The 108,383-nt window shown below is 44.9% G+C and overlaps 1 protein-coding gene across 5 annotated transcripts; it reads right to left on the bottom strand.

The window, feature by feature from the left end:
• Window positions 1-36,787: 36,787 nt before the first annotated feature.
• On the bottom strand, window positions 36,788-98,526 carry ZBTB7A (zinc finger and BTB domain containing 7A). 5 transcript variants are annotated; one of them, XM_083179369.1, is made up of 3 exons: window positions 98,387-98,526; window positions 94,758-95,884; window positions 36,788-37,751 (listed from the first exon to the last, which is right to left on the bottom strand). In XM_083179369.1, the coding sequence occupies exons 2-3, from the start codon at window positions 95,870-95,872 to the stop codon at window positions 37,403-37,405; spliced, it is 1,464 nt and encodes a 487-aa protein (XP_083035495.1). In that variant the 5' UTR covers window positions 95,873-95,884; window positions 98,387-98,526; the 3' UTR covers window positions 36,788-37,402. The 5 variants fall into 5 exon arrangements, with proteins under 5 accessions (XP_083035495.1, XP_083035496.1, XP_083035492.1 ...); XM_083179370.1 differs by lacking the exon at window positions 98,387-98,526 and adding an exon at window positions 97,274-97,482; XM_083179366.1 differs by lacking the exon at window positions 98,387-98,526 and adding an exon at window positions 97,040-97,481.
• Between the last annotated feature and the right edge of the window lie 9,857 nt (window positions 98,527-108,383).

Genomic DNA, 108,383 nt, shown 5'->3' with positions numbered 1-108,383 from the left:
CGAAATACGAATCATTCATTATCCAAAAATTTTCTGGTTCTGAGCATTTTGTATTAAATTTACCAAAAGATTTGTTAAGTAAAAAAAAAATATTTGTGTCATCAGGACAAGAGCTGGAGAAACAGTGTACGCCATAACCTTTCTCTTAACGAATGCTTCATAAAGGCTGGACGCAGTGATAATGGAAAAGGACATTACTGGGCTGTTCACCCTGCCAACATAGAGGCTTTCTCCCGTGGAGATTATCAGCGTCGCAGAGCTAGGAGGCGCATCCGCAGGTATGGAACATCCCACACTATTGTGTGCTAATATTTTAAAGTACAGGGGTTGTTTTTTTTTTTTTTGGGGGGGGGGGGGGGTTATGGGATAATATTTACACATTGGGGGAATATTACTAAGATGAGACATCTATTAGAAATTAGTGAATTTCCCCCATTGTGTCATGAAAACATAACTTTGCTGTTGCAAAATAGAAGTATGTTGCCGATGAAGACAAATACTGATGTTCTTATATCATTTTAGGGTTTGTCTATAAGAAATAATAGTTTACAGGTACATTCTATTAAAATGCGAGTTTAAGTAGGTCATAATTATCACTAAGTCTATTTTCAGAGTTTATTGAAGATTAGGCAGCCCCTAACAATTAACATGTACCATAAAACATGTGGAACCTGGCTTTTCCTGTTTTCCCACCTGAGTAATGGGCCTTAAGTGATGAATAAAATAGATAGACAATGCATGTACAAGTTACCTTTTTTCCATCCTTCGGGATGTGCTGTGGGGCAAAATCAGGATGTGTTTTTACAAGAATTACATTTGCAGTAACTGCTATGTGACCCCTTTTCCTATTTTTGTAACACTTTTCTGTACAAATTCTGCCTTTTTGTATCTTGCAGGGTGTCATCTGTGCTTGTAAATCCATCCCACTTTCCTCTCTACAATCTGCCTTGTTTTCACCAAAGATTCTGCATCTGCTGCTCTCCTCTTTACACTCATTCCAATACTCCTCGAATCTGCCCTCTAGTAGAAAATACTCACCAGTGGGTACAGCGGTCATTTGCCATACCACATATCTTGCCATGGCACCAGTCGCCTCCTTATCTATAAGTAACCCGATATAAAATTTGAGAAGTTTTGGACAGTGCTTTAAAAACTCGATGCAATGTGGAATTCATTATGGAAATCCTATAAAACATATGTTTAAAAATATATTCTTCATAGTTAATTCCTTTCTGTCAAATAAATATATTTGCCCTGTTACAGTCTCTTCATACTGATTAATGTAAATAGGCTTCGCAAGCATACCTACTCATTTTAAGTCTTCATTCATTCAGTCCTGTTATACACTTTTAAGAATAACTTTGCCAGAACTGTTTATTAAGTACTGTACATGCAGCAAGCCCAGCACAATGAGTTTATGGCAAATATCTAAAATCATGTGGTGACTTTTACATTAAAGATGCATTTTATTTCATGTCCGAGCCTAAATATTACTTCTGGTTATATATCTTCTATACATCTTCTTGAACACAAAATAGCTATCAGAATGGAAGATGATTTGCACATTCTGAGAGTGCTATGTTGTAATATATGCTCAGCTTGTATTATACTATTAACCATTTGCAGTCCTTTTTTTTTTTTTTTTGCAATTCAAGGATATAAGACAAGCAAATAACTACAAGTGTAGCTATAGCTGCTGTATAGGGAGTGTATAAGTCTCCCAAAATATAAACAGACAAAAAGAAAGTATATACAGCGTTTGGGTTTGACTAAATGATGAACACTACCACATGAAAAAGATGAATACACATTTATTAATTCATAAACAGACATGTAGGCATAAAAATTGTATATTGGAGAACTCTCATAATAAGAAAAAAAACTATTTAAAAAGAGCAATAGATAATCACAAATATATTGGTAATCAATACAATTTGGATTATAAATCTTGGTAGCATATTAGCTCCATTGGATGAGTATGAGCAACAGTTCAATTTTTTCATTTGGTAGTGTCCATCATTCAGTCATACCCAAGCAAGCACTGTATATACTTTGTTATTGTGCAATTTTTGTTGGTTTAAAAGTTTAAATTAATTTTATTTATTTTTTAATTAAAAAATGGTCTACATTAAGGGTCTTATTCTGGTCGATGCGTACTTTCCCGAACTCTTTCGGATGTCGTTTTTTAGCCGTCTGCGCATGCGTGGGCAACGCTATGCGCATGTGCCACGCAAGGTCTCCGTACTTGTTCTCACCAATACCGTACAGAAATGTGCCCCGCATTCACTCGGGAAATATGTGCGTATTATGGGCGTCATTCGGAAGTACACAGTGGCGTAGTTTCAAAGTGGGCTAAACTGGGCGTAAACATGGGCGTACACGAAGGAGTGCACTAATTCTGGTACGCGTACATTCGGACAGCACACCGAATGCACACAAAAAAAAAGGCAGGAAATATGCGGTCTTCATAAGCAAGTATTGCTTTGCGGACACCACTCGGTCATGCGCTAGGCATTCGGAACGCCCAATCAGTACGGGCACACCTGAACCAATGTCAGCTGAACACAATACAATCCACTCCTTTACTCATTACTCATTAATTACACTCTTGTCATTGCTTCAATTTGAACCATTGCAGCTTAAATGGACCATTACTAAACACACAAATATATGCTGCATTTTTGACACACATTTACACTGCAAGCAATGGACAGAACATCCTATCACTAATATAAATATACATGTCACTTGTACATTTACCAATAAAACCACACATTTGGTAAGACCGTGCAGACGCTGTAAGACCGTGCAGAATATGTGTGTGTACACCGCACACGCATAGTTTGGATGTCGTCCGTAAACACGCCCTCTTCTTAAAGTGTGAGTCCGTCCGAATGCGGAGGACCGGTGGGCGTTTCTTCGTACCATGTCCGCACAGCGTGGCGTGCGGACCGCTCCGAAAGAATTCGGAAATTTACGCACCAACCAGAATAACCTCCTAAATGTTGAACGATGTTAATGTTCTTATTATAAAGTGGCTCACCATTGGATCTGATACTAGCGCTAGGGCTGTTGAGCCTGACTAGACGTTGGACCTGAATGGGTTAAGACTATTATAACTTTTTAAATAACTCTTTAATATATTTTTTTCTAGAAAAAAAAAACGAAAGTCTATAGCACTATTTATAGACACAGAGCCCTCTTCCCTCATGGGCTTTTCCTTCTCTTACTTCAACCATCTTTGATGACACCAAATCCTGCGGATTTCTGCCATGCTGATACTTATTCCAGTGTGGTCTGCAGATGCAGCAATGTATGTGTACTCTGTATACTTGTCCTCTTGTGTTCAGCTGTAAATCTCTGTTTTGCGTATTCATTTATGTATTCTGTAACCGGGCGCCAGGGGCTGGCTGGCAACTTTTAGCCTAGGGGGCAAGTCCAGAGCACTGGCCCATAATCAGCCAAGTCACCGTCGGAAGGAATGCTTTTGCGCGCCGTAGGCGCGCCGAAAAATTAGGGGCGTGGCCTATCATAAGGGGCGTTGCCTGTACCATGATTGTATTGTGTACCTGCAGATTGCACATTTTAGCGAACCTTGTAATACCCATTACACATAAAGCCACATGCCGTAATGCCAATTACACATTATGCTGAACACCATGATGCCAGTTACACATTACGCCCAACACTGCGATGCTAATTACTCAATACACCGCACACTGTGATGCTAATTACACATTATGCTGCACACCTTGATGCCCATTACACCCCATACTGTGATGGCAATTACCCAATGCTCCCCACACCGTAATGTCCATTACGCCCCATACCATGATGCCCATTACACCGCACAATGTGATGTCCACAGTGCCAGATATGCCCCCACAGTGCAAGATATTCCGCCACAGTACCAAATACACATATGCCCCCACAGTGCCAGACACAAATGCCGCCACAGTGCCAGATATTCTGCCACAGTGCCAAATACGCATATTCCTCCACAGTGCCAGATATGCCCCCAGAGTGCCAGAGACACATATGCCCCCACAGTGCCAGAGACACATATGCCCCCACAGTGCCAGAGACACATATTCCCCCACAGTGCCAAAGACACATATGCCCCCACAGTGCCAGATATGCCCCCACAGTGCCAGAGACACATATGCCCCCACAGTGCCAGAGACACATATGCCCCCTCAGTGCCAGAGACACATATTCCCCCACAGTGCCAAAGACACATATGCCCCCACAGTGCCAGATATGCCCCCACAGTGCCAGAGACACATATGCCCCCACAGTGCCAGAGACACATATGCCCCCACAGTGCCAAATACACATATGCCCCCACAGTGCCAGACACATATGCCCCTACAGTGCCAGATATACATATGTCCCCACAGTGCCAGATACACATATGCCCCCACAGTGCCAGATACACATATGCCCCCACAGTGCCAGATATGCCCCCACAGTGCCAAATACACATATGCCCCACAGTGCCAGATACACATATGCCCCCACAGTGCCAAATACACATATGCCCCCACAGTGCCAGATACACATATGACCCCACAGTGCCAAATACACATATGCCCCACTGTGCCAGATACACATATGTCCCCACAGTGCCAAATACATATATGCCCCCACAGTGCCAGATATGCCCCCCACAGTGCCAGATACACATATGCCCCCACACAGTGCCAGATATGCCCCCCCACAGTGCCAGATATGCCCCCACAGTGCCAGAGACACATATGCCCCCACAGTGCCAGAGACACATATGCCCCCTCAGTGCCAGAGACACATATTCCCCCACAGTGCCAAAGACACATATGCCCCCACAGTGCCAGATATGCCCCCACAGTGCCAGAGACACATATGCCCCCACAGTGCCAGAGACACATATGCCCCCACAGTGCCAAATACACATATGCCCCCACAGTGCCAGACACATATGCCCCCACAGTGCCAGATACACATATGTCCCCACAGTGCCAGATACACATATGCCCCCACAGTGCCAGATACACATATGCCCCCACAGTGCCAGATATGCCCCCACAGTGCCAAATACACATATGCCCCACAGTGCCAGATACACATATGCCCCCACAGTGCCAAATACACATATGCCCCCACAGTGCCAGATACACATATGACCCCACAGTGCCAAATACACATATGCCCCACTGTGCCAGATACACATATGTCCCCACAGTGCCAAATACATATATGCCCCCACAGTGCCAGATATGCCCCCCACAGTGCCAGATACACATATGCCCCCACACAGTGCCAGATATGCCCCCACACAGTGCCAGATATGCCCCCACACAGTGCCAGATATGCCCCCACACAGTGCCAGATATGCCCCCACACAGTGCCAGATATGCCCCCACAGTGACAGAAACACATATGCTGGGGTGAGGGAGGGGGGGGGGGGGAGAGCGCTTACCCACTCGCTAGCTGCGGGCCGTGCTGCGGCTGGATCAGCTTCTCCAGCCCTCCTGCGCTGGCCGCGGCTTCCAGAACACGGCCGCGGCTACAGGAAAATGGCCGCCGGCCTCCTGCACTGAGAACATGTCCTCAGTGCAGGGGGCCGGCGGCCATTTTCCTGTAGCCGCGGCCGTGTTCTGTAAGCCGCGGCCAGTGCAGGAGGGCTGGAGAAGCTGATCCAGCCGCAGCACGGCCCGCAGCCAGTGGGTGGGTAAGCGGCCCGGGGGGCATATGGCACTCTGCCCCCCGGCCCAGCCCGCCCCTGCCGGGCGCTGCAGATCCCGTGTGACTCCATATAAATAAAGGATAATAATAATAATAATTGAGAGAAGATTAAAAAAAAGGAAGTGAAGGAATAAAAGATGAGATGTGATACAGTCAGGGGCATAGGGAGGGCGGTGCAAGGCTCCGGGCGCCGAGAGCTCAAAGGGCGCCGGAGCTGAGAGACAGCACTAGGCGCGCTGAGAGCAGCGCATGCGGTAGTTGCAGAATGGAGAGATGCGCTGCTCTCTCGCTCTCTCTACTGCATGAACTTCCTAGCAATGAGCATGTAGGTAAGTGGCACTTATGTGTCAAATGTGTAATGGGCATTACAGTTTGTTATAGAGAATGTAATGGGCATGACAGTTTGTTATATAGCATGTAGTGGGCATTACGGTTTGTTATATAGTATGTAATGGGCATCATGTGTGGCCTTATGGTCATGTGGCTTTATGTGTAATGGGTATTACAAAGTTCGCTAAAATGTGTGTGTGTGTCGCAAAACATACCCTTGTTCCGGGCACCGTGGCACCTAGCTACACCACTGGATACAGTACAGTTTAGTATTATTAGGTTTAAATATAAAGTTCATGCATTAGGTCAGGGGTTCTCAAACTATTTTGTTCTGGGACCCCATTAGACAATAAAAATAATGACAGGACCCCATCAAGTTACTGCAGAAGGTCATCACATCACATGTGTAGTCAGCAGACAGCACATACATGGCAGCATTGTGGAAGCACAAACTGATGTGAGAAGTCTAAAATAACAGACAACTCAATAGATCTTTCAGTGACTTCGCGAAAGTGGAGTCGCGACCCCATGCTGAGAAGGTCGGGACCCACTTTGGGGTCAGGACCCACAGTTTGAGAACCACTGTATTAGGTGATATCAGAATCAGGACATTTACAGCATGTAATGCAAATAATGAGGTTCATGATACTGTATAACCATCTTTTTGTCATAGTGTAACCATAGTTGATCATTTTAGAATTCTTGAATTTGATTTTTCATTACCCTCAGAACTCTGGATTCCATTTTATTTTCAGCCTGGTGATGGATATCTAGAACTGCGGGTTAATGTAGTTAAAACACTAACACTTCCCCCCAGGCTTCTGCTACTGTACTGACCTATCACACCTCATACTCCAAACCTTGTCCTAATTTCTTGCTAATTGCTTGTGAGGCTCTTAACAAGATCTTCAGCTTTGAGCCTGTAATTGTTCTTTAGTCGGATTTGGAGCTTCTGTTTTAGTGTTAATCTGAAGGTTTAAGCAGCCGGAATCTGCTGAACTTCGAAAAATAGGCAGCTTAAGACAAGCATCTCATCCCCCGGACTGCATAGTGTCACAAACGTGATAGATACTGCACATACAGATGTATGCAGTGTAAATCATTTTAGAGATATGGAGGCAACACATTTTATGATATGTTAAGTTGGAATTTTGAGTAATTCTCAAACAAGTTATTAGGATGATCACTGGCAGCTTTTCAAAGCTGGGGGTGCATGACCATTTGAAGTCTGGTCATGTACAAAATCATATATATATATATATATATATATATATGGGTTAAAGTGAGGGAGAACCATTGCAGCTTAAATGGACCTCCACATTGGCCCTGCACAGTAATTCTCTCACAGAAAATCATTCTACTTTGCAGGTGGGTGTCAAAAACTCTACCACTGGACCTGTCTCTGCCTAATGGGAAAAGGAGGGGGGTAATTAGGTGGCATAGATAAAGGAATTCCCCCACCTCTTCATGACCACTTTAAGGACTGTAGACGATATTAAAATCGAAACGTATCACCATCTGGCAGTTGGCTCAGTTTATTAAAGCCTACGCCGCATTAAGTCCGAGAGTGCCACCCGCACAACCCCAAATATATATATATATATGTACTTGTGTATTATCACAGCGCCCGCGAAATCGGCCGAAAACCGGCCGCAAATCGCATGCAAAAATCAGATGCGATTTAGCAGCCGATTTTCCGGACGATTTGCATGCTATTCCATCATTGCACACCCCCACTATCCAAGTCAGCCCGATGCGTGGCGAGCAGACGTGGTACGTGTCCCCCCAGACCATAGGCGAATCTAGGGAGTGGTCCTGGGGTGCACCAACGAGTTTGAGGGTGGAACGTCGTGAGGTGGTTTTTGCTCCGCACACGGTATGTAACACACCCCCCAAAATTTCTTCCTATCCGACTAGATTTAGGTGGTAACAAATATATGCTATCTTCCTCCTGATAGGCTTTTCCATCTATTTTAATTCGTTTGAGTCGGAATTTAAGTAAGACCCATACCCTAAACCATGGGAATAGGATGTCTACCAATTCTAGGTAATATTCTGAATTAGATTTGCATGCTCCTCCCCCGTATTCTTGTCTATTTAACAGTCTTGTGTATACAATTATGTTAAGAAAAAATATGTCCATGATGAATTCTAGATTGTGGGATCTTTGATTGAGACAGCTATTGTGCACAAGTATCTGTCCGGCATTCTTTCGGGTATGTACCCACATCATTCTATATATCTCTTATATATTTAGCCAGATCTGTCACTCAACCCCTGTGGAGAACGTTCCTGTGTAGAACAGTTTCACGTGTCTGACGTTCCACCCCCTTGACATCACCTCCCCCCGCCCAGCCAGGGCTACAGTACACGCCCACCATCCACCATTACTCCACAGCCACCATCCACCATTACTCCTGCACATCCCTACCCTCTGCCAGGACCCCCGCGACCCCCCCTCCGCGATTTGCGGGACCCCCCGCGACCCCCCCCCTCCTGCGATTTGCGGGACCCCCCCGCGACCCCCCCTCCCGCAATTCGTGGGACCCCCCCCTCCTGCGAATCGCGGGCCCCCCGCGACCCCCCTCCCGCGAATCGCGGGACCCCCGCGACCCCCTCCCGCGATTCGCGGGACCCCGCAACCCCCCCTCCCGCGATTTGCGGAACCCCCGTGACCCCCCTCCCGCCATTCGCAGGAACCCGCACCCCCCTCCCGCCATTCGCGGGACCCCCGCTTTCCACCCTCCCGCAAGTCGCGGGACCCCCGCGACCCCCCCTCCCGTGATTCGCGGGACCCCCGCGAACCCCCCTCCTGCGATTCGCGGGACCCCCGCGACCCCCCCTCCCGCGATTCGCGGGACCCCCGCGACCACCCGGTATCCGGACTATTGTTAGACAGCACTTACATCGACAGCCATTAAATCGACACCCTTAGTTCGACACCTCAATAGGTCGACATGGTTTTAGGTCGACATACCATTAGGTCGACATGTCATTATGTCGACAGCTCATTAGGTCGACAGCTCATTAGGTCGACATGTTTTAGGTCGACACTGCCATTAGGTCGACAGTGTCTATGTCGAAAGTCAAAAGGTCGACATGGGTTTTTTCACTGTTTATTGAGCCGACATGTGCCGACAGGCGGTATTTCATGCCCTACTATCCACTAGGGCGTGGTGGGAGAATAAAATAGTGTGAGCCGAGCGCAGCGAGGCACCGTGCCCGAAGCATAGCGAGCGGCTGCGGTACACTTCAAACTGTGTCCATGTCGACTGTGTCGACATTTTGGCCAAAAAACAGTGAAAAACCCCATGTCGACCTTTTGACTGTCGACATAGACTCTGTCGACCTAATGGCAGTGTCGACCTAAAAACATGTCGACCTAATGAGCTGTCGACCTAATGAGCTGTCGACATAATGACATGTCGACCTAAGTATGTCGACCTAAAACCATGTCGACCTATTGAGCTGTCGAACTAATGGTGTCGATGTAATGGCTGTCGATGTAAGTGCTGTCTAATATCCGTCCCAGACCCGACCACCCCCTCCCGCGATTCGCTGGACCTCCGCGACCACCCCCTCCCGCGAAACGCGGGACCCCTGCGACCCCCCTCCCGGCATTAAAAGGGCCCCCCGCGACCCCCCCTCCCGCGATTTACGGCACCCCCCCCCCTACTATGATTTGCAACCCCCCTCCCGCAATTTGCGCCGCCCCCTCCCGCGATTCACGGAACCCCCCGTAGCGCCCCCCTCCCGCGATTTGCGGGCCCCCTCGGCACTTCTCGCGATTTGCGACCGCCCCCTAATTCACACATTCGGGGACCCCACCTCCCGCGATTCATGCCCCCCTCACGCAATTCACGGCACCCCCCACACCCCCCTTCCTGCGATTCGCAACCCCTCACGACCCCCCTCCCGCGATTCACAAAACCCCCCGTAGCGCCCCCCTCCCGCGATTTGCGGGCCCCCTCGGCACCTCTCGCGATTTGCGACCGCCCCGTAATTCACACATTCGGGGACCCCCCCTCCCGCGATTCATGCCCCCCTCACGCAATTCACGGCACCCCCCATACCCCCCTTCCTGCGATTCGGAACCCCCCACGACCCCCCCTCCCGCAATTCACGGACCCCCGCACCACCCCCCTGCGTCCACCCTCCCTTGATTCACGCCCCCCTCATGCAATTCACGGCAACCCCCCACACCCCCCTCCTGCGATTCGCAGCCCCTCCATGACCCCCGCCTCCTGCGATTCATGACCCCTCCCGTGATTCACGGACCCCCGCTTCACCCCCCCTTGACTCACGGCACCCCACGCGCCCCTCCCGCAATTCACGGACCTCCGCAACACCCCCTCCCGCAATTCACTAACCCCGAGAACCCCCCTCCCGCAATTTGTGGACCCCCCTTCCCACGATTCAAGCCCCCCCGCGCCCCCGCCCACGATTTGCGGACCCCCGCCCCCTCCCGCTAACCGCGGATCCACACACACCACCCCCCCTCCCGCAATTTGCAGACCCCCCAGACCCCCTTCCGGCAATTCCACCCCCCAGCGGACCACCGCGGCCCCCGCTCCCGCATTTCACGTACCCCCGTGACAATGGGGGATCCTGTACCACCACAAGCAGGTACCGCCCCTAGGTGGGAAATCCGGCCCTGGCTGCCGCACTGCAGGTTTCCCCACTGCCCTCTGCACCAGCGCCACAACTTTTATCAATGTCTTGCCCACATACCACTATTATACAGCCTCCTGCTCTCATGCACGCTCACTCCCTCCCAGTGGGAGGAGACGCTCACCCACTGCCGGGAGCTGCATACTGTCCCCCACCCTCCTCCAGTTCTAGGGATGCCCATCGACCATCAATGATTTTCAAATAATCAATGGTTTATGGCCGATGTTGAATACTTTTGCCATCAATGTGGGAGGACACTGCCCTGCCTCCTGTTCTCCTGCCCCGTAACTTCCGCCAGTGGAGACCCGCTCACCCTGTGTTGCCCACATTCCCCTATCATGCTTTACCGCCCAGCCTCCTGCTCTCATGCACCCTAACTCCCACCCAGTCGGAGGAGACACTGACTCCTGTATTTCTGTGCTGCCACGCTGGACCCTCACCCACTGGCAGAAGCTGCACAGTGTCCACCACCCTCTTTAGTCCCCCGTATGCCCACACACCCCTATCACTACCCAGCTTCCTGCTCTCCTGAACCGTAACTTCCACCACTGGGTAATCACTGACGCTGTGTTGCCCACATACCCCTATCATGCCTCATATCCCAGCCTCCTGCTCTCATGCACCCTAACTCCCACCCAGTAGGAGGAGACACTGACTCAGGGCCACCGTCCGGTACTCCTGTGCTGCCACGCTGGACCCTCACCCACTGCCAGAAGCTGCAATACAGGGCATCTTTCATACAATTCTAACCATATTTCTCACAATACAAATGTTCACAAATTAAGGGGCGTAGCCCCTTACGCCGGTGTGAAGAGCGCCCGTAGGGCGCTATGAATCACCTAGTTTTTATATATTAAACCATCCATGTTCGGGAAATTTAAGTTTGGCATTTCTACTATCTGCAGTGCATACCAAAAATAACCCCTGAGGAAGCCTTTGCAAAAAGGCGAAACGCGTTGGGTTGGCTGCTTGAAAGAAATTCTTTTTTTTTTTGTATATTCTGTTTTTATTGAAATTAACAGAAAGTTAACAATGTATTCATGCAGTTTAAGAATACGGTTATTTCTCTCTCTCGACGCAGCGAGAAGACAAAGTAACATCAGTTTACATTCCGAGTAAGTGAAGGGTCTGCAGACTCTTCCAATGGTTGCTAAATAGATACTGTAAACCTGCGACCTCGAAAGAGGGAAAGTGAGGCTAGAAAAGAAAGTGCATGAGAGCCGCTTCTATGCTATAGTTCTTTCTGTTGGTAACTTATATAACAGGAAAGGAGGGGTGGGAAGAGAAGCGGGGGGGGGGGGGGGCGGAAAAACAAGGAAAAAAGATAGGGGGGGGTAGGGGAGGAGGATGGTGAGTGGGGAGGGGGGGATCTGACCTCTCCCGGGTGACCCAAAATGGATACTTATAAGTATTAATAATATTAGTGAGTCTCTACTAAGCTAGTTGCTGGAATGCGTGATCTTTATAATCTTGTGTTGTTTTATAGTCCAGCCATGGAAGCCAGGTGGCCGCAAATTCAGTGTGTTTATCAACTGCAGATAAGAGAATGTCCTCCATGGACATGTAGTACTCGATTCTACTGAACCAAGATCTCCGTGTAGGGGGGATTGTAGATTTCCATAAGATTGGTACGCATGCTCTCGCCGCGTTGCTCAGGTGCTTAAGCAAGGATGTTTTATATGAGGAGATCGGGATAGTAGAAAGGTTTAGTAACCAGAAGGCTGGACTGCTAGGGAGGGGTGTGTGTAGAATTTTTTGCGATGTCTCGACGACATCCGTCCAGAAGCCCGTGACAAGCGGGCAGTCCCACCATATGTAGATGAAGGTGCCTGTGGCCTGCCTACATCTCCAGCAAACATCAGAGATGCTTGGGTTCATCTTATGTAATAGAGATGGGTGTCTATACCAGCGCATTATGATTTTATATTGCGTTTCTCTAATTTGAATGCAGGTTGAGCTAGTGTGAGCTTTCAAAAAGATGCTTTCCCACTCTCTGTCGGAGATGGTGAGACCTAGGTCCCGTTCCCAAGCCCGTGTGAATGATGTCGGTATGTTGGTATTTGAGTTGTGGAGAAGTTTATATAATAGTGAGATTGTGTGGGAAGGTTGAGTCGCAGCAACGCATAGCCTTTCAAATGCGGTTAATTCTCTAGTGGAGGGGGGTAGTCTGGAGCCTGTTTGTAAGTAGTGCCGAACTTGGAGGTATTTCCAAAAATCTTTGGTTGGGACCTCCCATTTAATTTGGATCTCCGAGAATGAGCGGATGCCTGAGTTACTCACCATCTGGCCCACCCTAAACAGTCCCTCCAAAGCCCATTGAGAGAAGTCAGAAATGTTTAACCCTGGTTGGAATTCCGGGTTGTAGATGAAAGAGGTCAGGGGGCCGAATTCTGAGGAGATGAGAGGGTTTCTCCTTAAAGATTTCCAGATTGCAAGTGTGGTTGGAATAGTTGGGTGGGAGGGCGGGGGTTTGTTCAGTTTAGGGAGCCATGGGAAGATCTCAGGGTACTGTTGAACACATATTCCCTCAAGCTCTACCCACTGTTTGGAGGTCCTGCTTCTCGTCCAGTCTAGGACTCTATTTAAATGGATAGCGTAGTAGTAGTCTTTAATATCTGGTAGTTTGAAGCCGCCTGTCTGGGTGTTTCTCGACAGTACTTCACGTTTTATTCTTGGTGCTTTACGCAGCCAAATAAATTGCTGCGTTAGTTTTTTTATGGTTCTAAACCACTCTTCCGGGATTGAGATGGGTAGTGTTTGGAGGACATAAAGCAGTTTTGGAAGGGAGTTCATTTTGATGATGTTCATTCTATCTAACCATGATAATTGTTTATTTTGCCAGTTATTATAATCTATTCGGAGGGATTTGAGAAGGGGGTGATAGTTTAGTGAATACAGTCGGGCGAGGTCACTGGGTTGTTTGATCCCCAGGTAGGTGATATGAGATTGCTGCCATGTAAGGGGAAATGAGGATTTTAATTGAGGGATTGTTGCCGGGGGGACAGATATATTGAGGACACTTGACTTGGACATATTGATCTTAAAGTTAGATAGGGTGCTAAAGCGGTCTAACTCTTTTATAAAGTGGGGGAGTGAGGATTCTGGATGTGTGACTATTGCTAGTAAGTCATCCGCGAATAGTGCTAGCTTGTACTCTTCCTCTCCGATCCGCACCCCGGTGATATGGTTATTTGATCTTACTGCTCTGGCTAGTCCTTCCATACACAAGACAAATATCAGTGGGGACAAGGGGCACCCCTGTCTTGTGCCATTGCTGATAGGGAAGGGATCGGAGAGGAATCCATTTGTCCTGACTCTCGCCACTGGTCGGTGGTATAAGGCTAAAATTCTCTGTAGTGTTCGTGGGCCCAGGCCGACATGCTCCAGTACAGCTCCCATAAATCCCCAACTCACCCTGTCAAAGGCCTTCTCCGCATCCGTGGAGACCAGGACGGTTGGGATTCGGTGCTGAGAGGCCAGGTGAATCAGGTTGAGCACCTTAGTAGTGTTATCCTTCGCTTCTCTGCCAGGGACAAAGCCTACTTGGTCGTTGTGTATCAGTGAAGGTAAAAATTTATTTAGCCTGTTAGCCATCAATTTGGCGAATAGCTTGATGTCGACGTTGAGGAGGGAGATAGGCCTGTAACTGGAGCATATCGAAGGGTCCTTCCCTGGCTTAGGGATGATGGTTATATGAGCCTCTAGTGATTGCTCGGAAAAGTGTGTGTCTGCAGAGATGGTGTTAAAAGCCTGGAGCAGGTTGGGGAGCAGAATGGGTTTGAAGGTTTTGTAATATGAGGCAGTAAGACCGTCGGGGCCTGGGCTTTTACCTAATGGCAATGCTGATATGGCCAGTTCCAATTCTAATTGGGAGAATGGTGCATCTAGCGTGTCACTATCAGAGGGAGATATTTTAGGAAAAGCCACGGAGGATAGATAGTCCTTAGCTTGAAGCGTCTCGTGAAGATGTTCTGTCGGAGTAGGGGAGTTACGTAAATTATAAAGTGATGAGTAATACTTCCTAAAGCAAGCCGCTATCTCTGGAGTTTTAAAGCAATGGGCGCCTGAATCCTTTTTAATCATAATAATAAAAGATGCTGCTCTTTGGGCTTTGGTCGCTTGTGCGAGGAGGCGGCCCGGTTTATTCCCCCATTGGTAGTACTTGCCCTTGCGTTTGCGTAGTTGGAGTTTAGTTCGCTCGGAAAGGAGAATATTCAGATCCGAGCGAGCCTCAGCAAGTTTAATCATAGTATCAGGTCTGCCGCTAGTTTTATGCGAGGTTTCAAGTTGTTGGATAGTGTTTAAGAGGGTAGTAATCCTAGCTGCTTTCTGTTTTTTAATTAGTGTACCTAGTTGGATTAGTCTGCCCCTAACAACACATTTGTGTGCTTCCCAGAGGGTTACAGCTGAGACATCCTCTGTGTCATTGAGTTCAAAGTACTCTGTCAATGCTTTCTTGATTTCGGAATTGCAGTAAGTATCCTGCAGTAGTGATTCATTCAGCCTCCAGGTCCATTGGCCCGGAGTATGCTGTGGGATCTCTAGGGTCATGGAGATTGGGGCATGGTCTGACCATGTGATGGAGCCTACCGATGCATCAAGTAGAGAGGGAAGGTGTCTATGGCTAAGAAATAGATAATCAATGCGGGAGTATGTTTGGTGTGGGTGGGAGTAAAATGAATAGTCTCTGCCTGTTGGATTGAGTGTGCGTCATGAGTCAGCTAGTTGGAGCTCGTGTAGGATTTTCTTGATTTTACGATACTTGCTGAGGGAGGATCGATGTGAGCCAGTGGATGTGTCCATAGCCGGGTCCACAGACCAATTAAAGTCGCCCCCAACAACTATCGTGCCCTCAAAGAAGGAATCTAATCTGGCAAGCTGTGCTTGAAAGAAAGTACACTGATCCTGATTGGGGGCATAAACCACAACTAGTGTATAGGGTATTGTAGCTATTCTGCATTTAAGGAGAAGGATTCTTCCCGGGACCAATCTCTGGACGGAGACGTCGGACAGTTGAAGGCGTTTGGAGAGCAGGATCGCCACTCCTTTGGATTTACTATTCGGGGTGTTACAGTAGTAAACGTGAGGGTAACGGGGGCTAGAAATAGATGGGTGGTGAGAGGATGTACTGAAATGCGTTTCTTGGATTAGTGCAATATCTGCCCTCTCTGCCCACAAGGTTCTAAGTAAGCTGGATCGTTTTTCAGGGGTGTTTAGGCCCCTGGCATTTATGGAGAGCATTTTTAATTTACTTGTCGCAGCCATGTAGTACCATGAGGGGTGAGTCAGCATGTCCAGGGTCCCAGGGGAGGTCAGGTGGGGAGTTGGGAGGGGGGGAGTTGGGGAGGGGATAAAAAGGAAGAGGATATAAGAACATAAACAACATCAACAATAACAATGAAAAAATTCCCGCTGTGGGACTACTGGTCGCTTGTGGCGCCAGTGACCCAGGTGCCATTTTTGTCTAGTGCGGGTAAAGGGGGGGTGAGGGAGTCACCAAACTGCAACTATTGAAATTTCTATATAAACATTAGGAAAGTAAGACACAGACTAGAGTCTAGGCTATGGGCCAATTTGGGCTATGGCATATGTATTCTAAGAAAAAGAAAAACCATTAAGTATCTGTTTACCTACTATCTAGGGAGAAACGTTAATTAATACAACAATAAGGTCTAACAGAGCCCTTTTGCCTAAACTTGTGATTCCTAGATAGGATATCTGGTATAATACTTGTGGGTCATGGAAGTGAACTACTGTAAGGGTGTGTTATATTCACCAGTCCATGTCCTAGATTTGGAAATGAGGCCGGTCTCCTCCCGGTTCGGTCTCTGAGTGTTCAGGTGTGGTCATCGGCGGGTAGCGGAGTGCGTTGACCCTGGTTTTTCTTGGTATGGCGTACTTCTTGCCAGGGTGGCTCCTGCGTTGGTCGTCTTAGGGGGGGCAATTCTGGGTGCGGAAACTCCCAGCTGGTGATGTCAAGGTTTGGGAGACCCAGTGACTTGCAGAATGCAGGGAGGTCTGAGAAGGAGGACAAGGAATGGATCTTTCCTGCAAGGGTCACCTGAAGGTTGAAGGGGAAGCCCCATTTGTATTTCAGTTGGCGTTTTCGAAGTTCTGTAGTGAGGGGTCTCAGCGCCTTCCTTTGCTGAAGAGTATGCCATGATAGGTCTTGGTATATTTCAATTGCGGTGCCGTTGAAGTCCACTCCTTCTAGTTGGCGCAATTTGCGCACGATGGCTTCTTTCTGCGCGTAGTAGTGCATGCGGCAGATCACGTCTCGCGGTCGATCTGCTGGGGAGCCTCTCGGTCTGAGTGCCCGGTGTGCCCTGTTTAGAAGAATTTTCTCAGATGGGTCATTTCCCAAAATTTCATTGAAAACTTTGGTTAGGGCATCTGGCAGTGATTCTTGTGATACATCTTCGGGGAGGCCTCTTATGCGGAGGTTATTCCTTCTACCTCTGTTGTCCTGATCCGTCAGGTGCATATGGAGGGAGCGGATTTCTTTGGCCTGGAGGGAAACCGTTTCCGAGAGAGCGTTGCAGAACGTGTATAGTTCATCTTGGCAAGCTTCTACTGAGGCAGTGCGATGCGAGAGTTGTGATAGGTCCTGTCTGACGGAATCCAACTCTTTGCGGATGGTTTCTTGAATATCTTGTTTGGTTGGGAGTGTCCTCATATAAGATAGGGCATCTCTGATTTCGGCTAGATCTGTAGCCATTTGTGAAGCTTGGGTGTCTGGGGGTGGGGCGGAGGGTATTGGGGTAGATGAATTGTCTGTGTGCATGGATGAGGTAGGATGATTGGCCTGTAGATAGGATCTCATCCCGGGTTGGGACATACTTTCAGAAGGAGGAGGTGAACTTCTTTTCTTTTTTGGTGCGACCTTTTTGCCTTTGACCATAATAAACTAGAGTATAAAGGAGAAAGGGCTCATGTGGGTGTGGAGGAGTGTTGAGCTCTAATCTGCGTCGGAGTGCTTCGTTGCAGCTATCGGGGACTCCCCATGGCCTGGTGTCAGCAAGGCATTCTTAACTTAGGACCAGTCAACCTGGTGTCAGCCTCCCATCGTTGATCCGTCCACCCAGATTTTACTTTGAGTCTGAGGTCGGAGTAGTTGTCTGGGTTCTTTTGGATTGTGAATGAGGAAGGATGCCTGTTTCACCCCTGTGCAGGTGTGGACACAGGGTGTCTGGTGCTTGCAGCTTTGCCAGATATTTGTGCTGTTATTAAGTGATCCAGCAGGGGGAGCTTCAGTGTCAGCAACCACTGGTTTTCTACACAGATTGAGATAGCACAAGTAGGGATGTGCTTTACAGGTTTTGTTAAGCTTTTGTCCCAGTAAGTTGTTCAGCAGGGGCTAGATCCTAGCTAGGTAACAGGGGCCACAGGTGTTCTTGCAAGAGAGCAGGGGTGGAGAGTAGGATGCAGGAGCTGCTTCTCCTGCTGCTGTGATCTCAGGCTCCTTTTATTAATGCAGGGGCCTTCCAATATGGCCGCCGCTGCAGGCTGCGTCCGTGTGGTGCTGGCGTGCCCCTCAAGCCCCGGGTCCCCAGAGACCTACCAGTGTATCTTGTGGGGGTGAGGGCTCTCCCCACTCCCCCCGCTCCCCTCCGGTGTGGCCTGTGGGGCTGTGCGGATGCAGGGAAGCCGGCTTCTAGCGGGCGCCACAACCAAGATGGCGGCCGCGGCGTCTGTGTGCAGGGGGAATCGCTTCTCCCCGCTCAGTCTCTGTGCCACTCACGCTGTGCGGTGGTGCTCCGGGGGGTAGGGGCGCGCTGCCCGGACGTCTGGGTGCAGAGTGCTGTGCAGCAGGGAGCCTCCGGTGGCCGCCGTCCGCGATGTCCGGGTCCTGGAGCTCAGAGGCCGGGTGACGGAACCAACTCCAGACCGCGGCAATAGGGTAGGTGAAGGCCTCAGGCTGGAGATTGGGATTACTCCCTCCTTAGGCTTCGCGGGACCCTCGGGTTGGTTGTGAGGGTGCCTGCGAGGTGTGGGGAGCCTGTGATGGAGTTATGCTGGCCAGTTAGTTATATTTTAAGGGGTTTTAGCTGTGTGGATGTGGGAGCCCATGTAAAGCGTGTCCTGCTCCTTCCACAGCCAGGCCACGCCCCGAAAGAAATTCTTGAACACAACAAAAATTAATTTTTAAGAAAAATCTTTTAATAAAAAGTATTTGTTTTTTAATAGACCATTGCACTGTGTATGATCACACTTTGATACACTGCACTTCCAAAAGGTGGAGGATTATTAGCGCTCTCTATATTCTGGTACCTATATATATATATATATATATATATATAGGTACTTGTGTATTATCACAGCGCCCGCAAAATCGGCCGAAAACCGTCCGCAAATCGCATGCAAAAATTAGATGCGATTTAGCGGCCGATTTGCATGCTATTCCATCATTGCACACCCCCACTATCCAAGTCAGCCCGATGCGTGGCGAGCAGACGTGGTACGTGTCCCCCCAGACCATAGGCGAATCTAGGGAGTGGTCCTGGGGTGCACCAACGAGCCCAGCCCCGTGTCCCTAGCCCCCTGGGAACCGGAGATACTGCCAGGCAAACCTGGAACGTTTTCCCTATAGGATAACATGGGACCCGCTAATTCCGACCCCCACCCAGTTCAACGGCTGCCAGTTCCCCCTTCGGCATCACTGAAGCTCGAGGTTGATCTCAGTCGAATCCAAATCGCTGGGCCTTCAATCTGATACCAGGCTGGATCCATATGGGTTAATTGGTTCCAGGTATATTGAGGTTAAACCGTTTTTTTTATTTCTTAAATGTAATTTAATGACTGTTTATGTTCTTTGAGGGCAGATTTCTCTGGAAACAAACAGCCCAGTTTCACGGGACCAAAATCATTCGAAGCCAACTCAAAAGTTCTTCAATATGATACTGGTTTCATGTAAATGGGTCAGTTGGTTCCGAAGATATAGCTGGTTGGTTAAAGGGGGGTATGGAGAGGGGAGTGGTTGTCTCTCCCCTTCACACCAGAAAATGCAGGGACTAGGCTGGTGTATAAGGGGTCAGCCTGGGAATGTTCCTGCATGATCCTGGGACCATATTCCCGGGTAAATCCCTGCATTTTTTGTTGTGAAAGGGGTATCATTTCAAACAGCCGTGACCTGTAGTGCACTGAATACAGCCGGGCAGCCCCCTGCTCAGCTGTCAATGACTGTCACCCCTGCAGCTTCCGCTCCAATTCTTCTCCCCACTTTCACCTCAGCCCACCCCCCCCCCCCCTTTAATCATGTGGTGCCGGCGCCCGGCGTGCTCCCCCGACTTCACGCACAACAACAGCGCGCACAATATTTCAAATGTCCACTCGGCTAGAGGGGACACCAGAAGGGGAGTGGGAGCGTGCTCTGCGCTGCGCTCTGCTCCTCTCCCCATAGAAGCAGCTTCACCGCTCTCCATCTCTCCCTGCAGCAGCAGCGAAGGCTCATATAAAAATTTACAGTAAGTGGCACTTTTGGGGGCATTGCTTAAGGGACGCTACAAGTGGCGGTATGTGGGGGCATTACGCATAATGTGTGGCTTAATGTGTAAGGGGCATTACGGTGTGCAGCATCATGTGTAAGGGGCATTATGTGTGCAGCATCATGTGTAAGGGGCATTATGTGTGCAGCATCATGTGTAAGGGACTTTATGTGTGCAGCATCATGTGTAATGGGTACTATGGTGCGCAGCATCATGTGTAATGGGTACTATGGTGTTTGGCATCATGTGTAATGGCTACTATGTTGTGTGCGGCATAATGTGTAATGGGTACTATGGTGCCATCAAGCAAGAACCCCCTAGCATTGAGCATGTAGGTAAGCAGCACTTATGTGGCAAATATGTAATGGGCATTACGGTTTGTTATATAGTATGTAATGGGCATCATGATGTGTGGCACAATGTGTAATGGGCATTATGGTGTGTGGCCTTATGTGTATTTGGCATTATGGCGTGTGGCTTTATGTGTAATGGGTATTACGGAGTTTGCTAAAATGTGTAATGGGCATTACTGTGTATGGTCTAAAGTGTAATACCACACCCCTTTTTGTGATGCCACGCCTCCTTCCAATGAGGCCACACACCCTTTTGACGTGCGGCTACGCCGCGCAAAGGTCCCCCTACTATTATGTCTAGATCTGGGACCACCCATTACCATAATTCTAGATTCACCTATGCCCCCGATCCTGTTCATACCCCTGCTATCCACGTTGGCCTGGAATTCATTTGGTACTTGTGTATTATCACGGTGCCCTCGATGTTCATCGTACTGCAGTCACCAAGATGCACCCCAAAGTGTTTCTGTTGCTATTCAAGAGATGGGCAAGCCAGATGTGGATCTCATGGCATCGCGCCACAATCACAAAACACCTCTGATCCGGTCCAGAGATCCACGAGCAACATTCATAGACACTCTGCCCATACCATGGAAATGTCATCTTCCATATGCCTTTCCTCCAGTATCACTAATTCCGTGGGTGCTAAGGAAACAGAAAAAAGAAGGGGGAAGTCTAAATCTGGTGACCCTAGCATGGCACAGGAGGAATTGGTTTGCAGATCTTCTACGTTTATCTGTGGCTCAACCGTTTTGGCTGCCCCTGCGACAGGATCTTCTCGGCCAAGACCTTTGCTCTGGATTTGGGTTGGTTAGCTTTGATGATGTGGCACTTGAAACAGCCATTCTAAAGAACAAGAGTTTCTCAGACAAAGTGGCTAAGACCATGGTTCAGGCTTGTAAGCCAGCATCAGCACAGATTTACTATAGGGTATGGCATACCTATCTCTCTTGCTGTGGTTCTAAGGGTTATAAGGTATTCAAGAGAGCAATAAAAACCAAAAAGATGAACAGCGCAATAGTGATGAGAATCGATGTAACAATTTATTTAATAACAGTGAAAATATAAGAAATTCATAAAATACATGTTAAAACTGAAATTGATATATTGCACAATTGATAGTGAATGGGTATGAAATATGGGGGTCCCCCTGCAGTTGGGATAAAACTGGAGAGTCCGTTCCTATGTTCCCCTGGACAAAGTTGGTACGGAATATAGTTACCACCCTTGATGGATGTAAGGATGTCCTCGTCCGAGTGTCCACTAATCGGCCCAAGTTGGCACAAATTACCGATGGTGGAATTGTTGGCAACGTGCTCGGATGCTCCAAGGATGGAAATAGATGGTGAATTATCAGATGCTTGTCCTTTAATGGAGGCACGAGGAGACAATGTACTGTGGTGGTGTTTGTAAATCCAGGGGATGGTTCGGGCTGCAATCCAAAATTTTGTGGGTAAATGCAACGGGGGAGGGGTTCCCCAGTAGCTCACTGACGCGTTTCGCCACTCCTGGTGGCTTTATCAAAGGTGGGTAGCTAGGTCTGTCCATGTTGGTCTTATATACCCCATAGTGTGGGTCACATGGCTCATTAGCCGCAGCTGTGGTGCAATTACTCACATTAAAATAACATATAAAATACATATTTGAACAGGAGGCAAAACCTATAGTACATAACTGTATGTTTTTAGAGATCTAAACATTAAAAATAACAGTAACAATTCATGTTTGGGCCCATAAATAACGGGACCATAACTCTGTTTTAACATGTGTGAATGACGTTAATAATAGCTTGCAGCTGTGTGCTGCTCCGTGTGGCCGCCGTTGCCTAGGGAACCTTTTGTTTAGAGAAATTGTGTTTCCGGTGTAACACGTCCGGCGTCTCTGTTGCTATGCAACAGACCGCCCGGACGGAAGTCACGTGTCACCTGGTTTAAGTGCATGGCTCGCGTTGCTCGGCAGCAGAAATATGTAGCCAGAAGTCTGACCACATATCTCTTACTATGTTGACGGTCAGACGTTGGACGTCATCGCGCAAGTCATGTGACTTGCGTCACCCAAATATTAAGGTAACCTCATTACTTGGGTGACGCAAGTCACATGACTTGCGCGATGACGTCCAACGTCTGACCGTCAACATAGTAAGAGATATGTGGTCAGAATTCCGGCTACATATTTCTGCTGCCGAGCAACGCAAGCCATGCACTTAAACCAGGTGACACGTGACTTCCGTCCGGGCGGTCTGCTGTATAGCAACAGAGACGCCGGACGTGTTACACCTGAAACACAATTTCTCTAAACAAAAGGTTCCCTAGGCAACGGCGGCCACACGGAGCAGCACACAGCTGCAAGCTATTATTAACGTCATTCACACATGTTAAAACAGAGTTATGGTCCCGTTATTTATGGGCCCAAACATGAATTGTTACTGTTATTTTTAATGTTTAGATCTCAAAAAACATAGTTATGTACTATAGGTTTTGCCTCCTGTTCAAATATGTATTTTATATGTTATTTTAATGTGAGTAATTGCACCACAGCTGCGGCTAATGAGCCATGTGACCCACACTATGGGGTATATAAGACCAACATGGACAGACCTAGCTACCCACCTTTGATAAAGTCACCAGGAGTGGCGAAACGCGTCAGTGAGCTACTGGGGAACCCCTCCCCCCTTGCATTTACCCACAAAATTTTGGATTGCAGCCTGAACCATCCCCTGGATTTACAAACACCACCACAGGACATTGTCTCCTCGTGCCTCCAATAAAGGACAAGCATCTGATAATTCACCATCTATTTCCATCCTTGGAGCATCCGAGCACGTTGCCAACAATTCCACCATCGGTAATTTGTGCCAACTTGGGCCGATTAGTGGACACTCGGACGAGGACATCCTTACATCCATCAAGGGTGGTAACTATATTCCGTACCAACTTTGTCCAGGGGAACATAGGAACAGACTCTCCAGTTTTATCCCAACTGCAGGGGGACCCCCATATTTCATACCCATTCACTATCAATTGTGCAATATATCAATTTCAGTTTTAACATATGTATTTTATGAATTTCTTATATTTTCACTGTTATTAAATAAATTGTTACATCGATTCTCATCACTATTGCGCTGTTCATCTTTTTGGTTTTTATTTAATTTCATACGGGATTAACTACCCCGTTCACCGAACAGCTGCAGGTCAAGCATACTCGTGACATTGCGCCCCCAAGTTCTGACCCTTAGGGGACAGTCCTAGTATATTCAAGATAGCAAGGCTGTTGGCCTTCCTACAATGTGGCCTGGATGTGAGTTTGCATCTAGCATCCCTAAAAGTTCAGGTCTGTTTTGTGTGTGTAGTTCCAGAGACAGATTGCATCTTTACCTGATGTACATACCTTCCTTCAGGGGGTACTCACCCACCGTAAACACCTCCAAATGCTCCTTGGGATCTTTTAATGGTCCTTGCGGCTCCTTCAGAGTCTTCTTTTGAGCCATTGTCTACTGTGGATTTGAAATGTCTTACAGTTAAGGTGGTGTTTCTGCTAGCTATAGCTTCTGCCAGAAGAGGATTTGGGGGCTTTATCCTGCCAAGTGTCTGTATTTTGAATTCATATATGACTTACCCTGACATACACACATTGAAGGCAGCTTATGATGATTATAACCCAATCTCACAATCAGTAAGCAACCAACACACATTTTTTTAAAGATATGGTTTATTTACAGCAGAACATGAGGTTTTGCAATTGAAAGAACCTGACAGCATCAGGTAGGAATACAGGAAGAGCAATGATTTGGCTGCAAACACTCTACCTGGTGTTCCATGGAATGAATGAGGCCTGAGTGTTATACACTGCAAGAAGTAACCATGCTTAGCAAAAATAAAGGTTAGACACATTCATGAAGCCATATATTGTAATAATGATGATGAGTATTGAAAATTATTCACTTAACATAAAACACATGACATGTCCCCTCTTTACAGTGATCACTTCTGTGGAATGTGCAGCATGGAAGGGACAGGTAAGATATGGCTTCAGTGATAATAAATCGTTTACTAATAGAGGTCTCAAAAATATTCTACATTAGATAGCACTTTGAAAGCTAGCCATACATCAGACAAGCTTTCATCCAACTATCCAACTAGTTGGTTGGATGGAATAAAAGTCTGACATGGGATGAGAGCAAATGTAATTTTTAATTCTGTAATTTGTTCCCAAAATCTGGAAACGGACAAAAAGGGGGGAATTTACTAAAGGAAATTTGTAAAAAAAATAGGTGTATTTGTATCCAGAAATACACTCATTTTTGACATTTACTATCCCGAAAATACAGCAATTCGTATTCGTATTGATGTGCTATCAATACGAATATGAATTGCCGTATTTTCGGGATAGTAAATGTCAAAAATAAGTGTATTTCTGGATACAAATACACCTATTTTTTTTTTTACAAATTTCCTTTAGTAAATTTCCCCCAAACTGTCTGTCAGACAAGGTTCTGTAGTTGAACCTATTTGATTTAAACAATTTGAAAAAGTTTTTGTACATTTTCCTGTGTTTGTGAGCAAATTGCTGATTTTCATTTGCTCCCACACAGCACCAAATTCTTAGTCTAGCCAACTAGTTGGATGGTTGTATGAAAGTTGGTCTAGTGCAGGGATGGGCCCTCCAACCATTGTTGAACTAGGCATCCCAGCATGCCCTTCAACAGGTTAAGCATGGCCAAATAGCAAAACTGTAGCAGAGCATGCTGGGACGTGTAGTTCATCAGCTCGAGGGCCAAAAGTTCCCCATTCCTGGTCTTGTGTATGGCCAGCATTGATCTGCAGCTTCTACAATGTTAAATTAACTAGCTCTTCCCAGTTCTCTGCATATATAAAATGTAATTTATAGCTCAGCTTTGAATAAGCTAGTTCTGATAACCAGTGGTCTTGGCAGCACCATCTACTAGAGCCATCTACTTGACATTAGTGTTTGAATTAATTAGAATGACCAGACTTCCATTTAACCCTGCCAATGCCAGCATGCCATGCAAATTCAACTAATTAGACAGCTGCCAGCACTTGTCTAGTTACAGTGGCACCACTTACATTGCAAATTCAACAGCATGATAGAAAGGAAGGTGCTCATGGTGTGCAGGCTTGGCAGAGGTAAGTATATCCTTAAGGAAATTGCTAGTTTCAGCAATTGTTTTCAGAGATTTTTTGTGCACGCTACAGTAGTCTTGTTAGCTTTCTATCACAGGATCTACTTGAACAATCTCATGTGTCAGATATTTGTCTTCTCCTGAACCTAACTCAGTTTCTTGCTGAATTATCTGAAGTCTTCATAATTCATCAAATATAACAATGTAACAATGCAAATCAAACCTGTGGCACTCCAAAAGCAGCAGAAATAAGTCACAGAAAGAAGTCACAGAAATACGTTTTGAAAATACGGACAAAGTAAAAGTTTACAACGATTTTATATGCGCTTTAGATAGTCGCAAAAACATATGTAATTCTCACATGATGATATCACAAACATTAATAGTGCAGTCCATACATAAAAGCAAAAAGCATGCAATAGTGTAGTGCTGCTCACCCGACAGCCTGAGCCCTAGCGCCTTGTGACCATTTGAATTCTGACTGCTGGGATCCTGACTAATTCCCATTTTATTGTGTTGTACATTTGTATAGATAGATGAATGAACAACACTCACAAATCTCATCCAGTCAACATTCTGGAGTGCATAGCTCAGGCCACTTCAGGGGAAAGAGCTTGCATGCCATAACATAATAGTTGAATTAAGGAGAGATCTCACTAGGCTTCTCCAGTACGGAATAGTAGAGAAATATTTTATTACGCACAATCATATACTGCACATGTTTTTCGATGTTTCAAGCCACCTTTGGCCCTTTGCCAATACAGCAACAAACCAGACGTGAATGGTCCTATTTTATTTAACTTGTTCAATGTATATTTGCTATAGAATGTGCATTGTTACATTGCGGTTAGTTGTGAAAAGTGTATAATTAAAATTTAAATATACTGTAGCTATGAATTACATTTTTTCATTAGCTACAGTATAATGAAAATGCCATACATATCGTTTTGGCGATTTTCCCAGGGGTGGATGCTATGGAAAGCCATCCACTCTGACACTCATCTGCTGGTAATACCATCAGGTGAGTGGCCAGGCCACTGCTGATCGATGCCACATACACACTGGGCACCTTTTGGAGCTGAAAGCAGCTCAGATGAGTAAACTGTCGTCTAGTGTGTATGGGCAGTTAGAATACCCCAAACTCTGATGATAATCTGAAAGGCCAAAGTCTCTGGTGATTAGTCCTGAAATTTTAATAAACTTTCAAACAGGTAAGCTTTGAAGGTTGATATTTTAAGCAGTCTGCTGAAAAGCTTTCCCTCTACAGGAGCTGAAAAACAAAGAGAGTTATTCTCATATTATCAATGCAGTGTTATGCACTATGTAGTTAACAAGCTCTCACAATTACTGATCAAGAATATCACAGCCGGGTAATTTTCAGATTGACATAAAGCAGAAAAAACCTTTACATTACTTTTTGGGTGAATCAACAACAGACATTTACTAAGATGTGTATTCTATTTCACATGTGATGTTGCTATCGGCAACCAATCAGAATCTACTTCTTATTTGTTTAGAACCTTCTAGAACAGGGCTGGGCAACACCGGCCGTCCAGATGTTGATGAACTACACATCCCAGGATGCATCCTGGGATGTGTAGTTCATTAACATCTGGAGGGCCGGTGTTGCCCAGCCCTGTTCTAGAAGATAGTAGAGAGGATCTGATTGGTTGCCCATGGCAACATCACGTGTGAAGTAGAATACACATCTTAGTAAATTTCCCCCAACATGTATTAGGCTTTGCTTACATGCAGTAAGGTTGCTTTATGTGCTTGTTTGAAACACCCATATATACTGAGGCCTAAATGGAGGTCTGGTCACTAATCGTAATATATAGAATTTCTCTGAACCTTGTTCATGGAAATGCAGCAAATATGTAATTTAAAAGAAAGAAATGTAGTAGATGGATTATAATATGCAAGTGGATGGTCCGTTGCAGTGTACACCAGCTCATTTGTCCTCAACAATGTTGCACACATCAAAATAACATTAAAAATACAAACATAAAATCCTGTCTAAAATTCAAGCTTCCTTAACAAGTGCAATCAGCTGTGAGGGCTTAGGGGAAGTAGCATATCCCAATTAGCACTATCCTTATTATCTCCCACAATCTAAAGACTGTTGTGCAAAAGTAGACATCCACATTCCCCAAAACATGTAAACATTACAGGGAATTTACTATTAAGGTGCTTCACTTCTTTTAAAAGTTAAATAGTAGTACCAAGTTCCTTGTAAAGTAGCTGAAGATTCACTTACACAATAGCCATGTGCTCTTACATCTCTCCCTGAATACTGTCTTGCTATGAATTGTGATAGCACATGTTATAATGGTAATAATGAACCCTGGTTTTATGTAGTTGTTCTGTTACAATGTCTTGCACTCATGCAATTGTTGCAGGACATGGCTAGAAAATATGGTGAAATATAGTAAATTCCTATATATATTATTGGAAAATTGATGAGTGAATACCCTATTTAAATGTCATATAGTGAGATAGCATTGCGAATTGTCAACTTATTTCTGAACTATAACTCAGGAAATAGTTTATGGCTACATACACCAGCGTTACATACACACACTTAGCTCCCTGTGCAGGCCCGCCCAACACTGCTTAGAGTGTCTTGAGCATGCTCTGACTACGGCAAATGACACGCCGGGTGACACTGCAGCAGTGATAATGGCTCCTGCACCCTTCTAGGATGACGGTGCTGCTACAGAGCCCTGTGTGATGGCATATCAATGCACACCTTTAGTATCCTCCCCAAACACAGGGGTCCAATAGAACTGCAAATTTGGAACACTTTTTTTTTTAAACCAGTGGTCTATTTTATCCAGGACAAATAAACCACCAATTACATTTTTCCTCTCTAACTCTTCCCCTGTCGGATTTATTTATACTGCACATGGATGCAGTAATAGATGGAGTATCTCAGAAGCAGAGGAGGCTCCTGCTCCACCTCCAATATCAAAGGCCCCACCCCCGGATATGTGTCAGTGTTGCAGGAAGCAGCATACCTTCCATGGATCTGCCCGGTACCCTAAATGGCAGGGAACTCTTTTCCAATGAGCTGTGACCTGGGTTACCACAGCAATAACACAGGCTTTATAGGCAGTGGAAAAGGAGTACCATAATATATGCAAATGTATAAACCCTTTGAGGGCCAATGTTGCTGTGAGTGATCCTCAAAATATCTGCTAAAAAGGCCAGCATCGCTCACAGTAACTTTTCTTTTTTTGGACGATGCAATATTTAAATAAACCAATTAATTGACTTGGCTGTATTTGTATTTAGTTCTACAAAAAGAACAGTCGCTATTTTGGTAATAAGAATAAAAGTGTAGTGAGTCTAGTGAGCTTTGTGGCACAGAAACCAGTAGCTCTTTCTGAACAAATTAACAGGCTTAATTATTTAATGCTAAATGCTTGTTTTACATTAATTGAGTGCATGTTCATTTAATCAGAAAGGCAGTACTTAGCACAAATAACCCAGATCGACCCGGGTCACTGCGGTTTGAAAGCACCAACAGGAAAATCCCGGGCCCAGCAACCCGGAACTCCGACCCGCATTAAGAGAAGGGTTTTACCTGGGTTGGACCCAGAGTGCTGGGCAGTGTAAACGGACCCGGATCCCGTTTACACTATAGGGATGAGGCAACATCAGCTCCAACTAGGGTGACCAACTCATCCCTTTAATCCATACATTTTAATTACACAGGTTCTGTGGCAGTTTAAAACCAGGTGAAATGGAGTCTTGAGGTGTGGCAGTTTAAAACCAGGTGAAAGCCAGCCACAGAACCTGTGTAATTAATATGTGTCCCGGATTACAGGGATGAGTTGGTCACCCTAGCTCCAACTGCTGCTTTCTACCCCACCCCATGATGACGCTCCGCCCCAGGTCGCTGAGGGGAGCTTAAATAAAAAACCTATCGAACCTGATTGAGCATTAATTAATAATGAGAAAAAAAGGAGTTGCTGTATTCAAATAGTTGGCGCCTACACAGAAAGAAAAACGCAAAATAACCACAAAACGCAAAGCATATGCCCAATCCATTTCCAAAAAAAAAAAAATGCCTGCGATCTGTCAAACACACCCACAAAAGTCCTCCCCTTAAATGCTGGCCTTCTGTCAATTAAAATGCAATCGCATTAAAGCCGAATGCGTATGCACAATAACTATAAATTGCAGTTGCGCATTCGCAATGCGGATGGTGTACATGTGCAGTCATTCGATAAGTGACTGGATTGAGTTTTTTCAACTTAGTGGTCCATGATGAATTAGTCCCATAGCACAAAACTCATAAACATATTAAATAAGCCTCCCTCACACAAAAAAGAACACAGGAATACTATGTATACAGAAATATTTTCTCCTTGTGACAGAAACCAAATAATTTGATGTACAGTATGCATAGGTTTTGGTACTCATGGTGAATTAGCATGTTTCAGTGAATCAAAGAACACTACATCATATAAAAACATTATGTACTTTGCACATTTTTATGCCCAACTACTGTTTAGTTTAATTCAATTTGTAAAAAAAAAAAGCACAGTGAATATGGCATTTTCAAAAATGTTGTTATCCTTATAGTTATTTGATTACTTCACTTGTTTCGATAAGGACCCGTGGTTTGACAACTACTGTGCACAGTGGCAGATCTATTGCACATTAGGGTTTTGTGGTATCCACTGTCAAGCAGTGTATCGTACTACTGTATAAGCAAATCCCGGGTCCAAATTTACTAAGATCGAATGACTACGAATGAGCCACTCTCGTCTGGGAATCACAATTCAGAAATTTACTAAGCACAAAAAAAGACCTAAAATCAAATACAAATCAATAGCCCATTGGCCAAACTCAGCAGGACTTTCCATAGGCACCAGGACAATACAGAAATTTACTACATATCAGCAGTCATCAGATAAACTCAACTCAAAATATGAATCTCAAATAGACCACTATGCATGCAGATGCACACGACATCTGTTAAGTGATCATCAGCCGCTTTTGCAGTGCAGAGCAGTGGGTATCACTGGCTCCCCCAACTGGTACCCATGCCTGCAGGGCAGTGCCACCTGAGGGTGGAACTGTAGGACAGTGTCCAATTAGAGGGACTGTCCCGCATTGAGAGGTATGAATCAAGTATTTGGAAAAGACATCACAAGATTTTATTCAGAATCTTGAGTCTCCATATAATAATTCAGTGTCTCCCACCAAATACCACTTGTGGTAACAAAAAAAAATACCTCTGTTACACCAGCCTTATTCAATACATTTCAAAGTGCTGTCTAATAGTTTGGTGCTGACAGGTCTGCCATGAGAAATTGTGGGGCCCGGTACTGACAAAATAGGCATGGCCCCCTTCCCTATTGCACAATCTGATTGCGCATGCGTACTCCGACTCTAGGTCACAGAGGGGAGCACCAAGCTGCTACTGAGAGAGGAGAGGGGGCTCTCTCCTTCTTGGCTCCTGAAGCTTGCGCTCTATCGGAGCCACCATCCCTACTCCCCTGTTCCTGCTGCCCACTGCACTGCCTGTGTGAACGGTAGAGGGCAGTAAGTGCTGAATCACCACTGAGGCTCCAGCCGGGGGGCTATATGTGTGTAGCGGGCTGCGGATGACCTGTGAGCACGGCTGTGCAGTGAAAGGGGGTGCTGGAGGCCACGTAGGCTATGGGGACAGAGCTGCCTGGGCCCTACCCTCTGTCAGAGTTGCCAGGCCCGTGACAGTTGTCCCCATAGCACCCCCCCTGATGATGGCTTTGGGTACCAATATAGCATAATCATTTTAAATGCTAAACATTAAAATTACAGAAAAAAAATCTAATTCCAAACACATATCAGTGTGTTAAAGGGAAACTATGTATAAAACATGAATGTATGAAAACTGCTAATAGTTTGTTAAAAGTACAAAAGCCTATATGCACTTTTTGAAGCAATAATGAGGATTGAATCAATCAATCAATGAAGTCCCATTAAAGGCATGAAGGAAGTACTGTATATGTGCATTTGCAGAGTTCTAACGCACATAACTCTTAAAACATTGCAGTAGGGCTTCTTCATCTAGTTCAGGGGTGGCCAACTGGTCAGAGGTAAAGAGCCGAAAAATATCGGTAGTCAAGCTAAAGAGCCGACATCATGCGCGCGCCGAAGGCGCATGCATCCAAAAAAGGGGCGTAGTCTATTTTGACCCCTTGGGTGGGTGTGATACAAATATCCAATAGTGCAGTGCCATATGCATATGCCCCCAATAGTGCCAGATACACATATGCCCCCCACACGGTGCCAGGTATGCCCCTACGGTGCCAGAAAGCTGGTATGCCCCCACAGTGCCAAAAAGCCGGTATGCCCCCAAAGTGCCACAAACTGCTATGCCCCCACAGTGCCACAAACTGCTATGCCCCAACAGTGCAAATTTCCCAGCAGCAGCACTCACCGTTGTTGCTGCCGGGCGGGGAGAGGACAGTCTGGCATCCCCCTGCAGTCCTGTGATGTCACCGAGGGGAGGAGAGCACAGCACACCGCGCGTCTCCTTCCCCCTTACTTCCCTGTGACTGGGCCGTCCACTAATCAAAGCTTGCTGGCCGGCTCCTGATTGGCTGCTGGCCCGCGAGCTCTAATTGGCAGGCGGCCCAGTCACAAGGATGCACAGTAAGGGGTAGGAGAGATGCGCGATGCGCACTCTCCTCCCCTCAGAAGGAGAAGGGATTCAGGGAACCGGCATTAGGGGGGACTGGGACGGATGGTGGGCGGCGGGCAGCAGTGGGAGCAGGAGCCACACTTTACAAGGGGGAGAGCCGCATGAGGCTCAAGAGCCACGGGTTGGCCACCACTGATCTAGTTTATCATTTTCAACACTATTTTAAAATCATACTTATAGGGGATTTTTATAACTTCTTTTAGAAACTGTTTAGCAGGGGCAGAGCCACAATGATGCAGCTGTGTCACCACATGCACAGCATGTCTTCCTGTTTGACCAAGCCCCCATGTGCTGTCGAGGCAGTCCCATCCAATTAGAAACAACCTGGATAACAATTAAATACGCCGATCATAATATCTGGGTGCAAATGGGTTTGAATTACCATGAAAAACAATGTGGTAAGTGAGGTCGACAGTGCCTCACTTACCAACAACCAGCGCGTGCCACTCGCCATCAGTATCCCGACAGGACTGTTGAGTCTTAGGATGGGGGGCATCGCATCACAGAGACGCAGTAGCTGCCCCCCCTCTCCCAACAATTAAAGCCACAGCAAGCCACACTACAGCCTTTTGGATAAAACGGAGCTGCAGGATTCTTGGCAAATACTGTGAGTAACATATACATTGTGCACATGTAATTATGCCAGTTTTAATTGTTCACTGATTGTGGTTATATTTCTTCTACACACCAATTAAGGAGCAATATCATCTAGCACTGACCACATTGTGAACTATTTGCAGTAATACAAAAGTGTGATCTTATTCACTTTTTTAGGGTCTATAGACTTTTTAAAGATTTTTATATTATAGAAATATTATGCCTCAGATGTGAAGACACACAGGAATACTATTACATGATATTAGTTATATTTTGTATGTGTTATTTAATATATTTTTTATTTTTTTTATTTTGCATGTATATATATTTTGTATACATTTTATACATTTTTTAATAAAGTGATATTATTATGTTACATTGTTTTTTATGGTAATTCAGACCCTTATGCACCCAGATATTATGAGCGCAGTATTTAATTGTTAGCCAAGTTAGTTAGTTAGCCATCAGCAGGCAGTCAGCATTGACCTGGGACATATGGTAGGTCACTTACACATGTATGACTGCAAGACAAAGCAGACGGTGGAGGAGAACGAGCTGACTGGGATAGTGAATGCAGCAGGGTCAAAATTTGCCAGATCACTTACAAATAAGCAGCTACAGGACAGAGTAGTGGTGGGGATATACAAGCTGGCTGTGTAAAATAGGGCCAGTAAAGCAGGAATTAAGAATTCTGATGTTACCTGGCATATATATATATATATATATATATATATATATATATACATATACCAATCGGTGGACCGGCACTCACTGTGCGCGGGGTCAGTCAACTTGCCTGGGTGCCAGCTCCTATGTACCTGTACTCAGGTGCACCAATGTAGAGTTTTATGAAAAGCGTCACTCCAGGGCCTGTTATAGACGTGAAAAGAAGTTTATTGTGTCAACGGCGTTTCGGACCTCCGCCCGTGACGGGCGGAGGCCCGAAACGCCGTTGACACAATAAAGTTTTCAAGTCTATAACAAGCCCTGGAGTGACGCTTTTCATGAAACTCTTTCTCTCTCTCTATCTATCTATCTATCTATCTATCTATCTATCTATCTATCTATCTATATATATATATATATATATATATATATATATATATATATATGCCGGATTTACTTTACTTCATACACTAAGGGAACCTCTCTCACCAGGGCAGGGACAGACTTTCCATCCACACTCCCTGGCTACCTGATTGGCTGGGGTCCCAGAAAGGGCCAGAGACTCACATTAGGAGCTTTTTTCTTCCTAAAGCGGCAAATTTTATTTTGCACACCAAAGCTAGGCTTTCCACCCTTCTGTGAACTGCTCTCCACATGCTAGTGTATGGGGGAGTGATCCTGACACAGAGCTGGGGCTGTGCTGGGGAAGTCTGTGAATTTTTCCACAGTAATCACTTCTATGAATGGTGACCCCTTTCATGCGAATTTGCTGTTTTAGCAAAACTGCAACTGATCCTGAATTAGCCCCTACTCTTTTGTATGGTGCTATAACATGCCATGGAACACTTTTTTTTTTTGAAGAATGAAACACTTTTTTTTTTAAACATTTTCTTTAAAAAATCCCTGCAAGCTTTTAAATAAATATGGAATATACATTTCTAAAATAATTACTATTTTTTTAAATGTCAAAAACCTATTGAGTCAAGTAAGAACTCCAAATCAATTCTCTTTTTCTCTGTCTTTAGCACTAAGATGTTATTGATTAGGGGATGAAAGCTGAATACAGTTCATAACCGTGATTACATCTGGTTTTAAGGTTTTGTGGGAAGAATTCATTTCATATTGTGTACCAATATCAGCAATGTCCGATATAGACAGTACAGTTATGTGCGAAATGGTGTATAATCTACAGCATTGGTTCTCAAACTCGGTCCTCAGGACCCGACACAGTTCATGTTTTCCAGGTCCCCCGACAGGTGCATTCATTAATGACTGCAAAACATGCACTGTGTGGGGTCCTGCGGACCAACTTTGAGAACCTGTGATCTACAGTAATGCACATTCAGTTGGATAGCATATGTTTTCATGCCTCCATTTGCCATAGTATGTCAGCTATGTAACCAAGTATTGGTTACATGGCTAAATAAAAGTGTTTAACTACTATGGTTGTTTTATTGCATAATTACACATATTATTGAATGCTTTCCAATGTAGCTAGCCAACCTACTACATTTATAAAGTTATCTTTTGAGCCCGTCATATTTCATTATGTATTAACTGGTGTTCATCGTATTTGCACTAACTAAACTGTATCAATATATTTGGAAAACTATAACTTAATAAATTGCTGTACCATGCTGGCAGTGCTTTTTTCTATGACAAAATGTACCTGTAAAATGATAAAAAAAATACCATTACTCGCCTAAACTGCTGAAGGTCCTGTAGCCAGGTTAGTGTTGGCCTGGACTATTAAGCATCTATAATGGACAAGTCCAGTGGAACATATTCTAGGAAGAAGTGTTAAAATATACCAGCAATGATTATAGAAAGACTTCCTGTTTCACGAAAAAAAAAATATAAATTGTGTGTTAGCCTGCTGAAACCATGTGGTAATGGATGGCATATAGTGGAAAAAATATAAATCCATTTTTATATGTGAATGGCTTTAATGGCTATAGCAACTTTGAAATAAATTTTTTATAATAGAAATGTATTTACAATATGGTCTCATAACTTCAGTGTACTAAACTGCAAAATTAGATTTTTAGCCATTAACCCCTTTAGTGGTACTCATGAAAATTTTCCAGGCTATGCTCCAGTGCCCAGACTAGCAAACCCAGAAAATTCTCTGGATTACCACTGTCTGCGCTGTTTAGTGCCGGGCAGCACCGCTGAGCTGATCGCTAGGCTTAACGCTGAGCTCAGCTTCAAACGCTGCCCAGCTCCGGCTGCCCGGCCCCGCCTCCTTCCCCCCGGCTGTGTACAAAGTGGCTTGCCAATGTCACGCCGCACACAGCCGGGTTGCCGGGGGCAGAGCCAGGCAGTGGCTGATATATTTCTCAGCAGCGTTGCCCAGCCCCTGGAGAGACAATGGTTGTTTTTTTTAGGGAGAGCTCCCCCCTAAAAGCTCTACCTAAAAAAAAAAAACACCACTGAAGGGGTTAAAGTTATCACTTTTAAAATACTTTTTGGGGCTTATGATTTGTGCTTACAAATGTTTCAACAAAGTGGTTAAAGTATAACTACAATCAATAGTATGAAATACCATCAAGTAAAAAAAAAAGCATTAAGCTGATGCAGCAATTACAGCAATAGGCAGGCTGCTCCCATAACAGAAAAATAGGTATGGTATATATTATTCAGAAAGTATCCAAACGCCACATATAAATAATAAAGAGATACTACTGGATTTCAGTAATGATACGCATGCCCAGAGATAGTACTCCTGCATTAATGTAACTAAAGCAGCCCATACACGTCCCGATGCGGGCGTGCGTTGTGGGCTACAAAGGCAGGGATCACATTGCATTGCCTGTGCATGCGTTGTGTATGCAATGCGATGCAATGTGATGAAACCTAAGTACAAAAAGTATGTGCAAGCACATACTTTTTGTACTGTGCGATGAGGTGCCGCGGGAGCGCGCACCTCAAAGCACACATCGGGACAGCACGCATAGCAGTGTGTATGGGCAGCTTAAGGGCCAGATGCACTAAGCTTCAAAAGTGATAAAATGTAGAGTGATAAACAGCCAGCCAATCAGCTCCTACCTGTCATGCCACAGACTGTGTTTGAAAAATGTCAGGCAGGAGCTGTTTTTTTTTTTTTTATCACTCTCCATTTTATCACTTTTGAAGGTAAGTGCATCTGGTCCTTAAACTTGTAATCTCTGACACAATGGCGGAGTCAATATTGTGGAAGTTAGGGGTCATTTTTTAATCTAATTAAGTTTAGTTTAAGCATGTGCTCCAAATCACACATTAGCCAGTACACTACCTAACCTCCTAAGCATTCTGGGGAATGCATCTCATACCTGAACATCATAATATAAGGTCTAAATGTGCGCTGCAAGTATCTTGCAAATATAAACCTTGGTTTGGTCAAAGTATTTGGACAGGCATGATCTCAGAGTGACTCCTGTTCTTTGCAGGTATATTAAAGTGCAACCTACCCGTGTACGCGTTATCCAGCTTTGTTCTTCTCCTATAAAAAGACATCATACATCCTGTCCAAACACTCCCCAACTCCTGTAATCACTGGAGGAACACAATTCCCTTCCCTGGTCCCTTGTGCTGAGTTTTCACTCTCAAACCCCATCCCACCCATAAGGATAGTGCTAATTAGGCAACCCCAAATATACTTTGATATCTATATAACTATATATAATAATTTATATATATATATATATATATATATGTGTGTGTTGAGATTTTTAGTATGTGTTTTTGGTTTTCTTTAGGAGGTGTCACCAATGGCCACACTGAGGCACCCTGTTTGAATTTCTCCAGGTCCATTGCCATTCCCTGGAGATGGAGGGAGAGGAGCAGAACCTTCCCGAATCCTGGGTTTGCGCCCTCTGCGGGAGGGAATCCCATTGCAGCCATCCTTCTTTAGGTGTCTGTGTAGGTGATCAGAACGCACAAAGGTTTTATGGCATGCCTGGCACTGGTAAGGACGTAGCCCTGTGTGCACACGAGTGTGATTTTTCAGGTCATAGTTATGTGCAAAGGCGGCACCACACTGCTGGCAAAGGTAAGGCTTCTCTCCTGTGTGCTTCCGCATGTGAACCTTCAGCTTGTCCTGCCTGTAGAAACATAAGTACACTGTTAGATAGTTAACAAGGTTAAAGAAAGTTGAAAGTTCTTCAGGTTCTATGTATGCTAATACAATTGCGATTTTCTAGGCAAGGGATTCTCAAACTCAGTCCTCAGGACCCTACACAGTTCATGGTTTCCAGGTCACCCGGCAGGTGCACAGGTGCATTCATTACTCATAGACACATTTTAAAAGATCCACAGGTGGAGCTTATTATTTCACTTGTGATTCTGTGAGGAGACCTGCAAAACATGCACTGTGTGGGGTCCTGAGGACCGAGTTTGTTCTAGGCTATGGAATTGCAAATGTTAGCCCAGGAATTAAAAAAAAGACGCCCCTCACAGCTATTGCTACTCATTTGAAATGTTATACTTGTTTGCTGCCTATATGTATTAAAGGGAATCATTGACTGCATTAGGAAATCTATGGCTACATAGACTGGCGGAAGAAGCGGTGCAGATGTCATGTTTCTCTGCATACAAGATGAACATTGACAGCCTATTCAAAAATGTCCATCGCACATTTGCATTTTTACCGCCAATCCTCTAAATGGTAATTTCCTGTCAATCACTCTGCAATGAAATCCTCACTGTGAGCAGACTTTCAAAGGATTTACACATGCACAGTGCGATCATGTGCCGTCGGACAATAATTGTCAATTGAGAAAATATCTTCACAAATTAAGCTCAGTATGGTTTTTAAAAGAAAGAAAAATTGTGACTTTAATTTTAGTAGTGCTGGTTTATCACTCAGTTCCTTTTTCTGAGCTTGCTACCTCCCTCTACTGGGGCTCCACTGTGGAGCCCCATGTAATCCGGTCACCAGTAATTACATCAAGAAGTGGTCCCCGAATCTGGGCTAATAAGCGCTAAAAGTATCTGGACACTTAGCTCCTGGAGCGCTCCCCCTCAGTAGAGGGAGGTAGCGAGCTCAGAAAAAGGAACTGTGTTGTTTCAAAGATCCAGAGGAGACCCCATATACTTTTAACTGGGACTGGTAATTATACCTATACTGCCTCATTCTTAAAGAGACATTCAGAATCAGAATTTAAGCCATATAAGCCTTATTAGAGACACTATAACACTGCCTCATATGATTGCCTCAAAGGATTTTATTTTATGTTATACTGTATGTTGTACAGTATGTCTTGTTCGTCTATTTTTATGCATTGTTGTGATTATGAAATTGCCCATTTTTTTTTTATAATTATTTTTTATTGTACTTTCACCTTGCAATAAATTTGACAACATTTGTTTAACATATATATCATAAGTAAAACATTGTCTGATATATTAAGTTATGAGTTTAGAACATACATATTTAGGTCCATTTGTTACAAAGAGAAACAAAGCAGTGTCAATAATATTACAATCACGGCATCTGTTAAACAGAAACTTATATCCCAGTTGAGTGTTCATCTTGGATTCGGTATTCCGAAAAAGTGAAATTGCCCATTTAAAAAAAAAAAATGCAAGTATAGCGTAATAAGAAGTGTTGCAGAATTATTGAAGTTGGAGTACAGCTGCGCTTTCTAGGTGTCAATTATTAATTGTCACCAACCTTTTTTTCAGTATGGTTTTTAATGCTTCAAAAATTATTTTGAAACAATTGAGAAATATGAAATGATTCTGATTTCTAGCATTCACAATCTAAAATAGTAAACAAGATCACAAAATACCTTATGTAGTTTTAAAAACAGAATATTATGAAAAACTTGGTAACAAAGGGAGATGTATATTAAATGAGGAAGCATAATAAATGACAAATGTTGTTAAAGATCTTGTTCCTTCTACAAATGTCAAAAACTGTATTATCTGCAAATTAAATAACTGTGACATATCCACCATTAAATGTGTAGCAGACCAAACCGCAAAACAACAGAACATGACATACAGTACAATGTATTTATTACATATATGTACAGTATATATCAGACACAGGGGTCTGGGATCAAACTGAAACAAAATAAAGAAATACCAAAAGTTATTCAGGGGCCCGGTCCATGCACAGATTAAAATTGCTAATTGGACGTGCTTTTTGCTTTGTATATATCTATTGTATATATAGCTTTGCAGATATCATGCAGTACAATGCCATATATCCAAGATCATCATTATTTATTTACAAAGTGACATAAAATTTCACAGTGGCAAACACTCACTCACAGAACATATAAAGTTAGCATTACTGTCAGATCCTGATATACTTTGTATTCTACTATCTCAGGGAAAGTACTGTTTCTTTAATAGGGTTTTAAAAAATATTTTTGCAGGTGAACTTCAGGTCCCACCAGGCCCTGTTTGCCAGATATTTAAATTTGGCATAACAAGATTATCTGTTGTGTTTCTATGGACAATATTATTATTATTATGAACAATATTATTTCTTTCATTATTCCTGGGGTGGAGGCACATTATTTTTTCAGAATGTACTTACCCAGGAATTGCAGCTGTACTGATCCACCTGTGGATGGTTGACACTATAGCTAAAGGAACCCATGCCAAGTGCCCCACTGCTAAATTACCGCCAGCACTATGGTCTAATGCTGGTACAGCCACATTGACACTACTGTCTTTGTAAAGTTAATTCCACTGAGCAATAACAGACATCCACACGGGCAAGTGTTAATTAAAAGTATTGTTTAAAATCACCTTCACGCTATGTGTATACGGGGGATATGAAACATAAATGCATTTTGTGTTTTGAGTTGTGTTCCATCCTCAAGATATCTCATTAGGGTATTTGAATATAGAAAATACAGAAAGTCCTAAATACTGTACTTCTTGTTCCAAATGATTTCAAGACAGGGACTGAGACAATTATTTTTAGATGCTGTTGATCAAGGTATGTTTAAAATAATTACACCAACGTTGGATTTGATATTGTTTATCAGATGCCTGCTCTTCTCCATTTCCATTCTTCTCTTCCCCTTCCCCCTTCTTCTGATGTAATGTTTATATGTTGTAATTTGATGCTAATGTGCTTAACGAACATGTATGTTAAGGTTTGCTCTTATTGTTGCAAATTACTTATGCCGATTTATTTCAACCATTGCATTAACACCCCTGATTAAGTCTCTATGAGACAAAACGCGTTGGTTTCTTGTACAAACTGTGACTTGGTTCAAGCAATTGTGAAGAATCTATGAAAATTGATGTGAAACAATATTACGTTTTATAAACTTTCAATAAACAAATTGGGAGCGAGTTGTCGATTATTATACAGACTTTTATAGGTTACCACCATATGGGTGCCGGTCCTTCTATGTTATGTATATTTTGTCTTTGATCTCTGCCAACAATGGATTTGGAGGATACTGGGTGACTTACATATTCCCTATGATTAGTGTGAAATTAGGATGTTATTAGTATTTGTACCATTCTTGTTATTTCGCAAGCTGGTAAAAATGACTTTGTTTAAAGACAGAAAAAGTAGGACCATAAAATGTAAGTCTATCTTTCCAGAGGAGCAACAGGATGCAGATAATGATTATTATAATCCCCTAAATCATATGGCAAAACTGGCCACAAAATAACTAAAGGGATGTTATGACTTAATCACCCTAGAAAAAGTACCTTGAAGTAGGCTGAGTCCCAAACGGGTTGCGATTGAATAAGACTCCTAACATTGGGGCACATACTTATGAATTTCTGAAAATTTGGAATAAAATATTGCATGAGAGCGCCGCTAAGCTGTTATGTAGGGTACACACCAGGACGACCCGCTCACGATGCACATCGTGAGCGGGTCGTCAGTGTCTCGTCTGACCCGCTCACGGTGACGCTGGGGGTGTCTCGAACCGCTCACGATGTGCACCGTGAGCGGGACCGATCCAATGGCGACCTGCACCCGGCAGTATGGTCGTTATTCAGATCCTACCTGCAGCAGGTAGGATCTGAATAACGACCGACCGACCCGGGGACCGCGCATCGGATCGGTATCGGTCCACACCAGGACAGAAAAGGGCCCAATCACCACACAATCTACATCCAATTGGTCGGAATTGGATCTAGATTGAGGGGATCGGGCCCTAGTCGTCCTGGTGTGTACCCAGCATTAGTGTTGATAATCAATGAGAGAAAGAAAAAACTCCTCTCTATTGAAGAGGAAGTTGGCAAACTTGAGCTGGTCCTATCTAAGTTTTAAAATGATGAAGAATTCACAAGGGACGTAATAGATCTACAAAACAAGCTAGACACTTTAGAGAACAATATTGTGACTCATAAACTAAAGACATTTTAGTGGATTATGAGAATAACAAGGCCCTATAGATTGTAAGCTTGCAGCAGGGCCCTCCTACTGTTGTTACCCAGTTTGTTCTAAAACAGTCAACAATTGTAAAGCGCAACAGAATCTGCTGCGCTATATAAGAAACTGTAAATAAATAAATGATTGATCCAGTTCTGACCGTCAAGGACAGGCAATAAGAACTTGGTATTCCTCTTACCATTGAAACAACTACAGGAACCGTTACGAGACACGAAAACTTCCATCCCCAAATAGAAATAGACCTTCACTCTTCCCCAGATCTCAGGGAGAACAGAGACTTTACAGACACATCGACTCACCTTAAGGGACAAAAAGGGTTCTAAGAGACCAGAACCAAGAGGAGGGAGTCAACTCTCCAAAAAGAAAAATCACCACCCAGACAAGAGACCACTCAGAAGTAGCGTCATCATCCTTTCTAAGAAGAATCTTTCTGAATCCCAAGTCGCGGTACTAAATAAAATCTCAATTTTACGCCCAACCAACACATCGACAAATTTGAGCTATTTGTCAACCTGTACAAATTGGTTCGTAATCTTTCTCTACAGCAACATATGAAGAATCCATACAAAAATAACATCACAGAGGAAACACCTGGTAGCTCCCCTGTCCAAGGACTACCCCATTGAATCAAGGGGTAGTCATATCGACATATTTTTTGAATCTGTAAGGTAGTTTAAAAGTATAAAGGTGCCCATACACTGTAAAATTGCTGGATACAATGAGATGCGCGCTCCCATCACACATCTCATCGCACATCTCAAAAAGTATGTGCTGCACATACTTTTTGTACTAGATCTCATCTCATTGCATTGCAAAACCTATGCAATATGATGCTATGCAATCTAGTCCAAATTGTATACAATAATTGTACTGTGAAGAAATTGGATGAAAAAAAAATTCTTTCACCTCAACTCTAAAATGATGAAAGTGTTATCATTCAAACAGCAGACAAAGGGGGAGCAGAAGTCCTAATGGACTGAACGGCCTACAGTATGTTGCAGAAGCAGATATTCAAATTAATGACCATACAACCTATTTAAGACTGACCTCTGACCCAACTGACATCTACAAAGAAGAACTACAAAACCTGCTCACTAAGGACATTATTCTAGTTCACTCTTAGAGGCAAATTCCTTCTCAGATGGACAAAACCATGTGCACTGCAGAGGGGCAGATGTAACAGGTGCAGATAGAATTAGATTTGGGAGAGTTATTTTGTTTCAGTGCAGGGATACTAACTGACTGCTTTATTTCTACACTGCAATATAGATCTCACTTTGAAGAATAACTCGCCCAAATCTAATTCTCTCTGCACATGTTATATCTGCCCCACCTGCAGTGCACATGGTTTTGTCCATTTAAGAAGGAATTTGCCTCTAAGAGTGAACTAGAATAAGGGCCTAAGGCACTTCATGATAAGGTAATCTTAAAAGAAGAATACAAATACCTGTATACAACCAAACAAAGGATCCCGCTTTACCACTTACCGAAGCTGCATAAGGAAGGCTGATCCTGGTGGGTGTGGATTCTCTAACTTTCAACCTTTTACACTATGTCTATTTGAATCTCCAGTGTTATGTTAAAACCCAACAATCATACCTGAAAGATTCCACATGCCTTCTTAGGGAGATTCTGACTTTGGAATGGAGACCCTCGGTATGATGGCTAACTATCGATTACAAGCATTGTACACATCTATATCGCACGTTAAAGGTACCAAATCAGTCTCGGAAAGGTTGTTCCGTCTGGATGGCATAAGTTTCATATTAGAACATAATTACTTTGAGTTCAGTGGGTCATACTATATACAGAAACAGGGCAGGGTGATGGGGGGTATAATTTTCCATTGTATGCTAATATCTATATGGGAGAATGAATCTACTCCACATAAGACTTTAAATGTCTCCTCATAATTTTCTACAAAAGGTACATAGATGACCTTATCTTCATCTGGAATGGTACTGATGAAGAAGACATAAGATTTACCTCTAAAATCCAGGTTAATGATTTTAATCTGAAATTCACATTTAAACAACATCCGAGAAAATTCGACTATCTAGAGGTCAAGTTTGAAGTGGATTCAGATAATAAAACCTTTGGTACTTGTTTCCTAGCACGGCGCCCATCGCATACCGTTCTTAGTGGTGTGCGATGCGATATTCCCGTTAAATTAACAGGAGTGCTTGTACAATGAAATATCGCATAGCGTTGCATGCCAGCAAATGGCATGCGATGCGATTTTTAATTGTACAAGCACCCTGATGGGTGCTTACAATGTTAAATGCACCCCCATTGTCAACGCCACTCCCACTATCAACGCCAACCCGAAGCGTGGCGAGTGCAGCGAGCCCGCGAGGGACGGCGGTACGTGTCCTCTGACCTTTTCATACCCCCACTATCCGCCTCAGTGTGAAGTTGATTTTAGATAGTGTGGCATGCGCAGCGAGCCTTCGAGCCCGAAGCGTGGCAAGCGTACACGGAATACGAACCCGTAGCGCGGCGAGCGCACGCGGAATACATGTAAAGTAATCCGTGTACGCTCGCCACGCTTATGGGTTGCCACACTATCTAAAATCAACTCGCTATCTAAAAGCCAACGTGGATAGTGGGGGTATGAAAAGGTCAGAGGACGCGTACCGCCTCCCCTCGCGAGCTCGTTACGCTTCGGGTTGGCGTTGATATTGGGGGTGGCGTTGACAATGGGGGTGCATTTAACATTGTAAGCACCCATCAGGGGGCTTGTACAATAAAAAAGGTGCTTGTACAATAAAAAATCGTATCGCATCCCATGCCGCTATATTGCATGCGATGCGATTGTATAAGATGCACTACGATCTAAATTGGGGGCGCCGTGCTAGGAAACAAGTACCAAACCTTTTTTAAAGAACCTATGCCAACAGTTTCAAACTTTCAGAGAGTTGCCTTCTACCAATATGGAAGAACAACAATTCTTATATCCAAGAAAGAATTGCAGTATAATGGAAGTCTACTGGTCACAATCCCGGAGATTAGTTGAACAGCTTGTGGAGAGAGGATATGATGAAACAAAGAACAAACTAGATCAACCAAGGGCTAAAAAGGGAAGACCTGTTGAAGGTAAAAATGACTTCTAGGAACCAAAAGAAACAACTCAGGCCATTCATTACATGGTTTAACCAGGAAACGGAAATATTGCACAATGCCTAAGATCTCATTGGCATCTACTCCTGAAGAACCCTGTATTAGGGCCTCATTTACCAACCAAACCAGATATTGTTTTTCCGAAAGGCTGCCAATTTGAAAAGTATGCTAGAGCCTAGTAAATTAAAAAAGAGGATTGATACAAATCTGAGAACTTTTCTTCCAAATGGGTCTGGTGAAAGAGCTTGTAACAAATGTAACTGTTGCAAATGTATAGAAAGAATACTAAAACCTCCATACTAAAACATATAAAATAGATAGCAAAGGGGGTGATAGAGATCTGGCCCTCTTTAAAAGAAAGTCATTCTGGATATTCTTTAAATACCCCAATACCTCAAAAGGCTTAACGTAATCATGTCTATATTGACCCATTATGTTTATAATGACCCATTATGTACAAATTTAATCATGGTCAGTATATGGTGGCTTTTTTGTAATCATGTATATATTGACCCATTATGTTTATATTGACCCATTATTTACAAATTTAATCATGGTCAGTGTTAGGCGCCGCCAAGGGTCTCAGCGGACTCCGGGGGCACCACTGTCACAGGACAGCTCCGGAGCTGTCCTGTGACAGCGGCGCCATGTTCTCCCAGCTTCTGGTGGATGTCAGGGCGGAAGCATCGGGCGTTGCTTAGCAAAGACCCGAACTTCCGTCCTTCGCATTGCGGCTGACGTCACCAGCCGGCAGGGCGCGAGTTTTTTAATAAATAGCCGGCATCTGCTGGGAACAGATGCCGGTTATAGCTCCTGGTTCTGCCCTGTCAGCCTAGGTTGTGTTCCTGGTTCCCTGCATCTCCTGCCTGTCGGAACTGTTTGAGTTCTCCAGCTTGCTCCAGCATCACAGATAAGTCAGGGGTTCTCCCTGCAAGGTTACCCTTGTACCTAGCTATATTGTTATTCTTATATTCTACCCCTGCACATTGTTGCACCCACACTGTGTAATTGTTCCACCAAATTTACCAGTGCAGTTTGTTTTTTGTGTGTCATCTTTTTGAGCATTGTTGCTCCCCTGGGGCTTCCGGGGGTTCCCCATCCCACGTGTGGTTTTAGGTAGTTTTCCCCTTGCTGTCCCTCTGCCTTGGCGGACGCGTTGTCTCCCATAAGACCTGGTGGCATCGGGGTTGGAGACGGCGTAACCAGCTCCTTCGAACGCGGCTATTATAGGTGAAGCCTAGCACCGCATGCGTCCGCTAACTGCAGCCAGAGGCAACGGAGTTAGGGTGTTGGTTCGGGGATACTCCCGGGATCTTAACAGTCAGTATTTTGAGATTTAGACATTTGTGTTCATATGTAGTACTTTGTTTATCAATCATTACCATGCTGTTTTCTGTGCGGTATTCAATGAGGCTGATTCGCCATGCTGTAAGGCGAATTTTTGACTAAAACGGTGAATCACCCTATTCAATGACCAGATGGCGAATACATTTCAAGGTTTTTTTCGCCATGATTCACCGAGTAGCAATCGCTATCTTTTTATGGTGAAGTGGAATGTGAACTTTTAAAATAAAGTGTTTTGTTTTTTACATTTGGTGTCAAAAAATCAGGAATTTTATTCCGAGGAGGGGCATGCTATTTTTATTCATGTGCTGTAAGCACATGAATATATATTTAATAAAAAAAAAAAAAAAAATATATATATATATATATATATATATATATATATATATATATAGAATATATAGTAGGTCCAGGCACTCGCATCAGACAATCAATTTCAGCAGAAAAAAACAGAATACAACAGGTATACGGTGGTCAACGTTTCGGGTCCTTGACCCTTTATCAAGACATGTCTTGATAAAGGGTCAAGGACCCGAAACGTTGACCACCGTATACCTGTTGTATTCTGGTTTTTTCTGCTGAAATTGATTGTCTGATGCGAGTGCCTGGACCTACTATATATTCCATATTTCCCTGTTTGGGAGCAAAAGGCACCGCACAAGTTGCATCGATTGACGAGGAGTGCCGAGCGCTTTCTACAACTATATATATATATATATATATTTTAAACAGACCAGCCAGCAGGGGGCCGGGAGCCGAGCCGCTTATTAGATATTCATATATTCACTGCACCCGATCATTACATATGCATGATCGGGTGTAGTGAATATACCTGGTCCCCTGCTGGCACCCCCGGGGGGCAGCCTGTGCTGCCTGGCTCCCGGGGAGCCCACCTCCCCCCCACAAACGTTCTGGGGCAGGCAGGGAGACTTCCATCTCCCTGCCTGCCTCCGTCCTCAGGCTCCCTGCGGCATCGCCGCAGGAGTTAAAATTTTCCGGTCAGGGGCAGCGAGCCCCTGACTCGTTGAATGCTGGAGCCGGCGAGGCTCCGGAACGCGGCGAGCAGTGGCGAATGTGCAGCCAATTCTAAACAGGATTCGCTGCACATCGCCAAAATGCTCATTAAATACTGCCCAGTGTGATGTTACAGACTCAGTAGTGAATTTGAAGACTCAGTGGATCAGTATAATTAATTTAACACCCTAATAGTAAGCCTAGTAGCCCTATGTGGACCAACCCTTTTCAGCTACAGTATATAGGAATCTTATTATTAATAATATATCATACACTAATTTGCTAATATACATGATTATAACATACTAGGTGATTCATCGCGCCCTACGGGCGCTCTTCACACCGTCGTAAGGGGCTGCGCCCCCTTAATTTGTGAACGTTTGTATATGAGAAATATGGTTAGAATTGTATGAAAGATGCCCTGTATTGCAACTTAGGTGTCCGCGAATCGCGGGAGGGGGGGTCGCGGAGGGTGCCGCGAATTGCAGGAGGGGGGGTCGCGGGGGGTGCCGCGAATTGCAGGAGGGGGGGTTGTGGGGGGGTGGATGCTGCGAATCGCGGGAGGGGAGGGATTGCAGAGAATCGCGGGAGGGGGGTCGCGGGGTGGGTTGCCGCAAATCGCGGGAGGGGGGTTACGGGGGTTGCGGCGAATCATGGTAGGGGGGGGTCGCGGGGGGTGTGCCGTGAATCACGGGAGGGGGGGTCACGGGGTGGGGTGCCGAGAATCGCGGGGGGGTGTGTGTGTGCCGTGAATCGCGGGAGTGGGGGTTGCGGGGGGGTGGGGGGGGGTGTGACGCGAATCGCCACAAGAAAAAATCAACACAGAAAGGTCAACACATGTAAATGTTGACATAAGTGTGGCACTTCATTGGTGTCCATGTCGACACATGAGAATGAATATGAAAACATTCAAAAAATGAAAAAAAAAACTTCAAAAACTCATGTCAACCTTTTTCATTGTCGACCATAGCCATGTCAGTGTTTTCCATGTGCAATTTAATTCTGGAGCTGCCGCGAATCGCGGGGGGGTGCCGCGAATTGCGGGAGGGGGGGTCGCGGGGGTGGGTGCCGCGAATCGCGGGAGGGGGGGTTACGGGGCGGAGGTTGCGGCGAATCATGGGAGGGGGGGTCGAAGGGGTGTGCCGTGAATCCCGGGAGGGGGGGTCACGGGGTGGGGTGCCGAGAATCGCGGGGGAGGTGTGTGTGTGTGTGCCGTGAATCGCGGGAGTGGGGGTTGTGGGGGGGGGGGGGGGTGGGGGGGGGTGTGACGCAAATCGCCACAAGAAAAAATCAACACAGAAAGGTCAACACATGTAAATGTTGACATAAGTGTGCCACTTCATTGGTGTCCATGTTGACACATGACAATGAATATGAAAACATTCAAAAAATGAAATAAATCTTCAAAAACTCATGTCAACCTTTTTCATTGTCGACCATAGCCGTGCCAGTGTTTTGCATGTGCCATTTAATCCTGGGGCTGCCGCGAATCGCGGGGGGTGCCGCGATTTGCGGGGGGTGGGTGCCGCGAATCGCGGGAGAGCGGGGTTCATGAGGGTTCCGGTGGGGGGTTGCCGCGAATTGCGGGAGGGGGGTCGCAGGGGGGTGCCGGGGTGGCGCGAATCGCCGGAGGGGGGGTTGCGGGGGGTGTGACGCGAATTGCCACAAGAAAAAAATCAACACAGAAAGGTCAACACATGTAAATGTTGACATAAGTGTGGCACTTCATTGGTGTCCATGTCGACACATGAGAATGAATATGAAAATATTCAAAAAATGACAAAAAAACTTCAAAAACTCATGTCAACCTTTTTCATTGTCGACCATAGCCATGTCAGTGTTTTCCATGTGCAATTTAATTCTGGAGCTGCCGCGAATCACGGGGGGGTGCCGCGAATTGCGGGAGGGGGGGTCGCGGGGGTGGGTGCCGCGAATCGCGGGAGGGCGGGGTTCACAGGGGTTCCGGTGGGGGGTTGCCGCGAATTGCGGGAGGTGGGGGGTCACGGGGGGTGCCGCGAATCGCGGGAGGGGGGGTTGCGGGGGGGTGTGACGCGAATCGCCACAAGAAAAAATCAACACAGAAAGGTCAACACATGTAAATGTTGACATAAGTGTGCCACTTCATTGGTGTCCATGTCGACACATGACAATGAATATGAAAAAATTAAAAAAATGAAAAATAAATCTTCAAAAACTCATGTCAACCTTTTTCATTGTCGACCATAGCCATGTCAGTGTTTTGCATGTGCCATTTAATCCTGGGGCTGCTGCGAATTGCGGGGGGGGGGTGCCGCGAATCGCGGGAGGGGGGTCGCAGGGGGGGTGCCGCCAATCGTGCAAGGGGGGGTCGCGGGGGGTTTCTTTTTGCCGCGAATCGCGGGAGGGAGGTCGCGGGGGGTGTTTTTTCCGCGAATCGGGGGGGGGGGGGTCACGGGGGAGGGTTTGCCGCGATTCGCGGGGGGGGGGGTCGCGGGGTGGTGGTTATGCCGCGAATTGCGGGAGAGGTCGTGGGGGGGTTCTTTTTGCAGCGAATCGCGGGAGGGGGGGTCGCGGGGGTGTTTTTGCTGCGAATCGCGGTAGGGGGGGGTCGCGGGGGAGCGGGTGTTTTTGCCGCGAATCGCGGGAGGGGGGGCGCGCGGGGGGGGAGGTTTTGCCGCAAATCGCGGGAGGGGGGCGCTCACCTGGTGGCTGTGGAGTAGCAGTGCTGGGCAACATGGGAAGGCAGTGGGTGTCTGGCACTGTCTGTGGGCTCACTGGGCTGGTTCTCTGTCACATACCTCCCAACATGACCCTCTCCAGGAGGGACACAATGCTCTGTTTCTAGACTTCCCCTTAATGTATGATTGCCATCACCTGTTTTAAACAGGTTAATTTCTCAGAAAGGTGTTCAGCACAGATGAAGGCAATCACACATTGGCCCTTATTCTGGTTGGTGCGGTCGAGCCGCATATGCGGCTCCGACCGCACCAGACGAAACCCCGCCCACCCTACGGATCGCCACGGCCGTCCGTACACGGACGGCTGGCGATCCGCACGAAAATGGTGGAGGCGTACGCCTCCACCATGCTGGGAGCTGCCCCCTGCATTCGATGGTCGTCGACCATCGAAGGCAGGTCCGCACGCCGCGGCAGCTCCCGCAAGCTGAGACCACACGGACAATCGTCCGTGTGGTAGCTTGTATGGGGGCTGAAAGCTGACATCCGGCGACGTCAGCTTTCCGCCCCCATGAGTGGCGTCATGCCCTCATTAGCATGCGTACGCCCCGCGTTTGCATGGGAACGCCCATGAAACGCGGGGCGTACACATAGGGAAATGAGGGCATGATGCCTCTCACGCCCCTATACGCCCCCTTTGCGGCGGACGAAATACGTCTGCGGCGAAGGGGGCTGCACATGCGCAGATTGACCTCTGCGCATGTGCAGTGTCAAAACATCGGCGGTACGGCCGCACGCGGGCCGTACCGATCCGATTAGAATAAGGGCCAAAAATGGTGGAGGCTACGCCTCCACCATGGTGGGAGCTGCCCCCTGCATTCGATGGTCGTCGACCATCGAAGGCAGGTCCGCACGCCGCGGCAGCTCCCGCAAGCTGAGACCACACGGACAATCGTCCGTGTGGTAGCTTGTATGGGGGCTGAAAGCTGACATCCGGCGACGTCAGCTTTCCGCCCCCATGAGTTGCGTCATGGCCTCATTACCATGCGTACGCCCCGCGTTTGCATGGGAACGCCCATGAAACGCGGGGCGTACACATAGGGAAATGAGGGCATGATGCCTCTCACGCCCCTATACGCCCCCTTTGCGGCGGACGAAATCCGTCTGCGGCGAAGGGGGCTGCACATGCGCAGATTCACCTCTGCGCATGTGCAGAGTAAAAACATCGGCGGTACGGCCGCACGCGGGCCGTACCGATCCGATTAGAATAAGGGCCATTAAGAGGAAAGTCCAGGAACAGAGCGTTATAGACACAGACACCCACTTTGAGTGACAGATGTAGCCAAATATATAGGAGATGCACCACTAATTAATGACTATTATTTATCTATCATGCCCTAATTTATTAATACATGTAATTATCATATACGCACTATTAAGTACTACTATAGCAGCAAAAATTATTAAGAACTAACACTCCACTATTAAGCCTAGTATCTTATTATAGATTTAATTAGGTTCACTCTTTTAGGTGATAAAGGTATTTAGTTTAATTATTATGTTTATTTATGGTTTAATTTTTATGTACTTATCAGGCACTTCTTCCACACTAGGGATCATAACTATTTACACCAGGCTACCAATTTGTAATATGCTAATCACGTTGGTAAGCAAATACTCTGTTATTTAGAATGAGCACATCACATACTGTAAATATGTATATATTAATGGGGTTAACCAGAAATAATAATCAGCCACTGTAATATCGACAGTATGGTTGGAACGTACCTCCAGGCTGCAATGGAACATAAGCAAGAGGCACTGTTCCTCATATCTGCAGTGCAGGACTATCTGGCGCCCCACTTCCAGCTAATGGAACGCACTTCTGGCTACGGTGAAACGCAGTCTGGAAGTGACCCCTTCTGCACCTCTGGGCGCACTAAAATGTTCATTTTCATGGTTGTAGGAGGTGATAGGGCCTTTGGACGGCAGTCCGAGCCCCAGCAGACCATCCCAAACCTGCAACTTAGTTTATTTTACAACGCAGTGATTGTAATAACATTATCCCTATGGGGGACTTCCGGAATTATGGGTAATTTGATTCATTAGTGATTTGCAGTAATTTTTCCAGGGTTCTTCAGTTAACCTTTTTTTTTTTTAACCTAAAGTATATATGCTACATTGTTATGACTTTTATATATCAGACTTTCAGTTAACATTAAATAGACATTACTCTTATTAGCGTGAATGAGCATTCAACCGGGAAGCCATGAATGATTAGACGGGTGGTGAATGACAGCAAAATACTAGCAGAAGCCGGAAGTCAGCAGATCAAAGACGACTGGCAATGTCAGCATTGGAAACACCCTCCCGGCTTCTTCTAGTACTTTGCCGTAGTTCGACACTCATCTAATCATTCGTGGCTGCTCGGGTGACTGCTCATTCACACATCATGATCTTATGATGTTGACTGTATTCTTAAACTGATGTGTATGTAAACTTTATTATTACTAGTAAAAGTGGGTACTTGTTTCCTAGCAGGGCGCCCAGTTTCCTTATGTACACGACCGTAGTGAAATCGCATCGCATGACGTTATAGTAGCATGAAATGCGATTGCAGTACTGCTCCCGTTCCCGCCCCCTGTCAGATCCTCTCAGAAATCATTCTGAGGTGATTTTCTGACAGGAGTGGAAGCATCCCTCAGAGCTGCTGGTGAACTATCAAAAGTTTATGAAATGGCTGCATCTATTAATATGTTTAGCTTGCCTCAGATGGAGGAGGAGGCTATCGACTTCTTTCAACAACATCATCTCCTTCCGCTGACGATGAATTGTGCAAATGGGCACGCTATGCGCCTATCAGTGAAGGAATATATGTGGCGGTGCCATGTTAAAGCGTGCCGGCTCAAGGTGAGCCTCAGAGCAGCCCACTGGTTTCCAGGGTGCCGCTTATCCTTTGTGACCTTGATGCGCTTTATCTATTCATGAGCCAAAGCTGGACATATCGAAAAAAACAGCTGTTTTGTATAACAGATGGATGAGGGAGGCTTGCACAATGGACCTCATGGCGCAGCCACAGCGCCGTATCGGCGGTCCAGGCCACATCATGGAAATCGATGAGAGTTTGTTTGTGAAGAGGAAGAGCAATGTCGGCCGTACGTTACCACAGCAGAAACTGGAAAGTGTTTCCTCACCATGGTGCCCAGGCGTGATGCCAGCACTTTGATGGCGGCTATAACTGACAATATAGAGCCAGGCACCACTATTTACACGGACTGCTGGAGGGCGTTACAGCACTGAACAGCTGGAACTTGCAGGTTATCAACATGCCCAAGTAAATCATCGTTTCAATTTCATAGACCCCTCCACAGGGGTTCATACCCAGAATGTGGAGAGACTTTGGGGCGCATGCAAATGGCGCAATAAGCGCCAAAGAGGCACAGCACGCCACATGCTCCAATCCTATTTGCAGGAGTTTATGTGGAGAAAGACATTGGGTGGGGATAACCCATTTGATCGCATACTGCGAGCACTTACGCTCCTCCCTAAGGATGATTAACTGATTTTTTACTAATTAATGTTTTACTGTTTTAATTTGATTCATTGTTCTTATTATCAGTATGCTTTTTAATTATTTAAGTAAATTACAGTTCTTAGTTAACACATGTCAACCTTACTGTGTCAGCTTTATGATATTGCAGGTGTGAATGTGTTCCAAAAACACCACCACTATCCACGCCACCCCGAAGCATGGCGAGCGCAGCGGAACGCGTCCTCCAGGTGGGTCCTGATGAAGCTCCCATAAGCGAAGCGTACGCTGACCCGTCAGCAACTTGTTGTGACTCCCTACTCCCTTCCCCCCATACCAATGTATATATTATTGTGATTTATCAACAGCCGTATCTCTGCCTCACCAGCGTGTGCCAGTCGCCACTGGACACCCCCGGCCAGGAACGCAGTGCTTGACGTCAGCACTATCCTGGAACCGGTCAAACGGGCTCTAACCCCCGGCGTACTACTCCTAGACGCCGCGGCTTAAACCTGTATCACAGCGGGAGGCGATCCGAGGCTCCGTGCGGTTGCGGCAAAACGGTGGTCTGAATGTGATAGTGGCAGCTCACATCGGACACCGCCCGCATACCAGCACTGGAGAACGGATCCCCAACCCGGGACCCGCCACTGATTGACAAGCGGGCGCACACTCCATACAGCTAAATAAAGCTTGGAGAGAGTGGGCAGACTCGGCTTTAACAGTCTCCAGGCACCGATTGAATTTATACAGACGTGGAGACTGACATCTAATAAACCAGTCTAATAAGGGGAGAAAAGTATTGCAGTCACACCTATTAGGATATATTATCCTTTTTAAAATCACTCTATGTTTCATGTTCTGTGATGTTTGTGTCTTATACTTCGCTACTATTTTAAAAAATCCTAATAAAAGTTAGATTTTAGATTAAGTCAACCTTTTTGTGCACCACATAGGGCCTTATTTTGGTTCACTCTTTCTGACAAAATCCTTCTTAGATGGACAAAACCATGTGCACTGCAGGGGGGCACATGTTACTTGTGCAGAGAGAGATAGATTTGGGCGGGGTTTTACTTTAAAGTGAGATCTATATTGCAGTGTAAAAATAAAGCAGTCTGTATTTACCCTGAACAGAAACAAAATAGCTCACCCAAATCTAATTCTCTCTGCACATTTTACATTTGCCCCCCTGCAGTGCACGTCATTTTGTCCATCTAAGAAGGATTTTGTCAGAAAGAGTGAACCAAAATAAGGCCCCTAGTGACATTCTTTCCTTTCCTTGTTGCTATCAAGTGTGGCGAGCTCAGCGAGCCCGAAGCGTGGCGAGCGGATGCGGAATACATGTAAAGTAATCTGCGTCCGCTCGCCATGCTTCGGGCTCAGTGGCAAACTGCACTCTCCACACTTTACAATATCAACTCCATGCCGACGTGGATAGTGGGGGTATGAAAAGGTCGGAAGACTCGTTCCGCCGCCGCTTGCCACGCTTCGGGGTGGCGTAGATACTGGAGGTGACGCAAAACAACACATCACATCTCATACTGAGCACACATCACATCTCATCCAATCACATCTCATCGCATGGGTGCTTCTACAATGAAATATCGCATCACATTGCACCCTGTCTATGGTGCCCTCCGATCCCATGCGATATTTAATTATATACGCACTCCTGTCCACTTAATATGGACATCACATTGCATAGCACAGCACTATACATGCTGTGCGATCCGATGCAATGCGATTTCACTACGGAGAATAGCCCAGTACGCTAAATGCGTACTGGGCACCCTGATAAGAAACAAGTACCTAAAAGTGTTTTTACATTTATGCTCATTGTGCGCTTCTCCAATTGTTTCTTACACACACACACACACACACACACACACACACACACACACACACATATATATTGTGACAAGGATCACAAACACAGGGTCTCAGATGACGACTTTGTTGTTTATTCTCAACAGCAGGTTACAGCATAGCAGGTTAAATTCATATGCAGCTGATATTACAGGCAGTAGCATACAGGCACTCTCATCATAGAAGACTATTTAAAGGCTCCATTGGTCCCTATACTATAACACTCCTGTCCTATCACTTGGGTAGATATTCCACCATCGAGAGCAAGGTGACTCTTCCTTGGAACACTTATATCAGAAAATCCCAGGTGCTGCTGATTACACTTGGAATTCTGTTACTGCTACCAAAACCTGGTCTGGATACTCCAGATTAATTTCATGTGGGGGGAATGCTCTGCCACACTATGGGGGTTATTCTGGTTGATTCGCTCGGATGGGAATTCGCACCCTTGCAAGTCAACCAGAACCCGCCCTGCAAATGGTGGTATGCCCACCCCTCCTTGCAGCATGTGTTCACACGCAGGGCCTGCGAATGGATATAAAGCATAAACATCCATTTGCAGCCTATGGGTGAACATGCACACATATCTAAGTGGCATTCAGGTCACTTAGATTTGCGTGCACCCTCGGGAGGAAGTGGGCGGGCAGCTGACATTCGATGTCGGCTGCCTTTCCCTGGCACCAACGTCACGGCCTAATTACCATGGGAACGCCCATGCAGCGCTGGCCATTCCCATGGGTGCAACTATTTGCCGCCCCACACCCCCAGCTGCAGCCTTGCGTGCATGCACCCAGTGAACAGTCCCAGTTCCCCTCTCCTTTATTGTGATTGCTGTAACTTTTGGATTGTTGCCACTGCCTTGATAAAGGTCCATACTAGGACCGAAATGTTGTCAGGCTGTTCCTATTGGATTAAAAACTCTGGACTTTCGCTTTGGACACTATCTGCTAAAGACTGGTCAGTGCTGTTTTTTCCCCTCAATTGGGATCACTGGGTATGTAATTGGGATTGCAGTACTCTGTAAGCGGCACCGCAGAGGATGCCTGTATTAAGGGTGAGAGTGTAGGGCTTTGGTTTCTTATATCTATCTATCTTATATATATATATATATATATACCCGGCACTCCAAAAATAACTTTTCATAGTCACCGAGCCGTTTGCAAACATCGGGGTTGGCCGGGGGCAGACGGCCGTGTGAATGTGGCTAGCCCATGGGAACGGTCAGTGTTTTATGGGTGTCCCCATGAAAATGCTGGGCGTTCCCATGGGTACGTGGTTCAGCCGATGTCTGCTGTGGGCCAGCGACTGACATCGCAGAACGTCAGCCACCCACCCCCTCTTCGGTAAGGCACTGACTTCTTTTAGTGAAGTCTGGCGAAAACATTCGATGGTCGGTGACTATCGAATAATTTCTCCTGTAGCAGAGGCTTGCGAGGGGATATGTTTTGTTACACATCCCCTTGCATGTTACCGAGGGGAATCGGCAGCTACGGTGGTGTGGGCTTTCCAATGGGGGGTGGGTCGCGTTTCAGGTGCTCGGCAAGTGGAGTTGTTTGCAGCTTATTGAGCCAATCACATGTGCGATTTTCAGCGAAATTCACATATTTTTTAGCTGTCTAAAAAAAAAATCACACCCTCTTACATATAACCCATGGTTTGATAAGTTTGTTGCAGAAGTATTTGAGTGGCCCATACAGCACCATGTCCTCAATTCCATCAAGCACCTTTGGGATGAACTTGAGCCAGGCCTTCTCATCTAACATCAGTGCCTAACCTCGTAAATGCTCTACAGAATGGATCGACACAAATTCCCACAGAAACACTCCAAAATCTTGTGGAAAGCCTTCTAAGAAGAGTGGAAGCTGTTGGTCAGGCGCCTGAGTACTTTTGACCATATAGTGTATATATTAGTGGTGGGCAATGATTAAAATTTATAATTGCGATTAATCGCATGAAATTTTAATGATTAACTGCGATTAATCACACTGATAGGCATATAAGTGCCTCTTACCTAAAATCTCAGGGGTTCCATGCATGTTACCAGGTGGGATTACATGCTTACTAAATTATAAACATTGGAGTATTTCATGGCACAAAGAAACAGAGGAGCAGCTCCACAATATCCAAAAACTTGTGCAATCAAAACAAGTAGAGAAACAATATAAACAAAGAATTTAGGCTATATCCAGAGCGCTGTCCATATACATTCTTCTTTCTTCTCTCACAATAAAGTGTGTGTGTTAAACTCATAAAGGTATTTTTAGTGATGTTGAAAGCCTTCACCAAATTCACCAGGTGTTGGGGAATTTTTTGAACAAACGTTTTTCACTCACTCAAAAAACAAGGGTGCATATATGTAGCAGTTTCTTTAAACTATGCTTACCAGTAACTCACAATTCACAAGGAGGTTTTCAAACACATCTAGTTATCTTTATCTTGAGATTTCAAATGACCAATATTGAGAAATTGGATTAAAAAAAACTTTTAATAATCACAATCTTTAAAAAAGGATCAAACTATGGTTACACTGGAACAAACTGGAAGCAAGTGGATGATGTCAGGGGCTCTCTGCAGCAAAAAAAGACCATCCGGATAAGTCTTAAATGTTAGGGAGTCCACCACATAAAATACCTCAAATAAATGTCCAGAGAACACAAAAGGCAGTCCAAATTAGTGCAAGTACAGATAGCCTCCAACGCGGTTCGATTGCCAATCTTTGTCAATCTTGATTACATGCTGTTGCCAAGGGGGATTGCATGCTTGTTGCCAGGGTTTTCATGCTTGTTGCCAGGGGGGGGGGTTTAATTGATTGTTGCCAGCGGGGGTTTACTTGATTGTTACCAGGGGGGTTATGTGCTCCATGCCAGCGGGGGGGGGGGGGGGGGGGGGGGGGGGTTATGTGCTCCATGCCAGGGGGGGGTTTACTTGCTCCATGCCATGGGTGGGTGGGTTACTTGCTCCATGCCATGGGGGGTTTACTTGCTCAATGCCAGGGGTTTCAGGTCCACAGCGCTCCCGGAATCCGCACTTCAGGGTAGCGCTGGGCACTCTGCACTTCCCTGACAGACGCTAGAGGTAAAGGAGCACCTCTAGCGGCTGTCTCCTTCACAGTGGTGGCCATATTTGTAGGGGCGCACGGTCTCCGTCTGCATGTGGACGGAGACTCTGCACCCCTGGGGCGCAGCCCTGTCCGTTTCCCGGTGCCAGCCAGCTCCGTCTCCCGATCCCTGCCGCCGCAGCGGCCCCAAACCCCCCCCCACCCGTGTGCGTTAACTGCGATAAACATTTTAATCTCAGTTAATTTGCTGGCACGTTAACGAGATATTAACACACTAGGTGATTCATCGCGCCCTACGGGCGCTCTTCACACCGTCGTAAGGGGCTGCGCCCCCTTAATTTGTGAACGTTTGTATATGAGAAATATGGTTAGAATTGTATGAAAGATGCCCTGTATTGCAACTTAGGTGTCCGCGAATCGCGGGAGGGGGGGTCGCGGAGGGTGCCGCGAATTGCAGGAGGGGGGGTCGCGGGGGGTGCCGCGAATTGCAGGAGGGGGGGTTGTGGGGGGGTGGATGCTGCGAATCGCGGGAGGGGAGGGATTGCAGAGAATCGCGGGAGGGGGGTCGCGGGGTGGGTTGCCGTAAATCGCGGGAGGGGGGTTACGGGGGTTGCGGCGAATCATGGTAGGGGGGGGTCGCGGGGGGTGTGCCGTGAATCACGGGAGGGGGGGTCACGGGGTGGGGTGCCGAGAATCGCGGGGGGGTGTGTGTGTGCCGTGAATCGCGGGAGTGGGGGTTGCGGGGGGGTGGGGGGGGTGTGACGCGAATCGCCACAAGAAAAAATCAACACAGAAAGGTCAACACATGTAAATGTTGACATAAGTGTGGCACTTCATTGGTGTCCATGTCGACACATGAGAATGAATATGAAAACATTCAAAAAATGAAAAAAAAAACTTCAAAAACTCATGTCAACCTTTTTCATTGTCGACCATAGCCATGTCAGTGTTTTCCATGTGCAATTTAATTCTGGAGCTGCCGCGAATCGCGGGGGGGTGCCGCGAATTGCGGGAGGGGGGGTCGCGGGGGTGGGTGCCGCGAATCGCGGGAGGGGGGGTTACGGGGCGGAGGTTGCGGCGAATCATGGGAGGGGGGGTCGAAGGGGTGTGCCGTGAATCCCGGGAGGGGGGGTCACGGGGTGGGGTGCCGAGAATCGCGGGGGAGGTGTGTGTGTGTGTGCCGTGAATCGCGGGAGTGGGGGTTGTGGGGGGGGGGGGGTGGGGGGGGGGGGTGTGACGCAAATCGCCACAAGAAAAAATCAACACAGAAAGGTCAACACATGTAAATGTTGACATAAGTGTGCCACTTCATTGGTGTCCATGTTGACACATGACAATGAATATGAAAACATTCAAAAAATGAAATAAATCTTCAAAAACTCATGTCAACCTTTTTCATTGTCGACCATAGCCGTGCCAGTGTTTTGCATGTGCCATTTAATCCTGGGGCTGCCGCGAATCGCGGGGGGTGCCGCGATTTGCGGGGGGTGGGTGCCGCGAATCGCGGGAGAGCGGGGTTCATAAGGGTTCCGGTGGGGGGTTGCCGCGAATTGCGGGAGGGGGGTCGCAGGGGGGTGCCGGGGTGGCGCGAATCGCCGGAGGGGGGGTTGCGGGGGGTGTGACGCGAATTGCCACAAGAAAAAAATCAACACAGAAAGGTCAACACATGTAAATGTTGACATAAGTGTGGCACTTCATTGGTGTCCATGTCGACACATGAGAATGAATATGAAAATATTCAAAAAATGACAAAAAAACTTCAAAAACTCATGTCAACCTTTTTCATTGTCGACCATAGCCATGTCAGTGTTTTCCATGTGCAATTTAATTCTGGAGCTGCCGCGAATCACGGGGGGGTGCCGCGAATTGCGGGAGGGGGGGTCGCGGGGGTGGGTGCCGCGAATCGCGGGAGGGCGGGGTTCACAGGGGTTCCGGTGGGGGGTTGCCGCGAATTGCGGGAGGTGGGGGGTCACGGGGGGTGCCGCGAATCGCGGGAGGGGGGGTTGCGGGGGGGTGTGACGCGAATCGCCACAAGAAAAAATCAACACAGAAAGGTCAACACATGTAAATGTTGACATAAGTGTGCCACTTCATTGGTGTCCATGTCGACACATGACAATGAATATGAAAAAATTAAAAAAATTAAAAATAAATCTTCAAAAACTCATGTCAACCTTTTTCATTGTCGACCATAGCCATGTCAGTGTTTTGCATGTGCCATTTAATCCTGGGGCTGCTGCGAATTGCGGGGGGGGGGGGGGGTGCCGCGAATCGCGGGAGGGGGGTCGCAGGGGGGGTGCTGCCAATCGTGCAAGGGGGGGTCGCGGGGGGGTTCTTTTTGCCGCGAATCGCGGGAGGGAGGTCGCGGGGGGGGTGTTTTTTCCGCGAATCGGGGGGGGGGTGGTCACGGGGGAGGGTTTGCCGCGATTCGCGGGGGGGGGGGGTCGCGGGGTGGTGGTTATGCCGCGAATTGCGGGAGAGGTCGTGGGGGGGTTCTTTTTGCAGCGAATCGCGGGAGGGGGGGTCGCGGGGGGGTTTTTGCTGCGAATCGCGGTAGGGGGGGTCGCGGGGGAGCGGGTGTTTTTGCCGCGAATCGCGGGAGGGGGGGCGCGCGGGGGGGGGGAGGTTTTGCCGCAAATCGCGGGAGGGGGGCGCTCACCTGGTGGCTGTGGAGTAGCAGTGCTGGGCAACATGGGAAGGCAGTGGGTGTCTGGCACTGTCTGTGGGCTCACTGGGCTGGTTCTCTGTCACATACCTCCCAACATGACCCTCTCCAGGAGGGACACAATGCTCTGTTTCTAGACTTCCCCTTAATGTATGATTGCCATCACCTGTTTTAAACAGGTTAATTTCTCAGAAAGGTGTTCAGCACAGATGAAGGCAATCACACATTAAGAGGAAAGTCCAGGAACAGAGCGTTATAGACACAGACACCCACTTTGAGTGACAGATGTAGCCAAATATATAGGAGATTAACGTGCCCAGCACTAATATATACAGTGACTTTGATTTACTAGGCTGGCAAGCATATGATTTTAAACTACAATGTACGTGAGCTTTATTGTTCAGTAAATGTGTTCTTGATTATAATGCTCATCTGGTGCATCTCTTCTCTGTTTTTTTGCAAGTGTACTAAATGGATCCTGGTACGATCCTCGTGGAAGAAGGCTGCACACATTGCACAAGATTGTGGACTTTATTTCACTGAGGACTTTTGCGCTGGGTATCTTTGTTCTATATATATAATCTCATGTGCTTATCATGTGGTAAATAACCAATGAGTATTTATATATGTAGTCCTACCTTTATGAAATGATCTATTCAAAGTTGTAAAATTATTCATTCAGTGTATTTATTTATTTAGATGCTATGTGCAATAATATCCCCTGCATAAGGTTCAAATTAATATTTATTCAATATATTGTAGATAAAGATATTGGGAAACTTATTAAGAAGGTCAATTACGGCTGATCCCCTATCCTGGCCAGAAAATACGAACTTAGAATACAGCAGATTTTCTAAGCTGACGTATTCTCCGGATACGTATTTTCCGACAGTGAAGCCATTCTTATTTTGCTGGTGAATTTATGGCAGCTAAATATGTATGAGCTGCCAGCATCACACGAATCAGTCCATGCAATGCTTCTCAGTGTTTAAAAATAAAAATATAATTTTTAAAAATGGCGTGTGATCCCCCCTTCCGGCTATAGCCAGCCCCGGGCTCATTGAGCCGATCCTGGTTGCAGAAATACAGGGGGGGGGGGGGGGGGAGAATGAAATGGGGCCCCCTGTATTTTTATAACCAGCACCAGGCTCTTCGCCCAGTCCTGGTTCCCAAAACACAGGGACAAAATGAGTAGGGGTCCCCCATATTTCACCCATCAGCACTGAGCTTAAATAGCCACAGCCGGGAGACACGGCCAAAACATAATGACCCTAGCTGTTCAGGGTCCCTAGGGGATTGGGGACCCCCTAATAAAGGGATCGGGATCCCCCCTCCAGGGGAACCCCAGCCCGAGCTAAAGCCAGGGGCTTGTACTGCCACCCTTGGGCTATGGTTGGCGGGCTGATGGCCGTAAAAAGTGTAAGAATAAGAAAGAATGTATTAAGTTATGTTGTGGAGCCTCCCCTGCATGCAGGGACTTTGAAAACCACAATTCCCAACATGCTGGACATTAAAAGGCCCACTGGGAATTGTAGTTCCACAGCATGACCAATGAAAAAATGACAACACAGAAACACCTTGAAAAGTACAAGTTTATTATTATACATTCATACACATAAACATACATATACTCACCTTTCCACACTTCACTGCAGGTCTGTCCCCTTGCCCAGTAGGCAGTAGTATCCCCGATACTGAGGAAAATCCCAGTGACAATGACTTGTTGTTTCACAGCACAACCCAATGTTAGTCTTCTTCGTTCTTCTTCTATTTTCTACAACCGCCACCCCTAGCCCAAACATAACAAAAAAATGTTTCCACCCCTAAATACCAGCTTCCTGTCAATCAGAAAGGCTACTTTGCAACTTCTATGCATACATTTATAATTTACCCAGCACATTCGCTATACAGATACAGCATAGATGCAGTCATTTAATAATAGCTGAATTTGCAAATTCTATGATTAGCGACCCATGCTGAATTATGCCAAAAGACCACCGATTCAAGTGCAAGGTATCCAAAATCAGAGTCATGCACAGTACACTCAAGAAGAAAGTTTACATGTTATGTGCGACAAAAATGTGCGACAAAAACATGCAGCAACTACATCAGACGTGATCATGAGATACACATCATTGCACATTATTAGACAGTGTCAATTACATTTTAAACAGCCAATGGTATTCTTCACGGCCAACCAGGCAGATCTATTTGATATAGGCTCAATTGGTGGATGAAGCCTTTCTTCAGCCAGCAACAGATAGGGTAGGCTTCATCCTCAATGTAACCCGGGATCTCCACCCCATCCAATGACTTGGATTTCTATTGTTAAAAAAAAAAAGCTATTTGCAAGGTGTTGCAAGTATAATCATGTGGGGCTACTTGAATTGTTACATGTACATAAATACAGAATATAGATGCGGCCATTGAGTCTATATTGCACACATACTGTATTCTGGAGCATGCAGCACCAGGACCGTAATTGGGTGTGGTGCTTTGCACAAAGCGCATCTGCACTGTGGGCGCACCGTTGGCACACACCTATTCTGCAGAACAGGGAAGCGCTGGGCAGAAGATGCACTCTCCCCACTCTGCCTTATGCTGGTTGCTGCAGGGAACTCATGGGAGCGGTGCTACATGGAGACTCAGCATGGGACAGAGCTATGCGATACTATGTGGAGTTGGTGCAACACGGGATGGGGGCAAAGCTAATTGGAATGAGGCTGCTACTGCAGGAGGAAGAGGAGAACTTGCCACCCAGCCAGTGACCCTGCACTCTGCAAGGTAAGAGTGAGTGGTGATTGTGTGTCTTGCATCTTGATCTTGTGTGTGAATTTGCTTGTGAACTTGTGTGTGTGTGTGTGCATGTCAAGTGACATTAGGGGGAGGATAGGGTTAGGCTGCGTGGGGGGGTTAGGCTGCGGGGGGGATTTAGGTGGCAAGGCAAGAGGGTAAGGGTTAGGCACTAGTGGAAAAGGTCAGGATTAGGCTGCAGAGGGAGGGTTAGGTTGGAGGGAAAGAGGGTGTCAGTGTGATAGAGCATAGGCCGCAGAATGAGTGAGCGCATCAGTGTTATAAATCGCAGTGAGGGGATGCGCCAGTGTGATAGAACGCAGGCTGCAGGATGAGGCAGTGTGTCAGTATTAAAGAATACAAGCCACAGGGTGATGGATTGCATTAGTGTTATAGATTGCAGGCTGCAGGGTGAGGTGTTGCATCAGTGTGATAGAGCGTAGAGCGAACAGTGAGGAAGCGTGTCAAAATAATAGAACACAGGCACAGAATGAGGCAGTGCATCAGTGTGATAGAGCCCCCCCCCCAGTGTGAGTGCCATGGAGGCTATACAAGTCTCTGAAGGCGTCTGCACATGCGCATAAGTGAATATGCGCATGCCCTTTGCCATCCGTCCCCATTGCGGATTTGCAATGGACCAAATCAACTATAATTACCCCCATTATCTGGTCATGATATATTACTAACACTTTTGTACATATTTGTTTACTGCCACTGGACAGTGACACAATAGAGTGGAGCTGCCCCTGGAACTTTTTATTGATGAATCTCTAAGAGAAGTAATAGAAAATCATTATTTAGGAGCTATCTACAGGCAAAAAAAAAAAAACAGTTAAATGCTACAGACTGTCAGCTATGGAATTTGCTGCAATATATCTACTGTAGGTTCATTCCTTATAATGCCAGGAATGAAAAAACGTTTTGCACCTACTGAAACGGTAAATTAAAATAGATGTCAGAAACAAAGTGGACACTGTAATCTTTAAACTGTCATAACTTCTTTAACAATCAAAAATCTTGTTATTAGACTGTATTACCTGTACCTAGGTTTCCTGTTGAAATATTGTTTTTGCATATACAAATACACAAAATTGTCTTTTTGTATATGATTTTATAAATATTATAATTGTGTGAATTGTAATCTTTTGTGAAAATTTTTTATATGTGAAAGGTTCTAAATCCCATGAACAACTTGTGGAGAATTGTGAACAACATACATATGAGACAGTTAGCAGCTAAGACACATATTTATTTGAACACTGACAAATCACATTTAAGTTGCTGAATTGTAGCTATTGCTACAAAAAAAAATTAGTTTCCAGTGAGGTAAAGTATAACATAACGTGTTATAGAGAATTTGTAATTTAGAAACCCAAGGATGATGGTCGAAGTAAAAATCAAGAAAGACGCTTTGAAGAAATTGCGTTCACTAAAAGTTCTTTGGTACTGTCAAGAGTTAAAAAATCTTTGTGTTTTTATAATCCAAGAAATCAGTTCAAATATGGAAAATTCAATTTTAAAATTAGGGAGAACTCTTAACCACATGATATTACTTCTACAGTATGTGCTAAGTGGCATTACATAACATGGAGTTGGTATTTGTTGCAACTGAACACAAAAGAACTATAGCATACTCTGTTTATTCATTACTCATTAACAATATAAAAAAAACCTAGTGGCTGAGAATGATAAACTACAATGTGAGTTGCCACCACCTACAGACAGATGTGCATACAGACAAATTTAAAACCATGGACGCCATTTATGCTTTAGCCACCATATTCAAAAGCTACCAATTCAGTCTGAGCAACAAGTTTTTTTGTGATACGTACTATATACATGAAAAACTCTAATATAAAAGTTGCACATACTGTACTTCCTTTATTTTCTATCAAGATGATAGCTACTAGTTTTCCAAAGTGTATATAGGAACTTTTAATAGAAAACGTTACTTTTTTTATTATTCGTGGAATAGCTTGCAAATAGTATGTTTTAGGATTTTAAATACAGTGCTGTTTTAGGAAAACATCAAGTTAACATTTTTTCTCCTTCTTTAGATCTGAAGTCATTATGTGTACAGCTCTATTGTGTTTCTCCAACAGAGCTGTACACTAAGGGTTACATACCTCCCAACAATCCCGATTAACGAGGGAACGTATCCCTCATCCCTCCCGCAGCTGGCAGTGTCCCGCAGCAGGGGGGATGTTGGGATCCCCCCGTCAGCTGCTGAGCAGCAGTGAACAAACGCTGTGCACATGACCTCTATGCCGTCTATTCCCGCAGCCAGGGGGACTGGGGGCATGGCTAGAGGCTCACAGAGCCTTTGGGCTATGTCCCCACAGCATCAAAGCGGAGGCTTGGCCTCACGGAAAGACGCGAGTATAGGCCATGCCCCCTTTCTGGATAGACATGCCCCCTCATTTCCGGTCGCGCAACAGAGGTGCACGCCTGTGTCCCTCTTTAGGGACCATCAAAGTTGGGATGTATGGGGTTATAATGTAAAAGACTGGCATTTTGTGTTTTTGAAGGATAACATAGAGCTAAACTAAGTGATCAGCCTGTCTGGGTATACTGAGATCTCCTTTTGGTGAACTGCAAAGACAAGTGGTTGATACCCAGAGACTGGGCACTCCCTTTTCTGGACTAAACAGTATGGATAGGGGTTAAAATAATTTAAATAATACTCCCCATCATGCACTTCTTGATATGCTGGAGGTTCCTCCGGTCTTCCCAAATCTCAATGGATGGTTTAGATCATGGGGAATATGTGGAATAAAAAACAACGGGGAATGCATGCAATGGGTGAGTCTGATTTAATTCTCCAGTAACAGAATAGAAATTTTTAGGACAAGGTACATACCAAACTCACATAGAGAATGGTATTTGCAATACACATAAAGCTATCTTTGTATGGGTAGCAAGTTTTATTGCATGATCTCACCCTGCAGCAGCAGCAGTCACTCACACAGCAATTGCTAAAACATGACAATTCTGCCAATGTGTCAAGAAGTATTTCACAGGGACAGTACTTTATAGAAATGTGTGTGCAGGGCCGGCACCACCATTAGGCAGCTCTAGGCATTTGCCTAGGGCGCCGGCACCTGGAGGGCGGCAGTTCGCCCCTCACCCCCAGCGAACTGTGTAAAAAACTTGCGGCCCCGGCGTCCCTGCAGTGCTGCTGGAGCGGTCAGGGGTGTCCGTGCCGCAGGGGTACCTGCGGCGCCGTCATGTGTATAAAGCTGGCTGTGGCCGGCGTGGTCCCTGTAGTGAATAGAAAATAACTAGCACTATGCGCGCGGCCGTCCGGGAAGCGCTAGTTATTTTCTATTCACTGCAGGGACCCCGCCGGCCGCAGCCAGCTTTATACACATGACGGCGCCGCAGGTACCCCTGCGGCACGGACACCCCTGACCGCTCCAGCAGCACTGCAGGGATGCCGGGAATACAACATATATTAAAACCCAAAGTTCTACTTACTGTATGTTAAAATTAAGCATTTACAATAAAATCTTAAAGGGTTACATAAATTGTAGGTTTTTGTTAGCAGCAGTCCGGAGGGCCAATTCACCAAGTTAATGAGAGAGGACAGAGAAGAATAGCTAGATTGGTTGAAGCTGACAGGAAGGGGACAGTAATGGTGTGTACACAGGGCTTAATTCAGCATGGATTGTTTAGTTTAAAAACGCAATACAGTTGATTATCGAACGACTGTGCCTGCGCAGCGTTCGCATTGTACATACGCAATTTGCAAATTATTGTTTCAATGCAAATGCATTTTGATTGAAAGGAAGCCAGCATTTAGGGGAGAAAAGATTGACCACTCTTCCACCCTGTTGCTCTAGCAGCATTTATTTATTTCTTTTCAGTTTCTTATATAGCGCAGCAGATTCCGTTGAGCTTTACAATTGCATTTTAGATGCCTTTGACTAACGCAGATAGTAAAGACTCTTCCATGTTCCAGTTTTTGCGAATGGTTCTGGAAATGCATCATGCTTTGTGATGCAAATGCAATTTCTGAAACTGTTTTTTTTTTTTTTGTTTTTTTCTTTCTGGGTGGCAACTATTTAATCGCAACAACTGCTTTTTCTCAACTTAGCGATCCATGCTGAATCAGGCCCACAATTCCAGGAATGTTTGATATTGTACCACTCATGGTATGACCTGGGGTGTATATAAAAGGGGAGTTTGTGGTGTGTGGGGCAACCTCACACACTCACAATAAACTGGCGCTAGTATACAAACTCTTAAAATATCTAAAACGATTTTACAACAATTACATAGGTGTGTATTTAGCTTGATTCAAATAACTATGCATTACAACTGTGGTTTGCAGTAGAACATTGGGTCGACCCGTTTTAGGTCGACTTGCATTGAGTTGGCCACTGAAAGTCGACAGGACTTAGAGCAACACCTGAAATAGATAATCATGGCTAAGGTCGACAGGTTTGAACGTTCGACCCAAGCATTAAGTTGGCAATGGAAAGGTCGACAGTCAAATGGTCGACATTAGTTTTTCACTTTTTTTCTACCCGAAGCATGGCGAGTGCAGCGAGTACACTTTGATGGTATCCAGGTTGACATCCGGGACAAAAAAAAGTAAAAAAATCCATTCGACCTTTAGACTGTCAACCTAATGCTTGTGTAGACCCTCCAGCCCTGTCGACCTATTTCAGGTGTCGTCCTAAGCCCTGTCGACATCCCAGGAAACTGAGGCTACAATAGACATAAACTCACCGAAACTGGAGAATGGAAAACACCTGGCCTGACAATTCTCAATTTTGATTACAATATACAGGTCATAGGGCAGTGGTTTCTTAAATAACTGTAATATGATCAAGGAGAAAGAAAAAGAAATCAGTTTAAATGGGACGCACTCCTCACCCAAAGTGTCTCTTTTTAGACTTTTTTATAAAAACATACCTATAGTTAGGTGTATATTTACACGTTGGCCTATCCGGCCATCATTCATATTTTGGGTTCTCAATTGTATTAATTGTACGAAACCTTTATATATTATATTCCCTTTGCAAGGGATAACACGTAGCGAAATTATTAAAACCAAGTAAAGATATAGAAAGAAGAAAATTAAAGATTTAAAAAGTGTCTCTGTGGCCTGTTTGCTGCTGTATTGGATTTGCTTAGTTTATTGCAACTGTATCCAAATCTGTGTTCACTGTGGTTATAATAAAGAAAATTTCAAAGTCTGCTGTGTTTTGTGTCTTTGTTTTGTTTTCTATGTATCCAATCCTCCTTTGACCTTTTATGTCATGAAATTGTTACAAATATCGGATTTGTTAATTGATACACTTCACATATAAATATGGTTTTACCATTACTTATTCTGTCTCAAAGTGTGTATAGAATTCTCACCCAGATGTATCAGACATCACTTCTCTGGATGCTTGGGAGTTTGCCTGCTATCCTGAGGTGTACTGGTTGATCCCAAACATCGTATGAAAAGGGGTGCTTGCCGTTTGGCCTGGCACTCCCTTGTGTTTGATGTCTAGGATCAGAAAAGGATTCTCATACAAGTACGCACAAGTGTGCTTGTGCATGTGGATAGGGGTATCAGTCTGGTTGTGCGACGCTGTTGTATTGATCAGGGGTATACACTGCAGATGACAAATGTACCTAAGTGCACATTACGTAGTTCGTACTAGAGTTGTATTCTCAAAGATAGAATGTGATACCTTAGCGTACAGACAGGGAGACCGCAAGATTGGATCGTAGCCTTATTGTTTCTTTCCCTTTAAATATGCACATTTATCAGTCTAACCCACTTCATGGGATGTTTTTCTAATCAGGGGTACACATGCGGGTAGAAACTATATCTACATACACAAATGACAGTTTATAACTGAGTTGTATTCTCATTTATATTTGTATTAGATATTTTAGTTGTTTTTGCACAAAGTGTGGTGTTCCTGCATACACACCAGGAGATCACAAAGATTGGATCGCAATTTATTTTGTGCAGATCCTATTAATATCGGCGTCTGCTTTGTGATTTATTTCCCTCCAATATGCATATTAGTCAGTCAAACCCATCTTGCTATGTAAGACAAATATTAACTTAGTCTGAGTTTTATTGATCTTATCACATTTTATTGATCTTATCACATTTCTCGCGTACACATTTCGCTCAGTAGCTTTTTCGAGGCTCTCACCCTAGGTGAGAGCCTCGAAAAAGCTACTGAGCGAAATGCGCATCGGCATTCACTCTGTAGCAATTTTAAAATCTGTGTTCATTTGTATGTCTGTTTGGTGTAAATTATTCTGTGATACTAGCCTAGCGCCACAAACGTACCAGACACTGTTGCGGCAGCACACGCCAGCCAAAGAGATTCAATCTCTGGCTTGAGGCGGTCATTTGTATGTCTGTTTGGTGTAAATTACCCTATGCCAATAGCTTAGTTCCATAAACGTATCAGTTACTGCTGCGGCAATACAAGCTAGCTAAAGAGACTTAGTCTCTGGCTTGAGACGCAAGAAACACAGATAGCCGTTACTGTAACCGCACATTGCGGCAGACAACCGCTGACATAGCACGCGGCGTGACTGCACGCGGGGATACAGAGCGGCGGAAACAGTACATGGTGTAAGACATCACTGTGACAGGGAACCACGACCGCAACATTCAGTATGGAGCACACACTACTCAAAGCTTCCCAGTGTATGACAAATTGAATGTCAAATATATGTGAACACGTTCTAGTGTGATAAAAAATATCTGCAATTTCAAGTACTCTGGTACCCCATGGTTATTCCTCAGAGGATATAGAGACATCTGAATATCTTAAATTGATGCCTGTCTGAGGAACCTGGATGGGGAGATAAGGGCAATTATTACTGTAAATTTGAGATTTCAATAAATGAAAACAGCTCTATCAATCCTCATATGTGTATCATCCCATGCATAAGCAGTGTGAAAATAACACTGCATGAATAGATCGAATTTAGCAACCAATCCGTGGATTGCCTCATGTGTACGCGAGAAATGTGATAAGATCAATAAATCTCAGACTAAGCTAATATTTGTCTTACATAGCAAGATGGGTTTGACTGACTAATATGCATATTGGAGGGAAATAAATCACAAAGCAGACGCCGATATTAATAGGATCTGCACAAAATAAATTGCGATCCAATCTTTGTGATCTCCTGGTGTGTATGCAGGAACACCACACTTTGTGCAAAAACAACTAAAATATCTAATACAAATATAAATGAGAATACAACTCAGTTATGAACTGTCATTTGTGTATGTAGATATAGTTTCTACCCGCATGTGTACCCCTGATTAGAAAAACATCCCATGAAGTGTTAGACTGATAAATGTGCATATTTAAAGGGGAAGAAACAATAAGGCTACGATCCAATCTTGCGGTCTCCCTGTCTGTACGCTAAGGTATCACATTCTATCTTTGAGAATACAACTCTAGTATGAACTACGTAATGTGCACTTAGGGGGTTATTCTGATTCACTTGGAAAGGCACAATCACTCTCTGATGGACAAAACCATGTGCACTGCAGGTGGGGCAGATATAACATGTGCAGAAAGTTAGCTTTGGTTGTTTTATTGATTCTGTGCAGGGTAAATACTGGCTGCTTTATTTTTACACTGCAATATAGATATCAGTTTGAAGTACACCCCCCACCCAAATCTAACTCTCTCTGCACATGTTACATCAGCCCCACCTGCAGTGCGCATGGTTTTGTCCATTAGAGAGTGATTGTGCCTTTCCGAGTGAATCAGAATAACGATAATAATGTTAGGTACATTTGTCATCTGCAGTGTATACCTCTGATCAATACAACAGCGTCGCACAACCAGACTGATACCACCATCCACATGCACAAGCAGTCGTGACCCCAACACACTTGTGCGTACTTGTATGAGAATCCTTTTCTGATCCTAGACATCAAACACAAGGGAGTGCCAGGCCAAACGGCAAGCACCCCTTTTCATACGATGTTTGGGATCAACCAGTACACCTCAGGATAGCAGGCAAACTCCCAAGCATCCAGAGAAGTGATGTCTGATACGTCTGGGTGAGAATTCTATACACACTTTGAGACAGAATAAGTTCACCAGAAATTGTGTTGAAGTAAAACCATATTTATATGTGAAGTGTATCAATTAACAAATCCGATATTTGTAACAATTTCATGACATAAAAGGTCAAAGGAGGATTGGATACATAGAAAACAAAACAAAGACACAAAACACAGCAGACTTTGAAATTTTCTTTATTATAACCACAGTGAACACAGATTTGGATACAGTTGCAATAAACTAAGCAAATCCAATACAGCAGCAAACAGGTCACAGAGACACTTTTAAAATCTTGAATTTTCTTCTTTCTATATCTTTACTTGGTTTTAATAATTTCGCTACGTGTTATCCCTTGCAAAGGGAATATAATATATAAAGGTTTCGTACAATTAATACAATTGAGAACCCAAAATATGAATGATGGCCGGATAGGCCAACGTGTAAATATACACCTAACTATAGGTATGTTTTTATAAAAAAGTCTAAAAAGAGACACTTTGGGTGAGGAGTGCGTCCCATTTAAACTGATTTATTTTTCTTTCTCCTTGATCATATTGCATAAACGATAAATCAGGGGGCTGCACCCTAGCAGGCCAGGAATCATATTTGATAAAAATTCTCAACAGGCGGGCACCTTAACCACCCAAAAAGAATATATAATATTATTATTGAATTTATGGTGCGGGTCTTCCAAACCATTTCTATTCTTAAATAACTGTGCCTTAGTGTATCAGCATTTTATCTTTCAGAAGCACCCTTAGAATAAATGTATTTATTGACAAATTTGGAATTCAATATTCAATTAAGTAAATTGTGCCTTTAGTGTAATCCTAGTTGTGTGCTGGTATACGTTTGTGCTTGATTGTCCACATGTTTTATGATCAGCAGCCATTAGAACTTGTGACCATTAAGAGGTGTTAACACAGAGTTTAAAGGGAGTGATTAGAAAAAGAAAGCATCATGGCCGTTTTCTGGGCGTATACCTGCCGTCAGCTGGGAGCTTGTGCAAGAAAAAAAAACATAGCTTCTGCGTAGCTACTGCCATGTCCACATCACATAACCATAGGACTAGTCTTAACTTCAATGTTCCTTGTATAGGCTTTGAATGTGATTGTGTACACAATTGTGAATGAGTTTCCGCACCTCCTTTCCTTGCCTTCAGGCATCTTCACTTGCTAACATTAGCAGTTCCGTAGCCTAGAAAATGCCATTTGCATTTGAGTATGAACACTAAGGGGTAAATTTATTAAGATGGAAGTGTAAACAAAAGTCTGATGACCAATACATCCTGATCCATCCCTCATTTTAAAATGATCTGCATATCACAGTATTCTTTCTATCTGGAAAGCACATGAGAAAATGCTCTAAAGAACTTGTCTAAATGAGCATTAACACTATTCACAATGACATTTAGAAATGCAAAGCACTTTTGCATACCCCCAACATGACCTTCTCAAGGAGGGATGCAATGCTCTGCTCCTGGACTTTTCTTTTCTCTTATGATTGCCATCACCTGTGGTGAGCACCTTTCTTATTAGTTAACCTGTTCAAAACAGGTGATGCCAATAAGAGGAAAGTCCTGCATTGTGTCTCTCCTGGCAAGTTGGTAAGTATGCTGCACTGCAGAAGTAAGCATGTTTTTAGAGGGTATGCCTGCTGGTCTCTTGAGCCCCCATGCCACCAGGCCCCATAGCAGCTGCATCCCCAGTGTGGATACAATTATGAATAACTGAATAGCTCAAGGCATGAAACTTGGAGCTTTACCCCAAAAGGGAAACACTTCCTTTAATTGAATTCCCCTCTTAAAAATCTATTTAAACAATTATTTGCTTTTGTTTTTTGTATATTGATAGGGTAGCAGAATAGAAATTCAGTCTTGATACTTACATAAACACAATCATTGGATAGATGTAAAAGTTGCATCTCCTTCCCTCCCCCTAATAGCTTTGGCAGTCAAAGCAGAAAAACTGCCTTACCCAGTACAATACAAAACCCACCCACCATCTACATACATTTTACACACCGTGTTCTTTCTTCGGTATGGCCTCTTGTATTGTGCTAATGGTGTCCTTGATATCGCTTAAGTACCTACGATCATGTTTCCATTAATTCTGATCTGCTCAAAAGTATTTTACTGTTCACTAACCGGAGCAAAACCCTGTTATTGAAAACAATGCTTAAGTTTGTCTGTGATTGCACATAATTAAACAGCTGCTATTCAGCTGAAATACAAATACCTCAAAGGACCTTTCCAGGGAGTCTTGATTAAATCAGTGTAAACATACTTTTTTTAATACATTAATTAAAATGAATCACTGCACTGTACTATTTTAGGTTGTTATTATGGTCAGCAGTATACCAATCGGGTGTGGTATAGCGGCCCGAAAGTCGGGATTCCGACGGTCAGTATACAGACATCGGAATCCAGACTGCCGGTACTCCAACAGGGCAGTGCATGCATCGAAGCCCCTTGCATGCTTGTCAGGGGATCCAGACTGTCTGCATTTGTCAGTGAAAGAAATTTGTCCCTTAACCCCTTCAGTGGTGTTTTTTTTTAGGGAGCGCTCCCCAGTGGGTGAGTTTTTCCTGGGGAGCGCTCCCTAAAAAAAACCACTGCTGTGTCCCCGGGTCCGGGTAGCGCCACTGAACTGTGTATCAGCCGCTGCCTGGCCCTGCACCCCGTCCCTTAATGCGGCAGCCTGTAATACAACAGCCGGGGTGAGGCGGAGGCACGGCCAAGGAGAGGGAGCCGGCAATTAACTCAGCTGCGCTGCCCAGCGCTAATCACTGGCAACCCCGAGAATTTTCTGGGCTTGCCAGTCTGGGCATTAAGCCCGGAAAATTCTCGGGATTACCAGCGAAGGGGTTAAATGAATATAAAAAAAATCTGGGATTCTAGTTTTACTTAGATATTTATTTATTTCCGTTATTGCTATAGTGCACACATATTCTGAACCACTCTACAGAGAATACAGGGCCATTCATATCAGTCCCTACCCCAGTGGAGCTTACAATCTATAATATATAGTGTTCCCTCTAGAAATGAGGGCAGGCAGGGCGCCGCTGCATGGGGGCAGTGCAAGGGGGGCGGACCGGGCCCGCCAACGTCATAGTTGTGGGCGGTCCCGGGCAGCCGACGTCACAAAAGGGGTGTGCCCAGCAGCCGCCATCACTAAAGGGGGCATGCCTGGCCCCGCTGAAGTTAACGTGCTGCCGGGGAAGCGCTGGGAATCGCCGTCTAAGGCGGCGCTGCGCTTCCCCGTGCACACAGCCAGGGCAGGCACCAGGCGGTTTTAGCGGGGCGCTGCTAGCAGGGCAGGGCGCAATTTGCCCTGTAAAAATCGGGCAGGGCGCAGCGCCCCGCTAAAACAGCCTAGCGGGAACACTAATATATATCAAATATACTGTGTATATATATATATATATATATATATATCTCTCTTGTGACAAGGATCACAAACACAGGGACTCAATGAAGACTTTGTATTTTGAACAGAAGTATTTTGAACAGAAGGTCACAGCATACCATGTTAATTCCATTTGCAATGGTAATTACAGGCAGCAGCATACAGGCGATCTCAGCATATGTGTGCTGCACATACCGAGATGCGATGAGATGATATTGTATACAATAATTGAAACTTGTATGCGCACCTTAACTCTGGCTTGGAAATACCATGTGCTGCGGATTACACACTTGAGTTCTACCACTGCTCCAAAACTTGGTCTGGATTCTCCACGTTACTTTCATGTGGAGAGATGCTGTCTCTGCCATACTATGCATAACACCATATGCAATTATATGACCCAGAGTTTTTGCTATTATCACATAGCAGCAGTAAGTTCTGCGAGAAGTATTTACCTATTCTGGCGGCTTACACAAATATATGCAAATTAAAATATGTGAATTTCTATTATGTAGTACTTAAATTTACTTTTTTGTCTACATTAACTGCTTCCTTTCATGCGCCTGTGAAGAACAATAAAAAGATTGTGCAACCACCAACTGTTCTGATGGTATGGATAGAAATAGCATTTGGAGGGTGCACTGGTCCTTGTTGTGCAATTTGAAAGATCTATTTAGATATATTAATGTATGTGTTATTATGTAGCATAACAATATGCTATTATATGATCCAGAGTTGGAGCTATTATCTCCTAGCTGTAGGGTCCGCCACAACAGACATAAACTTGGAATGTACTATATACATTGCACAATAATACAAGACATTGCTTTATTGAGAAACATAAATAAATGAGGGTGGAGTTTATTAAAGACAACTCACCAAATTGTACATTGTATATTGTTTTATACCTAGGGTAAATAAATGAACAAACGTCAAAAGGAAACCTATGTGGCTTAACAGCAAACTCAAATTTGAAATGATTAAAAAAAGGAGGGCATTCAAAGCCCAAAGTATTCAGACAAGACACCCAAATCATTTGCCGCATATAAAGAATGTAACAAGAAATGTAAAAATACAATCAAGATGGCTAAATTAGAGACTGAACGTAAAATAGCCACAGATAGCAAATCTAAACCAAAAAAATCCTACAGTTATACAGTATAAATGGGAACCGGTTAAGGAAGGAAAATTTTGTCCCACTAAAAAATAAGCAGGGTACCCTGGTAATAGAAGGAAAAGATAAAGCAGAATTATTCAATAAATTTTTTGCTTCGGTATTTACAAGGGAAGAATCTTCAGAAGATCTCCTACAGATTAAATGCTTGATTGCTCCCAAACTGTATGCTCGAGTGAGGAAAAAGTCAAAAATAGATTACAGAACCTACATAGTAAACAAATCTCCTGGCCCAGATGAAATACACCGTAGGATGCTAAAAGAATTGAGTTCTGTCATAGCACTACAATTGTATCCAATATTCGAGGAATCAATAAACTCGGGGACGGTACCAAGGGACTGGCGCATAGCTAATTTCTTGCAATTTCTTGCAAAAAACACTACTGGGTACATCTGTAACTGACACTACTGGAAGCATGATATGTAACTGGCACTAAATGTTTTTAAGGACATGATTGCTTAGCATTACATTAAGTACCTGAGATAGTACACAAACTTTGTTTCATGTTTTGAAACCTTGTTTTATGCTCAAATAAAATATATTTGTGTGGCTTTCATGTGTTTGTACAACATAAAGATACCTCAAGATACATCAATGAAATATAAAAATATTCTGAAATACGGAATAATCCATTATCCAAAATTCTTCTGTTCCCGAGCATTTTGGATAAGGGATAATCAACCTGTACCAATATGGAAGAAAAGTAGCAAAACTAACCCTGGAAATTATAGACCGGTCAGCCTTAAATCCATTGTGGGGAAAATATTAGAAGGAATTACAAGAGATAGTACCCAAAATTTCTTAGAACAGGAAAAAGTGATAAGTAAGGCTCAGCATGGGTTTGTCAAAAATAGACCCTGTCAGACTAATGTAATTAGCTTCTATGAAGAAGTCATTAGGGGGCTGGACTTAGGGAAATCTGTTGATTTAATACTGCTTGATTTCGCTAAAGCTTTTGACACAGTGCCTCATAAAAGGTTATTTATGAAACTAGGTAATTTAGGGTTAGGAGATAACATTTGTAATTTAAATAAAAACTGGTTGCACAATCGGGGACAGAAAGTGGTGGTAAATGGCATACATTCCAGCTGGAGTAAGGTCCAAAGTGGAGTCCCGCAAGATTCAATATTGGGACCCACCTTGTTATATATATTCATTAATGATATTGGAAGTGACATAGGGGCAGATTTATTAAGCTTGGAGAAGAGATAAACTGGAGATAAAGCTGAGAAACGGTAAAAGGAGATAAAGCACCAGCCAATCAACTCCCAACTGTCTTTTTCAAACACAGCTGATTGGCTTATCTCCTTTTACCTTTTCTCCCCTTTATCTCCAGTTTATCTCTTCTCCAAACTTAATAAATCTGCCCCATAGTGAGTAAAATTGCTATATTTGCAGATGATACAAAATTGAGTAAGGAAATCAGCTCAGGATTGGATGTGGAAACACTACAGTGACTTTAATAAACTGGAAAGGTGGCCGGAAAGGTGTAAAATGCAGTTTAATGTTGAAAAATGTAAAGTAATTCATTATGGGAACAAAAATGAACAAGCTACTTATAGGCTAAATGGAGTTATTATAGGGAATTCTGTTGTAGAGAAGGACTTCGGGGTCATCATAGATGAAAAATTGGGTAATAGTTCACACTGCTGAAGTGTAGCCGCAAAAGCAAACCAGACACTGACATGCATTAAAAGGGGTATGGATTCAAGGGATGCCAATGTGATAGTGCCTCATTGGTGAGACCACACTTGGAATATTGTGTTCAGTTTTGGGCACCGCACCTTAAAAAGGACATAAATGAATTGGAACAAATACAGAGAAGGGCGACTAAGCTAGAATAAAGGTCTTGAATCACTAGAATACAAAGATAGGTTAACCAGGTTGAATATGTTTTCACTGGAGAAACGGAGGTTGAGAGGTGATATGATTAGTATTTTCAAATACAGGACTGGGAATCATATGGAACTGGTACATGATTTGTTCACTAACAGGCCCATACTAAGGACACGCGGGCATGTACGGAGGCTCGAGGAAAAGAGAAGAGGATTCTACACCATTAGATTATTAAATTATTAGATTACCATTAAATTTACATTACAGTAAATTTCTGGAACTAATTGCCGGTGGGGGTGATTACAGCAACTACTGTTAATGAATCTAAATCAAAATTAGATGCATTTTTGGCCACTAAGGGAATCCTATAGATATGACTTACTCATGTCAGTAGTTACAAGTTAGATAGGTTGAAATCGATGGTCTAACGTCTTATTTCAGCCTTAATTACTATGTTATGGACCTATTAGTCAGTCAGTGGCTGATAACCAGAACAAAAGCATGGAAGTCGGGGTGGCATATGAATGCAGAAGGAGAAGCTGTGCTCCAGCAGCATCACCCAACAACCTCTGTACCACCCATATCAGAAAATGAAGTCCCACACACTGCATCCAGGAGCAGCTCAGGATGTACTTGGCCCTGTGTGGAGCCTATGTGGTGGTTCAGAATAGTAAGCCCGGTATTACAGTCTGTGGGTGTGGGGCCAGGCTGATATATATAGCAGCTGCAGAGGGCTCTTTACAGCACTCCAGTAACATAATGACATCAGGGGCATGCTGCACTACAGGGAGCTGGCGTTCTGCGACCTCAGATGTCAGTTCAAGTGTATTTTTTTCATTTGGTCACTAGCAGATGCCCTGAGATCTACTGGTATATCACGATCTACCTTTTGGTCAGGTCTGCTCTAAGTCTTTCCTTCAATGTTATTGACCTTATTAGCCTTCTATACTGATTTGCCGAAGTTAGTAAGTGGTGATTTTAACTTGATCTCATCTAAACAGTCAGATAAACAGAAACCTACTCTTTACGGAGGCAAATCCACTCAAGTTTGGAGTACCATCATTATCCCATAATTGCAGTTAATAGATACATGTAAAGTGCTCCATCCAGTAGAATGGGAATTTTCCTGTCTCTCACCAGCACAAAATACAATTTTGATAATCGACTACATGTAATTGTCTAGTTCCCTTTTGTCGTTCAGAGATGGAACCTATTGTTTGTTCAGATCATCTGGTGGTATGGCTGGAACGCCACATAGATAAAGAGGTGGGTCATAAATGTCGTTGGCAATTTCCCACTAATCTCTTCCACTCTATCAAATTTAGGAATAAATTAAAGGCCTCCTGGGAAGAGTATCGCCTCAGTAATTTGAATTCGGTCAGTGACAATACAATGCTGTTTTGTCAGTCATCAAAGGCTGTTCTAAGAGGGGAACTTATTTCTTATGCTTCATCAATTAGGAAATTATTTACAGAGGAATACCTTCAATCGCAACAGTCACTGATGACTGCATTATCAGCTTTTATGAGGCAATCCTTCGGCTAGCATGACGCCTAATTATATTACAGATTAGAACCTTTTTGATGACCCTCCACCATTTTTAGTATTACATAGTTTGCAGGGGCGTAACAAGAACTTTGCGGGCCCCACAGCAACATTATGAAAGCCCCCCCAGTATTATCACACTAGAGAGAGACAGTGTGGGAGAGAGGATGTGAGAAAGAGACATGGTTTGAGGGAGAGATAGGGAATGATAGACAATGTCAGGGAGAAACGGGGAGAGAAAGGGAGCAAGAGAGGGTGTCAGGGAGGGAAAGGAGGAGAGGCAGGGGGCCGGATGTAATGCTGCCTGAGTTCAGTGGCCATACAGATGCAAGCCAAACTCTGACTTTATTTCACTTGCCCTGAAAAATAATCAGAGGGAGTGACGATACTGAGCTATGCTAAGCTTTTAAAAAAAGCGGAGTTACTAATAGATGTATACAAAAGTAACTGTTAAACCGCATGTCTGACTTGTATGCACTTTGACTAAATCATAGCAGAGCTAAACTTGCACTTGTGGACATCTTTATATATTTTTTTCTCTTATATAGTACTTTCTATTTAAGAAATACAGCAATAGAGTGAGATAGTCATTTTCCTTTTAATATTGTAAGTCTAATAAAAGTTACGTTTTAAATGAATCATCATTACATTTCATAAATATATTTTTCAAAGAGTGCACCCAAAAAGCACATTTGCACTTTTGGCTTGCGTCTTAGCAAGCAATTTCTTTATTCAGTTTTATTTTAAAGGGGCAATCACTTACAAGGCATGGTTTTGCCATGTAAGGGATTGCCCCTTTTAAAAAACATCCAAATCCAGCCGGCATCCCGCATGGCCATCGAAGCAGGACTTCAATTACATTCTATCCAGAGAGTGAGAGAGGGTGTCATGGAGAGAAGGGGGAGAGACAGGCAATTAAAGAGAGAGAAGGTGCCAGATAGAGAGGGGGAGAAAAAGAGAGACTGTTATAGGGAGGGAAAGGAAAGAGGGACAGAAAGTGAGGAGAAAAAAGAGAGAGAGAGGGGGGGGGGAAGAGACTATGGGCAGATAGAAATAGAGAGGTGAGATAGAGTGGGTAGAAAGAGCTGGCAGGGGGAGATAAAGAGTGAAGAGACAGCAGGGGAGAGAGTAGGGGTGAGGGAAAGGTCAGAGAGATTGGGTGTAGGAGAGGGGAGAGGGGGGAGAGAGAGGGGCTGTGGGAGAGAGGACACAGGAGAGAAAAATAAGACAAAAGGGTATGGGTAGAAAGCAAAATAGCAAAATCTAGGAAGGACTGGGGGGGTTGACTGAAAGCAAGAAGAGATGTGAGAGAGGATATTGAGAGAGCCAGGCGGAGAGAGGTAATATCTGGGGGAGGAAGGAGAGCAGGGGGTTTCACAGGCATGATAAGTTTGTCGTCCACCCCCCCAATAAAACGGCAGGCCTTCCACTCACCAGCTGCTCCCATTACACTGCAGTGGCGTGTGGCCACTCTCCAACTGTTTCTCTCTCATATATTACCATAAAAAATCAGGCGCAGATCTTAGGATATTTAGAACTGTGTCATGGACCAAGATAAGATAATGCATCTAAGATAAGTTTTCCTCTGGATAACATAATAAGACCACACCCTAATTCATCTTACTCCACATGTCTAATATATTCTTTTGTAAGACGTGAGATAGATTATACTAAATGTGAGACAGGATTAGCAAAATGGAAGAACAAATATGACCCTCAAAAAAATTATTCAATTGACCAACTTGCTTAATAAACTATTGGTATCTTCCTCATATGCTGAAATTAATATGAAGATACTCCATAGGGCCTATTACACTCCCCAACTCCAGTTCCTCACGGGGATCTCAGATAACTCTCTATGTTTCAAATGTCGGTGCCCAGACGCAGATATTGTACATTGTTTGTGGTCCTGTACAGTTGTGCAATCACTCTGTAAACTAGTTCAAGACTACATCAATACTAGTTTGAATATACCCTTTACTAGAACAAAACAGTGGGCTTTTTGGAATCATATAGAACCTCAATTTTTCATGTGCACACCTCCTCCATCTGTGGGAACCTCCCCCATCATTCGATGGTCGCCGACCATCGAATGCTGGACCGAGTGGTCAGGCAGCACCGAGTGCTCCAGACCACTCGGGCATTTCTCCGTGCAAACGCAGGGATATGGGCGGGCAGCTGGCATCCGGCTATGTCATATGTCCGCCCCCATACGTGCGTCACGGGCGGATTACCATACGTACGCCCTGCGTTTTCATGGGAACGCCCATGAAATGCAGGGCGTATGCATATGGTAATGAGCCCAAACAGTCCTTCATGCCCCTCTCCTCCCCCCCGTTCAGGTTGCACAGAATTCACGCCGTATTCGGACGTGCGCGGCGTTCGCATATGCGCAGATACGCCTCTGCACATGCGCAAACACCAACCATCGGCCGCCCGTCCGCATTCGGAGCCATCCGACTCAATCAGAATAAGGGCCTAAGAAACAATATAACAAGATAAAGAGAGCGCTCTCTTTATCTTGCTATATTCTCAAATATGCCCATTTGCGTAATATTTCTGTCTTTTTTTTTTAAGGTATTCCCTTGCATATCTGTATTTTGTATCTTTTTTTGTTATGAGAAATTAATAAAAATACTTTGAAAAAAAAAAAACATATTTGATGGTATGTAAACTTCTTTTACAAAAGGTTTCACAAATTTGGGAGCTTATTAACTTTTAAGAGGTCAGCGCCCACCAAAGGTTTTATATCCAAAGTTTTTCTAATGGTACTATTACTAAATCCAATGCACAAATTGCTTTGGTACTGAGAGGATTTTACTCCACTTTAAACTGGGCACCTAGTTCGGGTAATATAAATTATGGGGTCTTTTGGGAGGGTTTGGCCATCCCACAGATATCTAATTCACAAGCTCAATTTCTGGTTCCCTTATAACAGAATCGGAGGTGTCCAAGAGAACTAAGGGCTGAAAACAGGAAAAGCCCTGGTCCTGATGGGTTTGCACCTGAATTTTACAAACTTCTTTCCACAAATATAGCACCCATACTTACTTCAGTGTATAATACTATATTAACCTCAGGTTTTATACCGGCATATTTTATTACTGCAATCCTTAATGTGATCCCCAAGCCGGGGAGGGACACCTTTGATCTTGGTTCTCCAATATCTTTACTAAAGGTACATTATAAAATTCAAACAAAATTTTTATCAGATAGGCTGAAGCATGTGATACACCAAGATCAGAAAGGATTCATCATGGATGGTAATTCAGTGTTAAACATTAGAAGAGTGCTTTTGGTAATTCAGGCCTCCCAATGTGATATGTTAAATATTCCTAGAGCTATCCTTACTTTAGATGCTGAAAAGGCCTTTGACATTGGGACCACCTTTATGTTGAATTTTTGCAATTTGTTTTTTTCCCAAAAATGTTATCTTATCGAAAAATTTTTACTCTAATTCAGCCACTCAAATCCTTTGTAATGGACTACTTTCTATTTATTTTAGAATATTAAGAAGCACTAGACAGGGTTTCCCACCCTCACCTTTATTGTTTGCTGTGGCAATTGTTATATGACAATCGCCTTTGTATCAATGTATAGTTATTGGAGTCAATTTATGCCTTGCGTTGTTTGTGGACCATATGTTATTTCGCTCTCACACGACCCAATCTATCCCTATAGCACTATTTCAGTTTGGAAAATTGCTATAAAATCAGTGTTAAGAAATCTGAACATTAGGTTCCAATCCATTACCAGCAGTAGAGCCAGGTCCTCATAGTTCCATAAACTAACTTACTATGTCTTACAAATGTTACCGAATTGTCTCTCTATTTCTTATGCCAAAAATTTCAGCATGCTTTTTGAAAATTCACATGGAAAAAGGAGGTTAAGAATCTCTTATGTTAAATTACAATTGCCTCATTTAAAGGGAGGCCTCGGGTTGCCAAATATCCTACATGTTCATGCGTAAATGCTAATGGACAAACACCTTAGGTGAGTTTTTCACCAGCTGGGGCATCCGCAAAATGATTGACAGGTAGGGGAGGGGGGTGGTTTCTGGGGTCCGCCCAATGTTTCATGGGCTTGCCAACAAAAAACGGTGGGCGTACCCATAGAAATGCTGGGCGGAAATCTGCTCGTGGGGATTCTGTCAGCGGGGGCATGCATTCGGCAAGGCAACGTTTACCTGCTTGCTAGGCTGCCTAGCAAGCAGGTCTGAATTAAGCCCTTCATCTCAAGACAATATATAAGACATATTTCCCAAGCTCAGAGAAAACATTTCATAACTGAGGAAACTGGGAACTGCCCAAAATTTTGACTTTCTTGTACTACCTTCCTCCATAAATTTTGGGAGTGAGGCTATGTGTATCATTTTTTGGTATACAGTACTACCCTTTATGAATGAAAACTTACTTCAAGATTTTACACCTTTGCCACTTTTTGACTATTTTAGTGATGGTGGCAAATAATTATTTTAATATCCTAGATTTCTAAATCCAGCCCCAATATCACAGCAGTTGAATCCTTACTGTTAAAACTTTTATATTTTGATTGTTATGATACTTTAACAGATATAGGGAAGGGAGTCCTCAAATTACATAAAAAATGGTTCCTTATATTGCATCTTTGTCAATACATGATCAACATTGTAGTTTCAAAATCTTGGAATCTACTGACTGTTATCTATACAGAAAACTAGTCTTATTTTTGATACTTTGTTACTTATTTATATTATTTGGAATTTAAACAAATACTTCCTCACATTCTTTTTTCTTTTAAATTATTGTGGGGTATCTGTTTTTCAGTTTGATGCACACTAGTCATTGTTTAGATATTAGTGTTCATGATAGGCTGTTTTAGCAGTGCGCTGCACCCTGACCGGTTTTTAAAGGGCAGAATAAATCCTGCCCCCTCTAGCAGGGACCTACTAAAACAGCCTGCTCATCCGTTCCTGCTAGTGCACTCGGAGGAAGCCCCCGTACCCCAGTGCTCTGCCCAGATCCTAAAGGATCACTAGATATTATTTATTCATCAGACATGTGATGGGTATGGTATTTTGATATTATTGATTACATCTGATATAAGGATGTAGCTTTCCCTTCCCCTCCCTTATCTCAATCTGTTGAATCAATGACTACATATAGATGATCCATTTACATGACTCACTATTGTCGATATATTTGTTCATCTTGTCTGTATTACGTGTTTCTGGATCCATTTGTATAATTATTGAAAAACTGACTAGTCTTAACCCTCCACACTTGGCGAGTTTTTTTGTGGAGTGCTCCCTAAAAAAAAAAACCCACTGTGTTTCCAGGGGCCAAGCAGCACCGCACACTAGATCAGCCACTGCCCACGACTATGTGTGGCGTAATGTTACCAAGGTCACGACGCACACAGTCAGGGGGGGGGGGGGGGGAGGGAGGGCTGGGCCGAAGGAGCCATGCAGCGACTGAAGCTGAGCGCAGCACTGAACTCAGCGCTCAGCTCAGAGGCGCTGCCCGACAAGAGGACTATGCTCTCCCGAGAAATTTCCATGCATGCCACTGTAAGGAAAGGTTGCGCCAGTGGTGCCTCTAGCTGGGAACATCTGGCACACCACCATCCCCCCTGTCGCTGATCCTCCTTCCCCATTGCCAATCCTTCCCATCGACACTCAGAGAGGATCAGGGCCACTCGGTGAGGATCAGGGCAGCTCGTGTGTTTGGGCATCCAAACACAAAAATGACAGAACAAACTGCTGAGTCCCTGAGCTCCCGATCCCCCCCAAGCAGCCCCTAACTTCTCCAAACAGCCGCACACAGCTGAAGCTGGCAGCAGTCCCAGGGGAGCAGGGGCTGCTGCAGAAGGCCAGTATTTCAGGGGCAGGACAAACCTGCCCTGGTAAGTTTGTCCTGTCCCAGGAAAATCCACCACTCAAGGGGTTAAGGGTCCACTTAAGGGAGGCTGTTTATTTTGTTGTATTCAGTGCCGTCGAGCAGGGGGTAGGGGGTACTTTTTAGCCGAGCCCGGGTCTGTTGGAGGGCCAGGGTCCTGTGCCCCCCTCCCCAGCTGCAGAGACCGGGCATCAGGAGTAGAGAGCAGAAGCTGCCGCACAGCCTCTCTCCCCCTCTCAGCACACACTGCTCAGTGCCATGTGCTGAGCAGGGGAGAGAGGCAGTAGCAGCAGCAACCTATAGGTCTGATCCTGTGTCTGATCCTGTCACTATTTGTGGACTAATAAAACTAATACTGCTTCTTTGTGAGTGGGTTCCCTCATCAATTCCTTGAGGGATGCTCACTGTAAGGCTGGGGTAGCCAACTCCAGTCCAGAAAGAGCTACGGTACCAACAGTTAATGTTTTCCAGATCTCCTCACAGAATCACAAGTGAAGTAATTAGCTCCACCTGTGGATCTTTGAAAATGTTTCAGCTAATAATGAGTGCAACTTTGCAGCAGCTAGGTTGTCTGGAAAATGTGAACTGTTGGTAGCTCTTGAGGACCGTAGTTGGCTACCACTGCTGTAAGGGATTTTGAAATTTCCCACTTGTAGTTGAACTTGCAAAAGACCCCTTCCAATTTCCATCAGGTAAAATAATGTCCCCCACGCTTATGACCTCTCCTTTAAAATCATTTTTGTAATATCCAGCAATAGGTTTAGTCCAATACCTTGATCATATATAGATCACAGTGCGAATAGTTTCCTTCTCCCCCATTTCTATTATAATACAAATGGCCTCAGTTTTTTCATCAATACTTTGTATTATAGTAGCATTTATGGCTTTTTTCGGTACTTATATGTTAGTTGGGCGCCCACTAAGCTTTTTGCTTAGTTTTACGCGTCCCCTCACCACGCTTCGGGTTCGGGTGACTCGCTGCGCTCGCAACCCTATATAAAATCAACTCCATGCCGATCTGGAGAGTGGGGGTATGAGCGTACTAACTATAGTTGGCGCCCAACTAACATAAAAGTACCTTTTTTTCATATACATGGCTAGGCTCTCTGCCAATTATTCCCTTTCTGTATAATTATTGGAACACTGTTCAACTAGAAGTTACAATAACATATCAGCCAGGTCCCAAACAATATGCTGTCAGCAGCATGTAAGACATAGTGTTCCTTCTAGGAACGAAATGAGGCAGGACGCTGGAGGGACAGACCGGGCACACCGACGTCAGTACAGGGGGCGTGCCCGGGCCGCCGACGTCACTACGGGAGGCGTGCCCGGGCCGCCGCATCACTACAGGAGGCGTGCCCGGGCCGCCGCATCGCACATGGGGGCGTGCCCGGGCCGCCGCATCGCTGAAGGGGGCTTGCCCGGCCATGACTACGTCACTGAGCTGCCGGGTCGCCGGGTGCACGCACCCATGCCGGCGTGGGGGGGGGGGCGGAGATGGGCGGGGGGCACCGTCATGCGCCGGGCGGGGTTTGGTGGACTTGCAAGGCTGCGAATTCGCAGCCTTGCGAATCAACCTGAATAACCCCCATAGATTGTAAACTTGTGAGCAGGGCCCTCATTCTAAATACCCAGTTTGTTGTATCACTGTCTCTTATTGTAAAGCGCAACAGAATATGCTGAGCTATATAAGAAACTGTTAATAAATAAAGATCATAAATTATTATTTGTGCTTTTGCTAAATGACTGCAATGTTCTTATGCTCATAGTATTTACATAGAGATAATTTGCTTTGGACCTCTATATATCCAGCTTGGCTACTTTTTTCCAACATTTCAAGAACACAGATGAGCCTTATGCTGGCAGATATTTTACCTAATGTTCCTAAAATCTGCACTGAATTTGTAATGTAGTAATAAAACGCCTATATGATTAAAAAGGCTAACACTGCTCCACACAACTCGATGGGGAATCAAGTTATTTGCATGATGGTAGCCACTAGATGACGACTGATGGAGATATTCAAGTCTTGCTCCGTTCGGGTGCACACAGCCGCCGGCGCTAACATTAGTTATGTTGTTCCACCGTTTTCATGGGCTAGTGCAGGGGTCCTCAAACTATTTTGCTCTGGGACCCCATCAGACAATAAAAATAATGACAGGACACCAGCAAGTTACTGCAGAAGGTCATCACATGTGTAGTCTGCAGACAGCACATGCATGGCAGCATTGTGGAGGCACAGAATGATGGGAGGAGTCTGAAGTAACAGAAAATTCAACAGATTTTTCAGACTCCTTGAATTACTGACTGAGATTAGAAAAGTCATCAGCCTGATGGTCAGCAACATGGAGTCGCGACCCCATGCTGAGAAGGTCGGGATTCACTTTGGGGTCAGGACCCACGGTTTGAGAACTGCTGGGCTAGTGTAACTTTTAAATAATAATACTGTCAAGAAATTGGCCAACAGCTTGACACTGTGTAAAAAGCCAGCAACCCTGTCAGCATAATACAGTAACAGTACTCAAGCAAGCAATTAAGAATAATGTATGTACAAAGTAGAATATTTAATAAATAAAAAATACCCTACTCAGACATCAAATGCCAAATTATTTTGTATCATCCGTGTGTGCTCTAGACTTAAAATTGTGTGTATGTATGTGACTTTTAATTAAAAAAATTTTTTAATCTCCTCTAGAAATAAACAAAAAATTATTATCTATAATTAACCACTTAATGGTAATATTGTTTTTCAAATAACCGCTCAGAAATTTTGGTATTTTTCTTTTATGAATTAGAATAAGAACAATTATTAACTTCTCAAACTCAATTTTAATTAAGTGTTTTCTTTTTATCTTTAAACACTATATACAATAAAAATAGCAATTCTTAAGGTATACTGGACATGAACTTAAACTTTAAAGTAGTATTGACCATTAAAAGCTTGCCACAAATATATATATTTTTTATAATTGGGTCCCCATAAAAAACGCAGCACTCAACGGGGGAAATTTACTTAAAAAAAGTAGTGGAAAAAAAGCGAATTTTCAAACGAAAATACAATTTTTTTGGTGTATACGTATTTTTGGCATTTACTATGCCAAAAAAAACGTATTTTCGTATTCTTAATGATGGGACATTCATATTTGTATTTATGGTACTTGTGTAATATCTGGGCGCCCGATTTTTTCATTGCATCGCATGCAATATAGTGGCATACAATTCATGCAATGCGATTTTTTATTGTAAAGACCCAATTTTTAATTGTATAGTCACCCATGGGTGATTTCATACCCCCACTATCCAACTACGCATGGAGTTGATTTTATATAGTGTGGCGAGCGCAGCGAGCCACAGAGCCCGAAGCGTGGTGAGCGTACGCAGAATACATGTAAAGTAATCCGCGTCCCCTCGCTGCGCTCACCACACTATATAAAATCAACTCCATGCATAGTTGGATAGCGGGGGTATGAAATCACCCATGGGTGACTATACAATTAAAAATCTGGTCTTTACAATGAAAAATCGCATCGCATCGCATGCCTTAAGTAGTGGCATGCAATGATAAAATAGGGTGCCCAGATAATACACAAGTACCGTATTTACAATACGAATGAATACACCATCGATCGAATACGAAAGGAATCACCATTCAAAAGAATGGTGGTTCCTGATTTACTAAGCGGCCGTATTGATAATACGGCTGCTAATTGGCATGAAACAGCCACGAAAATACGTCAGGAAAATACACCTTATTTTCCTGTCGTATTTGCTTTAAGCCTGCACGGATCAGTCAGATCCGTGCAGGCTTCAGTGTAAAAAAAATGGTAAAATAAATAAATGTAAAAAAAAAAAAAACAGCGTGGGCCCCCCCACAGCCGAAACCAGCACCAGGCTGAAAGAGCCGGGGCCAGTAATTAAAAATCAGGAAACCCGACAAATAGGGGTTCCCCGATTTTAAACAACCAGTTCCAGGTCCGGGGCTGGTTCCCAAAGTACGGGGGACAAAATGACTAGGGGTCCCCCGTATTTTAAGAACCAGCCCCAGGCCAAACCAGCCAGCAGGGTAATGCCACAGCCGGGGGGGGAGACTTTTTATACAAGTCCCCCCGGCCAAAGCATTAACCCCCTGACCGATCAGCCTGGTCAGGGGCCCTGGGGGAATGGGGACCCCCCCAATAAAGGGCCCCCCCTCCAAGACTTACCTGAGCAGGCTGAAGCCTGGTGCTGTCCCTGGTTGCCCTGTGCGGTGGCCACTGGGCTGATAAAATGGTGTAAAAAAAAAAGAAACAATTTCTTAAAACTGTGGAACTATGAGTCCCAGCAAGCCCGGGACTTGCAGAACCACAAGTCCCAGCCTGCGGGGCATTAAAGGGCCCACTGGCACTTGCAGTTCCACAGTAAAAAAAAAAAATAGTGAAATAAATACACACTGACACACAATAAAAATAAAACTTTAATACATCCTAAGCCCATACATACTGATACTTACCTATCTTGAGCCTGTAGGTAGGTCCCAGGGTCTCGATCCGGTGCCTAGTCCTGGTCCCAGATCCATGTCGGCATTCTTCTCCATGTCGGCGGCATCCGTGTCGTCGTCCGAAGAAATCCATGGGGGACCTGTGGAAGGAAATCCTACTCACCCAGGACCTCCATGGAAGATCTGCCGGCGATTACTGGAGCTCCCCGCGTCGAACTGAGAGACGCAGAGATCCTTCATCCTCTGCGCCTCTCATCAGAATGATTCTATTGCCCGCTAGGCGGCCAATCAGGAGCCGACTTTCTCAGCTCCCAATTGGCCGCCTAGCGGCCAATAGAATCATTCTGATGAGAGGCGCGGAGGATGAAGGATCTCTGCATCACTCAGTCCAACGCGGGGAGCTCCTGGAATCGCCGGCAGCTTGAAGAAGTCCAGGACTACGGCGGATCAAGACTTCAGATCTTCCATGGCGGTCCTGGGTGAGTAGGATTTCCTTCCACAGGTCCCCCATGGATTTCTTCGGACCCTGGACCGGACGACATCGACATGGAGAAGAATGCCGACATGGATCCGGGACCAGGACAAGGCACCGGATCAAGACCCTGGGACCTACCTACGGGCTCAAGATAGGTAAGTATCAGTATGTATGGGCTTTGGATGTATTAAAGTTTTATATTTATTGTGTGTCAGTGTGTATTTATTTCACAATTTTTTTTACTGTGGAACTACAAGTGCCAGCGGGCCCTTTAATGCCCCACAGGCTGGGACTTGTGGTTCTCCAAGTCCCAGCTTGCGGGGGAGGCTTGCTGGGACTCATAGTTCCACAGTTTTAAACAATAGTTTTTTTTTTTTTTTTACACCATTTTATCAGCCCGGTGGCCACCGCACAGAGCCACCGGGGACAACACCAGGCTTCAGCCTGGTCAGGTAAGTCCTGGAGGGGGGGGTGACCCCTTTATTGGGGGGGTCCCCACTCCCCCAGGGCCCCTGGCCAGGCTGACCGGTCGGTAGGGTTAATGTTTTGGCCGTGGGACCTTATATAATAAGTGTCCCCCGGCTGTGACATTACCCTGCTGGCTGGTTTGGCCTGGGGCTGGTTCTTAAAATACGGGGGACCCCTAGTCATTTTGTCCCCCGTATTTTGGGAACCAGCCCCGGACCTGGAGCCTGGTTGTTAAAAATCGGGGAACCCCTATTTGTTGGGTTCCCTGATTTTTAATTACCGGCCCCGGCTGCTTCAGCCTGGTGCTGGTTACGGCTGTGGGGGGGGACAATTTTTTTTCTAATTTATTTATTTTACAATTTGTTTTTACACCTTGCCGCCTGCACGGATCTGACTGATCCGTGCAGACTGCCTCCACTAATTCGTATTAGAGGCCGTATATACTGCCGTTAATACGAATTTATACGCCATCGGAGGGTTACAAAGCAGTCGTATTTGACTGCTTTGTAAATCCCCCTCCGGAACATGACTTGGCATACGATGTATGCAGTCGTATTCATTCGTATTAAGAATACGAATGCAACTTTTTGCATTCGTATTCTTAGTAAATTTCCCCCTATATGTCAAAATAAAATAAAAAAAAGTCTGATGGCCATGTCTACTTTAAACACTTTTCAAATATTTAAGGCATATAAATTGGTCATCAGTTAAATATCGATATTCTTGATTGACACAGGATTGTCACACAAAATCATGTACACGGATGTAATCAATAGGACGTCCAGGAGCAACGCCTCTACTCTTATATGAGAGACAGTCATTGGGATGGACTAAACAGTAAATTTGCAATCCGATTATTGAACTATTGTGCATGTGTTGCCGTAAATAGCTAATAAATAACCATACACATAGCAGTCGCATAGAAGACCCAGTTTGATTGATAGGAAGACAGAGTTTTGGGGCAGAAATATGTGTTTTCTGGGTGTGTTTGTATAAACACTTGCCAAGGCATTTATTTTGTTTATTATTTGGGTTTTTTTTTTTTTTGGGGGGGGGGGGGGGGTCTCTGTCATCGGCGATGACCACTTCTGGACTGATCATTTAGAATAGTGGAAGCTAGGCTTACTTAGATGGGGGGAAAAATTGTTGGTTTGGTATTTGCGATGCATTTGCAATTTTGCAATTTTATGTTTTGCAGTTTTGTTATTCTGTCTGGGTAAGAAGCAAGGGAGAGGATACACAGCACTATCCTGTGTGTCAAGTGTTGTAAGTGTACTGTCTGGGTAAGAAGCAAGGGAGAGGATACACAGCACTATCCTGTGTGTCAAGTGTTGTAAGTGTACATAGGAAAATAAATGAGGAGATGGCACAAGAGAAAGTGTAAAATAGAGTTATTTTATTGGTATTAAAGATCTAGCACATGAAAAACTCGACATGGTCGAGTTTTTCAGGTGTTTTTTTAAACAGCTTGTTCTTAATGTATCATTCATTCGGAATAGAGGGAGAACATAGTAGTGTACTGAGCGTAGCGAGGAATCGAGCCCTAAGCATGGCAACAGGGTCAGGGACATTGATACAAAATGTGAAAAACTCATGTCAACTTTTTCATGTGTCTACTCTTTTCTTGTCGACCTTTTGCCCCTCTCAGATTTTTTGGGTCGACCTATTGGATGTCTATCTAATAATCTACATACTCACAGCAGCAGTTTTGTCCCTGTGTGATATATGGACTTAACAGACAATAAAAAATGTTTTATTGCCACAGATTTTATACAAAGGTTCTACTCAGATTATTAGAAATATAGATACACATAATTAATTGATACACACTATGGAGGTAGAAGGAGAACTGCTATCTGTATATGGCAGATAATCCTCACCTCAGTCACTAGAGTCAGCACAGTATCACTGTAACTAGCAATAATTGGAACACCCTAGGTTGAGGATCCAAAGGTGCAGAGGCCAGGAGGTACCTCAGATGTTGGCAGCTGGTAGAAGATCTTCTTTGGGCAGCCGCCCAGTAGGCGGTTCTGAATGGTCACATCAGAGGCAAACACATACCTCTCATCATCTTAAACAGAAGATCAAGGACTTCAGAAAGGGAGTGTGGCTTCATGACAATGCCATTATTATGAGTCCAGCCCCCACTTGCCGTCACTATGGGGGCATAGTCAGTACTCAGTATGAGCTAGTGGTCATTCACCAAACCCTTCTGTCTTCTGCTGAGCAGAGCAGCAAGTGACAGGGGGTCTCCTAACTGCCACCACACCACGGTATACTGCGGTCTGCGGGTGGGACAGTCCCAAAGAAAAACAAGATTGTCCCACGAAAATAGGGACAGTTGGGACGTATGCAGTCATGTCAGGGAAAGCTCAGCCTGGCATGGTCGCACCTGATAGAACCATACTAGCTAAGTGTTTCATTAAATATGGGCAATTCAATTGCTATATTAGTTCCTGCAACTGCCACTAAATTCCTGTGAATTTAGATTGAGAAAGAAATTATTTGCTCCTAACATGTTAGAACATGTAAGCACATACTGCACATTTAACATTGTAGCCACTTGTTTGAACTATGAGTTTTTTATCTCCTGCCTGGCAATATGGTACAACTTTTGCTCCTATAACAGCACTATTTCAATGCAAGTGACAGAAGAAAAAAAAAATTGTTGCCACCTGAAAAGTTTGTCCAAAGGGCATTGTTGTGATGGAGTCTATTGTGTGAATTTGTTTTCTGGGTGCCAACAGCTCCCATCTAAATGAATGAAAGCTATTTGTTTGTGCCAATGGGTGCAAATATTGCAAAAAAACAATGAGGCAATGCAATGTATTCACATAAAGACATGTATAGTCACATCATCATTCACTTAGCAAAATAGTCACAATCCAAATTCAACCATACATGAAGCTGCCCCACTGTTTCCATTAACTAATTAACCACTTTCCTGGCACTACTGTATGTGATGTGACTGAAGCCAGGAGTCCGTCACCTAGCATGGTTGCATCACATACACCTGTGAAGTCCCGCAGTGTCGATAATGGACCTCCTCTTGCTGCAACGACCCCCTGGAAGTGATGTTGCATTCCGTGATCACCGACATCACTTGCAAAATAATAAACAATTTCTGAGCGGTTTTGGGATAAAAAAAAAAAAGTGTCAGTTAAGTGGTTAAGGAGTACTGGTCTTACTACAGAAAGTAGCAGCACCAATATGGCACAAGCTAACACGTTTACTTTAATTCAATATGTCAGATGTCCAAAATTAATTTTCTCTATCTGTAACATTAGCAATGGCTTAAAAAAAAACAAAAAAAAAAACACTAGGTTTGAAGTACATTATCGTGCTTATGTTCATTGGTCATCATTACCTGGTAAACCGAACCTTGCAGATCATACACTCATATGGCTTCTCACCAGTGTGTGTCCGGATGTGACGAGGCAGCTTTCCTGCTCCCTGAATCACTTTCTCACATATTGGGCACTTCTGAAAGGCTTTAGCCCTCATTTTCTTCTCCACTTTTTGACTCCAACCATGGTAACTGCCTGTTACTTCTTCACCATCCTCTTCCTCATCTTCTTCCTCCTGAGGGCCACTACGGAAATATTTCAAGTAATAGTCCATAATTCCCTCTTCACCCCCATCTTCTGAACCCACACCCTCACGCTGAGAAGCACTCATCATGTGCTGCAATAAAGCACTTGCTGTCAGGCTGTCCATCTCATCCAAGCACGGCCCATCAGCTACACTTCCAAGATATGGGGGGCCTCCTGTGCCCTGCACTTCAGGTCCACCATCCTGATTTTTCTCTTCTATCAGGAATCTATAATGGCCATTATGTGAGGGGATATATGTTTGGTCCTCGTCTCTCTCCTGCCACCTGTCCAAATGTTGCCCCTCAGACCCATTACTTTGGAAAGCATGGTGGTACCCCTCTTCTAATTTGGATGATTGCTCTGTTTCTTCAACCAGTGGACATGTGCTGGTAAAAGGACTCCCTTCCCGTCCTTTGCTTTGAAAGTATTCCAGATATTCCTGTGCCCGTGCCAGGTTTTGTGGATTACCTAAAGTCTCAGGGTCTCTCTGGCCTAAGAAGGGGCCATCCAAAAGATCAGCACATACATTCTGGACAGTACCAATGTCCAGCAAACGTGAGGCATCCAAGATCTCACCCACGTTTCCTGCACTCAGTGTTAAGGTGGCTGTGTATGCAAAGTCAAGAAGTGCAGAGAGGCACTCAGCAGTTACAAAGTCCAACTGGTATACAGTCAGTCGCTCAACAGCTGGACCTGAGGTGAATAACTGGCGAAAGTAAAGGCTACAGGCAGCAAGGACAGAACGATGTGCAGGGAAATCCTGACCTTGGCAAAGAAGAAGTACATCACATAACTCCCCTCTCTGTCGCTGCCCGTTCAGGGCACAAAGAACATCACTACTATGATCCGGAAAGGGGATTCCAATAGGACCATCAACAGAAGATGCCATACTTCTTTACCCCTATATAAAATTGAGAAAGAGGGAGTATATATCATAAAATGGTATTATACACTAATATTGTGAAACACAATTGTATGAAATACTTCAATTCGGAAATAAAACAATGGCCAAAAAAAAAAAGGAAATGAGAGTGATACGGTTCCTTGCAGAGATGATCTGGTAAAATACAAGTATTAATTATATTCAGGGGAAGTGGTGTTGTCATTAGAGGCAAAAGATACCCATTGTTTAAATATATTTTTGCACACATGAAGACTAATATAGGGCGAAGGAAGCTGCAAGACTACTTTACAAAGTAAGATAGTCATCTTTATTTTAGTCACACATCCAGGCTTCCTTAACAAACTGGCCTGACAATTTTAGCATGACATAAAAATGTTTTGCCAAAAGAATTAAAGTTTAAGTAAAAAGCTTTTAAAGCGATTCACTTAAATTTAATCAAAATTCTATCGGAGCAACAATCTCCTTTTCAGCAACTAGTACATAAAATACACTTGGTAGAAGCAGATTATAATGGGGTACTTACATTCTGGTAATACACTGGCTACCATGTCAAAAAGTCAGATACTCTGCAACCATGTTTTTGAATGATAAATAGAATGACATACTGGTTATAGAATGATAGTGGCACAGTTGCACTTTTTCTTCCAAATGTGTTACCACCGCCTATGACAACTTGAAATCCGATGCCCCACCCTACAATCTAACAAGGGGATATTGACCGAAGAAATAACTTAAAGCAGACTGGCGATTATTTGATACCACTTTTCACATATAACTTTTGTGACATGGTGTGGCTTGGTCCAGCAATGTCACAAAACAGAATTTGTGACATAACTAGTAGGAGTGGAAATTCAAGTGCAGCTGCATGCATACAGTAAGGCATTGGATTACTGAACCTAATCATGACCTGCCTCATATCTGTTTACATCAGCCTCTGTCATGGGCTCAATCATGAGTTCAGCCTCCTTATCCTTGTCAGCACACTGTCACTTTGACAACACTCTATTTGCTAAACATGACCATACTGCTTTTCCTCAGCATGACCTGGCATAGCCCTTCCCCCACACATCCACAACTCTGCCACTCAGAATGTGCATGACCCGGAGTCCCCCCTTTCATGGTGGTATCCCCCTCTACCCCCCACTCTCACACCTGTGTCTGTATCGGGTCCAGCTGCTCCCCCACAGCAGGGAGTCTCTGAGCTCACGGACACACACACGGAACAGTCACTGGCAGACTGGCATCTTGCCACCCCCCACCCACCCTCTCTGAGGTGGGGCCTTGTGCTTCCCGCGCATGAGAAAAGGGAGAGGGGGCTGGAAGGGTTCACAACTACAGCTGTATGGTGGCTGGGTGGGGGCGCTCGGGAAGGTAATAGCGGAATACCTTCATAGCTAGTGTCCATCCTGGGCCCCATATAGGGAAGATGTACATGCTGGCATTGGGTCTGCTGAGCAGACAGTGTATGTATATAGCAGGACAGGCAGATGAACATGATACGGTTCCACAGCAGGAGACTGCATTTTCCTGACCATCTTGTATTCTTATACTGATCACACCTAAGTGTGTGTGTATATATATATATATATATATATATATATACACACACACACACACACACTGAAGCGGCGTTCTGTACGTGTGCGCCCAGTGCCATACCTAGGCGGCAGCAGCAGCACACTGTCACACACGCAGCTGAGTACAAGCCCACGTATGGAGAAGGTGATGACAGTGCCAAGGGTTTATTTATACTGATCGCATAGTAACTATAGAGAATATCCATCAGCACATATTACTGTGGTACTTCCGATAGACCTAGTTGAGTGAGTATATGGCTGGCAGCCCTATTAGTGAAGACATGCTCGCTGCAGGATGTAATGTGGACTCGGCAGTTAGTAACATCAGCAGGTGTCCGAGTGAAGGGTTCTGCTGCATGTGAGACAGGGAAGGGTTAATAAAGACCCACATAAGGAGAAACAGGAACTTTGTGTGACAGCCGGAGCTGAGAGCGCCCCTACTGATCCTTGCCATCCGAGGCTGCGCCATTGGCCGCCTGGTGACTTGTTATACCATCAGTCCCTCCTCCTGCTCTTGGACCATGACGCAAAGAACCTTGGGAGATGCAGTCCGAATCCATTCTGCCTGAGTCACCGGCATCGGTGCAAGGCAAGCATGTACCTCCGCCTGCTCGGTTACGCACGCGCACAGTGGCTGGCTCCTGGCTGCTCCCCCTTCCGCAAAGTGTGCGCACGATAACGACACGGAAGTGGCGGCAACTTTTCATAAAATAAACCGACTGTTTATGTATGTGCTGTACAGCGCTGGGACATTGGCTACGGGGGAGAGTAAGAATTCTGCCAGTGGCAGGACTCGGAAACAGGCATGATGCTGCGGCTGCAACAGGGTTAATTACTCATGTGATCCCCTCCCACAGTGGGTACTTCCCGGAACCGATGCGGCCTGGCTGGTGAGTTGTGGGCGTGCGCGGCTGCTGCCTACCTGCTGGGACTGGGAGGTAGATAGGCTGCTATGTGCAGGCGCTACGTACGTACACACTGCCACTGACTCCTGCGCCGCCGCCACCGCTGCTGAGCCCTTCCTGGTCTGTGTGAGGGGGCGCTGGGGTACTCCCTTGTCTTAAAGGAGAAGCTATCGCTTCTTATTCAAGCTCCAGCTTCTTTTTCACTTATAATCATCAGACTCCAGCTGCTTATTCAACACAATCAGTTTTACAAGGGTTAACAAGTCTTGGGCAAAGTATTTGACAACTGAAATAAACAGAGGGGTGTCAATTACTGTCCAACACTGGTTTGGGCATAAAGTACGCTGCATGCCTTCAATTGAAAAAAGATAGGGTGGCCCTAATACTGGAGGCTCTGAATATAAGTAGAATCTCCTGCAGCTGCTAAGAAACAGGGTAGTTTCCCTGGAGAATACGTAAAAAATGGACAAGGGTAAGCAGCGCAAAGGTGGAAAAATAAAATTAAAGAATGGATTGGATGATTTTGTACATTATAATTTAATGCAATAAAATAAAATGCATTATATAAAACAATTTATGACAAGGTAAGTAAAATTAAACACCCACCAAACAATTACAGGTCCCTTATCCAAAATGCTCTGGACCGGAAGAATTTTGGATAACAAATTGTTCAGTATTACAGAATATTTGGTACTTATTTATTACCCGGGCACCCAATTTACATACGTTCGCTTGCGCAAGGAAATCACATCGCATGTCCCGTTTTAGTGCTGTGCACTCCATGCGATGCATTCTCAGTAGTTTATATGGATGGAGTATGGATGGACGTTTGTCAGTTACTGTAGCTATGTTTTCAGAATAATAATCGACCTGCAAAAAAGTTGTGCTCTCAATTAGCGCCACCAGATGTTATCATTTACCAAAAACGTGCATGCAAGTTAATTTCCCTTTTTCTTGGAATTAAGGAAATTTTTCTGTATTTTTGTTGAATCCTTATATCTGTAAATATCTTCAAAATGACAATAATAGTGCAGTATCGTCTGTACACTCCCATATTCGGAATGTATAAATCGCATGTAGATCCACCATATGTGGATACTGCAGAGTTTTCCTTCCCAATAGTTTTTGTCTCTATGAGCACTGTAAACCTCAAAAATACACATACATAGTGCAATACTGTTGTGAAATTTAAAACACATTTTATTACACAATTGCACTCACATTTAAAACATAAAAAAATCGCATATCACCAAATATATGGCTGTCATCCGTCCAAAGTCCTAAAGAGCAGACTGTGAGGATATCCAAATGATGGTATAAGGAGACAACCTGGCTGCAGTCCCGGTAACTGTTGTCCAAGATGAACTCCTTAATGGTATCCCTCACAGGTACTCCGCTCCTCAGATGTGGGTCAGGTGACTTATAGCCTTAGCGCTTTCAGACGTAGTGTCCTTCATCAGAGGCATAAGTTACTAGTGTCAGGACACAGTTTTTATACCCTTCATAATCACCCTAATTACCCTTCAGTCCTATTTGAAAATCCCACCTCCGTATCTGTCAAAAGTCCGTACAGGCTCCGAAACCCGGAAGAGCGTCTTCCGGAAGTGACGTTACATTATTTTTACATCAATCACATTGCTGGGAACTCCGGATGTTGCATTACGTTTTTTCTTAAATCAAATACATTGCAGCGTACTTCGGTTACCATAGCCCATATCTCCCGGATATGACACACTCTCTGCATTACGTTCTCAACCGAAGTTATGCAGTGGTTTGGATTTTGCGTGCCATTCATTACTTCCTGCGTTCCCTTCATTACTTCCTGCATTCCATATATCAGGAAGTATTTCTACAATGTATGTTACACTCCGATGTCATATATAAATATATGAAAGTTCGGTTCTTGTTTAGTTTCACGGCGGCAGCATGGCCGCCCGCTACTTCCGGAAAACTATCTAAAATAAAGTCCATGCCAACGTGAATTGGTTCATACCCCCACTATCCACGTTGGCATGGATTTGATTTTAGATAGCGTAGCGAGCCACCTATCCCGTAGCGTGGGTGAGCAAAGTGAGCCCCGCAAGGGGACATAGACGCTGCTGCGACTGAGAAGCTGCCGCCGTGAAACTAAACAAGTACCGAAAGTTCATCATAAAGTGCATGTAGGAATAAATATAGATAAGAAACTTTGTTATAGTACTTTCAAAACATGATATGTATAACAATTTACAAGAAGAATTACTAATTAATATTAAATAATAATATAATTGAAAAAAGTAGTCAACGTCATGAAAACTGGCTAAATGGAATCCCATATAGCAAGTTTCTTAGAGTAAAAAGAAGTTGTTCGGACCCAGCAGTATGTAATACCCAAATTGTAGAAATGGGATACGATAAATCTCTAAGGTTGAAAATATTGAAAGAGTAAGGCCTGGTACACACCAGAACGATCCTGATTGTTAGTAGATCGTTAGCAGATTGTGTGATGCTCGCACGATCTGTTGGAGCACACAATCTGCTAATGATCTGCATACAATCTGCTAATGATCTGCATCCAATCGGATCCCTATCCGATCTGAGTCTGTATCCAGTTGAATGGATCTTTTACAGATCCTCACTGCAGCAGGTAGGATCTGTAAAACGACCAAACGACAGCGGGGACGCGCATCGGATTGGAATCGGATCGGAATTGGACCTAAACATGCCCAATCTACATACAATCTGCATCCAATCGGTCGGAATTGGATCCAGATTGATGGAATTGAGCCCTAATCGTTCTGGTGTGTACCCCCCCCTAACATTATTAAAACAAAAGAAGAAACCAGAAAAAGATGGGAAATTACAGTGGTCATTTATAAGTGGATATTACTCACATTACAAAGAAGTTGAAAAAGTATTTTATAAGCACTGGTCACTTCTAAAACAGGATCCTGTAATAGGACCAATAATCTCGGATAAGCTTGGCTTTATTTATAGAAGAGCTCCTTCAATAAAAGATAAACTAGTAAAAAGCACGGTACTCTTTACTTAGATGGGCGCCAGCGATTGAAATCGCGGTCGTCGGGGGTAAAAATCGCGGGCATCGCGGGTAAATCGGGATGACCGCGATTTTCCCATAGGGAACAATGTTAAAAAGGCTGATTGACCGCGATTTTACTGTTAAATGCCTCAATGGACCCGATTTGGCCATAGGAATCAATGTTAAATGGGCCACAGAGCCCAAATAGTCAGAATTAACCCTTAAATGTCCCCCCCAATTTTTAACGCCACCCCACGATCCACGCCAACCCGAAGCGTGGCGAGCGCAGCGAGCCGGCGAGGGGCGGCGGTACGCGTCCTCCGACCTTTTCATGCCCTACTATCCACTAGGGCGTGGAGTGAGAATATAATAGTGTGGCGAGCGCAGCGAGCCACCGAGCCCGAAGCGTGGCGAGGGGACGCGGATACCTTCACAGGTAGACGCGTCCCCTCGCGGGCTTCACAGGTGTCGGCGTCGCCACGGACACCTGTGAAGCCCGCGAGGGGACGCGTATAACTGTGAAGGTATCCGCGTCCCCTCGCGGGGCTCGCTGCGCTCGCCACGCTTCGGGCTCGGTGGCTCGCTGCGCTCGCCACACTATTATATTCTCACTCCACGCCCTAGTGGATAGTAGGGCATGAAAAGGTCGGAGGACGCGTACCGCCGCCCCTCGCGGGCTCGCTGCGCTCGCCACGCTTCGGGTTGGCGTGGATCGTGGGGTGGCGTTAAAAATTGGGGGGGACATTTAAGGGTTAATGGGCTCTGTGGCCCATTTAACATTGATTCCTATGGCCAAATCGGGTCCATTGAGCCATTTAACAGTAAAATCGGGTCCATCGCGCCTTTTAACATTGATTCCTATGGGAAATCGGGAGCGTCGCGGGCATCGCGGGTACATTTATGGCCGGCCGCGACGCGACCGACACGATTTCCATGTTTAACATGGGTTTCAATGGGAAATCGCGGGCATCGCGTCGGTCGCGTCGCGGCCAGACATAAATGTACCCGCGATGACCGCGACAGGCGCCCATCTAAGTAAAGAGTACCAAAAGCACTTTAGAAACAACAAAAATAAATAATATTCGAAGCCAAGGTTTTCATAGATGTGGTCTATGCAGGATGCGCAAACACACAAAAGGTCCTAGTAAGTAATTTCAGGTGAAACAAGATACATTAAGTTATTTACAGATATAAGGATTCAACAAACATACAGAAAAATTCCCTTAATTCCAAGAAAAAGGGAAGTTAACTTGCATGCACATTTTTGGTGAATGATAACATCTGGTGGTGCTAATTGAGAGCACAACTTTTTTGCATGTCGATTTGAATTTGTTTGGAGTTTTATGGTGAAGGCTCCAGGTGTTTTCTCACAGCAGCCTACAGACATTGATTATTGCGCACAGGAAAACAGACTTTTGTCTTACATGCTTTCAGAATAAGCTTAAGATACGGAAATAGCGTACTCCGTCAGAGTAAGTGTTCCCGGTCACTGTCAGAATCATTCTGAGGTGATTAGCTGACAGTGATGGCTGCTTCTCTGAGTTCTCAGAATGTGACAGGCATGGGAGGTGAACAACTGACCATGTTCACCTTGCCTAATTTTGAGGAGGAGGCTGTGGTGTTTTTTCAGCGACACGAGTTGCTGCCCATCAAACAGAATTGCGTGAAAGGCCATCCAATGTGTCTGTCCATTAAGGAAAGCACGTGGGGCTACCGCATAAGGTCATGCAGGAAAAAGGTCAGTCTTCGAGCGGCCCACTGGTTCCTGGGGTTCCAGTTACCCTTCGTGACCCTGGTCCGGTTCATATACTCATGGGCAGAGGAGATGACCAGTGTGCTGTACTGTGAAAGGGAACTGCACATGTCCATAAAAACAACTGTGCAGTACAACAGTTTAATGAGGGAGGCATGTGCAATGGACCTGCTGTCCCAGCCGCAGAAGGATGCTGCCTCAGCAATGGGTTTTTGGCGGGATCTGCAGGGAGACAGGTGCCTGCTTTTTAACTGCAGAGGAAAGGAGAGACGCCACTACGCTGATGGCTGCGATCAACTCACATGTCGCTCTAAGTTCTATCATATACTCTGATTGCTGGAGGGCATACAATACAGACCAACTCCAGCAGGCAGGTTATGAACATGCAAGAGTCAATCATCGATACAACTTTGTTGAACAAGACTCGGGTCCACACCTGTCACAAGCCGCCGTGGTGGTACACAGCAGGTACTGTACTCACCCGCCCGTGTCCGCCACCGGCTGGCGTGTGTTGGCCTCCATGTCAGGTGAGGCGGCAGGCAGAGGTCCGGCAGTGTTGGAGGGCAGCATGGGAATCTGCAGCGTGGTCCCGCTATAGATGCCGGAGACCAGTGCCGCCATCTTGCTTGAGGGCAAATGGGATTGGGCCAGGTCAGGTATTCTCACCTGTTTCACTGTGACAGCCAATGGCAGCTGCCCTCTATGCATATAGGGGATCTGCCTAGGTAGCTCAGTGTCAGTGCAAAAAGTCTTCTGTGCCGTGCACTTCCTGGAAGACTCCTGACTCATTGTGCCCTTGCTATTTCCCGCTGTGTCCGTCAGCTTGCTATTGGTCATAGATCCCATCGCTTCCTTCCAGTCACGCTGGTCACCAGCTTCTCTCTGGTACTCTTGGGTGCTACCTCCTGGATTCCAAGCTCCGGTCCCGCTCCTGGAATGTCCAAGAATCCGTCTTCAGCATCCGCAGGTCTCAGCCATTCCTCATAATTCTTTCATCCACTATTGTTGCCATCTTTCCACTTCTTTATCAGGACATTCCTCATCATTGTAATCTGGACATTCCTCCTCATTGTTATCTGGACATTCCTCCTTATTGTTATCTGGACATTCATCCTTGCTATTTACTATTATTTTGCCTGTCTTTTTCTCAAAGACGTATTTGAGTCCCTGTATGACATCATTTATTAAACCCGCTTGTTTTAACCCTACTGCTGCTGCCTCGTCTCCAGTCCCTGAACACCACACAACCCCATCAGAACCTTTAACATGACAGTTTGCACTGACCCGATGGAGTCGGTGAAAATCAGGGATCCTTGGCAGATGTATTGCAAGGCATCATGGGCCGCCTGGAAAAGTTGGAGTCCTCACAGCGGCAAGTGGCACAATTCCTACAAACGCTGACTTCCCCACCAGCTGTTCCTCCAGTTGCTGCAGCAACATCACAAGCACCTTCAGGAGGTTCCCCTGCCACGCCGTCAGCCAGGTCTATTATTCCTCCTCATCTGCATCTGCCAACCCCCAGCAAATATGATGGGTCTCCTATAGGATGTCGCGGGTTCTTGAATCAGTGCAATGTGCACTTCACTCTCCAATCATCCAACTTCCCAACTGCCAAGGCACGAGTGGCCATCATTGTCTCTCTCCTCTCTGGTCCAGCCCTGGATTGGGTTTCGCCTCTGTGGGAACGAGCAGATCCTCTGCTGAATAATTATGACGATTTTATCACTTCCTTCCGGCGAATCTTTGACGAACCAGGTCGAGTATCATCTGCAGCTACAGAGATTCTGAGAATTTGTCAAGGTAGCAGACCAGTGGGTCAATATGTTGTGCAATTCCAGACGCTAGCAACTGAGTTAGGATGGAATGAAGGGGCCCTCGTCTCTGCTTTCTGGAATGGCCTAGCCGGTCGCCTCAAGGATGAATTGGCCACCCGTGATACACTTTCCACCCTGACAGATCTAATCTCCTTGTGCAATAAAGTTGATTCAAGAGCGGCAACTGGAGAGAGCTCGTTCTGATCGCTTTCGACCTCGTTCCTCTCTTGCTGTTCCTCCTCCTGTAAAAAGTGGATCGTCTACTGCTTCTGCCACAAAAGAATCAATGCAAATAAATCGGTCTCGTCTTTCCCTCGAAGAGAAGAACCGACGACGTTGAGACAATCTTTGTATGTACTGTGCCTCATCCTCCCATCTCCTGGTCTCTTGTCCACTCCATCCGGGAAATGACCACTCCTAATCCCCACGAGGGAGGTTAGATTAGGAGTGTTATTGCAATCTCCCTCCACCATAGACTCTACCATTTCTGTTACTCTGAGTACCCCTCAGGGACAGATGTCCATCCAGGCCCTGCTGGACTCAGGCGCAGCTGGAAACTTTATTTCGGCCGATATCGCTGCACAGCTCTCCATACCCCTCCAGCCATTAGAGCAGCCTTTGGTCCTGACAGCCATTGACGGTAGCCACATCTCCAGCGGTCATATCACCTCTCATATCGTACAAGTACATCTTCAAGTTGGTGCTCTGCACCAAGAAAGGTTAGAGTTTTTGGTCCTTCCACAGTCCTCTCACGCTGTAGTTCTGGGAATGCCGTGGCTTACCAAGCACAACCCCCATGTCGACTGGCTAACTATGGAGATCAAGGCCTGGAGTAAGGACTGCTTTTCTTCCTGTTTATCTCAACTTATACCCGTTCTTCTGAGTGAGCCACAAGCATCCTCTTCCAAGCTCCCTGCCTCAGCCATACCAGCTCCTTATTTGTCTTTCTCGGATGTCTTTAGTAAAGAAGGTGCCGATACTCTGCCGCCCCACCGGCTGTGGGACTGTCCCATTGATCTCATTCCAGGCAAGACTCCGCCACGGGGAAGAACGTATCCCTTATCGTTACCTGAGGCAGAGGCCATGTCAAAATATATCCAAGAAAATCTGGAGAAGGGATTCATTCGGCCGTCCACCTCTCCTGCAGGGGCAGGTTTCTTCTTTGTCAAAAAGAAAGATGGCTGAATGACATCATCTTCAAAAATCACTATCCGCTGCCTCTCATCACCGAACTGTTCGATAAAGTTAAGGGGGCTACGGTCTTTTCCAAACTAGATTTGAGGGGTGCATACAACATGATCCGTATCCGCCAGGTGGATGAATAGAAGACGGCCTTCAATACTTGAGACGGCCATTATGAATATCTTGTCATGCCGTTTGGTCTATGCAATGCCCCTGCCGTTTTCCAGCAATTTGTCAACGACATCTTCCAGGACATGTTGTATGTATCCATTGTTGTTTATTTGGATGACATTCTCATCTTCTCTCCCAATCTCAGTTCTCACCGGCACACCGTGTTAAGTCATCTTCGCCAGAACCAGCTTTTCTGCAAGCTTGAAAAGTGCGTCTTTGAAGTCCCTTCGGTTTCCTTCCTTGGTCACATTCTTTCAAGTACTGGGTTGGAGATGGATCCTGAGAAGGTTTGTGCTATTCAAGATTGGACGCCTCCTACCACCCTCAAAGGGGTGCAAAGATTCCTCAGCTTCTCCAATTACTATCGCCGCTTCATCTGAAATTTCTCCACCATAGCAGCACCTCTGCCCAATGGCCGCCCGAGGCTTCCAAGGCCTTTCGATAACTAAAACAGGCCTTTATAACCGCCCCAATCCTTCAGCCAGATGTGAATAGACCCTTCATCCTGGAGGTCGATGCCTCTTCAGAAGGAGTAGGGGCAGTCCTTTCGCAAAAAGGAGAAGATTCAGAGCTTCACCCTTGTGCATATTTCTCCAAGAAATTTCTTCCGGCAGAAAAGAATTACCCCATTGGAGAACAGGAGCTGCTAGCGGTTAAGTTAGCCTTTGAAGAGTGGCGGTACCTGTTGGAGGGGGCTCGTCACCAGATTACAGTCTTTTCAGATCACAAAAACCTTTCTTTCTTACGTCATGTCCAGTGTCTTACTTCACGACAAGCCCGCTGGGCTATGTTCTTTGAACGATTTAACTTCCAAATCAAGTATCGTCCAGGTGTTTTAAACAACAAGGCTGGTGCTTTATCTCGTTCCTTCGATGCCAGTTCAGACTCCGAACCTCTAAAGCAGCCCATCCTGAACCCAGTAGTCTTCGCTCATGTCACTCCTCCTCCTACACCTCCTTCAGGCAAGACCTTTGTGCCACCCAACTTACGCAAGAAGCTGTTGACCTGGGGTCACGCCTCCCATTTTGCTGGACATTCCGGTATTCAAAAGACTTTGCAATTTCTCCTGCGTTTATATTGGTGGCCATCCATTCGGCAGGATGTGACAAATTTTGTATCATCATGTGTCAAGTGTGCTCAGCACAAGACTTCTCGAACTCCCCGGCTGGGGCTCTGCTACCACTGTCCATCCCAACGGAACCATGGACTCATCTTTTGATGGACTTCATATCCGAATTACCTTCATCTGGCGGTTACACTGTCATCTGGGTGATAGTCGATCGATTTGCAAAGATGGCCCACTTTGTGCCCCTAAAGTCTCTGCCTTCTGCTTCAGTACTGACTGAACTCTTCATATCGTCCATCTTCAAGCTTCATGGATTGCCTCAAGAAATTATATCCGACCGGGGTGTTCAGTTCGTCAACAAATTCTGGAGAGCACTGTGTGCGGCTGTTCAGGTGAAACATAAATTCTCCACCGCCTTCCATCCTCAGACTAACGGGCAAACGAAACGTGTCAACCAGGAATTAGAGACATTCATTCGACTCTTCGTGTCCTCCTCTCAGGATGAATGGAAGGATCTTTTGCCTTGGGCAGAGTATGCACACAACAACTCCTACCATTCCTCTTCAGGCACCACACCCTTCTTTACAGTCTACGGCAAACATCCACGGCCCCCTGACTTCACAAGTCTGCCTTCTCCAGAGGTTCCTGCAGCTTCTGCCTCTCTTCATCGTTTTGCAAAAATATGGGCTGACGTCCATAAAGCTCTTCTTCAAGCTTCTGCCAGATAAGAGCACAGCTGACAAGAGAAGAAAAGTGATTCCGCCATTAAAGGTAGGGAATCGAGTATCTGTCCACCCGCAATCTTCGTCTTCGTGTACCCTCCATGAAATTTGCCCCACGCTTTATTGGGCCATTTACCATCACTCAAGTCATCAATCCGGTGGCTTACAGATTGCAACTTCCATCTTCCATGAAGATATCCAATTCCTTCCACGTATCTCTTCTTAAACCTTTAAAATTGAGCATCTTCCAAAGGAAAGTACCCAGACCCTCAAAAGTCAATACGGAG

This window comes from Crinia signifera, chromosome 1 (genome assembly GCF_055691185.1).
Source record: "Crinia signifera chromosome 1, ASM5569118v1, whole genome shotgun sequence".
Classification (NCBI taxonomy): domain Eukaryota; kingdom Metazoa; phylum Chordata; class Amphibia; order Anura; family Myobatrachidae; genus Crinia; species Crinia signifera.
Note: the sequence above shows the minus strand (reverse complement) of the source record. Positions and strands in the feature narration are given on the sequence as shown.

Excerpts from the sequence above, each read along its gene's own strand:
- ZBTB7A (XM_083179369.1), bottom strand. The coding sequence starts at position 95,872 with ATGGCATCTTCTGTTGATGGTCCTATTGGAATCCCCTTTCCGGATCAT. Across the intron at positions 37,752-94,757 it reads TGCAAGGTTCGGTTTACCAG|GCAGGACAAGCTGAAGGTTC; the intron begins GTAATGATGACC and ends ATGTTTCTACAG.